The sequence below is a fragment of the Eptesicus fuscus genome, chromosome 12 (assembly GCF_027574615.1).
Source record: "Eptesicus fuscus isolate TK198812 chromosome 12, DD_ASM_mEF_20220401, whole genome shotgun sequence".
NCBI lineage: Eukaryota > Metazoa > Chordata > Mammalia > Chiroptera > Vespertilionidae > Eptesicus > Eptesicus fuscus.
In genome coordinates, this window is record NC_072484.1 from 22496919 (window position 1) to 22641097 (window position 144179).

At 39.6% G+C, this 144179-nt stretch overlaps 1 long non-coding RNA gene across 2 annotated transcripts; it reads left to right on the forward strand.

The window, feature by feature from the left end:
- Positions 1-55915: 55915 nt before the first annotated feature.
- LOC129150905 (uncharacterized) lies at positions 55916-106862 on the forward strand. 2 transcript variants are annotated; one of them, XR_008557707.1, is made up of 3 exons: positions 55916-56066; positions 56427-56485; positions 106699-106862. It is a non-coding gene; the product is annotated as an uncharacterized LOC129150905 (long non-coding RNA). The 2 variants fall into 2 exon arrangements; XR_008557706.1 differs by lacking the exon at positions 106699-106862 and adding an exon at positions 69642-69700.
- Positions 106863-144179: the final 37317 nt, after the last annotated feature.

Consider the following 144179-nt stretch of genomic DNA (forward strand, 5'->3'; position numbering starts at 1 on the left):
GACCTGCAGATGGATCAGGCAAGAGGCACAAGAGAATGAGACAAGTCAAGGATGACTCTAGGGTTTCTGGACTAAGCACCTTGGTAATAGTGAAGGTGAAGAAGATGGAGGGAGAAGCAGGCTTTAAGCACATTAAGCTTATAATAACTTTAAAGCATTCCAGTGACAATGGCAGTGTTGAGAGATAGTTATATGTATTTTCAGTTTAGGATAAAAGTGGAACTGGAAAAAATGAAACACAAGTAAGATATCAAAACATAAATAATACTTACAGTCATATGTGTACATGGCATAATTTAAGGAATAACTATAGTTAGAAAAAAAACACAAAAAACCAGATGTCCTCAGACTGGCCCTTAGATGCTCCAAAATAAAGAAGAGTAGACATAGAAGAAAATAAGAAAGCAAGAGGAAAACCGGGGGATTACAGTATCCCAGAAGCCGTGTGAAGAAAATGATTTACAGAGCACTGAGTTGTGGAATGATTCAAGTGCTGTTCATTGATCCAGTGAGTTTAGGGATAAAAATTGACCATTGTGTTTGGCAACCCGAAAGTCATGCATGGATTTTGACAAAAGCAATTTAATGGATTGGCAGAAATCAGTGCCTAAACAAAAGAGAGAAAGTAAGGATAAAGAGTGTAGGTAACTTTTTGAGGAGATTTATTGTCAAAGGGAAAAATGGCATGGTAGAATAGTTGAAGATAGGGTTCAAAAAGATTTTATTGATATTGAGAGATGGTACAACACATTACAGAATATTTATATGCTGCTAACAAGGATTTTATAGAAAGGGAGAAGATTGATGATGTAGGAAAGAGACAAATACCTGGAAGAGCTAAATCCTTGGGTGGCAAGTAGTGATTCAATTTAGTATCCATGTGGATCATAAGAGAAGGGAAGCATCTTCCAATAAGGGAGGCAGAGCCCACAGGCTCTGAGCACAGGGGTTGGTAAATTGGATACTGCAGAAACTGGGAGTTTCCTTTGATTTTTAAAAAATTTTCAGTGAAATAAGAAATCATCCACTGATAGAGAGGATGGGGTTCAGTGTTGGACATAACAGAACTAAGGAAGTATGAGATAGTTATCCCCCAGAAGGAAGAACAAATATACCAGGGGATTGTAGAATTACTAGGCATCATATAAGTAGCACTTGAGATCAGTGATCATGAATATAAGGTGAAATCTTTATAAAGGGAGCAGGGCATAGGGTTTTTCTCCAGCCATGTTCAACTATGTGAGGGTGGGTTCAGTGAATTTAAACAGCAGTTGGAGGATTTTTGTTTGTTTTGTTTTGTTTTGTTATTTTAATAGAGGGAGAGAAAGAGATATTGGAGTTGAGATGGGGTTGGTTGCATTACTGTCCTCAATTCTCACGTTCTCCAGTAAATAACATTATATATTTATACCCCTTGCCACCTGACTTTCAGTGCCTGCCACTAACCATTCTCTTATTGACCTTGGCTCCATCATGTGACTTGCTTTGGCCAATGTAATGTGAGCAGATATTAAGTGAACAGAGACTAGAAGCATGCTTTCATCATTTGGCTGATCTGGGTGAGCTTTTGCCAGCACCATGAGAAAAAGCCTGCTTCAGGCAACTGCCTGTCCCAGAATGAGGACATGTAGAATGATCTGAACCAAGCTTGTAGCTTGATGCTGATCCCCCATGCATGATTCAGAAATATGTATATCTATTGCTTTTTAAAAAAAAAAACAGCCATAGAGATTTGGGGCCATTTGTAGTGTTATTTCAACATAATTCAAATTTATACATGAGAGTATGATCATGTGTATGATAATATGAGGGCATCATTATAATGATGAATAGAATATAAGTCAGAGGAGGAAGAAAGTGAAGCTATGAAGTGGGAGATAGTGACAAGAGGGCACAGTCAATAAGTTAGAAGTCACATATTAGAGGGAGTTAGGTTTTTAGAAGGAGTGAGCTAGAAAGATAAGGGGTAGCAGTTAGAGAATGGGATGCTTGAACTTGAGATTTGTAGGGGTGAAATCATTGGTAATGCCAAGGAAATGAAAGGGTCCAGAGATGGCCATGGTAATGTGTGGCTGATGTAGGGGAGAGAGCCAGGGGGAGATTCTGGAAGACAAAGAGGAGAAAGTTCTGGGAGGTAAGGGTGTTGGATAAATCACCTTCATGGCCATTGAGATGGCCAAGAATGGTGACTGGATTCCTGTTGGAGCTCAAGAGAGTAAAGGAATTGATAAAATCTTTAATAAATGAGGAAATTTCTGATAGAGCTGTTGATGGAAGCAACAAGGAGAGTGAGCAGCTCATGTAGCCTAATGGTAAGAGATTCAAAGAAGGTGGCATTGTTTATGGAGAAGACCAATTATTTGAAAACAGCCATAAGGAGTATGTTTCTCCCAGACTCAGTAGTAAATTGAGCAAAAATGAAATAATTACAGCTAGTCCTTGGGGTGGCCACAGGGAGTTCTCAATTATAGCTAAACTAGAGGCCCAATGCATAAAATTTGTGCAAGAGTAGGCTTTCCTTTCCCCAGCTGCCAGCACCAGGGACCCAGGCACCTGGGACCCAGGCTTCCCTCACAGACCCGGCTTCATCTGGAAGGACATCTGGTCTAATTAGCATATTATGCTTTTATTATTATAGACTAGAGGCCCAGTGCATGATTAAATCATACACGTGTAGGCTGTCTGTCCGCTGGTCAGGACCCAGTGTGGCCGGCAGCTCTGAAGTCCCTGGGCCCCTAGGGCGAGGCGGGGTGGGGGCGTGGTCCTCCAGCGGCCGGAGCCCAGGCCAGGGTCTTGCCTTTGCCTCCCGCCCAGGAAGGCTGGGGCCGCCGCCGCCTCCTCTGCCTTCCGGCTCCCTCATGAGCCCTCCCTCGGCTGGCCCGCGTGGAAACCCGCATCCTCTGCGATACCACCACGCACTCCTGCGGCCCAACTGCCACCAGACTCCTCCCACAGGAGCTGCGCTGCCAGCCCGCCTACGCCGTCTCGTCAGCTGGGGCCTCCAGACGCCTGGCTCGCTGCCCCAGAGGCCCCTTCTGTGCCACAGCACAGCCATGGCTCAGACGCTGAGCTCGCACTGCCACTGGTGATGCAAGCTCAGCATCCTGCCGGCCCAATCACCACCCCGGCCACCCCAAGTCCCGCCCCCTGCACCTCCCGCTGGCCCAATTGTGGGCGTAGCGGAGTGATGGTAATTTACATATTACATTTTTATTATGTAGGATGGGAAAGGGTTCATGTCAGAAAGATGAGGATAATGGAGGTTTTGCTGGTGAGGCACTGTGTGGCTTAAAAATGACATAGAGGCTGGATTGGAGGAGTCAGGAAGGGTTTAGATATGAGGATAAGCATAATTAGTTAAGGATGAAAGCCTAGGACATGTAGGGTAACCTGGATACTGTTGGCAACTGTAGGAAAGCAAGGCATGATGGGATTGTTTCTGATGTCTTTAAGTCCCTGGTCTCTCAGGGGTATTTTAGTGGGATGTAAAGACTGGCTTGCTAATCACTGAGGAGGATCTGTAGGATCTCCTTAAATCCTATTGTATGTGGTGTGGAGGCAGGGGGAGATGGACTTACCAGCTTTCTTAGCTTTCTTGCAACATATTTGAAATCATGCAAAATCTGTCTGCATACATCCTTTAACTCTGTGTTCACTTCTCTCTCTGCCTCCTGTTTCCACCTTGACTATAGTTTTGTTATCATTGAGAATTTACATTTTTTTCTATACCCTGATCAAAGATATGACCTCAGAATGGGACCTAAAGATCAGGTATTAGTTTTGGTGTTATTCTAGTTTTAATTATGACTAATTATCAATTATGTGTTAACATTTATTGAACATTTATATTATGCATTAGGTCTTGTGCTATTGCTTTACTGAAACTATCTCATTTAAGCCTCATAACAACTCTATGAGGTGGAAAACATGTATTGCTCTCATGTTATAGCTGAGGAAATTGAAGCTTTGAGGACTTAAATCACCTATCCAGGATCACTCTCTGGTCATGAGTTTGAATGACGATTCATATCTAGGATTCTGGGATCTGAGTGCTGAGTGATTCATTTATCCAGCCTGTGATGATTGCTCAGTGGAAGTCTGTGGGCAATTCTGAATAAGTTGGAGCATTGGTAACAATGGAGGGGTGTTCTCCCTTCTTTGTTGTCCTAAATCTTTTTTCACTGATCTCTTTCACACTGGATTTGTCTTTATGGTGGCTCAACTTGTGGTGGCTTCAACTGCATAGGCATCTTTTGTCTCCTTTGGACCAAGTAGCCCGCTTCCTCTTAGTCACAGGTTCTAGCAAAATGCTCTGCACACAACTGATGCTTAAAATATATATATTGGTTGCATGAGTTAAGAATTATTCAGGCATCTCTTTAGGTCCTCAAACTAGGCATATATTAAAACTAACTGGGAGCTTAAAAAAAATGTCCCAATGCTCAAGTCACGCTCTGGACTGATTACATCAGAATCACTGAGGTTGGGGGCAGACATTAGCATTTTCAACGCTCTCCGGAGGATTTTATTGGGCCACCAAAGTTGTGAGTCACTGCTTTGAGGGAAGCAGGACCAAGTATTTTCTGGTTCTGTTTGAGATATAATTGCATTTTGTAATATAGGATTTAGGAAGCAGGAAGTACAAGTGCTGTGGGAACAGTGATGTTCGAAGACTTGAAATATCAGCGATGGCCCTTTTCTCTTTCCACACTGTTTCCAAGAACAAAGCTGTCACATCAAGCTCTTCATTCCCTTTGATTTTGTTGCTCTCTCCTCACTTGTTTTTCCACTTTCCTCCAGTCCTTGCATCTAGCCTCCACTTGATTTGCATCCAGTTCTGCCTCTGCTGAAATGAGCTTATCTGGCTGCTTAGTACACACAGCAATCACTCCCAAGAATTACATTTGAAAGCAGAATGCAATCTTCATAATTTGCACTATCCTGAGATGCATTCATCCTAATGGAGGTGACTGGGTCATGCAGGCTGAATTTGAGAAACATTTTTGGCTTTGTGTTCTGAGTCCTTCTAAACCACCTGGCAGTTAGGGACTCGCTTCAGGCAGTGCTTGCTGATGCAACCCGACTTGGCGTCTTGCACAGAAAGGGAACTGCAGCCAATCTTACCATTGATATTCTCAGGTGTTTGTCCAAGAGAAGCTGGAAAGAAGAACCTGTATTTAGAACCTCTGAAAAGGGATCTTAAGTGTGGATGGTAAAAAACACACTCAACATAAATCAGATCATCTGTTTCTGTGCTACCTTGAACTTTACTTAACTCCTTCTAGGCCTCCTGTAGATTGATCACAAAAACTTGCCATAATGATTCATGCCTCTCTGTATCCACATCACTTGCAAAAGCGTGCAACTCCTCTGCTCCAGAAATGGAGTCTTAATCTCCACCTCTTGAATCTAGGTTGGCCTGTGACCTGCTATGACCAGTAGAATATAATGGATATAATATGTGCCAGTTCCTTACTTTCTGTCAGGAGGCCTTGCATACTTCTGCTCTTCTTTCTTAGGACCACGAGCTGCCTGATGGATCATAAGAAACCACACAGCAGCCCTGGCTGCTGTGGCTCAGTTGCCTGAAACTTGTCCCATGCCCCCCCAAAATTGCCAGTTCAACCGATCGATGTTTCTCTCTCACAAAGATTTTTTTTTCCTCTCTCTCTCTCCTCCTCTCTCTTCCTCTCTCTCTCTAAAATCAATAAAAACATATTTAAAATAAAAACAACCACACAGAAGACAGCTGAATTGTCCCAGCTCAGGCCATTCTAGACCAGTCAGCCTGTCAAATACAAAGATGTGAGAGAGCCCAGTTATGACAGCAGAGCACCTACGTGACCTGATAGGAATGTGTGGTTCTAGCCAAGACCAAAAAAGCTGCCCAGGTTGCCCATTAGACTCCTGAGCAAAAATTCTTATTATTTTAAGTCATTGACTTTTAATTTGTGTGTTAAATGGCAATAATTAATTAATAATCACCTCGATTATTTTTTCTTTAAAGGAAAGGTTGATGGGTTAATTTCTGAAGCACTGTAGTTTTAACTGAGGCTGTGTGCAGTTATCACCTGTGGATATAAATCTAGAAGCTCTGTCTCCATTATCAATCCAGAATTGGGGCTGGGACCCAATTTCTATGTTTCTGTAAATTTCACAAGTAGCGCCAATGCACAGATAGAATGAAAAGACTTCTTTGAAAGTTTTCTTCTGGCACTATGAGTAATTCTCCCATAGGAGGCCCCTTTTTGGGTTGTAATCTACTATTAGAAGTAAATGACCAGATAATGTCAGAATCACATTAGGCCATCCTAAGAATGAAGGGACTCAGACTATACAGTGAAACTTTGAAAAGGTAATAATCCCGGGGCATTGAACATATGTGCTGGCCTCTTCCTATCTCTTGAAGACCTTTATGTTGGCCAGAAATTATGTGCTTATAAGAAATAGAAATTCATTTAATAAGTAAAGGAATTTATTACATGGATTTAAAGAATTCTCTTGGAATGTAGGGCAGAAAACACAACCAAGCTTTATCTGGTGTGGACTTGGGAATGAATGGCATAAGGAACCAAGGATGTCTTGGTTTCTTTTACATACTTCCTTTTCACATTGCCTCTCTCCCCACAAGAATGCCCTGATTCCCCTGTATGTCTTCTTTTTTTCTTCTCTTTTCCTTTTTGCAGAGCTTTTTATTTATTTATTTATTATTTATTTATTTATTTTTTATTGCTCAGTAGCCTATTGGTTAAGTTCCAGGACAACTTAATCCTAGAACTTACCTGACCTTCCTGTTGCATATGGCTCAACCTCTTTGTGTCCTAATTACAAACCACCAGGAGGAGGACTCTGGTCCAGTTCAAATCAGAGGTCCAAAGCAGGTCAAACCACCCATGCCAGGGAAGGCACCTTGTTCTATATGGCTATCCCCTTTGTTGCTACCTGAGAATGGGTTCACAAAAGAGAAAGTGTGGAATTGGGGAAAATGATTCCTGAATTTAATGAGTGACTTTTGTATGACAATCTATTATATTTACATTGGCTCATCAAATCAACACATATGAAAATGCATCAACCAAATTTCTGAAATACTTAAAGTTTGATTATAACAAACCACTGTTAAATACTATTGCGTGCATATGTTTTCACAGTTGTCATTATATTTCAGGTTTTTGTAAAAGATGGAATGCTATTTATGTTGAATATGTAGGTAGTACTTCTCAGTTTTCAGAGTACAAATCTAACACTTGTTTACACCTTTTGGCACAGATTTGAATTTATGCTTCCCCCCCCTACAGAAAATGCAAGCAATCATTTAAGAAATGACCAAAAAATAAACACAAACCTTCAAAAATAATTTTACCAGCAATTTGGCTAATCTACCTTATGGTTGTATTCCCAGGGACAAGGCATATGTGCTCAAATTAAAGAAAGGATTTGGCTGATAAATTTGGAAGGCAGAGAAATGATTGATGTTTTGCTGCATTTATTTGGAATGCCTTTTCAAGGAACCAAATTATAAACAATCATTGCACATAGTCATTTTATTTAAGTTCAAGATATGAGATATCTTGAGTACAAAATTTTAAAAAGTGTTTTGTAACTGTTTTAGGAAACCACATTGAACTTGTAAACATGACCTTTGGTATCATGGAGTTTTATAGCTTATGAGGAGGTTGGTATTAATCAATTAATGACAGACATAATTATAAACTGTGGTAAGGACAGTAATGGAAAATTACAATCAGGTTCCAGAGCATAAAACTAGGACACATGTTGTATTGTCAATGATATTTGCATGGAATTGAAATAGGCAAAGACGAGTTGAAGTGGGGGGCCTTGTGGTGTGGGAAGGTGTAGCATTGGAGAAAGTGAAGGAAGGCCAGTATGATTGGGGACTAAATACTAGTAAGGTCGAAGAGAGAGGCAGGTCCTATGTTCACATGAAACAGGGCATTAGTCAGGATTTTCACCTTTATCCTAAGAACAATAGGAAACCATTTGGCAGACTTAATTAAATGAGTGATCAGAGCAGGTTTTCTTTTTAAGTTTATTCTCATTGCTGCATTGAGAATGGTCTAAGAAGGAATAGACAAGAAATATTTGGACAGAGCAGTCAGGTGGTGATAGGTAAGAGAGATCATGGTGGCCTGAAGTGGTGGTAGCAATAAGATAGAAAGAGTATTGGGCAGGTGTGGAAAGTATTTCTAAGGCAGAATTGATAGGTCTTGCTTATGGGTTGAATGATCTTTTACGCCCTCCGCATCCACCCACTTTGGCACGTAACTTTGAAATGTCCTCTGCCTCTGTCTCTGGACTTGACCATGTGCCTGCCTTTGGGTAATAGAATGAAGCAGTAGTGCAAGTATGGTGCTTTTAAGTCTACAACTCAAGAGGCCTTGCTCTTTCTTGTGTTTCTGCCATCTCCATGAGGACATTCCTGAGGTAGCCTACTGGCATGGAACAGATACGTGGCAGAGACTTGAAGTGCCCAGTCAGCCCATTTGAGACTCGTCTAGATCAATCGACAGTCAGTTGGAACACAGGCAAGTGAACAGCCTAGCCAAAAGACACAGAGACCCCAGGCATGTCTCCAGCTGGCACCTGCCATGTGAGCAATACATGCTATTGTATTATGCCATTGAGGCTTTGTGGTTGTTTGTTACTTGGCATTATTATGGTCATAGATAACTGATACAGGGAGGAAAATATTTAGAACATAATCGTTCATATATCATTATTACTATTATAGTAGAGTTTAATATATTATATTGTCATAATGCAGCATTCTGATTGAGACAGATAAGTTTTGGTGGGAGGAAATGGTTAACCTGAAGCTTTCCTAACATATGGTAAATAACAAATAAACATTTTTCAAAAGTTAGATTGATAAGAGTATAGCTCCTTAGTGGTGAATGATACTAAGAAAGACATTTCCAAAAACATAGTTTAGATATTTCACTTATTTCCAGAGCATGTCATATGCTTGTTGTCAAACCTTTTTTATGTGTTCAATAATTCATGATTCTAAAAAGAAAGGTACAAAATCAAATAGCTTGGCAATGCATAAGAACAAAAAAGCAAAAATTGAGCTGGCAAACTTCTATGTTTCAGAGAGTTTCCTTTTCCTTGCATGTTTTGTTGGTTTTGTCCCTATTTTTGCACTGGCTCACCAGAGCGTCACAGAAAGACACAATTTATGGAAGGCACAAAACGTCCCCAACAGCGTCACTGTTAGTTCAAAGTTGCATCTCTTCAAAAAGGATGAAAGGAGAAATTGAACAAAAAGTCCACTCCTGGGGTTTGATGGTGAAAGGGAACCAGTTATGGACTAGGCTGCTTAAACGCAGCCCTGACCTCTGTTTATTGATGTGCACAAAGTTCCCACACTTAATTGTGGCTACCAGGGTGAAGGTTTATAGTAAGTTTTCCTCTCAGAGGAGAGAAACATTGATATATTCAGAGGAATAAAATTGTCTCTTTTTCTTTTTGATTTGAACTGTGATTGCTTCATATTATTTTTTGCATGCTCTCAAGTGGTTTTGAACTGGTTGTGTGTATAAGAATCATTAGGGAGGCTGTTAAACCACAGATCCCTAGAAATTCTGATTCGGTGTGCCTGGTGGGGTTGGGGGTCAAGATTCTGTGTTACCAGCAAACTCTCAGGCAATATTGATGCCATTGGTCTGTGTACCACATTTTTGAGTGGCAACCGTAGACCCAAGGCACCTTTAGTCACAACTCCAAAGAAAAAGTCACAAAAAAATTCTCTTAGGCAAATGATTTCCATCTTTTAATTATTCTAACAATTAAAAAATAACTGGTCTTACTTTCTAGTTACTGCCCAAAAAGCATGAGCACCGAGCAACCATGTCAGGTTGGAGAAAAAGGCACAGTCCTCCTTAAGAATTTATTTGCAAATAATATAAATTGGTAAAAAGCTACTATTGCTTTTCCCTCCTTCCCTGAACTCCCATGATGCCTTCCACTATTTCACAAAGTCAATCAAGCTGAAGAATCAAAAAATTGAGTCTTTAAAGAGAGGAAATGAAGAGTTTTGTTACATCTCTTCTGCACCTGATTGTGCTGCTTGGAGGAAGGCATCTTAATGCTCCAACATAAAAGAAAATCTATGGGTGGAAAGAGTCAAAAGCGTCCTCCTCCATGGAGTCCCATTTTCCATTTGATGGTAATCAGCATGGGTAGAAGGCAGAGCAGTGTCGGCCTGCTTCACTGCAGATTTCTCTTGTTGAGCATTATTGGGCTATTCAATTCTTTCCATTTCTCTCATGTCACTGACACAGTCTGAGTGTGTGACAAGGAGTGCAGTGGGTGTTTTCAGGCTCCTGATCACTCTTCTTAATGCTTCCTCATTTTTGTTGATATTGTAAAATGAGGATCTTGACTTCTATAACATACAGAAAAACATAAAAGAACGCAGGGGTCCAGTCCCCACAGAAAATCACTGTTAATGCTTCAATTCATTTCTTCCCCATGTTTAGGTCTGTACAAACACGTAAGTGTTTTTGCAAAATTGGGGTCAAATTTTACAGGTTTGAACCATTGTTTTCTTTTTAATAACATCATAGACATTTTATTATGATATTAGATACTCCCTAAAAAGCAAAATATTTACTGCTGTAGATTTTTTTTAATCTTTATCATTTATGATAATTTATTGAATTTCTTCCTTTATTGCTGGTTTATGTTAAAACTGACATTTCTGTCTTCCTTTCCCCCTCTCTGCTTCTCCTCTTTTTCTCTTCTCTCCTCTGTTTTTCTCTTCTCTTGCATACATTTGTGAGCTTGTGGGAAAATAAGATTAGAATTAAGAGAAGAACTTAACTTTTGAGAATATTGAAGTATAAGAAACAATGTTTATTGTGGGAATATTTGCACATCCCTAATTTCCTGGAGCCTGAGGTTATATTGGCCACTCACAAAAAGAACAGGGAGCAAAGCCTGGGACCCCAACAAGTGAGAAAAGAGAAACAAGCCCCAGGAAATGAGTATTGACCCATAGAGGTGACCTTAAGGGTATCAGGTGAACTCAGCCTTGGCTCTGAGTACCAAGGGGTCAAAACAAAATGAACTATATATAGGTGTCCCCCAAAGTGTATAGACTCTGGTTTCTGATTGCTCAAATGATGTTTCTTTCTTTTCAGATTTAACTCATGGAATTAATCATTATTCAAAGTATGTATACATTTTTGGGTGACCCTGTGTATATTGCATCCCTATAGTGCAAAGCCTGTGGAGGTCTTCTATTTCTGTGTACTGAGTGCCTGTAATATTCTGTTTCTTGATTAGATGCTGACCTCACAGGTATGTGTAGTTTGGGAAAATATACTGAGCTGTCACTTTTGATCTGTGAACATTTTTTTAGTATCATCTTATCCTATATAATAAAGAGGAAATATGCAAATTGACCCTCACATCCTCGCATAAGATGGCCACCCCCATGTAGTCAAAGATGTCTGCCCCCATGTGGTCAAAGATGGCCACCACAAGATGGCCAGCAGGGAAGGGTAGTTGTGGGCAATCAGGCCAGCAGGGGAGGGCAGTTGGGGGCAACCAGGCTGGCAGGGGAGGGCAGTTGGGGGTGACCAGGATGGCAGGGGAGGGCAGTTAGGGGCAAACAGACTGGCAGGGGAGGGCAGGTAGGGGTGACTGGGCCAGTAGGGGAGGGCAGTTGGGGGTGATCGGGCTGGTAGGGGAGGGCAGTTAGGGGTGACCGGGCCGGCAGGGGAGGGCAGTTGGGGGTGATTGGGCTGGTAGGGGAACAGTTAGGCATCAATCAGGCTGGCAGGGGAGTGGTTAGGGGGTGATCAGGCAGGCAGGCAAGTGAGCAGTTAGGAGCCAGCAGTCCTGGATTGTGAGAGGGATGTCCCAGATTGGAGAGGGTGTAGGCTGGGCTGAGGGACACCCCAACCCCCAGTGCATGAATTTCATGCACCAGGCCTCTCGTACTTTAATAAAACACTTACAAAATCATATTTCTTAGGTGACTTTCCCCCAAACTCATAAGGTGAACATTTGCTGTAATTTGTGTGGGGTGGTCGAGTTCCACATCCCTGGCAGAAAAAAAAAAAATGCAAATTTTCTTTGGAGAAATGTAAATTAAACTCAGAATTTTCACAAATAAATTCTTCTAAGAATTAATAAATACAAGAGGGAGTGAGCCACAAGGGGAGAACAGAAGCACCGTATTTCAGAATCATACCCATAATGACAGTCAATGCTGGAATTACCAGAGGACGACTATGAAATAAGTGTGATGGGTATGTTTGAAAGTGTGATGAAGTAGGGAATATCAATATTGCACCTATTAGTAAAGATCCAAATGGTAGTTCTAGAAATGTAAAATAAATTTTAAATTAGAAAATCAATAGCTTTAAAAAGTATGTAATTTTAAATGTCTACTAGACACAAGAAAAGTGGAAATAAACAAATGAAATTAATTTTAATAACATTTAACCCAATAAATTAAAAATATTACCCCTTCAACATTCAATCAATACAAGATTATTAATGAGATAATTTACTTTTTTCATACGAGTCTTTGAAATTTAGAATGTGTTTTATACTAAAAGCATATCAATCTGGAATAGTTACTCTTAATCCATTCTGTATACACACACACTGTACTTACATTTTTCTGCTGTATATAGATGGGCATGGGTCCAAGATGAAGCAAAACTGTTTATTTAGATTCCTATGTAATGTTAATTTAATTGAACAGATGTGTTTAATTTATTGAACCATTTTCCTACTGAGAGATATTTTGTTTATTTTTCATATTTCAAATAAGTCTGCAAGGAGCATCATTTATACAAAATCTATTTGCACTTGTGTATTTCCAAGGCATAGAGTTTAGATATGGACTTGCTGTGCAATGGATGGTTTTAACAGCAGATTGGGCACAATTGAATGCTACTTAGTGAACTGGAAAAGAGATCTGAAAAAAAAAATACCCAGAATGCAGTACAGAGAGACGAGGGAATGGAAGATTAAGACACATGAAGAACACAGTTACATGTGTCTAAACAAAGACAAAAGAAAGACGGGGAGTAGAAATGTTTCTAAAGATAATACCTAAGATGTCTCTAGAATTGATAAAAAACACCAATTTCCAATTAAAAAGTCCCAATGAATCCCAAGAAAAATAAATGAAAAGAAACAAAATAGATCCAGAGACAGAGAAGCACGGAACAGACTTATGAATCTCAGAGGGAAGGTGGGGGTGGATGGTGGGTGAGGAGAGATTAATCAGGGAACTTACATGCTTATATGCACAGCCTTGGACACCGACAATAGTGTGGTGAAGGCCTGGGTGTGGGATGGGGGAGTTAGTGGGGGAAAAAAGAGGGGGATCTATAATAAGTATAAATTTAAAAAAAAAAAAAAAGAAGCTCACCTGGACACATGATAGTGAACTTGTAGTACACTGAAGACAGGACAGAAGATTTTACAATCAGTTATGAAAAAGAAATAAATATTAGGCCGACAGTTGGCTTCTGGAACAACAGTGGAAGGCAGGAGTCAGGGAGGAAGATATATAAAGTGCTAAGAGGACATACTTGTCAGTCTACACACACACTTGAGAAAGAGCAAGAGTGAAATAAATTTTCCTACAAAAACTGAGTTTGCAAGAAACAGACCCTCGTGAAGGGAGTGCATCTGGAATGTATTTAGGTGGAAAGAAAATGATCCCAGAAGGTGTGTCTGAAAAGAAAATGAAATAAATAAAAATTAAAATAATGAATATGTTGGTAAATCTAAACAAACATTAATTATAAATTGGGAGGTTAAAAAAACAAAATAGACCTGAATTCTGGACAACTAAATCTCATTTGAAAGGAGGAGTGACAGGAGCTAAGTGTTTAAGGTTCATCTCCTGTTTAGGAGAAGAGTTAAGATATGGACTAACTTTAGACATCTTAATCTAAGAATACAAGTTAAAATTTCAGAGGAATCCCAAAAGAAATAGTAACTGAATGTGGAACTTCCAAACTATTAGATGTTAAAAAATGGAATGGGGAATATAAATCTCAGTTGAAATGTCTTAGATAAAAGGCAAACAAACACATAAACAAAAACAAAAAAAAAAAATAGAACAACTGGGTGGAAAATAAGCCAAGAAACATAAAAATAAATGTATCAGCACTCAAAATTAATAAAGTAAAGAAATAAGCTCCCAGAAAAAAATTCAATGTTTTTTTCCCCTTCTAGATAAAAAAAAAACAAAATAAAACAAATGAATACTTTTAAAAAGATAGAAGTCACAGAAAAGTTGAAAAGTAAAAGAGTAGAACAAGTACATGTCAAATACTAATTTTTAAAAAGTTATTAGGGCTATAATACTACAACACAAAATTGAATTAAAGTAAAAAATTATAGAAGAGAAAGAGGACCATTACATAGTGACAAATATTTTTTTCATCAAGAAGATAGGCTATAAACTTGTATGCATCTAGCAAAATAGGCCTAAAATAAATAAATAAAAAATTTATAAAACTGCTTAAAGGAAGCTAAAAAAGTCCATCAACATATTGGGAGATTTCAACACACCTTTCTAAGTGATTTATAGATTAGTCAAGCAAAATTATGGCTGTAGAAGTTTTGAACAACTTAATTAACAAGTTTGATACAATAGATATATTTAAACATTGTTCTTTGCAAGACTAGAAGATTTATGAAAATTAATGATATGCTAGGCCAGAAAGAAAGTCTTAACTCTAAGATTTGCAATCTCTCTCTCTCTCTCTCTCTCTCTCTCTCTCTCTCTCTCTCTCTCTCTCTCTCTCAGCATGTCCTTGGGTAAAAGCTTAAAAAAAAAATTGCAATCATACCCACCACATACTCTAACTTCATAATTAATTTTTATAAAAAGAGACACTATAAAGAAAAGGAAAGAGATGTGGAGTGAAAGATAAGAGTTAATATGTCCAAGATTGGTACCCTGAGCCTGGCCTTCTAGAAAAGGAATTGATCTCCTTCAAAGCTTTATGGAAACTTCAGGGATCAGCTGAAGGCTTCGATGCCAACCTTCAAATCAGGCAGGCAAAGGGCAGCTGCTATGCCCCCAGCTATCAACACTGAGCTGAGAAGGTAGGGCTGGGCCAAGACTCTGCACATCTTACTGTGTTAGGTTGGAGCCTCTGATCCTATGAGGAGAGGGCTCTCGAGGTTGGTTCTTAAAAACCCTCAGAACAAATGTGGGAGTTCCTCTCCCAGAATCTGACTTCAGGCCTGTCAGGTTTCTGTGGGCAGCTTCAGAGAGGTACTGGTACACGAGGAGGCCCCCTGACCTATACAGATCCCATCTCTGAGGTTCCTGTATATGAACTCGGTCAGTAGGCTCAATGTATGAACTTAAACTTACTTGTTTGCACTTCATGGAAAAGAGGGCCTCTCAGACATCAATAGATGGAGTGGAAATTGGCAAAACCACTTCGGAAAATAAGTGAGCACTGCTAATCCACATGCATAACAGCTGCGTCCAGGAAATTCCACTCCAGAGGAATTTGCACACAGGTACACTGGAGAGGTCCTTGCTCTGACATTTTGTAAGTCAGTGAGGTGACAGCACACAAAAAGATGTCCTTTTCAGCTTGTAGAGGAGCAACCCTCACAGGCAAACAGAGATCTGGGAAGGGCCCTTTATTATTGCTCTTCACATTGGTCCCCAGAGAACCAACTTTGGGGCATGAAGTTGACAAAACAGCAGCCTCGTATAGAGTCCCTGTAAATAACCAAGCAACATTTTTCTCTGTTGATGTCGTAGTTTCAAATATTTTTGAGAAATGGAAATAAAAAAGTTAAGGGCATACAAGAACAACCCATTAACTTTATAGAATGTACCAATTGTGGCCTTTGGCACCATGGCAACAAACAATTTGCTGAGCTGAATGGTTTTTCGATTTCTAATCATTTGCTTTACTTTTGTGACTGGCTACTCGACCAATATAGTGGGTTTGAGAATTAATGCTTTGCAACTTTTTAAAAAAAAACTCCAATTATTTTTCTCCAAAATTGTCCTGTGAGATTATGGCTTAGACCTAATGGCACTGATGCAGGCATAGTACTTTGGACAGCTTTTTAAATAATCCCTTTAAAAATTTTTCAGGATGATAACTTGTCAACAGCAGCATTCTAACAAGTAAACATACACACACACACACACATATTTAACTAGATATTGAAACTGGAAAATCAGTAAATCTTTATAGGCAAGTTAGGACTTTATTTTGCTGAAGTGGATGTCTTTTACACTTATGTTTATTTATCATAATGTTGTAATAAAATGTATGCTAGTCTTGATCTGAAACTTACTTTTCCTTTACAGCATTTTCCTTTGAGCGATGTACCATATGGAGAAGTAAGAAAACACAGCTTTACCAATTATTTACATTCTTGCGGACGACAATCCCTTAGGGATACCATAAAAACCCAAAAAAGTCAGCAGGACATACTCAATTGTATATCAAATATTTGTCATTTGGAGAACATTCATCTTCACTGTCTTTTAAATCTTATGCACCTGTTATTGTTTGTAGCATTATGACTGCTCACCAGCATCAATACCACTCCTTTCTCTTGAGGTTGGCATAGCCATGTGACTTGCTTTAGCCAAAGAAATGTGAGTGAAGTAATATGTGTCATTTTTGGATAGGAGCATTTAATTATTGGGATCAGGAGCCTTGCAGTGTTAACACCCCTTGGTGTATGAGAGCTGCCCTTGAAAGTCACCTTTACCCATAAGTATACTTTTTGAAAGCAAGAGACAAGCTTTTGTTGTGTTTAAGTTACTGGGATTTTAGGGATCTTTGTTGCTGCAGGCTAACTTCATCCGTCCTGACTAATGCGCCATCTAGTGTCCTTAAGGGAGAAATGCCTCTACTAATAAAGATACATATTTTTAAATTAAATAACTGTATGTATTGTGGTAATGTTGGTTAATAAGATTATATGTTTCAAGTGAACAATCTTATAATACATTATCTGTCTATTGCATTATATACTCACCACCCAAAGTCTAGTCTCCTTCCATTTGGCCCCTTTTACTTCATCCTCCCCAATCTACTTCCCCTCTGGTAACCACCATACTGTTATCTATGTCTGTGGGTTTGTTTATTTTTTTTTTACATTTTATATCCTATATATTAATGAAATCATATAGTTCTTGAATTTTCCGATATGACTTATTTTTCATAACATGATATTCTCAAGATCCATCCATTGTTGTTGCAAATGTCAGTACTTCAGTCTTTCTTATGGCTGAGTACTATTCCATTGTACAAATGTACCACATCTTCTTTATCCAATGTTCCATCAAAGGACCCTTATGTTGTTTCCATGTCTTGGTCACCGTGAATAATGATGCCATAAATATAGGGGTACATATATCTTTATGAATAAATGTTTTCAAAAATTTGGGGCCGATACCCAGAAGAGAGATTGCTGGGCCATATGGTAGCTCTGTTCTTAAGGCTATAAATTTTAACTAGAGGCCTGGTGCACAAAATTCATGCACGGGGAGGGGGTGTACCTCAGCCTGGCCTGCACCCTCTCCAATCTGGGACCCACTGGGATCGGGCCTACACCGGCAGTTGGACATCCCTCTCACAATCCGGGACTGCTGGCTCCTAACCAATCACCTACCTGCCTGCCTAATTGCCCCTAACCACTTCTGCCTGCCAGCCTGATCACCCCCTAACCGCTCCCCTGCTGGCCTGATTGACACCTAACTGCTCCCCTGCCAGCCCGATTGCCCCCAACTGCCCTGCCCTGCTGGCCTGATCACCCCCAACTCCCCTCCCCTGCTGGCCTGATCTCGCCCCCCAATTGCTCTCCCCTGCATGCCTGGTCCCCCCCAACTGCCCTTCCCTGCAAACCTGGTCAACCCCATCTGCCCTCCCCTGCTGGCAATCTCATGGCAGCCATCTTGTGATGACATGACGGCAGCCATCTTGTGACAGCCATCTTGTGGCGGTCATCTTGTGATGATGTTGCGCGTGACACCACCTAGGCTGTTATTATATAGGATGGCCCATTTCATTGACAAATATTTTGTTGTTAAAATTAAAATCTAAAGAACTCTATTAGCAATATATCTATTATCCTCTTAGTAATTTAGTCTCAAAATCTTGTCAGTGATTCTTCCATCTTGATCTTCACATTTAATGATTTGATGTCAATAATGAAAGTGGGAAAGCTGGGAAATGAGAGATGGTGCTTCTAATTCCTGTGCCTTAAGTTGCAAACAGATGTTTTGGAGCAATAAGTTTAATAGCTATGTGTCTGTGTTTCTGTATTTGTTAAATAAATGTTGGCTGTGGCATGTTAAAATTAATTTGCAAATCTAATATTCTATGACTTTTTCAAGTGCTTCTCAAATGAGATTTTTGGGAGGTCACTGTCCCAAACCCCCCCCCCTCCCCCCCGCAATCAGCTCATGTTCTGAACTCTTGCCCAATCTGCATCTAGTAAAGAGCTTTCCATCATATGTCCTCAACAGTTATTAATTCTCCTCCACTATATAGGCCAGCTACCAAATGATGTGGGTTTTGTAGAGCTGAATTTTTTAAGCTCCATATGTTTATTTTCAACTTTCAGACAGGTTTGAGAACCATAGCTCTGGGGCGGATAATAAATGTATTCCATTGCTTCCCCAGCATGTTCCTGTCGTAGACATCAATAATCAATTACAAAACTTTTCCTCTTTGAGTGTGGGTACAACTTCAGAGTCTGTCTCAACCCTGAGCTTTAGGAAGTTACTACTAGTCAGTCAGAGATTGCAACATTTATGTTGAAAAGATTTTGCTGTCCCAGGTGTAATGGATAAAAGTCCACCTTTAGATATTAGTAATGTGCCAAGTCCTTCACAATCAAGTACATATTTTCTTCTCAAACACCTCATCCCCACAACCCCATTTCATTTTCCATAGGAGAGTTTGTTATGGCTTCATATTCTCATTTGTGTTTTTCTCTCCATCTAAAATGACTTCGGGAGAAAGTTCCTCCAGCACAAACTCAAATTTCTTTTACACCCAGTGCCTTTTCCAATCACATTAGCTCTCCTTGTTTCTAGCTCTCCTTTAACATGTTTACTGGTGTTTCCCCTTTCTGAGTGCCACCCCTACAACTGCAGTCATATCTCTAGAACTCATTGGCATAGTATATACATGATGTCATATAGTGATATCAGTTTAGGCAGCATTTTAAAATGAACAAAGATTTTATTAATGACTAGAGGCCCGGTGCACGAAATTCGTGCACGGAGGGGTGTTGTCCCTCAGCCCAGCCTGTACCCTCTCCAATATGGGACCCCTGGAGGGATGTCTGACTTCCTGTTTAGGCCCAATCCCGGTGGGCAGTCAGATCCCTAAACAGGCAGTCGGACATCCCTCTCACAATCCAGGACTGCTGGCTCCCAACTGCTTGTCTGCCTGCCTTCCTGATTGCCCCTAACCGCTTCTGCCTGCCAGCCTGATCACCCCCTAACCACTCTGCTGCCAGCCTGTTTGCCCCCAACTTCCCTCCTCTGCCGGCCTGGTCACCCCTAACTGCCCTCTCCTGCAGGGTTGATTACCTCCAACTGCCCTCCCTTGCAGGCTTGGTCCCTCTCAACTGCCCTCCTTTGCAGGCCGGGTGCCTCCCAACTGCCCTCTCCTGCTGGCCATCTTGTGGTGGCCATCTTGTGTCCACATGGGGGCAGGATCTTTGACCACATGGGGGCAGCTATATTGTGTGTTGCAGTGATGATCAATCTGCAGATTACTCTTTTATTAGATAGGATAGAGGCCTGGTGCATGGGTGGGGGCCAGCTGGTTTGCCCTGAAGGGTGTCCCTGATCAGGGTGGGGTTCCCTTGGGGTGGGGGCGGCCTGAGCGAGGGGCCTGTGGTGGTTTGCAGCCTGGCCACACCCCCTGGCAACCCAAGCAGAGGCCCTGGTATCTGGAATTTATTTTCCTTCTACAATTGAAACTTTGTAGCCTGGAGCAGAGCCAAGCCTGGGGCTCCCTCCGCGGCCGGCAGCCATTTGTGTTGGGGTTATAATTGAAACTTTGTTGCCTTAAGCGGGTGGGCCCAGCCAGGGTGTGCGGAAAGCTTTGCTTCCCCTGTTGCCGGCAGCAACCCTGGCCTGCTCTCTCAAGCTCCATTCTGCCGCCATTTGTTTGAATTTGTTTACCTTCTATAATTGAAACTTTGTAGCTTGAGTGGAGGCTTAGGCCTGGCAAGGGCAAGCGGAAAGCTTGGCTTCCTCTGTTACCTAGGAAACCTTGCTCTTTGTGGCTGTAGCCATCTTGGTTTGGGTTAATTTGCATACTCGCTCTGATTGGATGGTGAGCGTAGCTTGTGGGCGTGGCTTGTGGGTGTGTCGAAGGTATGGTCAATTTGCATATTTGTCTATTATTAGGTAGGATAGCTGCACCCATTGCCTGGAATGTGGGAGAATTCATATGCACAAAGCATTTATTCAGTCTGCTGACATTATTTGTTGCACATAGGAATTGCACCTTGCAAAAAGTCTGTGACCCCCATTTATCTATGACCTCAGTGGAGAAACACTTCATTAGGGCATTCCTCTCTTAGTGGGGTTATATTTCTTTGGGGAAGGAACTACACCTTACATTTTTCTGTACCATTTCTCCTTCCCCAGTCTCCTGGCATTACCCTCAGCAGCCATGTAAGAATAGACAGGCACAAAAAACAACAACAACTTGTTTTTACTAAAATGCTGCTGCTACCACACTACTTAGAAATGCTGAGATATGTACCAAATAATTAGGAGAAATGCAAGGCAAGAATATTTGTTTTATCTCAGTGCTTCTCAAAGTATGGTCAGTGAGCTGGTGCCAGTCTGTGATGGGAAAAGCACAGAAGTTAATAGTAAACACTTAGAAGCTTCTTACCAACTCTCCTCTGTTATTCTCTTTCTGATCAGTCATTGCCGTGTAATTTCCTGGACTATTGAATTTCATAATGAAAATCAGGGCTTGTAGTTTGTATGCCTTTGCTTATTTTTTATTTCATGTTGTTGTTAATCATTGTTATTTTATTCTTACAAAATCATGCACCCTTGACAGATTGGAAATTAAAAAACAAAATAAGTTGATCCTTTACTGCACAGCATTTGAAAATCTATCTATCTATCTATCTATCTATCTATCTATCTATCTATCTATCCCAGCAATCTTGATTTTCATCCTAGATCTCTTTCCTATGTGATTAGAGCTCTAGGCTGGCATTAAAATCCATATTTTGATTCTTTTTATGGAAACAGGAAAAATTGTATCTTGCAGAAAGCTCTTAGAGATAATATCAGTTCAATAATTATGCTATGGTTCTTCAGCATTGAAGTCGAGGAACTGAGAGCATTTCACCTCCCTCCTCAGGGAGTGCCACTGTATTTAGAAACATGAAAACGAATAGGTGGCGAATCAAAGAACTGACTGTCCTGCAGAACTCTTGGATTTCCTGCATTTAGCTGGTTCTAACTTTAAATCATAAATATGATTAAACATGACTCTGGCCCAAGACGAATGAATAATCACTGTTATATCCTAGTAACAGATGCTATATTGTGCTCAGAAATAGGTTTTCATCCACCGATGCTGTCTACAGAGGCTACCAGATGTATTTATACCTCCTATTCAGGAGGCATAAAGCGCATTACAGGAACAGTATAATTTTAGAGCTGCTGAGGTCATATGGGGATTTGGTTCGCCTACATTTTCAATTTTTTTATTCACAAGCAATGCCATTGTGAATGAAGTTATAGCATTAAAAGTGTCAGACACTTTAGACTCCATTTCCATATGCCCTATTATATGAAGACCTGCAACTTGAAATTCTCTCCAGATGAATCTGAGAGGAAAATATAGGCTCTCATTCTGAATACATCCCAGAAGGGATTAAATGACCTGATTTCAAGAAAAAAAAAAAAAAATGGAACAGGCTATGCAATGACTAATTTGCCTCCCGGTAAAATAAAAGTGAGTAACAATAATTTTATCCATAAGAGAAGTTTCCCCAAAAGCAGACTTTTCTGCTAAGTCTGGCATATTCTATTTGCAAAATATTTTTAGTGTATCTCATGTCATGTGCGTCTAGTTGGAAATTCAGGTTTCTGTCTTTGCAGGAGCATAAAATTCAACATCTATTTTAAAGTAAAATTAAAGGTTTGAGAAAGGCATTAGAAACATCATAACAAACATGATTTTCTGGGAGAATAGTCACTCTGAATCTCTCACCCTCCAGGAGAAGTGTCACAGCTTCCTAGTGAACATCATTAGTAGATTTGTATTTAATATCATATGCAAACTATTTGTTTTATTGAACATGCTCTGGTTCAGTAATGAAATAAAAACAAACAAGTGTGGCATCTTTTCCACTAAAAAAAAAAGTCCTCAATGTACAGAATGATTTATTTAGGAAACTTACTAATTAAGAATAAACATGTGCCTAGATGGTCTCCTCTCTATAGTCCCATTATCTGGGGCTTCTTAAAGAAAAAGTATTAATTCAAACTGTTGAGATTCCCTACTAATGGTTTGTCTCAGTCTAGAAAATAGAATGGAGTACTAATGAGTCCATATTGAATGGGTTTAAAAATAAATTCTTTTAATCTTTTGATCCAGAAAATGATTCCCAGACTTTCTCCCAGATTAAGAAAATGTATGTCATTACTTTTTAAGTGAGAACTTTGAAGACTGTCATCCCAATACATTCAATAAAATAAAGGAGTAAAATATAAAAAAGGGAAGAACTTTGAAGATTGTCATCATTTTTAAAAGTTAAATAGCATCTTTCCAGAAAATGAGAAGGGAACACACAAAAATGAGGAGAAACAGACCCAAATAGGGCATTGAGGTCACACTTTAGTGTGAAATATTATTTCTGAATATATCGAGAAATTATCTCATCCTTCTGGTCCTGGTGTTGAGAATGGGATAATAACATCTGACAAGCTCACTAAAATCTGGATTTATCATTATATGAAGTTTTCAAATGCTTTCTGAATTTTTCGTAATTGCACAATCAGTGTTTGAAAGTGGTAATGATTAAAGACTGAACTTCAGCTGCCCCAAATGCCTTGTCAGTCAGCATCTTCCATATATTTCAAGGTCAAGCAGGAATTTCTAATATGACATCTGATGTAACAGAGGAATGAAATGCCAAATTGTAAGATAGAGAAGCTGAGGGACTGGCGAGAGAAATTCAAACCCATCAGCATTTTACTTACCCTGTCATGTCACAGGCAGTGAAATGCTTTGAAAGTGATCCCTAGAAGACAAATTCTGAGTGGAACAATGTGATAGCCATGGTATGAAGAAACTGAAGAGATGGCAGACTCCACAGAATGTGAGCTCTCACTCAGTCAGTGTTCCTCAGACATATTGTAAGAGGAATTCAGTGCTGGGTCTTGAGAATGTTGTCACACATGTGGTTATGCCTGGAGAAATATATGTGCTTCTATGCTGCACATCATGGGTAAACATGGAATTAAATAATTTCCATTTAAACTTAAAAACAGAATAGAGCAATTGATGTATACATCTGAAACCATAAGAAGGGTTTCCTATCTTATTGTTGCTTACTTCAGCATATACCTTCTTTACCCAGACTTTTAACAGTCTCCCCTCCTCCCTCCTGGAATACCGCATGTATCCGGGTAGAATGTGTGGTCATATCCTAAAAACAAACAAACAACAAACAAACAAACTCACTTAAAATACCTGGTTGTGTTGTCTTTTGGGATGATTGTTCAAATGGAAGAGTTTTAAAATAAAATATATTTCTCCTTTCACTTTTCTCTTTTCCTTGTCAGTTCCTAGGGAGCTATTCCATGAAATCACTAGTTAACACTGAGAGTAATTTCACCTTTCATTTTAGAACTTCTGAGCCAAACATGTATTTTGGTACCAAAATCCCTAAAGTAAATTTCACAAGGATATATCCCAAAAAAGAATAACCAGATGAAAAAAGAGCTGGAGAACGAGGGTAGTCCATTTCCAGCTTACCAGTTTCTAAGGCCTAGAGAGCCGCAAGGAGAGAGGAAAGAAGGGGTGCTTCCCCAGGGATGACACCCATTTAGATATCTCAAATACACAGTGGAAGTTCCTTCTATGTTGGGACTAAGGATCAAGTATGGCCACCTTTATGAAACAGGCAACATTTTCTTTCCTTGTCTTCACTATTTTTCCCTTTCGGGTTTGTGACTCCTCCTCCCACTTCCTTCTGGAATTCAGCATTCCTTTCCTCCTACTTCCCTCATGCAAATCCCTAAACATAATTTCTAAAACGCTGTTTATAAATCTCTCCTACCCTCATATTCTAGAAAAGATAGGGATACTTGTTCAAGTATTTCCTTTAGGAGGATTAATGGTTTAACAGGCATCAAAGTCAAAAGCAAAGAAGAGACTGGAGTTTGGCATCCGCCACTGGCAGGGAGGGATGCAGCTGGATGAGGTCAAGGGGGTTTCACAGTCCCCTTGAGTCAGTAAGCTCTTCTCGTTTTGTTTTTTGTTAATCCTTACCAGAGGATTTTTTTTCCATTAAGAGAAAGAGAAAGAGGAGAGAGAGAGAGAGAGAGAGAGAGAGAGAGAGAGAGAGAGAGAGAGAGAGAAATAAGATGTGAGAGAGAAATATAGACTGATTACTTCCCACATGCCCTGATCAGGGGCTGGGAGTGAACCTGCAACCCAGGCATATGCCCTTGATTTGGAATCGAACCCTCAACCCTTCCTTCCTCAGGCTGACACTCTAATCACTGAGCACACTGGCCAGGGTTCTCTTCTAGTTTTGATTTAGAGTTTTTCTACTAGATGTTATCACTAGCACTGGCTAAAAGAAATAAGCTAGTTCACACAGCTTTAGAATAGTATACATTACTATTCCCATCAACCCATTTAAATGGCTTTTAAAAAAATTGAGCATAGGGGGAAGAAAAGGAGAGTAGAAATCAGAAGTTTCAGAGTTTCTACTCTGTGCAAGGCCTTTTACACATTAGCTCACTTAAGCTTCATTAAAACTTTATAAAAACAATAGCAACCATTATTAATTGATCTTCTCCTATATGACAGTTAATTTCCAGTTTATTGCCTTATTTAATTCTCATATCAAGCCTGTGAAATTGGTATCATTAGTACCGCTGTTTCCCTGATGAGGAAATTCAGGCTCAGAACAGTAGCCTGTTCAGATGTAAATATAGAGCTGGAATTATGGGTCCATTTGCATTTTTCATAGGATTAAACAATATCCAATGGTTATAAAGATGGGAAGTGGCTGAGCTGAGAATTGAACTAAGGTTTATAGGGACCCCAAGCCAAAGGCAATGCTATTTTGGTTATATTGAGTATGAGTGTGTCTGTGTCTAAGTTTGTGTGTGTGTGTGTGTGTGTGTGTTAAATACCTCTTTTTTTCACTTCTTTCTGACTTTCTAAATTCTCAGCCTCTTAGTGTGAACTAATAAATTATTAATTTAGAAATAGAGAAATAAAAGAATCAAAGAAAGGAAGGAAGGCATGAGAGCAAATATTTTCACAGACCATTAATATATAAGAGAATTAAACCTAAGCAGCTTGGATAAAAAATGATCAATAATGCTTATCTATGGAATGTTGACTAAATGCTAGCCATTGCATTAAATTTGATGGATTTTCACACTTAAGCCTCCAACAATTTTATGAAATAGATCTTATTGCCTCCACTTAACAAATGAAAACAATATGATACTGTTAGCAGTGAAACTGCAACCAGAATGTTACCAGTGGTTGGACCTCGGTTCAGTAACCTTGGTACTTGAGTTTTGGCTAAGAAAGAATTCAGAGCTAAGACTCAAATACAAGCAAAAGTTTATTTAGCAGTAGAATAAGCCATGGAAGACATGAGCCAGCTGGGCTGCATGTGCTCAGGAAACAATTTATAGAGGCAAAATAAGGGCCCTTGAAACTTAGGAGAAAGAAAGCAAGGATATATGTCCCTGGGGGGGAAAGAGGGTAGGGAAAGGCATGGGTGCATGAGGGAGGGAAAGGGAGAGGGAGAGGGGGGAGGGAGGGAAAGAGGTAGAAAGAGAGGAAGAGAGAGAGAGAGAGAGAGAGAGAGAGAGAGAGAGAGAGAGAGATGCACTGAATCCTTGGTCTTGAGGGGTTTTATCTGGAGATCTTAGGGGAGGATTTTAATAGAATATTCATTAGCTTTCCAGTTGTGTCCTCTCAGCATTGTGGTCTACACTGATTGGTTGACACCTGGGGAAGTGGTCATTAGTCATCCCAGCTGGTCCTGATGTTAATCATGACATCGCTCTGCCTGGTCTTACTGCTTTTCTGTACTTGGAGCTGAAATACAACTGAGGCCTACATATTATCTCTAGTTTGACCTAAACTCTGTCTCTGTGGTCAACAAACACGACGCTTTGTTCCTAGGATTGTTTGATATAGATCAGAACCTCATTGTATTGAGGGCTTAATGATTAAGAGAGTGGTTATGCAAGGGCTTCTATGAGAGTCATATGAGGCTATTCTCTGGTCCCCTTGCTCCTCCTCAAAAGGGGTGTACTACCTGACTAGCTACATGCCAGGGGAGAAAAGGTCAGGGAGGGTTTGAACCGCATGAGTAGTGATATGCTACGGGAGGAAAGGTCACCCTGGGGCAAGGTGCTTGTTTTCCCAGTTTTGTCCATTGCTAGGTACCCAAAGCTTTCCATCCTGGTGATATTTCATACCTGGCCTATTGTTCCTACTCTGTTCATGCCTGCTACAATACAAAGATGTAAGTAATTTACCCAAGATCAAAATGAAACAAAGATTTTGGATGTACATACTAGTCTATGCTCCTTTCTAAGGCTATTTGCTACCATTTCTTCCAATCTTCTTGTGCTCAGATATCCATTCTGTCTTCCAAGAAAGAGTTCTGCTGATCTGGATTCCTGTTAGTTCAAATAGTACTATTTTCTTTTGTGGCCCAAGTAGTAGAGGAGGAGGGGCCCAGGCCATCCTTAGAGACAGGTGAGCGAGCTCAGAGGCTTTAGGTTGCCAAAGGAACTGAAAGGGGAGCTTAAAATTCACTGCCCTGTCATCCAGGACCAATCAAAGCAGAGGTAATCAGATCATCTTAATGTTATTAGTTGATGGGAAGAATAAGAAATAGAGATTAACATTTTTAAGATTAAATGTATCATGATATAATACTAAGTTTCAGAAGGTAAAATGAAATGTTGATGTATTTGTAGGTTTCTAAGAGATATACTGCATTTAATCTTTAATGCATATATTTCCATAGCTTGAATTTATAGGGAGTTCTTCACATATTGGTTGTTTTTATTTACTCTAGACTGAAGAAACTCTTCCCTTTAAGATTATAACTGTGTCTTATTTATAGGAGACCCAATTTGGAATGCAAAGAGCTATAAAGAATGACTAAAAATAAAGATGTGGAAACATATATTAGGAAAACAAATGAAAAGCAAGCAAGAAAGGGAAGCAATATTAATACCAAAGAAAAAATTAAAAGTGAAAAGTATACATTAAGATGAAGGAAATCTGATATAATCAATACTAATTAATGACAAAAGACATAGCTCACAATAATGATTTAGTAGATTAGATATATTCCAATATAATAAATTGAATATATATATATAGCAAAACAATTGCGTACTGCAAGAAAATAAACAAAAATATATAGTGAATGATTTATATAGCAGTCAATTTTTCTCTGATCAACTAGACAAAAAAAGTAAAACTGAATACAGAGGATTTGGATTAACTCATTGATATAATTGAACTAATAGGTACTGATCTGAACCCTGCATTGATTAATGCATAGAGTAGATTGAATACAACAATGTTGAAACTTTCAGGAAAAAATGTGGGGGCAATAAACCCTTACAGTTTTGCACTAAAGCAGATCTCTTATTCTAAAGCCTTATTAAACACACACACACACACACACACACACACACACACACACACACACACACACACACAAAACAGTATCACCACACTTAAAGTGTGATAACTCTATTTGAAATATTTGTGAACAATCCAGGAAAAGATCAAAATTATAAAACAACTTCCCTATGTAGGGCTTATTCTATGAACATGAAACATTTCACTATAAAGAAACTGATTAATATAATCTACCTTCTCAATAGTACAATGAAAACACAATTATATGGTTATTTTGATATTTGATAACTTCACTTGAGAAATTTCAGTATATGCTTTAATTTAAAAAATCAACTAGGCTAGGATTGGAGGAATACTCCTTTAAAGTGAGTTTTAAAAATCAGTATCAAAACATCAGTATTGGTATTTACTCCTCTTAATGACAAAGCACTAGGAGCACCTCCTGTAAAATTAGGGAAATTAAAATAATATGGTTTCCTTTATTGTTACCATAACTGACCTTTAAAAAAAAGACATTTTAGCCAGTGTAATTAAGTTAATAAACATAAATCATTGAGGAGTCATTGATGAAGGGGAGACCCAATTATTATTATCTGTAGATGATTTGATGATTGATCTCAGAAGTCCAAGAGCATTGATGAATAAAATATTAAACTTTCAAAGAGGATTCAGTAATTTCCCTAGGTACAAAATCAATTTTCTGAAATCTATAACTTTTCTTCTATAGCAAAAATAACTCATTAGGAAATGAAATGGGGGGAAAAAAGATCCATTCCACAGTATCAATAAAAAGAAAACTACCTAGACATAAACAAGAAATAGCAATTTCTATTTTAAAAAATGAAAATTATAAAACCTAAGAAATATAACAAATATGAATTGAATAAATAGAGACATGTACCAGGTTCTGAAAGGAAAGACTCAATATTGTAAAGTTTCAATTCATTCCAAAATAATTCTAAAAGTTAATGCAATTGCAAAATAATACCAAATCAGGTTAGAAGATAATTACAAATCCTAAACATTACTTGCAAGAATGAAACATATTAATTCAAAAATATTTTGGAAAAGTTGAATAATAAGTGTACTTAAAGAAATAGTCAAATAAAGAAAAGTTAAATGGTGTGGATACTGGTTTCATGAATATGTAGACCAAATAAGTGAAATAGAAACTTAGAATAGACTTTTATGTTGAAACTGTAAATAATTAAATGACTTTTTACAGGTTAAGAATGGCTCACTAGTAATATACTTAATATGAAATTAAAGTCCTTGTTCAAAATGAAATGCTACTCTGTTGACATTTGTTTTCCCTTTTGCATTTATTTCCTCTAGAGAAACAGGTACATACATAAATAACCATCATAATGATTATTATTATTATTACTAGTGGCCTGGTGCACAAAATTTGTGCACGGGGGGAAGGGGTTCCCTCAGCCCAGTCTGCACCCTCTCCAATCAGGGACCCCTTGGGGAATGTCCGACTGCTGGTTTAGGCCTGATCCCACAGTCGGACATCCCTCTTGCAATCTGGGACTGCTGGGTCCTAACCACTCACCTGCATGCCTGCCTGACTGCCCCTAACTGCCTCTGCCTGCCTGCCTGATTGCCCCTAATCTCTCTGCCTGCCTGCCTGATCCCCCCAACTGCCCTCCCCTGCCGGCCTGATCTCGCCCCCAACTGACCTCCCCTGCTGGCCTGATTGCCCCTAACTACCTCTGCCTTGGCCCCCACCACCATGGCTTTGTCCGGAAGGAAGTTGGATGTCTGAAAGATGGCCAGTCAACCCAGTCTAATGAGCATATTACCCTTTTATTAGTATAGATAGATTATATAGGATAGGATTGGTTTAATGTATGGGAAAAGCCTTTTTCAGCAGGAGAAGATGTTCTGGCAGACAAAAATACATAATTCTTATATCTGGACTGATAGCCAGCTATATGCACCATACTGCCAAACCAGTCATTAAAAAATTGAACCACTTTCTTACACCTTACACCAAACAGCTGTTGCCCTTAAAACCCCTCCTCATCCCCCACCTTAGATTCTGCCTTCGCAGTTCACCCAGATTAGGTTCTGATTGGTTGATTTCTATGCCACTCAGCCTCAAAAGCTCCATCTCCTAGGCAGCCATTGGCTCCTCACAGTTCACCCAGATGTGGTTCTGATTGGTCAGTTTCTATGCCAGTCAGCAGTCAGCATCTCTCGGCTTATCTCTGGGCCTGATCAGAGAGGTGGGGATGACCAGCAGCCCCCACAGAGGCCTGGAGAGAAAGAGAGTCAAGGGCTGATCAACAGCTGCCACGGGGGCTACAGATCAGACCCTGCTTCTCTCTCCAGGCCTCTCTCCGGGCCTGATCCACAGCCCCCTCAGCAGTCAGTGCTTGGTTGCTGCACCTGCAGTGGTGGCAGTCTGTGCTGGGTCGCCACAGCAACCCAGCACTGACTGCAGGACTGAATTCTGGTCAGTTGAGCCTTTGGTCGTTTTGGATGTTACAGAGCCTGGGTTTTTATATATTAGGATACCTAACATTTATTTAATACTTCTGTTGTGTCAGGAACTATTCTAAGCACATTACATGTATTACATCACTTAATTAACATAACTTTAAGAAGTTGGTACATTTATTTGCCACAATTTACAGACTTAAAAAGTCACAATAAATGCCAAAAGATAATCACAGTGAGGCCAGGATGTAAACACAATCTCTTATCAGAGCCCAAGTTCTTAAGGACTAATTGTAATTTCACATATGCTTATATTGTAGAAGTGTTACTAGGTATGGTGCAAAATCTTCACATAGATGCATTAAAATATTAATACCAATTTTCTTTTGGCAGTGAAAATATTTTTCTTTTTTTATGCCTGAATGTTTTAAAAACTATATAGTAAATGTTACTTTATTCTCATAAAAATGTACACTTAAAAGGTGACTTCTTGAATGAATATTTCAGACTAGCCAATCAAACCTGTACCATTTGATTTCATCAGCTCTCTAGCCAAAATCAATGCTATCTTTTTTTCCATAGTGACTACTAGAGAGGCTGCTGCTGTTGATTGTCACCATCATCATTATTTTTGCCACCATAATTTGAATTGTAAAAATGGTTCCTCTCTGGCAAATGCTTCACATAAATTATGTTAAGTACTCTTTAAATTATTCCCATTTTACAGAAAATGAACTGAAGCTTGGAGTGATGATGGTCTTGCCCAGGGTGAAGCAGCCCATACCTGAAATAGACAACATCATATCCAGGTTTTCTCTGCTCTACAGCCTCTACCCCTTCTAATTCTGCAACACTATCTCATAGAAGTTTCTATTTAGGCCAGATGAAAGGCCCTGAGGCTAAAACTAGTATTTTGATACCTCATTGATGGTCATTAAATTTGGATGTACATGCAATTACTTTGTTCAAGTACATAAAAAAAAATTAAGAATGACTCACTTATGTGAAAATTCAGTCTCTAGTTGGAGAAGCCTACACTGAACTACCTGCCTCTGCACTGAACTGCCTGCCTGTATTGTGTTTCTGCCATCTGGGCCAGCCCTTATAAAGGAGTTTCTGGAGTCCTATTTCAGCCATTAGCATTCAAGTTTTTCCAATCCAATTGAAGCTGTGCAGCTATATCCCTGTCAACATCTTCACTGACCATTAAGAGCAGCTCATTTTTGACCAATCACAACAGTGCCTTTTAGATCAATCAAACTTTGAAAAATTGGAGTCTTGATTTGCATGAGGATGGATCAATCATGGACCAGGGGCGGGGACTTCTGTCTATATAATGCAGCTCCTCTCTGGCTCTGGCTCTGAGAACACACTTTTCCTTTCCACCAAAGACTGAAGACTGTTTTCCTGGCTGAACTGAAAAACCGAAGATGTCTCACCAGAGCAGACCAATGAAGGCCAGAGCAGACTGGCACAGAACAGAGCAGACCAGTGAGGAGCAGAGCAGAGCAGTTTAGCCAGAGAGGGACCTGGCCCTAGGGCTGCCTCACAGAAGTGCTGGATCACAACTGAGCTATTTTAAACTGAATGCAGTTTTCTTCTTCACTGCACCCCAAACTGGGAATTCCTGTTGGTGTCGAAATGGTACCAATGACCATCTAGTTGACAATCTTGAAAGTCTTGATCAAATTGTTGGAGGAGGTAATTGAGAGGATGTGACCACCCATTGACTCAGGCAATCGGAGCCTCTTAACTCCCTCCCCTGTTCTTGGAATGTAGGTTCTGTTCACCATTTCCACAACGGGAGTGTTTTCAATGACACAGCCTTGAGAGAGCAATGTGTTGTTGAGACAATCTGGATGGTATATTTTGATTGAACCCAATTAAGATCTCTGTATAAACTTTTAAGATTCTGGCAGGTGGATGTGGAAATCTACTCATCTTGCAGCCATCCCAGACAAGCCTCCCATATAAGTGCCATTGCTTATTAAACCTACCACCTATCAATCTGGAGTGATCTACCTCTTTCTTCAGTCTCTCCTTGACCTCTGTGTATGGGGGCAAATTTGTTAATCTTCCCCTGAGGATATTTTTCCATTGATTTCAAGAGAGAGTGGAAGGGAGGGAGACACACACACACACACACACACACACACACACACACACACACATAGATGTGAGTGACACATTGATTGGTTGCCTACTGTTTGCCTCCCACATGTGTCTTGACCGGGGGCAAGGGGTGAATCAGCAACTCAAGTATGTGCCCTTGACTGGGAGTCTAACCCATGACCCCTCACTGCCCCAGTAGACATTCTAACCACTGAACAACACCAGCCTGGGCAACAATACTTTTCATTTAACCAATAAAACTTATTTAATATCTACCATGTGTTGGATATTGTGCTAGGCATGAGAAATACAATCGTGTTACAAAAAGTAAACTCTCTAACATCCATGGCTTAACACAAAGAGAAGACCATTGTGGACATTCTGCTTTGGATAACTTTTCTCCTATTTGTGACTCAGGTTCTTGACATCTTCAGTTCATGGCTTGTAAGATCTTTCTCGGTCCAATTCAGTTTAAGAAAAAAGTACAGAGCATTGCACTATAGTTTTATATAATCTGTTCTTGAAATGGTCCATATTTATTTTGCCCACATTCCTTTGGCCAGAATTCAGTCATATGGCTACACCCAACAAGCTCAGATATGTAGGCTAGCTATGTGCCCAAATAATTAATAAAACATACTTTCTTCCTGCTCATTTGGCCCTTGCCATATAGTTGGGATATAGACATTAATTAGGTAACATATCAAACCAAGGGTCAATTTTGACTGTGACAGTTCTATTTAAGGGGAGGAATATTCCTTATAGCTGGTTGACCTAATTGGAGAGGCCAGGAAGTCTTCTCTGAAGGAGTGAGACTTGGATCTCAAAGATGAGTAGGTAAAAGAAAGGAGGGAAGAGTGCAAAGACCCTGAGAAGGGGAGTTCATGGTGAACAGGTGGGACAAGGAAACACAGTGCAAGAGAAAAAGCAGTATGAGGCTGCAGGGGTCCTAACCTGTGGAGCCTGTAGACCACTTAGGATTCTAAATCCTACCCCATGGGCAATGCAAAAGCATTGAAGAGTTTCGAGTAGTGAGCTGATCTGATCAGATTTACATCTTGAAAATAAATAACTCTGGCTGCCTTGTGAACATGAGTTGGGGTTAGGGCAAAATAAATGTGGGGAAGCCTTTGGAAGGCTGCTGTAGGGTGATAATGACTTACATGTGGCTGGTGGAGGTGGAGGTGGGAAGAAGTAGAAGTAGAGAGACACTTAGGAGGTGAATGCAACAGACTTTGCAATAAACTAAACTTCTTTATTTATCTGTTTAGTCATTTTGCTGGATGGTTTGCATCTTATCAGCATAGCTTCTGTGTTTATTGATGAGTTTTAAAACTGGACAATGTTGCTGGGGAGCAGAAAGTTTAGATAGCCGTGGACCAGACTTAAGCAGAACTGACACAGAGCTATAATTGCTATTGACCCAGTATCCTTTCTTATCATCTTTCTCTGTCAAAACCTTCATCTTCTCCCTTTGATTCCACTCATTCATCTTGATATCAGGGGTGGAGAAAGAAAGTCTGTAAAATTCATTTGGTCTATGATGTACTGTGTTTCCCTATGGGCATTTACATTTCAAAAGAAGTATTAACTACCTATTTAAAGAAAAATAAAGCAGTGGTGCTTTGAATATTTGGGAGAAGGTGGTCTTCAAATCAATTAACACAGATACCATTTTCAGTCCCTTTAATAAGCCATTAATTCTGGTTCTACTTGGGATGTCCTAACTCGGGTGGGAGAATTTCCTTAAGGCAGCCAAGACCTTAAGTTTCCCCAGGATAACTAAGACCTGCTGGTTCTTCTGGGTGGAAATAAGATCTGTAGCTTCACTCTTCTACAACTTGACACAACTGGGCAGAATTTGAAAGACAGAGTTATATTCCATTTTTTGCTGAAAATATACATATGCTAGAATTATAAAATATTTTTGTATGTACACAAAAATTAAGAAAACAAAAATATGCACTCTATTTTTGTGTATGTATACTTACAGAAGCCACAAACCACTCTCAAAAGCTTTATTTACCAATGCTTTTCCACTGTGGTTAAGAATTCGCTGCTTTATTTGAAAGCAGGTTATAGAAAACCATGCTCCTTTTCTCTTACTCTACTCTTCTGCAGCTAAAAATATGGGAGCAGGACTGAGGTCCTGTAAGGTGACACCTGATTTATCCATCGATGTCTCTGCGTGTGTGTATGTGTGCGGGTGGGTACCTATGTGAGTCAGTCTTTTCAATCAGCCATCTCACCAGATCAGCCCCCAAGACATACACACTTGTTTTTTTTTTTAATATATTTTATTGACTTTTTACAGAGAGGAAGGGAGAGAGAGATAGGGAGTTAGAAACATTGATGAGAGAGAAACATCCATCAGCTGCCTCCTGCACACCCCCTACTGGGGATGTGCCTGCAACCAAGGTACATGCCCTTGACCGGAATCAAACCTGGGACCTTTCAATCTGCAGGCTGACGCTCTATCCACTGAGCCAAACCAGTTTCGGCCACACTTGCTTTTGAGCTGAAGTCAAGGTTCAAAAAATACAATCCCTCTAGCTAGAACAGGGATGCAAAACAAAATTCTGTTGCTTGCAGATGTATCCCAGTGTCAGAAAAACTCCATGTGCACCTGTTCGAATGGATCTCAGGTGATTTTTAGTTTCCCAGCATTCGGCTGGCATAAAGAATGTAGTGTGATTCTTTGTTTATTTTACAATTCAGTGAGCACCAAATTAACTTTAATAGCTGTGATCAACATACACATGCACACATACCTCTCCATCCCCAACTTAAAAAAAAAAAGATTTATCACATTTGGCTAATAATAAACACTTGATTTTAGCTCTTTTTTTTTTTAGCACCATGAAACTATTTTATGCCATTTAAATATTTAATCATAGGATTTGTAATTTTTTTTTTTAAAGAACGTTGTAACACTGCATCTATAGCCTGTAAGTGTTGCTGATATCTGTATTTAGGAGAGTATGTAGTGATGTTCATTAATCTTGAATGTAGAGTTGGGAGGGGGATGGCACAAATGCCACATATCCTGTAGAGTAAATTAAAGCAGGACAGTAAGAGGTTGATGTTTGGGTGTTTGGGTTCTTGTATTTGCGATGGGTTTTGAGAGACTCTGGCCATACATGTCTGCCCCACCAGTCGGAATATTCTCAGAACCACCAACTATTGACAGCCACCTTTGAACCTTATGCTAAAGCTGATACAAAGCTGATTTTAATTATGATTTTGACCAATTGCTACCAATGTACTTAGTGAGTGATGGGAGTGAGTTCTCCCATCCAGCCTTTGTGATCATAGCTGGAAAACATCTCCTCCATCCCCAGTCCTCTTTCACCCAATGATATGTCTGAAAGAGGCTTTAGAACACTAGCACACAAATCCTGGGGGAAAGAGGAAAGACCATTGATTTAATTTGTGTACTAATGGGAAGGACAGATGGAAAAATAAAATTTAATTCCTTTATTTGAATATCCCAACCATTATTAATTACAAAGTATTTAATGAAAATGTAGATTTACAGGTTAAGAGGTTTGTGGTGTGGAAGACTGATACATCAGAATCATCTGGGTTACAAAAGTTTTCCAACATTTTTTTATCAGTAGAACTTTCCTTTTTTATCAGCATTATGCCAGGAATCCCATATATAGGTTGTATAAAAACAAAGTTCCACTGGTAGACCTGATGGTGAGGAGGCTCAAGGCTCATATACTCAGCTTTTCCTTAAGTACCCCTCTTTTCTCATGAAATATCTTTATGGGACCTTAGGGCACTGTGGAATGCAATTTGAGAAACAACTCATTAATTTGAACCCTTTGCTTAAAAAGATCCTAATGGCCAGGAGGCAGCAGGGGGCAGCAGAATATCCAGCTATAATGTGGAAGTTGAAGCAGAGAGGGCAGAGGAAGTGTGCCTACATGTAGCATGGCCATTGACTGCTTGTATGGTAGGAGGTTGGTATACATGCATGCTACATTGGGCCCAGTTATATATTTGGTCATTATCAGACAAAGGTTATTTCTCAGGGCACAGGACCATAGCTATTCATCATTGTTGACTATGCAGAATGCTTATTGGGTTGTGTGTATAATGATAGTGGTGTATTTGTGTGGGGGAGAGGGGAGGTACTAACAGCTGATAGAAAACTCGTAGGGCAGAATCTAGAAAATTATAAGGAAACTATTACAATATGACAGCTTTTTTCACAATACTGGCTGGCCCATTTCACTATGTGTTTTATTTTTTATTATTTATTGATTATTTGATTTTTAGAAAGAGAGAGGGAGCGAGAAAGAGAAGGGAGAGAGAGAGAGAGAGAGAGAGAGAGAGAGAGATTTGGTCCACTTATTTTATGCATTCATTGGTTGATCTTGTATGTGCCCTGACTGGGGATCAAACCCACAACCTTGCTGTCTCAGGATGATGCTCTAACCAAGTGAGCTACCCAGCCAGGATTCACTAAGTATTCGAATTATCTATATACACTCCTGCCCTATACACCTATCTGGATATTTTTTAGTGAATTCAATGTAGGAAGAGTGTTGCCCCTATTCAAAGACTAGGAATAAGGCAAAGGTCTCCAACATAAAAATGCAGGCAGAGTCCTACCTGGTTTGGCTCAGTGAATAGAGCTTCGGCCTGTGGACTAAGGGCCCCGGGTTTGATTCCAGTCAAGGCCACATGCCCAAGTTGCAGGCTTGATCCCCAGTAGGGGGCGTGCAGGAGGCAGCGATCAATGATTCTCTATCATTGATGTTTCTATCTCTCTCTCCCTCTCTGAAATAAATAAAAATATACTTAAAAAAAAGAAAGTGGGCAGAGAGTCATTCCATATTTACTGAGCAAATATTTGCACATAGGCAATGTGCCAAATTCTGTTCTAAGCACTGGGGATACAATGTGAAGCAAGCAGACAGAGAAATCCTGACACTTAACCTCCAAAAAGGTGAAATGAAGGTCATATGCAAAGGGCAGGTCAAGAATGCTCATGGGAAACTTCCTGTGTGAATTACTCTCTTTTCATTCATACGAATTTCAGAGCACAAGGAAACTCATATAATAAGAGAAGACCAAACACAGATAATAAGACCAAAGAAGGGGCTAGTAAGTAAGCAGGTAGCACTCAAAACCTGAAAACAAAAATAACACCATGGATTTCCATAAGTATTTCCAAAGGAGGTAAGCAGAGTAGAGGCTTATCTTTTATCTGCCTTCCACAGGCAGTGGAGGCTTGGGGATTTCCACAGCCTGGGTGTGGACTGTCATGGGGAAAGAGCCTTAGTGGGGCTGTCACAGGTCCTGGTGGAAGAGTGAGGTACCCCCAACTGAGAGAGGCTAGAGGTGCGCTGCTGGCTTCCCCAGGGCTGCAGAAGGAGCCCTGGCTGTACATGTGTGTCCATTTGTGAGAATTCACAGAGCTGTGTGTTATGAGTTTTGCACTTTTTACTTAGGAGTTTTGACCTCAATAGAAAATTTACTGAAAACAATTGAGGTGTATAGGTGATGATGAGAAGGGAATGAAGTTCTTGAGAGACAACAATGTGAAAAGCATATTTCAAGGCTGTGCTTGTATGTGTGGTGGAGAGACAGAGGGAGACAGAAAGAGAAAGAGAGAGAGGTGAAGGAGAGGGAGAGAGAAATGCAGTTCTTTATTCTTAGAGCATCATGAATAAAATTCATGATAATCTATACTTACACCATGGAAAGTGATAGGCATAGCCCTTCAGAATTTTTTTTTTCTTTAAGTTGCAGGAAATAGAATGACTATGACAAATGTGAGGTGTCAGGTTGAGTTTCTCCCATAATAAACAACTGGTTAAAACTAATGCAAACTTTCAGGTAATGAGAGGCTTCACCTCTCAAGGGAGCCGAGAAGAGGAAAGACAAGAATATTTTGTATCTGGTATTGTCACAGAAAATACCCTAGATGCCTCCTGGAAAACAATAATGAATCTCATTTATTAATTCATTTATTCCAGAAATACTTGTTGAGTCAGACCCTGTAGTAGATGTCAGACATACATCTGAGAAGATATTGGCAGGACAGAATTGAGAGTAATAGAGAACTGATGATAAGTAGAGGAAATGGGATAAGACAATGAATCTAAATCTTATGATTAAAGGCTTATCTGAACAACAAAAATAGAAATATCTATAAAAATGGTAAAGACTGGCTAGTAGAAAAAAAATTTTTGAAAGGAGCTGGGAGTAAGAGAATGACATTTTGAGAGTATTGCCTGTGTAACAGAATACTAAACTCAGCATTTCCTATTATTTTGGAGTCTGATGAAGTTGCTACACCATTTACTAGGGCAAGTATGACAGCCAGGAGCTGCCCCTCTGACCCTCACTCTTACCACTTCAGCATAAAAAGTGCCAGACTTCACAACCGCCAGCACCTGCCTTTCTTGCCAATGGTTTTCTCTGGCTGCTGGTGCCTCCTCTGCCTGCACATATTCATAGCAGGCTGGAAGTACCAGAGAATTGCTGAAGAGCATGCATCTCCCCGCACCACGTCGGGGAGGTAAGGGTGAAGTGAGAAGGCTGTGGAACACTCCTTGGAAAACCTCACATGTGTCCATGGCTTTTAAAGGTGGGGGGACACAGGGGTTAATGTGTGACTCCCAGCTGGAGAAGCAAGAAGGTGAGCAATTGAATGGAACTGAGGCTAAGTGGTAGCAAAGACATGGGTGGGTGTTTCCTGTGGACCAGCCTTACACCCACAGGAAGGACATAAGATTTAAGTAGTCGGGGTTACAAAGTGGCTATTATCCTTCCCTTTGTGTATCCACACCCTTGCAGTGTGCCTGCACAGATTCTCCCATAGAGAATTAGAGTCTGTTTCCCCACCCACTGCACCTGGGCAGGCCTTGGGGCTCCCCTCATTCAATAGAATTCAGTGAGAGTGACACTGCACCAGTTCTAAGTCTGTGCCTTAAAGGACTTTGAACACTTTGACTCTCTCAAGAACCCTTCCCAATGGGCCACGTGCATAAGAATGAGTTAGCCTGATGGAAAATTGGAAACTGCATAGACCAGAATTTAGTCAGCCCCGTTGCCTCAGCCAAATGCCCAGACATGTGAGACCAGAGCTGACCATCAGCTGACCATAGACAAATGAGGGAGTCCAGGGAGAGCAGCAGAACCACTTGACCCAGCCAAACCCAGTCCAAGTTGCTGACCCACAGAATTGTAGGCTAAATAATTAGCTGTTATTGTAAGCTATTAATTTGGGGATGGTTTGTTACACAGCAAAAGCTTACTGATACAAAAACTGAACATTTAATATTGATTATATTGGATTTTTTTTGTACCTGTAAGATAAGACTATTTTTAACTATCTGAGAGTGAGCTGAAAGTATGTGACTTGCTTAAGCTGGTGTCCAGGTTTGGGGGGAAAGGGCACCTCAGAGATAATCTCTCACCCCTTCACTTATGTCCTTTCCAGTTATATGACCTGTTATGCAATTTCTAGAATCTTTCTGAGTTATAGCATTTTTGCCTGATTGCAAGTCTTTTGAGGCTGAGAATCATGACTGATCTGTCTTCCTGGTGAGATATTATTACTGTACTAGAGGTCCAGTACACAAAAATTCATGCACTTTGGGGGGGGGGGTCCCTCAGCCTGGCCTGCACCCTCTCCCAGTCTGGGATCCCTCAGGGGATGTCCACCTGGCAGCTTAGCCGTCAGTCAGACATCCTTAGCACTGCTAAGGAAGTGGGAGAGGTTCCTGCTACCACTGCTGCGCTCGCAGCCATCAGCCTGGCTTGTGGCTGAGCAGAGCTCACCCTGTGGAAGCGCACTGACCACCAGGGGACAGCTCCTGCGTTGAGCATCTGCCCCCTGGTAGTCAGTGCATGTCATAGTGAGGGGTCGTTCCCAGTCATTCTGCCATTAGGGTCAATTTGCATATTACCCTTTTATTATATAGGATTATGTATGTGTATGTGTGAGCAGGTGTGTGTGAAATACATTTGATAATTAAAACTAGTGAAAAACTTTTATCTTAGTGGTAACATTTTCCTCATATGCTAGATTTTAAAAAAAATGCTACTATAAGGAATGTGAAAGAGCTTTGAAATATTAAAAGAAACAAGAGAGCTGTCATGTATGGGTCAAAGAGTTACATGAGAGATACTCCAAGAATGTGGAAGTAAGGTTCAAAGTGAAAGTATGGAATCCACCCTCATTGAATTTGAGCTGGAATATACAAAGTCTCCTCACAGACACACAATAGGCCCATCAAACTAAAATGACCCTTGATTGAAGGGAGATATGTCCATCAGGGTGGGGAGTTGGGCATGATAAAGAAGTTCATTGATCAAAATGAGATATAGAAACAGTAGAGTAAAATGGTGAAATAGGGTAGAAATTATGAAAAGTTGGTGAGCTAAAGATACGTATTTTGCTAACATTTATTTGTAGCCATAGAGTTGCAAGTGGCATTTTTCATGATGATGTGAAGCTCTCTTATGTCATGGCTATGTCTTATGCCTATTCTTTGTTCCATTTACCTTTGCCCTTTGCCTTTACCAGAATCATAAGATATTTTATCTACTTGATCAGTGTTTTCAGAGAAAGAGCTTTTGGGATCATTTGTCCTTTCTTCTAGTTTTCCTCCATTTAAAAATACTTTTAAATTTTCATTTCTTAACTGTGTTTAATTTTGCTTTTCATGAAAAATTGCCAGCTTCCTTTTTTTAATAATGAAGGCAATTAAGGTTATAAATTTTCCTCTAAATATAGCTTTTGATGTATTCTGTAGGTTTTGTTATGGAGTGTTCTTTTTCCTTGCTTTCTAGTCAGGTTTTAATTTTCTTTTCAATCAAAACTATCTAGAAGTAAGCTACTTATTAAGATATATTTTGTTACCATTTAATTATTTATTTCTAATTGCATTAGCTTCTAATCAGAGGATGTAACTTATAAAAACTGTTCACTTACACATTTTTCTAGTTTCTTTTTTCTTTAATGGCCACATATATGACCAACCTTTACAAATGTTCATGAGTATTTGAAAAAGTACACTCAAAGATAGGCGATATATCAATTTGTTTATTAATTGTATTTTTCAATTTGTGTCCTTTAGGTATTGAACTAGATTTTCAGTTCTGAGAGAAGTGTATGGCCCACCATAATTACATATTTCTAGCAAGTTCTTCTTGCTTTTAAAATAAATGTAACTGTTGAGCTGCTATGGTGATTGGCTGATACCAGTTATGACTGCTGCCTCTTTTACAATTGTCTCGTTTGTCATTACATGATGTCCCTTTTGATCTTATTTGGTTCTTTTACCTTTAAATTACATTTTGCTGGTATTAATAGTGCTGCTTTGTGTTGCTCTTTATTTTTCAATTTTCCCAGTATTTCTTTGCTCACTCCATTTATCTTCATGTTATTTTAAAGTTATTTTAAGAGTGTGCCTTATATATAACATCTGGCTGTGTTTTGTATTATAAAGAAACTAGAGGCCTGATGCACGAACAGGGGATGTCCAACTGCCAGTTTAGGCCCGATACGGGATCGGGCCTAAACTGGCAGTTGGACATCTCTCTCACAATCCGGGACTGCTGGCTTCTAACCGCTCACCTGCCTGCCTGCCTCATCACCCCTAACCACTTTGCCTGCCTTCCTCATTGCCCCTAACCACTCACCTGCCTGCCTGATCACCCCTAACTGCCTCTGCCTCGCTCCCACCGCTGCAACTTTGTCTGGAAAGTCATCCGGAAGGAACGTCCGAAATGACGTCTGGAAGGTCATCCAGCTATCTGGCCTAATTAGCATATTATGCTTTTATTATTATAGATTATTATAGATATGTTGGCTCTGCCTTTTGTGACAGGATCCTCCTATTCTTTTACATTGTGCACAGTGACTAATATCCATGGTGTGTCACATTTATCCTAGTTTATGTTTACCAGTGGCTCTATCATTGTTTCTTCTTCTTTTATTTTACTTTTCCTGTTTATTTTCTTTTCCCCTTTTCTAATTTGGAAAGTCTACTGCAGTCTTCCTGTCATTTATGGTTAATTTTTATTCTCTTGATCTAACAGATCAGAAGGCAATGTCTACTACTCTGTAAAAAAAGATTCACCCTTCCTGTCAGGACAACAAACAAAACAAAACACTGGTTTCTTCCTATAAATGCCAATAAATTGAGATTTTAAAAACCTTTCTCCTCCCCTCCTTTTTATCTTTCCCTAAGGAGATATTGAAGTCTTTTTGCTGCCTTCCTAGTAGCCACTTTTCCTAAGCTTGACAAATAGTGTACTATTTAAGAACTTTATAAAGATTTAACTTTTCCTCTGTATTTATTGTCATTCATTTCTGGTATTACACATTGCTATATAACCTATCCTTATTCATTTTTGAATATTGTTTATGTGTCTATTTAGCTTAATAACTGTATATGAACTTGTATATATCACGTATACACATGTATGTATATTTAACACGCATATTATATATAACTAGAGGCCCGGTGCACGAATTCGTGCACCAGTGGGGTCCCTCCGCCTGGCCTGCGGGATTGGGCCAAAATCAGCTCTCCAACATCCCCTGAGTGGTCCTGGATTGCGAGAGGGCACAGGACAGGCCGAGGGACCCCACCGGTGAATGATCGGGGCTGGGGAGGGACATGGGAGGTTGGCCAACTGGGGAGGGACCACGGGAGGGCTCCAGGGTGTGTCCAGCCTGTCTGACTCATTCCCAATTGGCTGGACCCCAGCAGCAAGTTAACCTACCAGTTGGAGTGTCTGTCCCCTGGTCGTCAGTGCACGTCATAGTGAGCGGTTGAGTGGCCTTAGCATATCATTAGCATATTATGCTTTGATTGATTGAACAGATGACCAGATGACTGGACACTTAGCATATTAGGCTTTTATTATATAGAATCATTGTTCACTCTTTTTTTTTTTATCTTTTCAGGTTTCTGAATTTCTCAGTTGTTGTTAAAATAGAGTCTTCAAAGTGTTTTTCTTAGATGGGCTTCTTAATATTCCCTTCAAATTATTTCCTCTCCTCAAATAGCTTTTGTTCACCTTGAGAGATTAATGATATTGATGCACCCCTATTCTCTTATCCAATATTGGTGAGAAGACATTATTTTTAGGGGTTATTTTTACTGCCTTGAAAAGTGTTAAGATGTTCTTTTTTTTCTTTAGAGATCAGTTTTTCCATGCTATACCTATGGGTATATTTTCTTTCTTTATTCAGCTTTAATCTTAATGAGCATGTTAAATTTACAGGCAGTGGGCAGCAAAGGGGTCTTGCTATCCATGATTAGTCTGTAGTGTGGCCTAAGTATCAGTTTTTATAACATATGTTTTTATTGATTTTAGAGAGAAGAAGGGAGATGGGGAGAAAAAGAGAGAAAAATCCATGTGAGAAAGACACATTGATGGGCTGCCTCCTGCAGGCCCCCTACTGGGGATTGAGCCCACAACCAGGGCATGTGCCCTGATCAGAAATCATACTGGAGACCTTGTGGTACATGGGACAATGCTCAACTAACTGAGCCACACCAGCCAGGGCTAGGGTTTTATGAAGCTTCCTACAGTGATTTTAATGTGTAGCCCAAGTCAGACAACCCCTTCCCTAGATTCACATTAACCCAGTACAGTCAAGCAGTGGGACTGTGACCTCAGCTTCACCAGCTAGACTCCCTCCGAGAACCATGAATCTTGTTATCAGGTAGAAAAACATTCTGTAGCAGCACCAAACAAGGCCATGCAGCATTCTTTGTCCTCTGCCATTGTCACTCTAATCCTTTGAGCTTCCTTGTACCTTAGCAATAAACACCTTGTTTGCTTAAACTGAGAGCCAAAGAATCTCAATAGAGATAATCCATGAAATTATTGTCACTATGTATATCTGCTGAGGTCCTTCAATCCGCAGTGTTGATCATGGTCTCAGAACCTGGTATCATGCCTCTTACTACACATAAGTAAAACTCTGGAAACCAAAGGCAGGAGAACTATTCAACCTCTATTAAAGGGGTTAGTGAGTCACAATTCACATTTGTAAAAATGTAAAGATAACTGAGTGTTCCATAATTGGATGGACAAGTCAGAATGCATATGACTAAGCAGAAAAGCTGGGAAATATTCCATATTATCAGGCAAGGAGAGCTCAGGCATCTGGTTATAGCAGAAACCTGAAGAACTCTGTCTCACATACACAGTTGCATGGAGACCAAAGTGGAAATGAATGAAGAAGCCATAGGGTATTACTTGTTGCTATCAGGCATTTATTATCTCTCCTACACACGCATTTGGTATTTGATGTCAGGAAAGCACTTGCTATATTGAAGGAGGACTCCGAGGAACACCTATAGGTAGTGAGGAACACAGGGGAAGGAGCTGAATAAGGATGTGGTTACAGCTAGAATCTGGCCTCAGCCTGATCTCACAGGGAGCTCTGAAGTGAATAAAACCACAGATTTGAGGCAACGGGGCTGGCCTTTTGTACCCCATGTCAATTCATCGTTGGTAATTCTCTCAGACCTTTTCAGGCAAATTCTCTGGAGAAGGGGACAGCCCTGAGTTCTTAGCAGCCAGCACTCGCAATAGCCAGGAGGTGGGGGCACCTGCTGGTGAGGAAGATCCAGCAACAGCTCCTACACCTCAGCTTGGTACATATTGTTGGTTGTACTGTGACCCAGTATTTACATCTGAGAAGTGCAACACAGTCCCAAAGCGCATGTCACTTTAACACTGAATTATTTTGTAGATCAAGACATTAAACCCTATTTTTTTTTTGCATACCTCAAAAAAAAAAAAATGCCTTCTTCATGCACCAGCTACTGCTTGAGAAATCCCTTCTCTCAGAGCTCTGATTCTAGTGAAATGCAAGGTCTCACAAAGAAATACGGCCCTAGACCCCTGTTAGTATACAGTACTTAGCAGAAGGGATATTTATTGATAAGCTGAGAGTTGAGAGAGTGGACTCCAGTTCAGCCTGCGTGCATCTCCAGCGAGGTGACCTTGCACCAGGGCTTCCCCCCTTGCTCAGCTTCACCTTCTTCATTTATTAAATAAGTCAGGGGTCAGGGTAAATGATTTCCGAGTTTTGAATCCTAAAAACTTGTCAGTGGCTGATTGGATTTCGCCTTTCCTGCAGGGAGGAGGCAGGGGTGATTTCTTGTTTACAAGGAACACGTTCTCATTTTGCAGCCTTCACACAGGAGCCAGGGAAGGAGATGTAAAAGCGCCGGGCTAACGGCAGCTTTGCTTTGTTTGGATTCAGGGTCTCTGATACGACATATTGGATGTGTCAATGGAATGTGATTTATTTTGCTTCATAACATTTGGGAACAGATATTTGGTATTTCATCCAAGGAAAGCAATTTGCAGAAACCTTTTAGAAGGTGGCTGGAGCATCAGTAATTGTTGCCATTTCTTTACTCCAACATTTCCTTAAAGCTGCACAATCTTTCATTTTAATCATCCCTCTCAGCAGGCTCCTGCGAGGAGCAGGGCACTCACCCCTCAGAAATGAGGCTCTATTTTTAAAGTCCACCAGCCCACAAACTCCCTATTAATCCTGTGAAATCTGCTCAGATGGCTGCTCTTCTGGGTTCTCTGTGCACCCCCTGCTCTCAACGCCCCATCTGCACAGCCCTCCCGCGTGAGATATTTTTAGCTCTTAGCTACATCCTTGAGAATTACCAGGAGGATGCTACATTTTGCTCTCAAGTAAACATTTTAGTGATACGTGTTTTCACTCCTAATATTTTTAGAAACGATTAAGGACTCTACTCCTAATTACAGGTGCCAAAGAATTAGTCTGGATTTGAGCCTTTACCTACCTCAGAATCTCTCTCTTTCTTACTACTGGATACATACCCTATTTATTCAAAGGGACTTAGTCTTTTCCTCCTGTGAGTTAGCAGGGACTTTGACCCATTGTTCCCAACAATCTCTCTCCAAAGCAGCCTTGGGAACTACATTGGGTTTGGGGAAGGCTGGGATCTCCCACTGCATATGTTTCCCCTAGGGACTCAAATCAGTAAACACAGATGTGTCTTTAAGACCACTGTGTTAGGACATAGCAATTATGGTTTAAGAGCACAACATGGTACACAGGAAGCTACAGTCATTACAATATTTTTAAAGCATCTGTGGGAATTTCAAGGAATAATCTATAATAATAAAAGGGTAATATGCTAATTAGACCGGACATCCTTCCTGATGAAACCGGGGCCAGAGGGAAGCTGCCAGGCGAAAGCCGGTGCAGGCAGCTGGGGGAAGGAAGGCCTACTCTTGCACAAATTTTTGTGCATCGGGCCTCTAGTATATACATAATAAAAAATGTGAGAGAGAAACATCCATAGGTTGCCTCCCATATGTGCTCTGACCCGGGATCAACCTGAACAGGAATCAAACCTGAAACCTTTTTGGTGTATGAGACAATGTTCCAACCAACTGAGCTACCCAACTGAGGCAACATAATAAAAATTTGACTTAGCAAGTAAGAATAGCATTAGTTAACTACCCACCCTCCACAAAAAGCCATATTATTTAACACATTATCATCTATTTTAGTTGTATTCTTTTAAAATGTTTCTGAGTAGGTTGTAGATGCACATGGAAAAAAATTCTAGGGAAAGGGTAAATAGTAAAAACAATCTCCCTCCTACACCCCTTTCCCAATCTCCTTCCAAATATACATGTGTGTGTTTATATGTATCATATTTCATATATTACATACACATATATGCATTCATATACATGCACATATATAAAAAAGAATCTTCATTGTTTTGCTACAAATATTTTGCATTACTGTTTTGCATCTTCATTTTTTTTATTAAACGTTTTATCTTGGAGAGCATTCATATCAGCACATATAATGTCTCCTTTTTCATAAATGGCTGTATATTGTTCTATTACCTGAGTGAACCAGAATTTATTTAGCCAATTCTGGGAATTGGTTTCTAATTAGCAAGGGAATGAGGGTTTTTTGTTTTGTGCAGAGTATCAGATTAATTACTCATTGGTACTTAAGGGATGATTTTTGAGCTTCTGGGAATTCTATTTTTGGTTCCATCACAGCCTCTTCCCATTCCTTTGCCCTTTCCTCTCCCTTTTATCTACAAAACCATCAGCAAATGCTGGTGATTTCAGCCTGGTAATTTGTAGGAAAAAAAAAAAAGAAAAAGAAAATCCTCTGAAAGGGGAGTTCTGCATAAATCAATAAATTACTTTTTTGCATAAATAAATAAATTATTGCAAGTGAAAGAGCCAGACTGTGTACTAACTAGCTAAGGTGTGCTTGTTTCTCTGGCTTACGTTTCCCAGGGTCTGTATTTGACTGGTATGGACAGCTTCCATTTGTTCTTGCTCAGAGCCTGCGGTGTGTTTTCTGTAGTCTGCACACCGCTTCGAGAGGCATCCTCCTAGAAGCCTTGGCATTTGTCAAACAATGAGCAGCCTGAGGTGACAAAACTGGGCACTTCACAGGGGCCCAGAAAGTGCAGGATGGCAGCTGGTGGTTGGCCCAGATGACACGGGGAGCTCGGGTATCTGTGCTGACTGCCTGTGCCGTCTCCTGTCTGGAGATAAAGTGAAAGGACTCTTCAATGAAAAAGCATACTAGCTGGCTCCAAGTGACACTTTCTAAAGCGCCATGGCATTCCACTACATCCACCTGCCTCGGTTTACAAAGCTGCTCCTTCTATCTCGTTTCCCTCAACACATTGCAGGTCTTGAGTCTTATGCGAAGTGAAGCCTGGACTGACACATTTTGGGGAAGATCATCCCCAGCCCACCAACAGATGGCTGGCACACCTGTTTCCCTGAGTCTTGGTTCAAAAAGCAAATCAGCCTTTCACGTGTTCAGGATTTCTGTCAGATTTTGTACCTCTCCTAGAGACTATGCTAAAAGATAAAACAAACGTCAGAAAAGATAAAATACTGTAATTTTTAAATGACATATTTATATTACTGTTTATATTCATTTTAAATGACAACTGTCTTAGGTTGGGTCCTTATAAACAACCTGTGCTAGGGATTTTGGTATACATGTTGGACTGACAGCGGGGCTCTCAGGAGGAACCTGCATATAAGTGAGAAGCAGGATGGACAGGGAAGAAGTCAGGCATGAATATAGGTGCCAATGGAATCTAGTTTTGGCTTAATCTCACTCTCACTAGAAAGTTCTGGAACATGAAGGGTTTACATAGCTTCTCCCTTTGGGTGTATCCATGGATGACTGGATAAAGAAACTGTGATATACGCAGCAATATGTGAAGATTTTAATTTGTCCACATTCTTGCCAACATTTGCTATGACACGTCTTTGAATTATAGTTTTCGTAGGTTACACAAAGCGGTACTTCACTGTGCTTTTGATTTGAATTTTAAAATGACTAATGATGTTGCGCATTTTTTCTTGGATTTCCAGTCTCAGAAATATTGAGGGTCAGTGTTGGTCAGCCATCGTTGGCCAGTGAACCAACTTAAGTGGTATGTTTTGTGTCTGGTCCCAGAAACTGTAGGACGGTTGTGAAGAGTACTTGTTTCATTGTCTTTATGTCTGTGCTTGTTCTTCTTGGATGTTTGTTAATGTAGATATAGAACATGAGGTCATTTATCCACTTCACACCAGCTCACTTCACCCTCAGCTATATGAAATTCTTCTTTCTTTGACTAGAATTCTCACCTCTTTTTCACAACCTTCTCAGATGCCTGTGATGTCCTAGTGTTCTCCTCCGGTAGCAATTAGGAGCAGGTGTAGTGATTTCTCTGACAGGATCAGAGAGACTTAGGAGAAACTTCAGGGGCATGGACCTCATCAGCTTGTCAACAGAGATTCCAGCATTTGGCCACATTTTTATTTTTGCAGCAATTCACACCTCGGGGAAAACAGGCCCCTGGTAAGCTCAGTGAAGTGCTAGAAGATTCAAAAACATGGCAACATCCCCAGGGTTTTGACAGAATCTGAATATTGGCTTCTCAACCCACCATAGGACAATTACATTACATTCACACACACACACACATACACACACACACACATACACACACACACACACACACACACACACACACACACACACACAAACAGAGTAAGCCCGTGATGTGCAAAGAAAAATGTCAAAAATTTCACACTTTAAAACTTATCTCATCAGGGAAAAAGGTTTTTATAGAAGAAAAATCAGCAACTTTCAGTTAAAAAAAATAATCTCTCTCTATACAAGCTGCATCTGTTTAGGCATCTGTCTCCTTCTGTCAGATCTGCTTGAACTGAAGTTTCCAATGTGTCAAAGTCAAATCCAAATTCTTTCAGGGTCTGAAAATGTGGAATGTACTGAACACCCAACTACAGTGAATTGAAGTAGAAATGAAAGGAAATCCATTTTGAAGATTTCCCCCCTTTTTTCTCCCTACTCTTTGATGTAAAAAAAAAAAAAAAATCTCAAATTCCAGGGTGGTGATAATGAAATTTCTGTCCCAGGATGATTCCTTATCATATAATCCAACTGTGTCTTAATCCCTTCTACTTTCTTTATACCTTCTGATGTAGGCCTGCAGCCCTACCTACAGGGATAACTATAGGGGAAGCCAGCATTAGAAAGAGAAAAGCAAAGCAAAATGTTTCACATCAAAATAAAAACAAAGGGACATGGGTGGGAAGTGGGCTTGGAGTTGAAACTATATAAAGCTTTTATTATATACATCTTACTTTAACTATACTCTAAATATCTATCTCATAAATGTTTAGGGGAAAAAATAAGGTACAAATAATAATAATTGTACAAAGTATTAAATATAATTATAAAATATTTGACTATAATATATAATATTTATATTCAAATTACAAAACATATTCACATTATAAACTAATGATATTATCTTGTGCTTTATATCAATCATATTATAATTCAATTATACATCAATAATAAAATATGTTTAAATGTATGCAATAACATGAAATAAAATAACTAAAAGAAGTATTTAAAATCAGCCTCAGAATGATGCATGCTAAAGCTGAATCCTAAGAAATTATCCTTAGTTTATTATTTGAGACTTTTTTTTCACCTTTTCTTTTTCCCCAATGTATACTCTTGACATAGACTATAGTCTTTATGGAAAAAAATAGATGTTTTTAAAGTACAACTTGAAAGTCCAGTTTTACTCCTTTCCTAAATATTAGCATTAACCAACATTTCTAAGGTTAACATTATCAGGGAAATTGAGGCAGTCAATTTAGAACAAAACAACTTGAAAGTTCTTTGAAAATTATAGTGCTTAAAGTAAAGTCGGGCATTTATCATTACGATTTTACCACGGATAAAATTGTGTAGAAGGCACTGAGAATGAAAGGCATGTGATTCCTGGGCCTGCCCCCCAGGGAGCTTGCAGTCTAGTTCACCAGAATTTATGATGCCAACTGAGTGGACGACTAATGTTAAAGTCAGTCAGTGGAAGGTGAGGCCCGGCCCTGTCAGCTGCAGTAGCCAAAAGACAGCTTTGTAGTAGACATGAAGTTTGAGACTGTCAAAATATGGATTGAGAGAAAGCATTAGGGGTGGAAATTCAGGTGCATAAGAGGAAAGGTAGAAATTAATTTTGAAGATGTTAGAAGTTAGAAAAAGAATAGGTCTAAATTAAAACTCATTTTTCTAGAGACCAGAATCCAACTCTTTCTTTAGAACCAGGAGGAAATGGAGATGCAAAAGGCTACCTCACCTGCAATTAGTGTCAGGACAGAAGTAGGCCTACTTATAATATAAACTTCATATTTGAAAGAGTTCCTCTACTTTTTAATTCTAACTTCTGTCTTTTGACTGCCTTGCAGCAGGAATGGCAAATAGGTTTTACATCAACTGTTTATTATGTTTGGCTGGTAATAGCAAGTGTCTGTTTAGATCACTTCTCAAGAAGGATTCTGAGGCAGCATTTGAGCTTCAGCAAAGCCAGCATGAGATCTATGCTTGATTATCAATGTCTGTTGTGTGTGCCGCATTTACTGTGTTGGTTGTGAAATCCTGAGCAACACACTGATAGCACAGTGAGAATTATAGCTACTGATTGTAATTCTGAGATATGAAAAAATAGGTCAGTACTTTATTGTCAGAATAGGAGAAAGCAGTGTGATTGCAGTTTTGGGGAAGTAACCACTTCCTGTTTTCTTACCCATGTCTTCAAGGAGAAAGAGGATGGTATTACTAATAGCATATATACGCATCACTTGACAGTCTACAAAAAATATTTCTATTAATTATTTTATTTGCTCCTCATAAGGGGCCAGTTATTAATGCCAGTACACCCATATTAAAAAAAAAGAAATTGGGGTGTAGATAGACAAAATTATCTATTCACAGTGCAGCTACAAAGAGGTCATAAAATAGAATGACTTCTCGAGGCTCTGATCTGCTTATTCATGTTCATTTCCTATTTTTTCATCAAAATGTAGGTGCTTGGACTCCGGAGCTTGATTGCTCATCTTCAAATCTTCTTCCCCATTAACAGACCTGTGGTCTTAGGAAAGCTATGTAATCCTGTGTTACTGCTTCCTCATCTGGAAAGTGGAGATGACAGTAGTTCGGACCACATGAAAATGTGAGGGTTCCATTGGTCAGTGGCCTGGCATATAGCGAGTGTAACAATTGAGTTAGCTTTTGTTATTATCTTGTTAACTTCTTGTGTTTGTAGTGATTTATTATGCTATTCAGCAGATAACTTTTCCTTCATTTAAACAAATTTTCTGATTATCAAAAGAATACTAGTAAATAAATAACTGGTAAATGTTATTTCTCTGTCAGTGAGGGTGTTTCTGGAAGAGTGAATCCCTCACAATGAGTCTCTTTCTATATGTCTCTATATATCTTACTGATTCTGTCTGTCTGTAGAATTTTGACTAATTCCCTGCCCAATAGCAGACAAGACTTTGTACTGGAGTGAGAGATAGCATCTTTGGGTGTCTGTCAGGAGGCAACTTCTACCTGAAACTGTTGGGAAGATTAGGCTCATCTTGGAATTAAGTTAATGTTTCTGTGAGTAGAAGGGCAGTGGTATGTTGCAAAGCATAAGCACAATTGTTTACATTTGTATCTATGCCCTCTGCAATATGACTCTGCATCTAATTTCTACCTCTTGAACCTGGCCTGGCTGTGTGAACTGCTTTGATTAACAAAACCTGTGCAGAAGTGATAGCGAGCTAGTGCTGAGCCTAGACCTCAGGAGATGTTACACAATGCTATTTGTTCTGTAGGTGTTCATGTAACTGTCATAAATAAGCTTGGGATAACTTGTTGAAGGATGAGAGAACACATTCTACACCGAGGAGACATGAATGATTCCACTTGTCACAGATGAGAGATAAGATAGAGTTCATTCAAGATCAGGAAAGCCTCCTACCTGACCTGCAGCTGACTTCAGGCACATGAGGGAACTTCCAGCAAGACCAGAAGAACCATCCAGCTGGTTCCAGGCCAACTTGCCAACCCATAGACTTCTATACTAAATGAATGGTTCTTGCTTTAAGACATTGAAATTTTGTTTATGCTCTGTTATGTAGCAGTAGCTTGGTTGAAGAGAGGTGAAACCTGATGAAGAAAAGATGGTGTCCCTGCATTTGGAAGTATGGGCAAATAGGAATTGTGGAGGTCTATGACCTGGCAAAATACTCTTTGTGGAGAAGTTCTGATGGGCTGGAAAGAGTATGGCTAGAGGCTATTCTCCACACACAAACACAAAAAAAAAAAAAAAAAAAAAAAGCATCCTTAGATGAAGCAATGATGCATCCTCATAGCTGACCTGATGAACGAGATGATCAATGGAAACACCTGGCAATTATAGTCTTCCTTATAGACCCACTCTTAGCAATTGGAGATGATTTGCCTAAACATACTGAGAGGCAGAAGGCCCTGGGAAGTTATGTTCCCCAGGAGTTACCAGTAGCCAATGACTAGTAAGTGCGGAAGCCCGGCCCTCTTGTCTCAAGGAGGGATAAACACTTGGAGATCCCTCACAGATCAGGCAGAGGTTGAGACCTGAAATCACCCTTTCGTGGTCCTTTCCCCTTCCCTGTCCTTTCTCCCATCTCTTACCAGTTTCTGCTGGACCATGTCCCTCATAAAGAGCTTACACAGGTCTCGAGGTCTGCTTCTGGAGAACTCAAGCTAAAACAGGTAATTTGGGGAGAACAAGAGAGACTGGTGTATAATTAATCTAAACTTGCATGGGGCCCTATATACTGGCATCATATTATTCCAGTAAACCATACATAATAGAATTGTACTTATTACTCAAGTCATTTATTAGCTGATAACAAGAGTAGTTGGGGAAAGCAACTTTATGTGCAGTTGGAAAATCACTTCCATTTATTTTCTAAGCTCATTTAATAAATATATATTTAAAACATAGCATATAGTTTTCACTTTTTTCAGTTTCTAATTCACACTATTTTTAGCTTATTCTCTACTTTAAACTTTACTTATTTTTTTAATGTCAAGAGGTATGGGAAGTTGTATAGGAAGATACCAATTTCATGATATGAAGATTACAAATATTAGTAATAATATTAAAATGAAAAACATTATTAAACTCCCACAGCCCGAGGTAAAAAAAGTACAGAGCAGTAACAATGAACATAAAAATTAGACTGAAAAAGGAAATTACATTGTTTTTTAGAAGTCGAGAGCAACTGTCACTTAACAAAATGAGATAGGACTCAACTTCTGCTAGAACCATCCCAATGAATGATCCCATTTAAATACACCCAGCAAACTCTTAAGAACATTATACTATAAATAAGATGTTTAAATTAGAGCTCATGAAAAGAGAGACAATAAAGAATTCAAGAAGCAGATTTAATTGCAGCCTCTGTGCCTCTCCCACATCTCTCTTAGTACTTTGTATTTCAAGATATGAACAGGTAACAACAGAATTGAATTCAAGAGTTTATTTCAGATTTTTGAAAAATTAGCTCCTGTATATGTGAATTCAAACCAAGATAAGGCTCGGCATTTACATGGTGCCACTGTCAAACATTGTCATTATCTTATACCATTGCTCTTACGTGAGACACAATGTTTGGTTCATTGACTTATTTGGTGCTAGTTTCCTTTTGAGACCATAGACACTTCATATCTGTCTGCTTCCTTCACTACTGAAAAGATGAGGATAATTCCCATTTTATTCTGTGGAAATCTAAGGAATGAATTCAAATATTTCTAGTATTATCCTTTGAGGTGGTAGATGAGGAATTCAGGGGAACTTGGCTCTCCATAGAGTAAAGTCAGCCAGATCAAGTGTAAGAGTTACTGGTATCTGTTACAATACCTTCTGTTTAATTAGAAAACAAATTTGTATTCCTCAGGTCTTACCTTATATTGAAGACTAGGTGAGATTCTGAAGGAGTACAATTAATAGATACCTGATGGTAGACTATCGGCAGTTTAACAACCGCCACAAAGGGATAGGATACAGATGTCATCTTCTGTGCACACTTTGATTGGCAGCAGTGGCCTGAAGTGTTGTGTTAAGTAGGATCCAGAGGTGGTATAGGTTATTTCAGTTTGAGGTACACAACTGACTGGTAATATGTGCTGTAGACAGGGAGAAGTGATGGCTGGTGTGCAAACCGGGGTTGGAAATGGCACTTCATCTGAGCCTGGAAGGATGTGTGGGTTTTAGATGAGGAAATAAGAGCATTCCAAATAAAGACAGTGACAAGGAAGAAAAATGAATTCCTGTGTGTGTGGCACAGTAAAGGGACCAATGTGAGCAAAACAGAGTGAGTGAATGAGTGAGACGAGTAGTTGTAAAGAGAAATTAGATGATGGGGTCTAAACTCAGAAAAAGTTTAGATTAGATATTGTAGGAACTACAGAGCCCTTGAAAACTTTACAAACTTCATACTTTGATACCAGTGTGTTGGAAGGTGTGCCTCGTGATAATGTGAAGAACACAAAGGGAAACAGAATAGATTTGGAGGCAGAATGGACCACCTTGGAGCAATAACCAGGCTCAGGAGGCAAGAATGGGTCTGAGAGATTTTGATGGAGACGTGAAGAGACTTAGTGATGTCCTGCCCATAGACAATGGAGGAATTGGCTCTTAACAAATATCTAAGTAGCATACAAGAACCCTACATGTAATGGGAAAGCCAGACATAAAAGCAATCTTCCAGACCATGGATTGTTTTCTTTTCCTTCTGACAAGGCTCCTTATTCAAGTTTTTATATCGAGAAATGAAAAACAAACTGATGAATTTACCTCTGGACATGCAGTACTACAGCAGTTCTCAAATTGTGGTCCCTGGACCAGCAGCACCGGCATCATCTGGAAGTTGATGAGAAATGCAAATCCTCTGGCCCAGCCCCAAGCCCATGAATCACAAACTTCACAAACTCTGGGAGAGGAGCCTAACGATCCGTTGTAACAGCCTCCAGGTGACTCTGATGCATGCTCACATTTGGGAACCACGGCTGTGGCAAGGAGTGTCTAAAACTTCAGCGGGCATCAGAATCACCTGGAGGGCTCGCTAAGCACACACTCCTGGGACCACTGCGGAGGTTCTGACTATGGGGTTCCCTGAAGAAATGTATGGCTCTCAAGTTTCCAGGTGATGCTACTGGTGCTAATGGTGCCAGTGGTCGGCAAACTCATTAGTCAACAGAGCCAAATATCATCAGTACGATTGAAATTTCTTTTGAGAGCCAAATTTTTTAAACTTAAACTTCTTCTAACGCCACTTCTTCAAAATAGACTTGCCCAGGCCATGGTATTTTGTGGAAGAGCCACACTCAAGGGGCCAAAGAGCCGCATGTGGCTTGCGAGGCACAGTTTGCCGACCACTGGTCTAGGCTCCACACTTGGAGAAGTGAGGTTGAAGAGGCCATTGAAGCCTTCTAATGGTGGCCCTGATTTGCTGAATGACTTCCTTTTTCTGCAAAATAGTGACTTTATTATCTCTTTTGTCTAGGAGGTTCATACAGTAAATTTTGAACATTTGGTGGTGATGGTGACGTAGGGGTTGTAAAGGTAAGAAAAGAAAATAGTCTGCTCTGTTTGTAAACCTGTTATCCTTTAGAAATGGATGTTTTATGAGTAATTGAAGAAAAGGACATATCAAAGTAGGGGAAGCATCGATTGAGGAGATTTATATTCTCAAGATTTGTCTTCCAAACTTGTAGAGGAAGGGAGCCAGCATGGGGGAGTGGGTGGGGGGTGTCTTTGTCAAGGATTATAAAATGGGGAGATGGGAAGTTTTTCTGGATGCCTTCTTTTTTTATTCTTTTGCTTGTGGTGTGCAAATGCATCAGAAGGATATGGGTATAAATGTGTACTGGATCTAGTGAAGGTGATTTTGCTTTTAACTCAGTTACTCTTAAACAGCCACATGGGTGAAGTGGTTACATCCTAATTTAATAGGTTAGGAATCAGCCTTAGAGAAATTTTGTGACTTGCCCAAATTCCAGAAGCTAGTAAAGGTACACAGGAAAAGACTCTAGCTACCCCTGCAAAACACAGTACCCCTGCAAAACACAGAACACTTGCTCTTTCTTCCACATCACTCTATAGTACAAATGAGGGCCCATCCATGCCAGCCTGAACTCTTCTTAGTCTACTATGATCCTAAGAATATTACTATTGGCCTCATACTCAGAACAGCAACCCAGGGATCAAAGTGAATTCTGCTGAGAAGCCTTTTAATTCTAGCTCTCACAGGGGACAGAAGCACAGTGGAGTTACCAAGTTTAAAATACTAAGTATGAAAAATTAAAGCTCATCTTAGACTCAGTTTCCTCAGCTGCAAAATAGGAAGAATAACAGCTTACAGGATATTTCTGGGACACAAGAAAATATGTATTAATAGTTAACACTTTCATTCTTATGTTTATTTATTAGGGTAATGAATAAGCTGTTTAGTCAAAACAACTAGGCAGAATACAAATTTACATATAAGCTTAAGAAATATTATTATATAACTTTAGGGGAAAAAAAAGAATTTGATGATCATAGTAGACTGAATGGCAGCCACCAAAAAGATGTGGCTACCTCCTATTCTCTGAACTTGTGAAGGTTTCCTTATTTATAGCAGGGGTCTTTGCAGATGTAATTATGTTAAGGATCTGGAGATCATCCTAGATTATGTGGGTGAACCCTAAATCTAGTGTCAGGTGGATTTACAGACACTGAGGAGAAGGCCACTTGAAGACAGAGGCAGGAATTAGAGCGATGTGGCCACAAGCCAAGGAAGCTAAGGATTGCCAGCAGCCACAAGAAGCTGGAAGACACAAGGAAGGATTCTCCAGTGGGGTGCCTAGAGGGAGTGTGGCTTTGTCAACACTTTGATTTTTGAGGTCAAGCCTCCAGAACTATGAGAAAATAAATCTCTGTTGGTACAAGCCATCCAGTTTGTGGTAATTTGTTACAGCAGCCACAGGAAACAAATATAGTGAGTGAAAGGAATTGAGAACATTTTGTTTCCTTCACAGAGAATTAGGAGCTGGCATCCAGACAACTTCTTAAAGTAGGTGCAATTTGTTCTTGGCATATGTCCATCTTCGTAGGTATAGTGATGGTAATGTTGTTGAGGTTTCATTTCAACTCTTTCCACACCTATTTATTTTCTAGCAGCACCTATATTCCAGACTTCTGTGAACTCTTTCTCTTCTAAATTTAAAATAATAAAAATAATAATAAATAAAAAACTAGTCTACCACGTCCCACCCACTCTTTCAAGTAGAAGAAAAGTTCTGAACAGGTCAACAATAATGTATGCCACACCTACAGCTCTGATTTGGTTGGTTCTATAGAAGCAAAGCCTGTGATGGGAATTATTGCCTAAGTCCATGGTCAGCAAACTGTGGCTCGAGAGCCACATGTGGCTCTTTGGCCTCTTAAGTGTGGCTCTTCCACAAAATACCACGGCCTGGGCGAGTCTATTTTGAAGAAGTGGCATTAGAAGAAGTTTAAGTTCAAAAAATTTGGCTCTCAAAAGAAATTTCAATCGTTGTACTGTTGATATTTGGCTCTGTTGACTAATGAGTTTGCCGACCACTGGCCTAAGTGATATATTGAGAAAATGATCTCAGGAGAAAGGAGAGAGAGAAGTAGGTAAGGCAGGAGAATATGATAAGCAAAATATGTGGGTTTATGTGGTCAACTTCAGAAATCCCATGCGGAACAAATGACACCAGAGCTTTTGGTTTTTTAATTAATAGGCTTTGTGTTTTAGGAGAGTTTCAGGATCACAGCAAAATTGAACAGCAAATACAGAGTTCAAATATATATATATATATTAGAGGCCTGTGCTCGGATTTGTGCACCAGTGGGGTCCCTGAGCCTGGCCTGTGCCCTCTCATAATCTGGGACCCCTCAGGGGACATCAGAGAGCCAGTTTCAGCCAAATCCCCACAGGCTAGGCCGAGGGACCCTACTGGTGCAGGAATCTGTGCACAAGGCCTCTAGTATGCATATAAGATCTTTGGTTAACCTCTTTCTGCCTTCCCCCCTCCCCACTTTCCTCTGAGCTTCATCAGTCTGGTCCATGTTTCCATGCCGGTGGTTTCCACTCCTGCATTGAGCGTCTGCCCCCTAGTGGTCAGTGCACGTCATAGCTACCGGCCGGTCGGCTTGTCAGACAATTGCTTAGGCTTTTAAATATATATATATATTTGTTAGTCCTCATCCTAAGATTTTCCCCCTCATTGATTTTTAGAGAAGGGAAGTGGGGGGGGGGGGGTGGGGGGGAGAGAGAGAGAGATAGATAGAAACATCAATGTGAAAGAGATACATCGATTGGTTGCCTTCTGCATGTGCCCTGACTGGGGCTAGGGATCGAGCCTGCAACCCAGATACATGCCCTTGCCCAGGAACAGAGAGTTCCCATATAACCCCTAACCCCAAACACATACAACCTTTTCTACTATTGACATCCTGTATCACAGTGGTATTTTTGTTAAAATCTATGCACCTACATTGACACTTATTATAACCCGAATAGCATCTTTATTCATAATTTGTCCATAGTTTATGTTAAGGTTCACTCTTGGTGTTGCACATTCTATGGGTTTTGAGAAATGTATAGTGACAGGTATCCACCATTGTACTATCATGCAGAATAGTTTCACTCCCTTAGAAATCATCTATGCTATGCCTATTTATCTCCCTCCCCCCAACCCTTGGCAACCACTAACATTTTTACTATCTCCATAGTTTTGCCTTTTCCAGAATGCCATGAAGTTGGAATCATTCATTATTTAGCCTTTCAGATGGACTTCTTTCACTTAGTAATATGCCTTTATGTTTCCTCCATATATTTTCTTGGCTTGATGGCTCTTTTCTTTTAGAGCTAAATAATATTCCATTGCCTGGATGTACAGTTTATTTATCCATTCACCTACTGAAGGACATCTTGGTTGCTTTCAGGTTTTAGAAATTATGAATAAAGATGCTATAAACATCCATATGCAGGTTTTTGTGTAAACATAAGTTTTTAACTAATTTGGGTAAATACTAAGGAGTGTGATTGCTGGATCGTATGGTAAGAGCATGTTTAGATTCATAAGAAACTGCCTAACTGTCTTGCAAAGTGGCTATGTCATTTTCCATTCTCACTAGCAATGAATGAGAATTTTTGTTGCTCTACATCCTCACCAGTATTTGGTGTATCAGTATTTAGATTTTTGCCATTCTAACAGTTGTGTAATTTCACTGTTGTTTTAATTTGCAATTCTCTAATGACATATGATGCTGAACATATTTCCTTCCTTCCTTCCTTCCTTCCTTCCTTCCTTCCTTCCTTCCTTCCTTCCTTCCTTCCTTTCTTCCTTTCTTCCTTCCTCCCTCCCTTTCTTCCCTCCCTCCCTCCCTCTCTCTTTTCCTCCCTCCCTCCCTCCTTCCCTCCCTCCCTTCTTCCTTCCTTCCTTCCTTCCTTCCTTCCTTCCTTCCTTCCTTCCTTCCTTCCTTCCTTCTTTCTTTCTTTCTTTCTTTCTTTCTTTCTTTCTTTCTTTCTTTCTTTCTTTCTTTCTTTCTTTCTTTCTTGTCAATCCACACCCAAGAATATTTTTTTACCAATGCTTTTTAAAGAGAGTAGAAGGGAGAGGGAGAGACAGAGAGAGAGAGAAACATCAATGTGAGAAAGACATGTCGATTGGTTGCCTCCTGCATGCGTCCCAACCAGGACCAGGATGGCGCCTGCAACAAACGTATGTGGCCTTGACTAGAATCAATCCTGGGACCCTTCAGTCCGTGCTCTGATGCTCTATCCATGAGCCAAACTGGCTAGGTCTGAACATCTTTTCTTATGCTTATTTGACATTTGTATATTTTCTTTGGTGAAGTGAATGTTCAGGTCTTTTGCCCATTTTTAAAATCAGGTTGTTTACTTTCTTATTATTGACTTTTAAGAGTTATTTGCATATTTTTAATGATAGTCCTTTATCAGATGTGTCATTTGAAAATACTAGTATTTTTTCTCAGTCTCTGGCTTTTCTTTTTCTTCTCTTGAGACTCTAGGGTTTTTTTGCATTCAGAATTGAGGGGGCTGTGCTGTTATACCAACTCCTTTAGTGGGCTGCAGGCAGTCACTTCTAACAGGTAATGTCAATTCTCTGAAGATGGGTGTACCTCAGCAGCCAATGCCAAAAGCATCTGGGGGGGGTTAGTGTATGGCCTCCAAACAAATCTTCAAAGAGATCTGAGTGGGGTCTGGAAGCATTTGCTGCCATGCACTGCTGAGAGAATTAATTCCAGGTTGTTTCAAGGTCACAGGAAGTCAATGTTATGCCCATATTCTGCACCTCATTCCTTGTTATTTATGTAGACCTTTTGGGAAAACAGTCCACAGGCTGGGTGATGGCCCAGGCAAAAATCTGTCTAAGCAGGCTAAATGTTCGCTACCTGGTTCGATTAGATTGTCTCAGCAATCATTTGGCATCTAGAGAAGAACCAGTTAGATCCAAAGTGTCAGGTCTCAGCTGGCACCTGCCTTACATTAATGGATGACTATGAGAATGAAGTCCCATTGCCCTTTGCCACTGAAAGGCAAACAAGGTGAACTCACCTCAAATAGCTCTTTGCTTCCGGTCCCCATTAGGCCTAGTCCTCTTGCAATCTGGTTTGGAGGAAAGTCCTGAAAGTTCTACTTTCTCTGCTTCCAGGTTATTCTTACAATCAATTCTCAATACTTGAGTTCACTTGGAAGGGTCTCTGCATCTTATACCTGAAGGGAATGATAATGTAAATTGACTAGTAAGATAACCAGGAAAAGAAGCATTTGGATACAGTGTGAACGGATGGTGCAAGTTAGAACTCCTCAAATAATCAAATTTATTTAAATAAAAATATCGCCTGGCTGGTTGGCTCAGTGGTGGAGCGTCAACCTATAAACTCGGAGTTCATGGTTCAATTCTCAGTCAGGGCACAAGCCAGGGTTGCGGGCTCAATCCCCAGTGTGGAGTGTGCAGGAGGCAGCAATCAATGATTCACTCTCACCATTGATGTTTCATCTCTCTATTCTTTCCCCCTTCCTCTCTGAAATCAATAAAAATATATATCTTTAAAAAACACAAAAAATAAATAAAAATATTAACATTTTAACTTCAAACACTGATTTATAGTTGAATCTTCAGATAACCCTAAGAGATTTGGTAGCCAAATTTTAAAAATTATCCTTTCCAATGTGTCCATCGATTTATTTATGACAAAAATGTTAATTGAGCACATATTTGCCAGGCATTGGCCACATCCTTAGGTTTTAATAATCAGCAAACCTGGACATATTAGATACTCTCAGAGATCCTCTAGTTTAGGTAGGGATATAAACAATCAGATAATAATCCAACTGAGAGATTAATTACATGCTGAAACAAGAATTCTAAAGCAATAGGAATCAGTTTGAAATTATGCTCTAAAAGATGGAATTAAGAGAAGCTGTCGCTTAGAAATTGAAACTTGAGTTGATATGAAGGGTAAGTAGGATATTCTAAATTTTGATTTGGATTATGAGAATACCATTCTGTGGTGTAGCGGACAGGTGGGGAAGAGCAGAGAAGTGGAGGTTAGCTAGCACAGTGTGAGATGGCTCTTGGTCTATAGTGGTGGCATTCATCATTAAAAGAGAGAAAAAAAATCTCCAGAGCTTGGTGACGAATTAGCTTGCAGGACGAGAGGTAGGTGTTTATAATTCGTAGGTTTCTGGTTTGTTTGACAGGAAGGATGGTGACACCATTTCTTGAGATAGAAAACTCAGAAGGAAGACTAGCTTTGAATGGTAGGCATTAGAAGTTTGCATGGATCATAATTTTAGTCTGTCATTTTGATTTTGAAAGGTTTCTGAGTGAGATTACACATCAGAGAGGCGATTTTGGAGATATTAAATGTTGTGACACATCTGTGTATATATGTCATCTGAAACTAGGGATGGAAATGCATAGGGAGATAATAGTAAGGACAATGTCTTTAGAAATACCAATGGTTAAGGGTCTCTGCATGAGGAGGCTCCCACAAATGAGACAGAAATGGAAATAAGAGAGTAAGAAGCCCAGGAAATCCTGGTATGGAATTCAAAGGGATTGAGGTGTCATAAAGAAGGGAATGATTGAGTCCAATGCTGATGACAAGTGAAATAAGGTGAGCCCTAAAATGTGTTCACTGGATTTGGAGACCTGGAGGTTGACTGAGTGATGGTCAAAGAAGGTAGATTGAATTAGATTGAGGAGTAGACCAAGCAAATTTAAATGAATACAGAATTCCTTTGAAAAGTTCTAGTGTAAATGAGTTTCAGGTACCATTTAAATTAATAGCAAATAATTTTGACCACTGGCCTCAAATAAACATTGTGGAGGGCTTAAAGTATAAGGTAGTAACATTGTCCTAAAAAAAGTGCAATTTAGTTTTGGACATGAGACCTGTACCCCTGAGAAAGAAATAGAAAGAATTCATGAAGTGATGAAAGAAAATATTTATTGTCTTTGCAACATTTCCGGTAATTAGCACATTTGTATGATAAAAGGGATACATATTTAACATAAATAATTTTAGAAAATCTAGGTAAGGAAACACAGAGCTATCACCATCTACACAGATATAAACATATCTTGATGTATTTTTTAGTAATGTTCTCAGAGAATTTAAGTGGTCTTTACAGTGCCACTCACCTATAAGTTGAAAAGCCAACATTTAAACTTTATTCTGTCTAATTTTAAAATTGCCAACCATATGGCCTGATAGATGCATTCATAAATGTAAGAATACCTGCTAGACAAATTGTATAAATTAGATGTTTCTAAGAGAGAGAAGAATTTTGGATGATGGGTGTTAAATATGTTTTACACAGCAACTGCAGTTTGAGCTGAGTCTTGAAAGACAAATAATATACAGCTGTAAAAAAGAAGGATCTCTTACCCTTTGAGATAGCATGGATGGACCTGGAGAGTATTATGCTAAGCAAAATAAGCCAGTCAGAGAAAGACAAGTATCACATGATCTCATTCATATTCGGAAACTAATGAACAAAATAAACTGATGAACAAAATAGATCTGGAGACATAGTAGCATGGAACAGACTGTTGAATCTCAGAGAGAAGGTGTAGGTGGGTGGGTGGATGGGAGGAGATCAACCAAAGAACTTGTATGCATATGTGCATGACCCAGACAATAGGGAGGTAAAGGCCTGGGGTGGGGTGCAGGGGATGGGCTAGAAGTGGTCAATGGGAGAAAAAAAGGGGACATCTGTAATACTGTAATACTTTCAACAGTAAAGATTTAAACAAACAAACAAACAAACAAAAATTCAAAAAATAGATCCAGAAACATGGAAAAGACTGATGAATCTCAGAGGGAAGGTGGTGGGGGGCGAGGGTAAGAGATTAACCAAAGAACTTATATGCATATATACATAACCCATGGACACAGACAATAGTGCAGTGAAAGCCTGGGGGTGGGTCAGGTGTGAGTTGGAGGGGGTCAATGGGGAAGGAAAAGGGACATCTGTAATACTTTCAACAATAAAGTAAAGAAAAAAAGACAAATAGGATTTAGATTGGGTCAGCAAACTAGCCCACCATCTATTCCTGTATGGTTCATGAGCTAATAATGGTTTTTACATTCTTAAATGTAAAATGTAATCAAATAAAATGTAAACAAGACTTATTAACCTTTCAGCAAGAATTGCTGCTGGATTTTGCCTCTTGGTTTACAATTTAATAAGTAAATATTTAAATAAAATATTTAGCATCTGGCCTTTTATAGAAAAAGTTCACTGGCCTCTGGTTTAGAGAAATATGTGAGGACTGGGCCCCAGGTAAAGATGATGTGATGAGCCCAAGTATAGAGGAATACAACGGGATATGCTGGAGAAAGAAGGGAAGAGAAAGGGGAGGGTGGGCTCCATGGAGAAAGTGGGTCTGGGTCCTCCATCCTGAGGGCTTTTATCTGAGGTCTCAGGGGAAGATCTCAATAGAATACTCATCAGCTTTCCACGTGTGTCTCCTCTGGGTTGTGGTCTCCTGATTGGTAGGCACTAAGGGAGGTCGTCAGTTATTGGCCATTGCAGCAGGTCCTGATGTCAGCCCTGGAGTCACTTCCTCTAGTTTTGCTGCCCCTCTGGCCCTGGAGATGAAACAGCTGAGGCCTAGATGCCATCTCCAGGGGTTAATGCTTAGGAGAGTGGTTGTGTAAGGGTTGGTAGTTTTGCTCATTGCTAGGCAGCCGGGGCTCTCTGCCCTGGTGACCCTCTGCACTTGGCCCTTCATTCCTGCTCTGCTCATGCCTATCTAACTGCCTGCCACAGTGGGAGGATGGAGATGAGTGAAATTCTCCAGCAACTTCTTGTGACTGATGCACACCTAAGAAATATTGGCAAGAGAAAAGGGTGGCCGATTTGGGTGTGCAAGTGTGATCGTCTAGCTGCATTATGCTATTTTAAACAAGACTGCCCACATTGGAAATAATGATGTTTAGCTCGCAATAAATTCTGTTCGAAGCCCAAAGTTGAGCCAGGAGACCCTGAGAGGGGACCGAGGTTATGATTGATGAGATGTCAGAGACTCCGAGACCCAGCCTGTGACGCATCCAGTCATCAGGGCCTGAGTGTTTGTCATAATGTCACAGCACCTGCTGCTGACTCTCACCTGGGAGCCAGGTAGGAGCGTGCCTGGGAGAGGATGTTTCTGACAAGGCCATCCTGTCCCCCAGTGCCCCACAAGTACTGGGAAGAAGGCAGTGGGCATCTGCTATCTGAAGACAAAACGGAGCCTCGCAGGGGAAAGCAGTATGGGGTGGAAGAAGATGGCACACTCCCAATGCAAGGAGGGAAGGACAGGTGCTCCGAGGAAGGCTGCCACTGCTCCTGGGGCTGGCAGCATGCCACATTGCAGAGCCCAGTGCAGGCCAGCCTCTTGGCAGCCGCGCAACAACCACCGAGAAGCATTCTGTCCCCTCACAGCTCTGCTCTTCCAATGACTGGAGGGCCCCCAGGAAGCCAAGATAAACCGGCAGGCAGCACTGTTTTCCAGGAGAGGGGAATGCGTTCCCCCCCCCCCCCCTCACCCGACACACACACACACACGGAATGATTTTTGGGATCCGCGTCCATCCTGCAGTTAGGGATTGACTTGCCAGCTAACTCCAGATTGCTTTCCCTCTTGGCACTTGCGAAGCATGGATTGTTCCATGTTCTCTCTCTCCTCTGCCAAATTTGCCCCTGCGGCTCTCTGGAAAGGGATTTGTAATGCTACAGTTCAGTTTGGGGAAGGAAAGAAGGAAGACAATTCTCCTAAGCAACCGTGTGTTTTAAAAAGTATTATGTTCAAATTCAAGCTAATGTGTCTCTAAACTCATTAAGTGTGTTGGAGGCTTAGTCACCCCAGAGGGCCTCTTGGAAATTGGCAGAGACAACTTCCTGAGGCAGGCTGAGCTGATGACCTTACTTCTGCCCCTGCTCACATGCCCCATGCATTTCCCTTGGGAGGGGCCATCAAGCAGGTCTGGACTGATCAGAATGGCAGAGGGAGAGCTCCTATGGAAAATACCTTCCTTTTGGCTTGTATCTTCTTGTAACAGCATGCCCCTTTCCACGTCTCCAAGCCCCAGGTCGAATCTCCAAGTGTAGTCCAACTAGTATGAGATCTACCAGGAAGGACATCGAAGCCACCCAAACAAAGCTCAGTGTGGAGTTTCAGTCATTTCTCAGGTCCCGGGCTCCAGAAACTAAACACAGGGAGAGGGAAGACATTGTTTTCATCCTCCTGCCTTTTGGGATTTGGAAGCTTTTTCTAGCTTCATTCAGAGAGCTGGAAGAGTGGGGCAGTAGGTTTTCAAAGGCATGCTTCCTGCTGGCCCCTCCCATGTGCCAGGGAATGGGGGTGAGGGAGCGTCTGTGGAGGCCTGTGCCTTAGGATGCCAATCACCTTCTAAACTCTCTTGTTTTTCTCTCAACTCTAATGTATTAAGATATAATTTACATACAATAAACAGATTTCTAAGGATACTGATCAATGAGTTTTAACAAGTACCCACCACTTATCAAGATACAGAACAGGATACAGATGCACCCACAATCACCCACAGTACCTGCCACCCATCAAGATAGAGAATAAGATGCAGACTCTGTGGGGGCTAAAAAAATATTAAAACTTTTCTTCCCACTTTTAAATTCTTCTACCTAGACTAGTAATCAAACCAACAGAGACTGATTAACAGGAGACAATCAAATTTTAATACATGCACCGGGGAAATTCATATAAGCATGAAAATTCCAAAGACAGTGAGACAACATTGGGAATACATAACATTTTGGACACAGGAGAGAAGGGGGGAATGGGGTATTAGATTTTAGAAGTGAAAATGGGCGATTTACTGGTAACTGAGGAAGAGTTCTTGCTAGGCAACTCAGAAACAATGGGACACAAGGGTTATCTAGCTAATAGGCACCTTTTTTCTCCAAAGGGCCATTGGATGTTTATAACATCATTCGGGGCCATACAAAATTATCAACTTAAAAATCACCCTTCTATATTTAGTCAAACATTTAATTAACTCACCCCTAATGCCTGGGCAGGGCCAGACCAAATGATTTTGCAGGCCTTATATGGCCTGCTGGATGGATGTTTCCTGCAGGCTAAATAGCCATCTCAGATGGTGGGTAAAGAAAAATTGAATTTATTTAAGGAAAGGAGATGGGGATGGCATATCCCAAGGGAAGGGCTGCACAGGGGACATGGCAGCACCAGGAGCTGGAGTTTCATCCTTATATACGTCACTGGCAGGAAGTTCTTGTCATCAGTGGGTCTGGGAGCTGAGCTGGTGGGCTTGGAATTTGGATGGAATGCAGGTGTGCAATCAGGTGTCTTTAGGACAGTTTCAATTCCTTATATGGTCTGACTCCTGGTGTCCAGCAAGTTTTTCCTGGTCTTTGTCCTCCTGTGGCAGGAAACTTACAAATGGCCGTTAAGGATTGTATTGCCCTATAGTCCACATTCTAGAGTGTCAGATAAATGAAAGAATACAGTATATAGTCTTTTCTGTCTGGCTTCGTTTTCCCAGAACAATGTGTTTGATATTTATCTTGTATGTGGTAGCCAGTGTTGGTAGCATGTATCAGTAGCTCGTTCCATTTTATTGAGCAGCCTTCCACTGTTTATGCGCGCATCTGTTCATGGACATTTGGGTTGTGTTCAATTTGTATCTCTTATGAGTAAAGCTGCAATTAAAATTTTTATACATTCCTTTGGATGGATATATGTTATTATTTCTCTTGGGTAAATGCCTTTGTGTGAAATTTCTGAATCTTAGGGTAGGTGAACTGAATTTACCACTATTAGGAACTGCCAAACAATTTTGCAAAGGAGTTGTACCAGCAGTGTTTGAGGTTCCAGTTGCTCCACATCCTTTCAGTCTGGTGTTTGCTAGTCCTGATTGTTTTCGCTATTGCAGTGGGTGAGAAGAAGTATCTCTTTGTAGTTAAACTTTTCCAAAGCAGTCATTTTCCTGGGACCTGAATTCTAGGAGAGTCTTAGGTAGGCAGTGAAAGCCAGGAATTGCAATAGGAGGAAGGCTCCTGTTTAGAGTCAGTTTGCATATTTCCATGTTAAAAAGAAAGCCTCCTGGCAGCAATTTGAGCTCAAAATTCTTCCCCAGAAGTCTAGTTTCCTTAGCAGCTGTTTATAAATATTTACCTTCACATTTTTAATGACAACAATGCATACAGCACAAACTCCAGGCACTTTAGAGTATAAATATTCATCAAAGAGGTTGCCAGTTGTTTTTATGTGAGACACAGAGAGCTCTGCCTGTCTCCACCTACAGGTCGATGGGAAGATTTTCTGGATGTGTATGTGGTTAAGAACAGGTGCCCTGGAGAAAAAACTACTTCCTTGGTTTGAGTCTTTTCGCCTTTTTTTTTTTGGGGGGGGGGGAGGCAGGAAGTGGAGTAGGGGTGTGGTGTTAGTGATTAAGGCAAGTTATTTTGCCTCTCTAATGGTCCATAATGTCCTACTTCACACACTGTTCCACTAACAAATCTACCTCCTGGAGTTGTTATGAGTATTAAGTGACATAATGTGTCTAAAACATGAAGCCCTATCTCTGGTGCATGGGTAATGTATATAAACTCAACACATTCAAAAGAGCAAAATTTCAAAAAAAAAGATTTACCTTTTCTCTTATGAATAAAGCTGCAGTGAAAACTCTTACACAATTCTTTGAAAGGATATGCATTATTATTTCTCCATCTAACACAGCTGCAGGGCTGGTTTGGGATTGTTAGGGCTGCTCAGAATTAATGTGCTGGGTCTGAGGGTCAGTAGGCAGCTGGTACATGACAATCTCAAACTTCTAAAGAAAATCCCTCTGAAGGACTAGATCTCTGGAGAATAGGACCTGGGGGGATTTGTGAGCCCTTAACCCATCATGCAAAATAGTGTGAAGTTGTGTACAAAAGTGCATTGGAATATTTTTTTTTTCTGGGATCTGTAGTTTGCAACAGAATTTCAAAGGAGGCTGGGATCCCTGAACCCTTGGGGGCTACAACAAAAGAAGGACTAGCCATCACAGTGTATGAAACAGACTTTGGGAAAGAGAGGCCTAGGGTTGAGTTTCAGCTCTGATGCTTATGGACTAATTATTTATGATCAAGTTAATCACTCTAAGCTTCATCTTTAAAATGATAATTATATCTTGTATCTTACAGGGTTACTGAGAGGAATAAAAGCATGACATGATTGGCACCTAGGCACAGGCACTCAGTAGGTGGCAAACAAACGTTAGTTACTTTTCACTCCTCTGATCTAGCTTCTTAATGACAGAAGTCCTTCTGATGCCCCTTACCTTCTATTCAGTGCTAAGTGGGCTTAGCCTCTGTTAAATTACAAATGACTTTGGAAATGATAATTTATCAAGCTTCATTAGCCATCCTCACCTTAGTGTGAATACATCTGATCATTTCTTTAAAGCAGAATTTTTGCATCAGGGATCAACAAACCACAGAAGAGAAAATCTAAGAAGGTGAAATTATTATAAATTTTATTATTAGGCATTTTCCTTTAACTAACAATAGTATTAAAATAATGGATAAAGTCCAGGGCACCTCTTTTACATTTGTATGTCTTCCTGCACCTCTAAAATCTCTACCCACACTATTGTAGTTCAAAAAATTTTTTATCTTTAAAAATCAGAACCTCCTCTGCTTTTAACTCAGGAATCAGCAAATTATGGCCCATGGACCAAATCCAGTCTGTGGCCTGTTTTATAAGCAAGGTTTAATTGGAATAAGACACATTCTTTTGTTCACACATTGTCTACGGTACAGCTGCTTTTGCACCACAATGCAGGGCTCAGTGGTTGTGATAGAGGCCTCAGGGTTTGCAAAGCCTAACATTTTTACCAGGTGGCCCTTTAAAGAAAATAACTGACTTCTTATTTAAATGCACATCTAGTCTCCCCTTGACACTTTGGGGATATGAGAGAAGGCAAGTTCATTCTGGAGCCATGGCAGAAAGGCTGGGCAGAGGCTGTGATACCCTATTTGAGCAGTTCTGAGTCCAAGATTAATTATTTCACCATGACTGACCAGGTGGGCAACCTTGGCTTATTTAGGACTTCAAAAACTTATGAAAATCTCTACTTTTTATAAAATGAAGAAGAGACGCTAGTTGGAAAAAGAACTCCAAAAACAGTGGCTCTCAGAGAAGTCATTTATTCTAATCTTTTATTTTCTTATATCTTATAGAAATCTCCTAAAAGAGTTTAAGAACTATAAATCTGGATGCAATAGAAGAAAAAGATAAGCATGCCAACAGCCAACATAAACTATGTGGAAGGAAAGAATGGAATTTAAAGAGTGAAAAGTCTTAAGAAATGAAATACAGAGTACTTGGAGCTGAATATCTATCTATTAAATGACTGTGATATAATGATAATTAAATCACCAACAAAAAAGAGGGGGTTGTTTTATAATGAAAAGAAAGTATTGGTGGAGGAAGATAAATAAGCTTTAACTTTAGCAAACATACCTCAAAGAAATTTCTAGGTCTCTGATTCTAAAGGATATTTCTTCTTTCTCTAACACAGAGACATTTTGATTCAAATCCTTTGGGGGCTTTGTTTTCATAACTGTTGAGAGAAAAAGTAGCCACCGTATCATCGCTGAATGTGGAAAAAGAAGGGACTTAGGACAATAAGCACTGTAAGGAGGGAAGAAGGCAGAGAGGCAATTAAGCTGAGGACAGGTTAAGTCTGCCAGTCACAGCTTAGCTGGCCTAGGGTAGGACACTACATAGAGAGATGGGGACCCAAAGAGCTGTCTTCTAAAACCACATGTAAGTATGATACGTAGTAAAAAGATGGATGATTGCCAGGAAATCCCTGAGTTTCAAAAGTGACTTTTTCTTAAGACTTTCTCTATAAGCTCTGAAATTCTCTCTAGGCAGAGATTGAGAAGTCATCATCTCTTCATTTCCTCACTCTAGCATGAATGGATGGAGGATACAGGCTGAAGTTTCTCTGCCTCTTCTCCCTATGAGACAGCGTCAGAGCAGATGCGAGTTAATTTAGCTAAGATGAAGCCAGGTTTGTCTAGCTCACACATGTTAAACTCAAAGGCTAACACGGGGCAAATAAATGAGGCATGTGGCCTGTGGGCCGTGAGTTTGACATGCTTGGACTCTAGCTGATTTAGGCTCTGTGAGAACTACTGCATGTGCAGAGAGAGAAAGGAACAGGTTAATACAAACATACAAAGACTCTCAGTTAGGGTTTACTTTCACCTTTGATTTCCTTCGGACTGAGGCTGGAGATTTACTTTTTAAAATATTTATTTTTATTGATTTCATAGAGGAAGGGAGAGGGAGACGGAAATAGAAACATCAATGATGAGAGATAATCACTGATCAGCTGCCTCCCTCTGGGGATCGAGTCCACAATCAGGGCATGTGCCCTGACCAGGAATCGAATGGTGACCTCCTGGTTCATAGGTCAGTGCTCATCCACTGAGCTACACTGACTGGGCTGCAGGTGATTTATTGAGGGGGATTTTTAATGGAGATGAGAGCAGGGGAATTGAAAGCAGCAAGTTAAGTCAGAGAGAAGGGTCACATAAGGACACGTGTCTAGCTTTAAGCTTAATCTCACCATGAGCTCTGGAACATGAAATGCACCACAGAATAATTTCCACCTTGAGGCAAGGAACAGCCAGTTTGTACCTGCCCCTAATGTCAAAGGCTGAGATCATTGGTTATAGGCCTTTCCCAGGGGGTGGGGGAATAACCAACTTACCTACTTATCTCACTTCCTACCTACATACAGGGGAAGAAATTTCAGTTGACTAAAGCCAATTATAATACAGGGCTGCTCTGAGCCATTAACAGCCAATACTCACAGTGGCTAGGGAAATGGGTAAAACAGCCCATTAAAGGAGGCTTGGAAAAGACACCTACCCCATATGCTAATGTTTGACCACTTAAAGAAATGAGTCCTGACTGGTTTGGCTCGGTGGATAGAGCGTGGGCCTGCGGACTGAAAGGTCCCAGGTTTGATTCAGGTCAAGGGCATGTACCTTGGTTGCGGGCACATCCCCAGTAGGGGGTATGCGGGAGGCAGCTGATGGATGTTTCTCTCTCATCCATGTTTCTAACTCTCTGTCCCTCTCCCTTCCTCTCTGTAGAAAATCAATAAAATATATTTTAAAAAAAAAAGAAATGAGTAGGTCACCAACTATTTGGTACAATGAAAGGGATCACTAGGCTTTAGCTGAGGGTGGGAAATGTCTTATAAGCATTTGACTCCTGGCTTGGGATGGAGTCAAAGAACATTCTCTGCCATCTAACCCAATCTTCTCTTTCTCACCTATCTATAGAATCTGCATTATATCATTTATGTGGAGCAAAATGTTTGTTTGTTTTTTCAGATGACAAAATTGCTAGGCATTGAAAACACAGTAGAGAGTATTACTAACATTACTACTTAGGGATAGGTCATAGGAATATTTTTATCTTTATAGATATAACTGTATTATTTTTTCTAAAAGAAGTTAAACTATGTGCCTTCACATGTTTCCTTTAGTTGAAAGAAATATTAACGCCATTCTCATTTAGTTCTGCTCATTTAGAAAAAGAGCAGATCTTTTTGTCTATTTTATACTTAATTGTAAAGTAGTATAATAAAACATTTTATTCAAATAAAAACTACTTGCAGCTACATTCATATATTTCATTGACATTAAAATGCATCTTTTTCCACATCCTAATATTGCCAAAATCTTGATGCATCTTGTTTTTCACACCCTCCCTGGGTCAGGGGGAAGCTGGGACCTGGCAGCATTGCCCGTGCCTGGGAAAACATGCTCACCTACTTTCTGTATCCTGTTGGCATTACGTTATGTTTAATTGTCCTCAATAACTTGGCATTAAAACAAAATATTTTGAAGGCAGAAACACACAAGAATAGAGCTCTATTAATAAAGCAAATACTTGATATTGGAGGAATGAATGCACTTCCATATTTTCTTGCAAAGCCACACCAACCGCTTTAAGTGAATATGGAAAGGAAGAATCTCGTAAGTAAAGGAGTAAAGTTATGTTACTGAGGTTCCAAGTGGCATACCTCATGCTGCCATGATAAGAGATGAAAAGTCAATATGAAGATACAACATGGCTCACTGGGGCTCCTCTGAAAAATCTCCATCCCTTTCCTGGGAAGTTCCTGAATATTCCTCCCCCTCATTGAATACCTTACCCCCCGAAATTAAATGAACCTCAATAAAGGAAGCTAATTCTACTAAAGGGGGCAGCCCTGTGTGGAGTAGTCACTCTCTGTCTCACTGCTTCACTGATAAACTCGCTTTCACTTTAAACTCTATGCTGGCTCGAATTGGAATTCTTTCCTGTGTGAAGACAGGAACCCACAGTGAGTCTCAGACCCTCAGTCCCTGGACGCCCAGAACACCTGCATCAGCAGCACCTTTTCTTTTTATCAGTGCATGTGCATTTTATAATTAACATTCATGAAACGTGCTGCTAGGCAATGGCATAAGTATTCTTAGAATATTTTTTTTGAAAAATAACTTGATGGGTGATGAGATCTGGATGATGAAACCATAGGCACATACTTAAAGTAAATGAACTTAGGTTTATTTAGGTGCTGCAGCAATGGAGAATAAAGCCATGGAGCTTCTCAGATAGGAGGCATAAAACAGGGCTTCTGATAGGATTTGGACTTTGGATGAATCTAAGCAGGAATTAAAGAAGTGGAGGCTGGTTTTAGATGCTGTCAAGAAATTAGAGTAAATTTTATCTAGAAGGCAGGAAGAGCAACGCAAAACTAAGATTGTTATTGGTACAGAACAAGTTAGGCATATTAGTCAAAAGGGAGGGTGTTTAGTCATTGCAGTGGTTATAGACGGTCCTCATCCGAGCATTACTTATATTCAGTTGGGAACATCACATCCTGGTTGCCCGGGGAACTGTGGTAGTAAAATGTGTGAAAAAATTCACTGGACTTGGAGTTGAACACTTGGGTTAAAGGCCTCACATTTTTTTGGGTGTGGGAATTTGATGAAAAATAACTTGATGGGTTCAGTTCATATCATCTTTCTGAGCTTTGGTTTCCTTAACTATAAAATGGATCTACTAACAGGTACTTGAAATGGTGAAAGGATAAAATGGAAGTATGTACATAAATGATGATAGTAAGCAATAAAAAATGTTGATTCCCTGTAAGCCATTTTGAACCAAAGGCCCAAGATGTTGGAGGACTCAGGTCTGGAGTGGAGCTGGAGACCTTTGGGAGAATATAAACATTGGGCTGCTGGGAGATTTTCCTGCTGTAGAGTAGCAAATTCAGAAGCAGAATGGCCACGAGGCTTGCAACAGCTGGAGAGTCAAAAGGCTGCCTAAAGCATCTGGCATCGAGTTCTCCCAGGAGTAGACCCTGAGCCAAACATTCCTGGGCAAGTGGTTTATGAAGGAAAGGTCCCTGGAGAGGGCAGTAAGCAATGATGGGAAGCAGGAAAAGGAGGAGGAGGAAGTGTGGCCCCAGCCACAGCTTGATCCTGCAAGGGTTTCTGGACCATAAAGTACACCTCCTATTTTTTTTTGAGCCTCAAGGCAAAGGAGATGTGCTAGTCAGCCATTAGTTATGGGCTCCTCTGTGGGTGAGGGTCTGGGCTGCAATGCTCTTGGTTGCAGGAAGCAGCCATTAGTAGTGGAGGACAAAACTAGGGGAATGGGTGCACAATGCCAATAAAAGTGGAATGAGGGGCTCAGCCAGTGTGGCTTGGTCTCAGGTTCCATTCTTGGTCAGGGCATGTGCCTGGGTTGCAGGCTCCATCCCCAGTAGGGGGCATGCAGGAGGCAGCCAATATATGTCTTTGCCTCATTGATGTTTCCATCTCTCTATCCTTCTCCCTCTAAAATCAATAAAAACATATTTAAAAAAGAAGTGGTATGGTATGAGGGCATCTGGATGGGACACCAACATTTTTCCATCTGGGCTGAGAAAACAACTTCAAAGGGACTTTCCTGGGCATATTCATGGAGGTCGTTTATAACCAAGCCCCTCCTCCCCCACGCCACAATACTGTTGTGACATCATCCCATTATCCTGCTCACCTGAAGAGGTAATTCTTCCTTCATAATCTGTCACTTCCTGGTGTATAGCACTAATGGAAAGGCTAGCATTTCAAGTGAAATATGTCAGAAAAAAATATTTAAAAGATGTCATTTGTGTCTGGCGTGTCACTGGAGTGTGACAAGACTACGGGAGCCCTGTTAGGGGTAATGAGGCAAGATGAGCCCTAGCAGATTCGTTCTGCCGAGCACAGCTCAAGGACTGAGCTAATATTATTACTGACCATAAATGTTGTTAGGGAGATGTGGAGAGGATGTTAATGCCACTAAGCATTACAATCAAATCTACATAATGACCAGTGAAGCAGGCTAATAAATTGTAGATTATGTGTGCCATGCATATTCATTTCTTCAGACATCACAACTTTCTAGCTGCAAGAATTTCAAAGGCTTCTGATACAAGCATTGGGATTAAAGCTGGCAATTCTGTTAGAATAATTTGAGTCTTCTGCTATTGTTTGTCTCCTCCCTGCTTCCACTTCCCTCCCTCCCTCCCTGCCTCCCTCCCTGCCTCCCTCCCTCCCTCCCTTCCTCCCTTCCCACCAATGAAAATAGAAAAATAGAGTCAAGATGCAGAATTGCTGCTAGGTAGGAAACTCCCTAGTGCTGATGGAACACATCCCTGTGGAATCAGGAAGCACCAGGAAACCAGAACAGCTTCAGTTATCACTTGTAACTCATTGTGTAACATCAGGCCTCTCAGTTTTGTTTCTCTAGCTTTGGAGCTTGCCAGACATACTTTGGAAAAAGCAAAAGCCCTTGTCATCAAGAAAGATGATTCCATGTGTGTGCACTTGTTAAAAAAATAAATCTGCTCTCACCAAAAACCCATCCAGGAAAATCTAAGGGAAACCCTTCAGGAGAAATATTACCCATGCACCACTGATTTTTGCGTTCTGAGGATCTCCTTGGAGCTATAATTTCTTTAGAATGGGTGCATGGTTTCTTAAAATTTGATGTTTTTTTAAAAAGTGCGTTTTGGTGGAGCTGTTTCCTTACCTCAGGGTTTAAGAGATGGAAGATGACAGTGTGCCCTATGTGCTGTTTATTCCTCATTGACCTCTCTTTACTCAGGAAGCTACTGCCCCCTGGAGTCAGGCAAAGGAATATACATGTACTCCTACCCTCCTTCCCAAATCAGGACTCCCTGGCAAAATAAGTAAATGTGCTGGAGAATAATAACTCAGCCGGCATCCTTTTGCTCAATAATAGAGACTTCACATCATAATACTCTTACAAGTAATTTATTTGTTCCCACTCACCTTTTTATGGATGAGAAAACTCAAATTGAGAAAGAGGACCTGAATGCCATTAACCACTGCAAGTGGGCAGCATTGCTGGCAGCGTTATAACTTCCCATAACAAGAGCCTAAGGTGTAAGCCAGAAGATAGTGCTTCTAGCTTTGGCTCTTCCAAGCGTGAGAAATATGGATTTTGAAAAGAGTAGGTTTGGAGATTTCTTATGTGCCATAGAAGCAGTTTCCTACGTGGTCTAGCTTGTTAACACAAGAGAAGAGAACCCCGTACTTAGAGACTGAGTATGGAAACATTTTCCAACAGCCTCTCTCGGATTGTCTTCGAAGTCAAAGCTAACTTTCTTGGACTCACCTTCGGTCCTCTTCAGAGACGCATCAACAGTCTGGGTTCATGTTCCAGTAGCTGAGTCATCTGGGCCCAGACCACTGCTTCTCAACCACATGTTTTCCTCCAAGAGCAGATAGAGCTCTGCGTCTCATTAGGCAATTATTGGTGGGGAGAGGGTCTTTATCCAATTATTCCAGGAGCCAGGGGCTGTTTATATTAAAATACAAGGAAAGGAAAGTCTCCCCTTCTCCCCTGTTTCTCATTTCTTCACCTTCAAAATTACTAATTTAACATTGACGCATAACTCAAATATTAAGGTGAGTATTTCATGACTGAGTATTTTACAGTTTTGTGGGAATCTGCTCTCCTACTACTAAATATTGGATGAACATTTTCATGGAAATTAAGCATTTCCCCTTCCATCTTTCTTCTTTCTTTCCTTCTTCCTCCCCCCCATCCCCCAACCCCCTGCCTGGCCTGGCCCCCGACCCCATCCCTTCCTCCTTTATTTCTTCCATCTTTCTTCCAGTAAAGAATCCTGTTGGGTTAACTAGAATTCTAACTCCGCCTTGGCCAGAGTAGATGAGTTGGCAACCAAGAGCTATGCGGGCGGTGGGGGGGGGGGTGGGGGGTGGGTGATAACGTGGATACCATGCACTGAATAGCCCTATCTCAACCCCCTGCTGACTGAGAGCAATCTATAATGTGGAAGGCACTGGAAATGAGCAGGAGGGAGGCAGAGACTGTAAATTATTAGAGGCAAAATACCTACATCGCTTTATACCACTTTTTTACAAGAATATTACCAACAAATTATCTGAGTATGCAATTTAAATTTGATGTTTTAGATCTTTTTGAATATTCCTCACTAAAGATTAATTTTATAGACAAGAAAATTGTGCCTTAAAAATTAATACATTCAATCATTAATTTTTCAGATATTTAATGGACCTTTGTTATTGATACTTACTTGTAATGTGTAATTCCAAATGTTTGTTCCTTAGTAAGTCATCATCACATCCTAGATGAAGGAATACTGATAAGTATTAATCTCTAAATGATTTGGGATGGAAAGGAGAGCAAAACTTAAACTTAAACTTAAAATATTTTAGATAGAGTCCAAGGGGATCCCAAGGTTTCATTATGACCCACAGAACGGTGACTACTGATGACTTCTAAGGGCACACTCTCAGGAGCAAAGAATGGGTAGTAAGGAAAGGATTGCTATCATCCAGTCCATACATTTAAAAAGTTTGATTTTTTTTTAAAGGATGACCATAAATAAGGAAGCTTGAAAGAGATAGTGAGAAAATGGAAAGTAGATAGGTTCATATAATTCCTTTCTCAATGTTCTTCAGTGAAAGACTTGTTAATTAATGTATTGATCATCATGCCATTTTGATTGCCATTCAGTTACTTTTATTGTATGCCAGACTAATATTGGATACTGGGAATACAGCAGTGAAAACAACAGATATAGCCACTATCTTTATGAGGTATATCACCTTTTAAAATTTAGTACCTACTATTTATCCAAACCAATGCATATTTATTGTAGTGACTATTTTGTATAAGGTCATGTGCCTGTACAGGTTTTACAAAGGTGAGCAAGATATAGAACTACCATTAAGCAGTTTAGAGTCTAAGTCAACTGAGTTGAACTCAATTCTTCAATTTATATAGTAGCTTCACTTATGGTATCTCAAAGAATCCTCACAATAATCTTGTGAAGACTTTAGATAAAGATGATCACCTCTTCATTATTATTATTTCTTAATAATTGAGGAATAAAACTGGGGCCCCGTAGATTTAAGTGATTTGCCCAAGTACACAACCAAAGAATGGGAGGACTGCTGGTCTGGCTTCAACTCCCTGTGTTCTTTAATTTATGCAGTCTCCCTTCAGCAAGGGTTCAAATACAAAATTAACAAACAATACTTTTTACAAAGTCCTACAGCTATTTAAAAAATCACTTGGTTCAGAAAAGAATCTCATTTGTTGTAAATAAGATAAGGATTCATGAAAAAGAAGGATGTACTTTAAGGGTGAGCAATTTTCATAGAAGCTGTTTCTAAGCATTTATGGAATTGGTAGTTATAATGGGGCAGTCCATGTATCTCAGGATTTTGGAGTCAGACAATTTGACTTTAAATCCTGATCTTGAACTTACTAGCTGAAGGACTTTACATGTATTATTCACTCTCTATATTGCTGTCATTCATCTCACAATTCATGGTGAAGATTAAATGAGATGCTATATATACAGCACCTAACTATTACTAATCAACATTATATATAACCCTTATTTTGAAAAATTAATGCTTTTATGGAGGGAACATGAAAAGTTTTGGGGTTGGGTATTTTGGGTGTTTTTTTTGTTTGTTTTTTTTTTTTGCCCATTTGTATCAGATAGATGCACACAACTAGTGTTGATTGAAAAATTAGGGATTATAGAATAGCTAAACTGACATATAAAGCTGACCATCACAGTCTACCCCTTGTCAACTTGGTGCTCATACGCATCTCCTTAATCCATATTTAATATTCAGCTAAAAACATATTTTCATCTAAAATAATGTAACTATTCTGTTCAACTGACAATGTTCTAACCTTTTTCCCAGAAGAGAATACAAAATACTTGGGTGATAATCACTCTTTTTTTATATTCTGTAAACTTAACTACTATTAGTATATTATGTTATATGATAAGGTGATAAAAAAAGGAAAGAAAAAAAATATTTGCTATACACACAAACATATACATGACAAAATAAGGTAGGTATATTCATAACTATTGAGGTGTTAATTTCTGATCACATGGTTTTAGCACATCACTAGTATTTATAAGTACCTTCTTCAAATTCCCATTCCATATGTACCCTCAACATGTACCTCAGCTAGTCATAGTTCTTTTCCTGGTAGTATGACCCAAACCTTCATTCCTAAAGGAGACATAATTCCATTGACTTTAATCACAAGGCATAGTTACACTAAGAAACACCCTAAGTTATCTCCTTTATTTCAGACTTACTCTTTTTAAAATTTCCATTGTGTTACAGTAGTTCAATTTCTACTTGGTAATCAAGTTCAATTACCCCAGTCAGTATAGTAACATATTTATTTGCCTGTTGATTCAGAGGCACTAGGAGTCCAAAGTGGCCAGGTGGCAGTTTTAACTTCTGCTTCATTAGAATTATTGTTGTATCTCTTTTTTAAAAAAGATTTTAAAATTGACTTTTAGAGGGAGAGGAATGGGAAGGGAGAGAGAGACACACATTGATCAGCTTCCTCCCATATCCCCATCCCCTACATGGAGATTGAGCCTGCAACCCAGGCATGTGCCCTGACCAGGAATCAAATTGGCAACCCTTTGCTGCACTGGATAACCAACCGAGCCACACTGGCCAGGGCTATTGTATCTCTTGATAGAAGAATTTCTCCCGTTGCATCTAAGACTTCTAAAACAGCATAGCATAAAATCATGGTGATAGAATGCAAATTTTTAGCTGGTCGGTCACTGAGCGTAATAGTGAGGGATACCACTCCCATTTTCACCTCTTGATCCCTGGACCTGTCTGCCAATCCAGGCTATGAGGGAATCAGCACCATATATTAATGCTGATTTAGATATTGCCCCAGCTCTGCAAAGTATTTCCACTTGGCTCAGCTTGTTTCAAAAGGCCATCCCACTGTTCTTTCAAGTAGCTGCTTCGAAGGATGATAGAGAACATGGTGAATTTCATGAGCCTGGCCCGGTTGCTGTGCTTCATTTGCTGTGAAGTGAGTTCCTTGATCAGAAGCAATGCTGTATGGAATACCTTGACAGTGTATAAGTCATTCTGTAAGTCCACAGTTTTGGCAGAAGTATTGTGTGCAGGAAAAACAAACCCATATTGGCTTGTCTATTCTAGTAAGAATGTGCTAATTTTTGCCAGTGTTGTAGGGTCCTTCCTTAAGGGGACAGTGCCTCCTCTTCATTCAAGGAGTTCTGGGTCTGTAATTTGACTCAACTCTGGGAATTGATTGAGGAAACATGTCTGTGTGTTTCAATGATTTGAATTAGACTTCTATTGACTTGACCTAGAACCTTTCCACTTTTGATACACATCAAGTAAGAATTTAATAGATTTCATTTCTAGGGACACCATGATCAATTAGTCAACACTATAGGAAAATGGCAGTCAGACTATTCTGATTATTGCTGTAATTCTCCTGCCATTGTGGTAACCACACCCTCCTTGTTTATGGTGATTAAGTTGTGCCACTGGGAACCTCCCATCCTGAGACCTACTTATTCCCATTGCATTTTGGGATTAGAGTTGGGGGTCAGTCACTGTAATTTCTGACCTACAGAGAAGAGGAATCATAGAGCTCTTTGAGATGCCCTTACATATTTATTTCTCACAGTCCTGGTGAAAAAAGGGTTTCCTGAACTGTCCAAGGGTGGGTGAGCAGGTTTTAAATGATAAATCAAATCTATTCTAATATCACAATTTCCCTAAGACTTTTTATATCTTCCCCTACCATATACAAAGGCAGTTCTGGAAATTCAACTTCATTTAGACACCTTTTGGTCCATGTTTCTGCAAATCAACCAAATAAATTGGTAGAGCATTTTCTTTCCTGAGCTGCAACATTAAGTGTAGGCTCTCTGCTAAGAGGGCCCATATCAATAATTCTGTCCTGATCCCACTTTATGTTCCTCACATCATGATCCTGCACCCTTAATATCCAACCCCACTCAACTTCTGTCTGTATCATTTGGAAAAATCATGGTGTTCATTTGATGTGTAGTATACTTTATTGCAGGTCACACTTTGAACCTCATCCTCTGAGGCCTGCTGGGAATTGAGTTTATAGGTCTAGAAGCAAAGAGGAATGGTGGTATAGATCCTGAGGGAAACCAAAAGTGTCTTTCAAGGCAACAACCTTAAAGAGAAGCCATTATGGCTTCTTCAGGCAAAGCAGGTTTAACCTCCTCACTGGCAAAGAGGAGGCAGCAGAATTTAGGGGCTCAATGTGCTCTGCTTCACCGAGACCTTCCCAGATATCTCTATTCCAGTTTTCAGGACTCTTTCCTTCTCAATCAATGACCTCACCTTAACAGGGGACATTCTTAGGCTGATAATTCAATTTGCATTCTAATTCAGCCACTCTCAGGACAAGAGTCAGAGTTCGGTTAGAAATCTCAGCCCTGCAGCTAGAGGAAATAAAGGTTTCTTTCGGGGCAGACATAGAAACTGTCAGGTTATTTATGCAGAACTTGAGCTTGGAGCTCATCATTTCCTTTCACTACTTTCTCCAGTGTTGAGTAGGAGCAACCAGCTAACACCATTATATTGCTTAGTTTGACTAAAATGTTATATAGTATCTAATATATGGTTGCCAAGAATCTTGCCTTTTATAGGTATTTGATGAAGAGTATCCATTGGGATATTTTGCCTATCTCTATTGCCATATCATACGATGGATTATCAGTGCCCTCTTTACCACTGGCAATATTCATTAGTGCTTTTTAATCTAATCAAACTAGAGAACCCATTCCAGAAAACTCAGAATTGATCAAGAAAACATGTTCTTAAGATTCTGTCCCTCTCAAAACACTTGTAACATAAAAATCTATAACAGTCAGAGTTCCAAAAAAGAAACAGAATCAGTAGGACACATGTATGTGCAGGACACAAACACACACACACACGCACACACGCACACACACACACACACACACACACACACACACACACACTTATATATAAAGAGACTTATTGCAAGGAATTGGCCTAAGTAACTGTGGAGGCTGGTTAGGCAACTCTGAAATCCATATAGCAGCAGGTCATTAAAAGGAAAAGGCTGGAAATTCTTGGGCACAAGCTTAAGCTGCAGTTTACTGGCAGGACTTATTTTTTCCTCAGGGAAACATTAGTTCTGCTCTTAAGGCCCTTCTACTGATTGGGTAAGGCCCCCCTGGATTTTTGAGGATAATTTCTGTTATTGACAGTCTACTCATTGGAAATGATAGTTACATCTATAATACACCTCCATAGCAATGCGTTTAGTGGTTGATTGAATGACTGGGGAGTATACTAACTAACTGACACATAAAAATGACCATCACACCATCTACTAAGATGGTTTCAAAAACAGAAATTCTGGCCCTAACTGGTTTGGCTCCATGGATAGAGCATCAGCCTGCAGACTGAAGGGTCCCAGGTTCCATTCTGGTCAAGGGTATGTACCATGGTTTCGGGCACATCCCCAGTAGGGGGTGTGCAAGAGGCAGCTAGCTGATCGATGTTTCTCTCTCATTGATATTTCTAACTCTCTATCCCTCCTCCCTTCCTCTCTGTAAAAAATTCAATAAAATATATTAAAAAAATAAAGTTAGTGACTTTAAAAATATATTTAAAACAAAGTGAAATTCTGTCCATGCTTTTGCTTTAATTTTTGTTATCTCTATTTCCGGTGTGGTTACTTTTTAAAATATGTATCAAGACAGATTTTTTTTAGTTGAGTTCACAGTATTGAATGATCCATGTGCCCCAATCAGTCATGGGTACCATATTGTGTGTGTCTTGTTTGACAGCATTAAAGTCTGTGTAGAATCTGGTTCATTGGAGCATTCAGCATGTCCTGGACAAGAAAAATATTTTCACAAAAGGTTAGCCAGAAGGAAATGGATAGTGAACAGATCTTGGATGAGAGCACAGTGGCCAGCTCAGCAAATGTGTATTTTATTATGTCAGGCCTTTTTTTCAAGTCATTTACTTCCCTTACCTATTTGAGGGTTAACTATCTTTTACTCAGGTGTTACCTCTTTATCCAACCCCATGAACACCAAGAATTGGTCCTGTGTTCACAGTCTCCATGCGATAAATTTGCTTTCATCATGTCTTCTTCCTCCCATTATGGCAAACCTTCTTTCTCCCTGCTCCTCACTTCCAGAGGCAGTAGGGCCTAACGAATGTGGCATTCTCCTCCTCGTTTTCTCAAGTTTCTGTAGTTAACACACCAGAAGGAATAGAAAATGCTAGAGGAACTCAATAAGCCACATCAATTCTGTCTTAGTAGTTGTTGCTACAATGATCTGTTATGCTTATTTCTATGCACACTTAAGCTAGACTTTGAAGCATAGACCTCATTAAGGACACATATAGAAAACATCTCAAAATAGTAATTTTTGAGATTTTACTTTTCAGCATTTCTTTTTTTATCATGACCTTTCCCCTTCTCAGTAAGAGGTATCTACATTGCCTTGAGGATAAATAAAGCATTAGAGAAGAAATGAAAGAAAAGAAAAGAAAGAAACAGTTAATGTTCAATTTTCTGACTTCCAAAATATTCTTTTGAGAATCAAAAAGGATGACTTGAGAGGGATAAAGGGCAATGTTTAGGCCATAACCACAGAATTAGAAAGAGAATAGGAAGTCTTCAGGTCAAGATGATATCTTTATTCCAATCATATATCAAGAGGGGAAAATATATACATAGAGAAACATAGCTGGGCTCAACAAAAGTCAGCCATTTCCACAGTTAAGGAACAGAATAGAAAAACAAAATGGTTAGCAAAGCATAGGTAAGACTTTGTTACAGTTTGCATGTTAAGTAGGTAGTAGTTGCAAGAGGTTTGGGTTAATTTCAGGTAAAGAGGACTAAAAGTGTTCTTATAGGAGATTATAGATGCTTGGGTTGACACACCACAGATGACAGGAATGTTAAATTGTTCTGCCAATCCTTTCTTGGAAACAGAATTCCTAATGAGCTGAAGTCTGAGAAAGGTGGGAACATGGACACATCCACGTGGCCAGGAGCTGTGGCAACTGGGCCATTCATCTGAGCATGGATTAACCACATTCCCAATTTGGCTGTTGATAATAATAGAACCTAGTTCCAGATTAAGGCCCTGGAGGACCGGATGAGACAACTGTGAACCAAAAACAGACAAGCAAAAACAATTTATTGCAAAACAAATTAAGAAGGAAAGATAGAATATTTTACCAAGTCAACAGAAGGCAGAGAAAGAGAATTACAGCAGTATAGAAAAAGCAAGGCTATCTCAAACCAAAAACAAGGTGATAAGAAATTAACTCAACTATGGTAGCAGGTGGGTACTAGACTTGTTCCATTGAATTCACAGAAAAGATAGATTAAACTTTCCTATTAAAAATCACAGTGTGTATAATTTAATTTGAAATAGGTTGTTTCCATAAGACAAAAAACACACCTAAAACAACACCACATAGAAAGATTTTTTTAAAAGGCATGAAAAACAAAATACTGAGTAAAATAAGCAGTGTAACCAAAGTAATATCTGTCAAAATAAATTTTAAGACATGATCAAGATAAAAAAGATACCATCCTATATAATAAAAGGGTAATATGTAAATAGACCGAACAGCAGAACATCCGAACAACCATTTAAAGCGTAATATGCTAATGATATGCTAAGGCTGCTTAACCACTTGCTATGACATGCACTGACCACCAGGGGGCAGACAGTCGACAAGTTGACCAGTCACTATCATGTGCACTGATCACCAGGGGGCAGATGCTCTGACTGGTAGGTTAGCTTGCTACTGGGGTCCAGCCAATCGGGACTGAGCATGATGGGCTGGACACACCCTGGAGTCCCTCCCCTGCCCAATCGTGCACCAGTGGGATCCCTCAGCCTGGCTTGCACCCTCTTGCAATTCAGGACCCCTCAGGGATGTCAGAGAGCCTATTTCAGCCTGATCCCGCAGGCCACTCCCCTTGGGAGGGCGCCAGACGCAGGGCTCATGGCTGGTGAGTGCTGCTGTGGCAGCGCAGGCCTCTCCAAATTGGGACTGATTGGGCAGGAGCCCACAGCAGGCACAGTGGGGCTAGGATGAGTGGGAGCAGCAGGTAGGAGCTGCAGGTGGCATTGGCTGCAGGTTTTAGCCTGAGCCTTGCAGGCCACCCAGAGGGACTCCACCCATGCACAAATTCATGCACCAGGCCTCTAGTATCATTATGAAGAAAGAACAAGCCAATGAGAAGCTATGCTAATCATGAACTTGCAGGCAATCAACAACATAAGCTTCAAGCTAATAAAAATAAAACTTGCAGAATTACAAGGAGAAATTAACAAACACACAGAAACATTGAAGATTTAAAAAAAAACTCTATCACAAATAGACAAATTAAGCTGACAAATATGAGAATCCATGTAATAATTTAAACAAAAATTTTATAACCTGGATTTGTTATATATAATTATTTACTCATTGATTGGTAATGTGATCTTTGAAATATGTCTATTTTCCTTGGTTTCATAGTCTACATATAATATTTATAGATAAAAACATGTATTAAAATATTTAAAAACTTTAATGACAATTATAAACACTGAATTTATTATTATATGCTGGAATTTGCATGGGAGAGATAAGTTTTAAGTTTTGAATAAATAAAAACTTAGGAAAAACCAAGCCAGAACATTGCCTGAGTTAGGAGGTGTGGTGTCAAAGTACTAACCCAAAGGAACTCCACTAAGAAGTGCTTGGAATCGGCATTGTGAAAGAGCCATACCCAGCTAGTGTCCAATACTGAGAGCTAAGCCAAGCTGCCAGCTTGTGTCTGTTTCCCAGAGAGAGGAGCTGTATTAGTTGCTCATCTCTCACTATGAATATTGAACTCCCATTGACAATCATCCACACAGCACCCATGGATGTCTCCTAGTAGTAGAATGCCACTGGTGCCTTTAGTCTTCGCCTAATCCTATTTGAAGGGCCACTTGGGGCAATTCCCCCATGCCAATATTCTGTGACACTTACATAAGCATAGACACACTACCCTGTGACCTCAACAAATGATGGATTTTTTAACAGGCAGAGAAACTGTAGTGGTGTGGAGGGGCAAAGCCCAGAACTGGTCACTTGGGTGGTGAAAACTCTCCCATTACAAAAGGAGCTGGAGATAATTTACTACTTTCAGGATGCTATTGTTTGGGATATAGTTTTCCTTCTAAGGCTGTAGTTACACAGAACAGGCATAATAGGAAGAACTTCCTTTTTTTCAAGTGAAAAAGTAGCTTTCCTTGTCAACTATTTGAAGAGAATAGCCCATCTAAGAGATGTATCATTTAAAATCTATTTCTTTGGGACACACAACCAATTTCTGCTCATTCAATACAAATTTATGTAAAAGAGAGGGATTTCTACTGGGGATTAGAGAAAAATATTCTCGTCTTATCTTTCACCCCTTCTCTCTCCATGTTTTCACAAATTCCTCCATCCATCTCTTTATCCACTCCGAATAGCCTTCAATAACTATTAACATACCATATTCAGATGTGAAGGAGGCCTCAAGCAGAACTCTTGGGGTCCCTCCTTAGATCCTGTACTCAGCAGTCTACCTGCGGACTGAATGTTTGTGTGTCCCCAAAATATACTAGTAAATGTTGAAACTCTTCCCCACAGTGGGATCATATTAGGAGGTAGAATCTTTGGGAGGTGATTATGATTGCCCACATTCATGAGGGCAGACCCTCATGAATGTGGTTAGTACCTTTATAAGTCACTAGAGAGGTTGCTTGCACTTCCATTGGAGAAGTGCTCAGAATGTGACCCAGAAGAGGGTTCTCCCCAGAACCCAACGCTGCTGGCACCCAGTAAGAACCGTGAGGAAGGAATTTCTGTTGTTCATAAGCCACCTAGTTTGTGATATTTTGTTATAGCAGCCCTAGCTAACACTCTACCTTACTGCTTTTTACTACTCTTTTCCTTTTGTTTCAGTTGCTTCCTCCCACCAATTCAAGTAAAAGGTATGATTCCCTTACCTTACCTTACCTTACCTTACCTTACCTTACCTTACCTTACCTTACCTCCATATTCTGGCAGAAATGGTTTAATGCAGGATTATCCTCTTTATGAAACAGCTACAGTTCTGCCTCCAAGAATTACTATCCCCACATAGAGCAATTGATCTCCAAACTCATACCTATTCTTTTTTTAAAAATATACTTTTATTGGTTTCAAAGAGGAAGGGAGAAGGAGAGAGAAGTAGAAACATCAATGATGAGAGAAAGTCATTGATTGGCTGCCTCCTGCATGTCCCCTACTGGGGATTGATTCTGCAACCCGGGCACGTGCCCTTGACTGGAATTGAACCTGTGACCCTTCAGTCGATAGGCCAATGCTCTATCAACTGAGCAAAACTGGCTAGGGCCATATCTATTCTTCTCCTATCACCATTGTTGGTTGGACAATGAATGGACATTTGTCCCAAGATATGATCAATAGAGTTTTCTCTCTTGAGAATTTATAATTGGGCTCTAACAGCCTATATGTAGTTTCTAGACTCTTCTCAGACCTTCTAGAGTCTTCTCAGACCTAACAGGTCACAGAGTCCACTAAAATGCTGTATCTTACTCATAAAATCATTTTTATGTATATATTTGCGCGATTATATTTGTATTACTTGCAGTCAAAATAGTTTGCTTAAGTCCAGGTATAAGGAGGAATTATTTGAATCTTCTTAAATAGCTGCTCACTCTAACCGACATGTAGAGGATTAGGAAATATTTAAAGAATTTAAAGTTGATGAAAGACATTTTTCTGCTTGAACAGCAGAAATTTGAATGCAAGTAGCATAAAATGAATACTTACACATTGCAGGCTTGAAAAGGAAAGATACAGGATTTAAAAGGCATGATGAGGCTGTCCTTTAGCTCTGTATGGCCTTTGATGTTCAGGAAGCCTGTTCAATTCCTGTCAGACAGACATAGCAGAGGGGGAGAGGTCTGTTGTTTCCTACAACGATGGTCATGTCCAGTTGGTCCAGAGGACACTATTTTTTAAATCAAAAGTTCAGGCTTAAAATGAATGTTTTTCTTATTTGTGTGGAGACAGAATCAAAGGACATTTAGATTAAAGGATACGATAATGTCATAAAGTGAGATGAAATGGTTAAGATCAGCATTCTTAGTCCAGTAATTGGTAGCTGTGAAGTATATCTACTGAAGTTCAGGTGATCACAGCTTAAATGAGGATATGAAAAAAGATAAATCATTGCTTATGTGGCCAAAATATGAATCAGATATTTCTTTAGTGAATTGAGTTCCATCATTAGTTTTATATGGAAGATAAAGTCTTAATACAAAAGTAAAGCACAGCATAAAAAGAGCAGAACACGAGATAATCCAATTTTGGATATTCACATGTTTGCATAGCCAAAGAAAGGAAACAAAGGACTTTATTTGTATTTAACAATTTATTAGGATTAAATAATAATAAAATTGCTACTAATTAAAATTTGTGTGACACAGGAAATAATAACCATAAAGTTTTATGGCAATAAAGAAGGATGAAAATTAACGAGCTAAGATTTCAACTTAAGAAAAAGCAAGAAAAAAAATAAAACTAATCTAAACAAAATAAAGCATTATAAACCTAAAGACAGAGAAAGAATAAAGAGCAGGAATTATAGTCCTGGCTGGTGTTTCTCAGTGGTTAGAGTGTTGGCCTGCATACCAAAGGGTCACAGGTTCAATTCCCAGTCAAGGGCATGTATCTGGGTTGCAGGTTCTATCCCTGGCCCTGGTTTTGGTGAGTGCGGAAGGCAACCAATAGATGTGTCTCTATCATATCAATGTTTCTCTCTGTCTCTCCCTCTCCCTTTCACTCTCTCTAAAACCAATGGAAAAATATCCTTGGATGAGGATTAACAAACAAACAAACAAACAAAAGAAACATTCCTACAGAAAAGTTATTAGATTTAATAAAAGTTTAGTGAATTTTGGGGATATAAGATAAACAGGCAAAAATTCAATTGTATTTCCACACACTATCCCTAAACAATTCCAAAAATGTAATTTTAAAAATACCACATGCAATGGCAATAAATATATTTGGTACATAGGACAAATATTTCACAAAAGGTAAGGAAGATTGTTATGTATATAACTACACAACTTTAATAAATGACAATAAAGAATAACCATTGAATATAATATATTGAATACTGTTTTAATGAATAAAAAATACATACTGTTTTATTGAATAGAAAAACTCACCATTTTGTAGATGCCACTTGTTTTCAAATTGATTTATAGTTTCAATATAATAGAAATAATGTCATTTTAAAAATAAAATGTGATAAGCTCATTCTAAAAGGTATCTGTAAGCACAAGGGCCAAAAATAGTCATGAATACAATTAGTAATATAGTTAGGTAAATACATGCAGACCCATGAATCTGAAAGCTGATATGGTTCAAAGTGGCTCAGCAGATTAATGGGGAGATGATAGACCATTCCTGTGAATCAATAAGGAAGACTCCCTTGAAAAAGCATTTCATAGGAGGAGAAATGCAAATGGCACATAAACATGAAAAGATGCTCATTGTCATTAATAATTCAGAGAACTGCAAATTAAAATCTACAGTAAATATCATCTCACAGTCACTAGTATGGCAAAACTTTAAATGCTGCCAATACCATATTTTGGGAAGGATGTAAAGCAAAGAAAACTCTCTTGATTGCTGGTCAAAGAATAAGTTGAAAATAAGTTGGAAAATAATTTGACATAATTATCCAGTAATGTGCATATCATGTAATGGCTCCATTCTATTCTGTTTCTAGGTATGTGCCTTAAACTCCTGTACGTGGGCTTCAGGGAACGGGTTCAGAAGTGTTCAGAGCAGTATTGTCTCTAAATGCACAATTCTGCAAATAACTCACCTTGTTCCTACTGCTGCATAATAAATGACCCCAGGTTACATGACTTAAAACAATACCCATTTGTTATCTCACAGTTTCTGTAGGTGGTTGGCCTAGCTGAATTCTCTGCTTGAGTTCATAAGGTTGGAATCAAGGTGTTGGCAGTTGTCTAGAGGTCACTTTCAGTTCCAAGGTTACCAATAGTTATTTGCTATGTGGCCTTCTCCTGCTTCCGATTTCTCTGACTTCTTTTATCGGATCATCTGAGTAGATCAGGCCCAGCCACGAATCTATGCCTAATTTAAAGTCCACTGATTAGGGATTTTAATTACATCTGCAAACACCTTTCCCAGCAGCATCTAGATTAGTGTTTAATAGAATAAATAGGAGAAAGGATGTGTATACCAGGGGTTGGAAATCTTTGGGATCCTCCTGGAATTCTGCCTGTGACACAGTTTAAATTTCAACATTATTAGAGATCATTAGATTTTTTTCATAATAGTCATATGTCAACATAACTTATATCAGTGAAAACAAATGAAGTTGAGTTATACATACATACTGGGATCAATGTCAAAAATACATTGCTAGAAATTTTTAAATAATATCACAGTATGATTTCACTTATATAAATGCAAAAAAATGTACATAATTATATACAAGATAGGTGGGGGAACTCTAAACATAATGAAATTTATTAACATAAATGTAGGAGAAGATATTTCTGGATTGGAGGAAGGAAGGAGATATATTAGGGAAGAAAACATGGGAATTTAAAATTATTATTAATGTTCTATTTCATAAGCTGGATATTAAATATATAAATTTTATTAAAACACTGCATATACATATTTCATACATATTCCACTACATATACATATTCACATTAAATTGTTTTAAAATAAAATTAAATATGTTGAAAGAAAATATTCCATTTACAAAAGCAACAAAACTATAAGAAATGTACAAAGTCAACATAAAAATCTGTTGAGCCCAGCCAGTATGGCTCAATGGTTGAGCATTGATCCATGAACTAAGAGGTCACTGGTTCAATTCCTGGTCAGGGCACATGCCTGGATTGCAGGCTTGATCCCCTGTGGGGGCCATGCAGGGAGCAGCCAATCAATGATGTTTCTCTCTCATTGATGTTTCTATCTCTCTATTCCTCTCCCTTCCTCTCTCTCTCAAAATAATCAATAAATACAAAAAAAAAAAAATAAAAATAAAAACAACCAATAAAAACATATTTTATTTTTTGTTTAAATTTCTTTATTGATTAAGGTATCACATATTTGTCCTCATCCCTCCATTCCCATCCCAAACCCCTCCCCACGCATGCTCCCCCCCCCCCCCCCCCCCCCCCCCCGTTGTCCTTGACCACTGGTTAGGCTCATATGTATGCACACAAGTCCTTTGGTTGATCTCTCCCCTTTATCCCCACCCTCCCCTACCCTCCCTCTGAGGCCCGACAGTCTGATCCATGCCTCCTTGTCTCTGGGTCTGTTCTTGTTCATCAGTCTATGTTGTTCATCATTTCCCCTAGATGAGTGAGATCATGTGCTACTAGAAATACACTTGTAAGAACTGAAAATGAGACAAGCAATAATGGTTATGCTGAAAGGCAAATGAATCAGTCTGTAGTGAGTTTCTTTCTGGGCCAACAGTTCTTTTGAGACCCAATTGCAATGTCAAACAGTTCCTTATGTGTACATGTCAGCAATGATATTTCAGTTCTGGATGGTGGACAAATGGTGGTAATGCAGGTCCGACCCTCTCTGGTTTGGTCCTGGGCAACCTGCAGTGATGCACAGCTGCTGACTGCTAGTATGGCAAGGCGACGTCAGCGTCTTCATCTCTGGACTGCTTCTCTTCTGTCTTCATGGCTGGAGTAGTCCTGTCAATTCCTCTCTGTTGCCAGAATCCACATGGTCTCGGAGTTGTTTTCTGAAAATATACAAACATATTCTCAACCAAAAGTTAATAAAGGAATATTTTCTATAAATTTGACTTGGGATCCTTTTTCATTTTTTGCCCAAATGATTTTCCTCTGGCTTGTTTTGACACCATGTGTGTTTTCATGGGTGTCTTGCTTTTAGCCTTACAATTAATTTTCTAAAGTACAAATTTTCTAGATGTAATTTACTTAGAGGATATTTTTCCTTACATGATATTCTTCTACTATCCCCCCCTTTTTGATTTAAATATTAGGAGGATTTTGAAAATTTTATAATGTAGTCTTGATAGCTTTTAAATTTTAAATTTTTGCACTATAATATGACTGCTTTAGGTTCATTACATGTTATACAATTTTATCATGAGATGAACTACCAATAAAATTTTATTTAATTTTTAATATATTTTTACTAGGGGCCCAGTGCATGAATTTGTTCATCTTGAAAGGAACTGTGGCTGTGAGGCTGTGGTAGGCACAGGGGAAGGTCTTGGCCCATCCTCTGTGCCCCCACCTGGCCTCTCCTGCTATGGCCCCCTGGTCCTCTGTCTGCAGGCAGCCCTGCTCCCGCTACCACCGCTCCCATGCACTAATGGCACTGGCCCCACTCACAACCACTGATGGCATGGAGCGATTGGGGCTGGTGTTCTCAGCAGGTGTGAGTGGCGACTGCTGCCCTGATTGCCCCTCAGGAGCAGGGGGAAGTGGAGAATCCCTGAGGGGTGATTGGGGCCAGCAGTCACCACTTGCACCCACTGACAGCACCAAGTGATCGGGACCAGCACCAGGCACCAGCAGCAGGTGCAAGTGGGGCTGGCGCTGGCAGCAGGTGTGGGTGCCAGCAGCAGATGGGAGCACCTGACAGGACCACGGCACTCGGGAGCAAAGAATTTTCAGTAACCACCAGAGGCTCGCTCCCATGACAGCGACCAGTGCCCTGCCTTGGTCTGGTGCTCCACTCACCTGCTCCACCATCCTGCCACAGCCGATGCCCACCATGTTCCGTGCATGCCACATGGTGGTCAGCACATGTCATAGTAACTGGTTGTTCGGTTGTTTGGTTGTTCTGCCATTCAGTCTATTTGCATATTTGGGTTTTATTTATATAGATTGTTGATAGTATTATAGATATCTTCCATTTCTCCCCTCCTTCAGCCCCCTCCTATAAGCGCCTACCCACACTGCTAGGTCTTCAGTACCCTACTGCCTGTGTACATGGGCTATGCATATAAGTATATAATCTGTTGAATAGCATAAATATGTCTTTTTAAAAAGAGGATCCCATATTATAAAGATGTCAAAGATATAGTGTAAAACACCAAATTTGTCAGTATTTTCTATTAAATGTGGTATTTAATAGAAATACTTTATTTAATATAAATTACTTTCTAAACACTATTTCTAGTGTTTAGAAAGTAATTTCCATTCAATTTTTTCATTTATTGTTGATTTCAGTATACATCAACAAATGTATACTGTAGGTGTGACTTTCAGCCTAATAGAAACATTATTTTGAAAAAATGCCTCCTTTTATTGAAAATGAAACTGACATTAGTAATCTTATACCATTTTATTTGCCACCTGGAGCAAATGTGCACAGTGGTATTCTTCATGGCAGTGCCCTGTGCATCCATCCGTGGCAGCACATTCCACTGTAACCGGTGCATTTAAGGAGCGTGAAGAGGAATTTGCCCCCGTCTTCTCTACTCCAATATCCCAAATACTGTCTGTGAATATACATAGTCTTCACAACCTGACTTCCTAATGAAGAAAGTAACATGTTTGGAAAGGGTTTTAAATGACAGCATTTGTCAAGCTGTTTGTTTAGTAAACTCTCTGGCTGTGCTGTTACACAAGAACTGTCTTAATTAAGGTTAATTGGTGAATAATTAAAGCCATGGCTGACTTAAAAGATTCCACTGGTGGTAAAGTGATAAGAACCCTTAGTTTGAAGTACAAAACAACCGCCATATGTCAAATTTCAAGACATACTCTGTCTCCGATACCAGGGCCATACCCTGATCTAGTTAGAAGAATTATTTTTTTCTGTTTGGGAACCCGTCATGAGCTGTGGATAAAGCAAGTCTGATTTCATCCTTGTGTAGTTAGAAAAGAAATGTAATGGTGGTCTGCATATTATTCTAAACACCATTAACATTTAGCTCAAGTAAAAATCAACCAGTTACATGTTCTCTCTATCTTTTCCCCTTGTATAAAGGGGAAGTGGGGTGGGTGGGAAGATGGGCACAGAGAACAGGCAATATTTTTCTCAATGTTGGACAATGGCCTAGAAAGAATGTGGTAGCCTGTTCCCCATGTCTACCAGGGGCACCAAAGTGCAGCCCCCAGATTTATGTTAGCTACAAACCCCGGCTTCTGAATAATGAAGGCACCAAACACCAAAAGGAACTCGAAGAGAGGTCATAAAATTACTCGTGTTGGTATCTTTAAAAACAAGAGGAAAGCATCTGGCAATGGCTGCCTTTAGTAAGAATTTGTTTGGGAGCTACAGATGGACTAGAACTTCTGTAAAGAAAGAACTGTTTCTTGTTCTTGTTTGCTGTTTACTTTTAAAATTTTCCAATCCATTGTGGACCAATATTTTTGTAAAATACAATGTAAGAGTTACTAAATACATTTAGAAAGCTAAAATTCCAGTGCAAATACAGTATATTAATATTAGATTCAACAGACATAAAATGATTTGGTTGAATTGTTATAAAAACTTATTGAATTTTTTGACATTTCTGTACTAATCTCAGTGCAGAACCACAAGAAATAGTTTGGCTTGGAGTCCCAAGGTTCTGCTCGACAGCCTGCGTGATGCCAGGCCCTTTGTGCTCCAGTAAGGTTATAGATTTGCACCTGAGCATGCTCAGTCCACACCGGGATCTGGTTCTGGTATCAGGAGATCCCTCTCCTACACCGCCTTTGGGTCAGAGCCCTTCCCTGCACCTGGCCCGGCCTCTGGGGTGAGGCTCCCTGGTACTGTGCCTCTCAGGGATGGGGCCCAAGAATCCTTCAGTATTGGTACAGTATTTGTGTGATGGGTGGTGTGAGCCAGCTCCTTACAAAGGAATATGGAAGGAGGGGCCTCTGGCACCCCAGGCACCCAGGTGTTTCTCATCTCATCATTCTCCTTCCTCCCCATATAACTCCCGAGATCCCGCGAGATTGGGCTGCTTCTGGGCAGAGTGGTCCTGGCTGTAATGCTTGGGGCCTGATGCTCATCCCAGCCCGTGTCCCTTCCCCTGCATCAGTTCCTGCAGTTGCCTGGAAGACACAGGGCCCATTCTGCGGTCTCCAACTTCTCTCTGTGTGAGAGAAGAAAAAGTGCTAATCTCTGAACCCCAGGTTGAATACAGCTGGGCCAGGTATGTGTCAAATTATTTCCTTCTTGGAAGTTTTGAGCCAAGTTCACATTCAGTCCTCTCTTCCTACAGTTGGTTATTGCTTAATAATTGTTTTATAATATATCTTCCATCTTCATCATGGAGATTTGACATGTTCATAAATTCATAAAGCCTTTTTCCAGGCCAGATCCACTTATGCTTCTGACATACAGTATTAGATAGTCTTCCAAGAATACTTTATTGCTTGTGAGAGATGATTTATAGCTCACTCAATAAAGATTAATAGTTACTAAGAGGCACATTGCTTGCTTTTGTGTTCAGTTTGAATATGTTGTATTTTGGGCAGATGAACCTTGGATAAATTCATTGTTTTGTTTTCTTTCTTACAACTGATAATGTTAAGTTTAGAGTGGTTTCCTCTAAGTGGTTGGGCTTTGCCTGTCTGTTGTGTTCACCTGGAAATTGAGCCTCCACATGGACACTCAGGTGAGGCCTTTCCATATGTGATTACAGTGGTCACTGAGTATAAGAAAACCTACCCTCCCACTGCAGCGCGGGCTAAAAGAAGCTGTTAATAATTAGAGTGAGGAGCTTTGCAGGCTACCTCTTGGTCTGGTATGGAACATTGCACCTTCTAATGGTGCATCCTAATTTCTAAGATATTGGCTCATAAACACATGCTCTGAGGGCCAGGATTTTATTTACCATCTGAAGGAGGCAGGGTATTATAAGCCTCTTTACAACAGAATTTTTTTTACTAATCAGAACAGTAGTATATATAGACTTTTGGTTAGCCCCCATCAAAGTTAATTCTGTATACCATCAATCTGTGAGAATCAGCAATTTATAAGTTTTCAGGAAATTAAGAAGCAATGAAGTACACGAATGTCTAATGCTCTACTGAGCACAACTAAATCTCCTTAATGGCTTTGAAGGCAGTTCAGATTTCCCCATTCCTCTGTGTAATCATTAAAAACAACACTTTTCACAGTGCTGGACAGCAAACATGAAAGGGTGGAGGCATGGGCTAATTTTGCTTTATTCCAGGACACTCTAACTATTGAGCAAAATCTGGTAACTTCATTCATCACTCACCATTAAAACTAGAGTTAGAGACATGAGTGATTAACTCAAGCTTTTTATGTTATAATTGATCCATGTATAAGACTTTTTGGTCATAGTATTTACCTGAAAGAAACATTTTTAAAAGCCATTTTATTAAATTTTTCCAGGTGAAGCTTTTTTGAAAAGCACCCTACTTTCTTGTTTCTCCTCTAATTATAAGGGAGTGCTCAACTTCATGGCTGCTGACACAGCTACCAAGAATTAACCAGAACAGTATAAGATTGGTCTACTTCCCAGGTGGTTTATATATGCAGATGAAGGGCTTCTAATGATTGTGATCTAAGAAATGCCAAAAGTTGAATCCGAAAGCAACTTAGGTTCTTAGCCATCTAAAAATACAGTTTCCTAACTGACATTACACTAAATAGAAAGTGCTAGTGTGGGGAGAGGAAACTGTTAAGTTGAACCATATTAAAATGCCATTATTGTGTCTCAGAAATCATCAAATATTAGCAATATCATGTGGCTCAATCTAACAGATGATGTGGCATGTGTTTTTAGACTATTATTTAAAGTTTGAATGTAAAACGATTTTTAAAAATGCAAGTTGGATACTTTTGGTAGATGGCTTGAGATTTCCCAAAGAATCAGTCACATTTTCTTAAGGGTAATTTGAAATTAAAATGGATTTGCTTATTTAAAAAAAATAAGAAAAAAGAAATTTAGCTCTAATATCCTGTTAGTCTAGAGAAGGATATTTAGAGATAATCAATGAAGTGGTTTAATGAACTCTAGCTGTGGCATTTGAAAGCAATGTGATTGCTTTTCTTGATATTCAAAATGACATTCAAGAGAGATAGCTTAAGGTAGGGGATTTTTCCCTTTATTGTTGATTTCAAGATATAAAAATATCTTTGTGTATATTTTTGTATTATTTTTTAATACACTGGAGTGAATGATCATGCTGAGTTTTTTCATTTATTGTTGATTTCAAGATATAGAAAACCCAGCTTTGTGGACAATTAATATTGCTCAAAAACCATGGTTGGCAAACTGCGGCTCATGAGCCACATGCAGCTCTTTGGCCCCTTGAGTGTGGCTCTTCCACAAAATACCATGGCCTGGGCGAGTCTATTTTGAAGAAGTGGCATTAGAAGAAGTTTAAGTTCAAAAAATTTGGCTCTCAAAAGAAATTTCAATCATTGTACTGTTGATATTTTGCTCTGAGTTTTCCGACCACTCCTCAAGAACAACTAGTTTCAAAGGAGCCCTACCTTTCTATAGTCACATAAATGGGGTTCCAAGGAAACCTCAAGCTCCAATGATTTAAGTTAATCAACTCTCCTTTGAGTTACAATGTTTAGAAAGTAATTTCCATTCAAAATCTTGCCTTTGTCAGCAGTAATTTGGCTCTTTAAACATCTATATTCTGTATTGGAAGGATGTTATGTTATATTTATGAGCACAAAGCAGCCATATGAATTTTTGGAAAATAGTAAAGCAAATGTGTGTCTGATTTCACATCTGTAGAACTATTCAAGGCTTGGTAGAATTAATTTTCAAAATACATGCATTTATATACTTTATGAATAACAAAAACTCATTGCATTTCAAGCTAATAATCAAATTCTTCAGAATTATACCTAGGTATATTGCTCTATGCTTATGAAGTACTACTTGTCAATGTCAACTCTATTGTCACGTTACATTTTAAATGCATTAATCTCAATTTAGTATCTTTCAAAGTTTTTCATATTTATCTTTCCTTAACCAAAATAATTTATTTTTTCCACACCACCAGTGTGCTAGGCACCAAGCAAAGTGCTTTTATATATCTTAACTCATTTCATTGTCACAACTCTATAAGTAGATGCAATCCCTAATATCTATTCTCAGATGTAAAGGATAATAACCTGGTGACTGGAAGAAGTAGCTTGAAGCCAGATGTTTTCTATATCATACAGTAAGAGTTGCCCTGCAATGTTCACTGCAGGAATAGCTAGATGTTTTAAAATTTCCACATTAGTAAAGCTCAGATTTTAATTAAAGTCACCTTTATTAAGTTTTGAATTTTGTTAAACTGAGGATTTAATTCAGTATATTGCAATGGAGCTGGAGGTTCTGCATTTCTAACAAGCTCCTAGGTGAGAGTGCTGATCATGGATAGCACTTGGAGTGTTGAGGGTCTGTATTGTTGAATGCATGGCCAGGTAGAGAGTTAATGCCTGAACTGTAAAATAGAATAGTTACTTTGAGGAGAAACAGGTGTTAAAAATCAACCATAGCTGCCCTAGTTGGTTTGGCTCGGTGGATAGAGCGTTGGCCTGCAGACTGAAGGGTCCCAGGTTCGATTTCAGTCAAGGGCACGTGCTCGGGTTGCAGGCTCAATCCCCAGTAGGGGGTGTGCAGGAGGCAGCCAATCAATGATTCTCATCATTGATGTTTGTATCTCTCTCTCCCTCTACCCTTCCTTTCTGAAATCAATAAAAATATATTTTTTAAAAATCAACCATATCCTAGCAGAACGGCCAACAAATGTAGAACTAGGTGTAGGAACCCTTGGAACTCACAAAATTAAATAGGAGTTGGGAGATTTGGAAAACTGGCCAATGCTATTTTAATTTGAAGGGACTGTACAAGGCAGGAACAAAAGAATAAGAGATGGCCACAAATAGGACGGTTAGGAATGAAATAAGGAAAAGATAAGTGGAAAGTCTGGAATTCATGGGGAACAACCATTACAGCCTGTTGTGATTGAACTCTGGCAAGTGAGTCCTTAAAAATAAAAGATGCTATACCTGACAATACACCTTTATTGGAGTATTCATTACAGTAAGTCTGATTCTTTGTCTCTTCCTAGAGGTTAGAGGCTATGCTTTACTCACCGGACTATGAATTTATCTGAGCAAAAAGATTTTAACTGAGATCACACCCTCTCTAACTCAGGTTATCCATGAACCAACCTTTGGTTTGCAGGGATTCACTCATTAGTCATGACTCAATATTTAAAATATTGTACTGGGAAGAGCAGCATCCGCATTATCTGGGAACTTGTTAGAAAACCAAATTCTCGTTCCCCACACAAGACCTACTGAATCAACAGTCTGCATTTAACAAAAGCCTTGGGTGATCCCTATGGACATTAAAGTTTGAGATGTACTGATGTCCCAGAAAGCAGGAGTCTGGGGAAAGGTCCAGTTGGCTGCTAGATTTTGATGGAAACACAGCAAAGTTTGGGAAAGAAAGTCACACTTCTATTTATGGGTTTACCAAGGAGAGGAAGATCAGAGAACATGAGATGTTGGCTTATCTGAACCAGAGCTGCAAATCCAGAGCTACTAGAGCAGAAAAGAACTATTTGGCTCACACTATCAACTTCACACATCGGACAATTCACAGAGGCTCCGGAATAACTGCCTCTCCGGACCAGAATGCCTATGCAGCTGCTTTCCTGGCAGCAGCAGTGACCACCCATCACCAGAGCCACAAACAAGGGAATCTGTGGCTCATTTCAAGAGCAGTCACCTCTCTCGTTGCGGTTAACTTGCTTCCCAGCCCAGGGAAGGTACACATTGGAAGTTAAAATTGTTTAAGGAAAAATAATTTTTCTCCTTTATCAGAATGTTTTCACTCCTTTGTAGAAAGTTTCCTCTTAAGAACATAACACTTATTGCCTTAAACTGTAATGTCAACGAGATCAAAAGCAGCTAAAGAAAAAAGAGAAGCCAACTGCAGCTCCTTGCCTCTTCCTCTGTTATAATACTAAGCACATGGTGTTATTGGTTTACAGGCTGTATTAATTAGCATCTTCTGTGTTACAGACCATCCCAAACAACATTTATTTAGCTTAGGACGCTGGAGAAGTCAGGTGGTTCTTCTGACCTTACTTGGTATGCATTTGTGGTCAACTGTTGGCATTGTTGGGGGGGAGGGTAATTGTTCAAGGTGTCCCCTGTAGACCATTTCACCTCTGCTCTATGTGGTCTGTCCTCCTCCCGTAGGCTTATCTAGGCATGTCCATATGTCAATAGCTGGGTTTTAAGAGAGCAAACAAGGTGTGCGAAGTCCCTGAATCACAGGCTATAATCAGCACATAGTCACATATGGTCCATTCCCTTGGTAAAAGCAAGTCACATGGCCTGCCAAAACTCAAGGGGTGGGAATGGACAGAAAACACTTCAACATCACACTGTCACTGATATGAATATAGGGAGAGGGAGAATTCTGTCCATTTTAGCAATCCATCTATGACACAGACCAAAGGAAGGGTCAGGAGACTTTCACAGGCAGAGACCATGTTTTATTCATCTTGGTTTCTTTAGCACCTTCTTGGTATTCTCAGCACCTGACACATTTGGGCACTTAACATATCTTAGAAACAGTTTAATTCATTTTGTGTGCTCCTTACATAGGCTTTGAAACTCTGATGAGAGTTGAAATTCTGTTAAAATGTGATGATTATCATACTCATAAAGATTACCTGATTACTCTGACTAGGAGAAACCTTTTTTCAATTGGATAGTTTATAATTTATAGAAAGTTATGCTAAGAATATTAGAAAACATAAAATTTAAATGACTTTGTTGAAAACAGGCCTTGCCTCACTTAATAAAAATGTGACAAAAACATTTGCCTAAAGATATTTATTACAACATTACTTATAAGGATAAATATTGTAAGAACAATAAAAGTATAATTCTAACTTTAAAGGTATATCCATATGGCAGAATATTAACTATCCATTATGAAAACATTTTGGAAAATATTTTATAATCTGCATGTTATATAACACATTCAATATATATGATGTAAACATACACTTATTATATTTATATCATCTGCATATGTATATTATAAAATACTTAAATATAATACATGTATATTTATAAATATTATATTTATATTACATATAAATACTCAGTTATATGTAATATAACATTATATATGTATATTATCTTATACTAGTATAAGTGTAGACAAAGATAAGACAGGGACTATGATTAAATGCATATGTGGTATACCTTGGCAGATGAGCTACATTTATATTTTTACTTTCATATGTTTTTTCCCCTATTTTTCAAATATCCTGCAATATAAATACATGTTATGCTTAAAATAAAATTAACCAAAAAGAAGACAAAGAAAAGACAGAAGATGGAAGGGGAGGAAGACAGTTTTGTATCTCTTCTATATGGACTCTATAAATCACAAGTTGCTGTAAAGGTCATTTAATTCGTGCCCCTAACTTCCAGTAGTACCACAGCAATGCTATCTAGAAAGTTCCAGTCAAGGAACAAGTTCAGTGGTTTAACAACCTTTGCAGTCATGGAAATCCATTATCTTTAAATCTTCATTGGAAAGAGCATGTAAGTCTCAGCCATCAGAACAGAGGTTCTATGGAGACAAATGTTTAATGTTGTGACTTCCTTGGAAAAGGGAATATCAAGAACAGTCTTAAGAAGGAATTTAACAGTCACACAGGAAAATGTGTGGAGGGGGCAATGTTTTGGTCAAAGTGGAGGATGTGGGTGAGAAGGGGTAGAGGATGCCAGCCTTACCTCAGGAAGATATGTTTTAGTGCAAAAAGATGCAGATGTCCTAGGGTGGGAGGGGGACAAAATTTGCTCACTCAGGTCCACATGTCAGCCAGCCATGGAGTGGGGATTTGGAGATGACTATTAGTGAGGATGGAATTAGGAGGCAGTTTCAACTTGGAGTCATTATTGTGATATCACTCCTCCTTGTGCTGACTTGCAGTGGAGAAATGCCAGTTTCATCAGCATCATATATTTATTGAATTTATTGGAGTGACATTAGTTAATAAAATTACACAGGTTTCAGGTATACAATCCTATAATACATCATCTTTGTATTGTATTGTGTGTTTAGCACCCCAAGTCAAGTCTCTTTCCATCACCACTTAATCCCCCTTTAACTTCTTCTACTTCCCCACCCCTATTTCCCTCTGGCAATCACCATACTGTTGTCTGTGTCCATGAGTCTTTCTTTTTTTTTTTTTTTTCATTCTTTGCTATCTATATACACTGAGTGGACAGATTATTATGATCTCTGAGCGCATAATAATCTGGCCACTCAGTGTATATCCTATATAATAAAAGGCTAATATGCAAATTGTCCCCTCGACCAGGAGTTTGACCAGCAGGCAGGCCGGCCAACCGCCCATGTCCAGGCTGGCCGGACCCCACCCATGCACTAATTCATGCACCTGGCCTCAAATACACACACACACACACACACACACACACACACACGCACACACGCACACACACACACACAGAGTGGCCAGATTATTATGCATTCAGAGATCATAATAATCTGGCCATTCAGTGTATATAAAAGCCTAAGCGACCGGTCGACTGCTCTAACATTTGCTATGACTTGATTTTGTTCACCCTTCTCTAATAGTAACTATCATTCCTAGTCACTTCCACCTCAGTATTCTCTTCTAAATCATTTTAAATATCTCCAATTCAGACGACTTTCCTCCCTGATTTATAATTATAGGATGTCAGAGACTTTCTTCAGGCTGGTTCATTTAAATATTAAAACATTTCAGCCGTGTGCAACTGTCTTTAAATTTCAGCTTTCATGGAGTGTGCTTTCACTAAATTAATAGTCAGCACTTCTTTGAAATTTGTGATTTTCAAAGCAGTTCACAAACATTAATTAATGCTAATGCTACCCTAAGAGAATGCTATAACTAACTAACTGACTGAACTTTATCTCAAATTATTTTTAAATGGTTTTCAACTTGGGAGGGAAGTTGGAGAGAATGTGCAAGAGTGTATAGTATTTGCTGCCTCCTAAAAGTAATGATGCAGCAAATTGAAGTGAATAATCCTCAAAAGAATATTAAGATTTGATCTACCTGGAATTAGTCATCTTTTAGAATTACCTGTAGCCTAAACTGTATCGACCAAAAAGCAGTGTTTGGAGTAGACACCTAAAGGCAAAAATAGTTCATAATCTGGGCATCTTTTCTTCCCTAGAACTCTAATTATTCTTCTTTCTTTGTTTCTTATCACTATTTGAAAAACAAAACCAAAAACAAAGGATGAACAGAATACAAATATGGTTTTTTGAGGTAAATAAATAAGCATTCAGTTAATACCTAAATTTCACATACACTGTTTACTTCTGGGGTGGGGGTGGGGGGTTGAAACAGTAAAAACAAAACAAAATAACAACCCACCGTTTTTGTCTTAGACTAGCCTTCAATTTAGTCATGAAAGCAAGCTAACATGTCAAAATGATAAACAATTACTAGGCTTTCAGTCTGCAACTGCAGTCAGAGAAAAAGATATTCTTTAGACTGGAGAAGCTGGGTGGGCATTCAGGAAGAGTTTGACATGGAGTTGGCATTATTAGATGGTGTGTTGGGTTTTGAACCACACTGATATTAAGGGAGCCACTGCAAGTTCTCCAGCGGGAGGTGGAGGTGTGAAAGAACTGTTTTAGGCTGAGAGTTATAAGCTGAATGTCTTGGAGGTTGGATACATGGGATATCAGCTTGAGGATTTGGTGGGAAGTAGGTAGGGCAGAGTGGCTTGAGAAGAGCACTGTGATTAAAACATAAGATTGGATTCAGATGAATGTGGATTCAAATCCCACTTCTTTGTAGATGAGTGGCCTTGAAAAAAGTCTACCCCTATTGAGCTTTCACTTTCTCATCAGTAAAGGGGGATGAGATAATTATTACTAATATATAGTGATATGAGATTTAAATGAATTATATGAAACGAACAGACCAGTGGACAATTACTGGTAGTGCAAAATGTAAGAGTTTTATGAACAGTGATACCTAATATTCCATATGAGTTGTTCCCATGGCTACTATATAACCCCAAAACGTGTCATTCTAAATTCTAAATGAACTAAGCTGCACACTGACATGCATTGTGGGTGCTTTTTTGTTTGTTTCTCCAGTGTTCATGGGAATGAGTTCTACATGTGGGCTTACATAAGGGAGTAGCTTAACAGGTGCTAAATACTAGTATACCGGATGTTAAGTCAGTTTTCTTTGGCAGATGTGAGAGCACAGAAGGGTATATTCAGAATGCAAGCATCCCTGCACTCCTCAGATATCTTGAGGGGGAAGATTTTGATATTCCATTGAAATTAGACTGGGAACATGACCAAACTTGCCTAGCTCTAAAGAGTTAGGAGCACCCCCAGGTGACACCTGGCCCCAGTGTTCTTGTGCCAATGTTACCTCTACCAAGTCTTGATCCTCATTTCTGAAAAGTATAGGTTGGGGTAAAAGTAGGTTTACAGTTGTGAGTACATAAAACACAGAGTTTAGGCCTAACTGGTTTGGTTCAGTGGATAGAGCACTGACCTGCAGACTGAAGGGTCCCGGGTTCGATTCCGGTCAAGGGCATGTACCTTGGTTGCAGGCACATCCCCAGTGGGAGGTGTGCAGGAGGCAGCTGATTGATGTTTCTCTCTCATCAATATTTCTCTCCATTTCTCTCTGTAAAAAAAAAATCAATAAAATACATTTTTAAAAAACAGAGTTTATTATTGTATTATTGTTTATTAATTATTGTATTTTCATACGAACAACTGTAAACCTACTTTTGCCCCATCCGTATATGAGATTTTAGATCTATGCATGTGAATTCTCTGACAGCAATGAGAATCATGCTCACTTTCTATGGGAAACCAAGATAGATATCCTTAAAATGTATATCTTATTCCATGTTACTGAGGCTGTGTTTCTTGCAACCATCTCAGAACCAACTCTATCTTTACTGTTATCCATCTTCAGGTTATTCAAAGATTCATGTACAAAGCAAGACTGATAGTATGTCCTAAATCTGTCAGCAGCAATACAAAGTACCAGATAAACAACTTGGAGTAATAACCCAGATTGAAGATACTGCTGGAAAACCTTATGATGCAGTCAGGATATAGTCAGCCTGTTTGCTGAGTAAAGCCTTTGTTTTAATTTTTTTTTCTGTGTGTAAAAATGAACTCAGTTTTTCTCCTTCCTGGGACCCATCATCTATATTGAAATAGAAAAATAAGATAGAATTTGAATTTCATATTTCCTACTTGAAGGATCTCAAATTCTTGGCAAAGCTTTATATTACTAGGTGGCATCATAGGGAATAATATACAATTATAGAGCCACCAGCTGCTGTTTATATTTAAAGGTGAACTTACTGGGTGATGGCCTTAAGGGTAGCACATATTTTATTGAGAATTATTCCAAATCTGGAATTTATACTTTACCATGTCCCAATATTTGAATAAATAATTATGATATTCAGGAGAATTGGACAGATGTGACTTTGTGCTTATTTTTCTTAATTTAAATTAGCTATCTTGAGAATGGAGGGGAAAAAAGCAGTGTAAATTCCAATTCCGCTTTCTCAGCCATTTCATATCCTGTGACATCTGAAAGTTCACCCCATGATTTCTGAGTCCTGAAATCAGTGTCTTCGGTTTCCAAGCTTCTGTTTCTATCTACAGCATTTGCACCCACACCATGTTGACACCAACATAAGTCGTCTTTGATCTGTACAAGACACTATAATAAAAAAGAAAATCATACAAAAATCCACTCACCAGAGAGTGAAGACAGTTTTACTTATGATTGGGATCCTTGCAGAGGTTATAGTTCACTCTGGACATCATGAAAGCTGTGAGTAATTAACATCATCTTTACTGGCTTTTCTATCTCCCTGCAAACACCCCATGCCTCCTAGGATTACCTCCTAGAGAAATAATTGCTCCCAAATTCCTCCATGGTTTCTGCTTTTGCGGAAATCCAATTGAAGGCAATAATATCCAACTCATAGATAGGTATTATAAGTCACGTGGTTGTGAGAACTAAAGATAATTTATGTAAAACTTAAGAACAACGTCTGGTGCTTAGTTCTCAATGAAATATTTGGAATTCATGGAATTACTAAAGTGAGTCAGTTCCTTTGCTTTCCATTCTGTGAATATGCATTCAGGATTCAAATTTGGGGAAGAAAATGTGTCACCTGTCCCACTATGGTTAGTGTCATGGACAGTGACTGATAGCCTTGTGAGGAAGGCATAGGGTAGGAACAGACTAGTGTCACTAAGGAAGGGTCATCTGGGAAGACAATCAAGAAGTTGTGGAGCACGCAATTGTATCTATCTCCTTTGATTCTAGATCCAGTATTCCTTCATGGAGTACTGATCGTGATTTGGCACTAACTGCACATATGAGCCTGAACATGTACTTAATGCACCTGTCCCTGAATTGCCGGTATCGGTGAAATTCTTATTTGTGCTATTTTACTTCACATGAGTTGGAGAGAAACTAAGCTATTAAGTTTCCAAAATTTGTGTAAGTTATTGGTGAAAAATAAATGCTAAGATTTTCAACAGGGCTCTAAAACTGTTGACAATCAACAAATATTACAATGATGCTTAGCACTAAAGAATTTCTTTGAGCATGGAGAATGGATATTAAGTGGGTACATAAAACGTCTATGTCAAGGCAAATTGACTGGACTGGAATCAAGAAGGAAAACAGCTGAATTGTGCAGACAAAGAAAGATAATGTAGCATTATAATCAAACGTGTTTCAATAGCAGATAAGGAAGAAAAATCTGGCATGCGGTGTCTAGTCATAGCCCACTTTATTGTTATGTTTGTATGGGAAACTAGGGTCCACTTAAGACAAAGAAATAGTCCCAGTGAGAAATGGGAATCAGACGTGGACACCCAATCATAACCCAACAGCGCAGTTTGACAGTTAATGTGCTGTGGCAAAAGACTTTTGGGCCCCCACAAATCACCCCAAATACCCCCATTCTTGACAGAACCACCAGCATAGGGGTTATCTTTGAGTTCAAAGGATAACATTACTAATATGTAAAAGGACTTTAACCTGTTTAGGGAATAGGCACTGTATATAAATCTAAAACAATAGAGTCCCTGAGAAATAATCTAACTGCTAGCACATAAAACCTTCCTGGATTCCAGGAACAAATGCTATCAGCTGAGGTGAAATTATGTATTCCCATAGCTCAGTTCATTTAGGAAAGTTTTTTGTTTTGTTTTTTAACTGTGGGTCTATGACCCCATTTTACAGCCTACCCACAACAAATTCACCTTATAAATTCTCCAAACAACATCTACTAAAACCTCTCACTAAGAGATAAAGTGACCTTCTTTGGTAATCAGATACTATTATTTTTAGAACATGTTTTGCAGAACAATTTTCTGTGTTTTTGCAATAAAGAAAATTATTTTGACCTTTGTGTGCTTAAAGTTGTAAAAGAAATAAACCCTCCTATTTTTAGCTGAAAACCATACTTTGGGGGAACTTTTAGCTGTGGTTCTTATTTTGTACCAACTTGGCTGTGAATAGATTGTTTTGATCCATGCTGAATCTGGGTCCTCACAATTTTTGTGCATTTAGTTCGATTTCAGATAATCATGCATACCTTTCTAATGCAAAGGATAGCCAACTACATATACATTCCTTTTGACATAAGGAAAAAATGACAAAAAGAGTATAGTGAAACCTTAATTCTCTCAATTATTGGAGACATGGTGCAGTTTAAATTCAGATTGGGGCTAAACAAAAGTCAATCAGGAACTCAAATTTTTCCCAAAACTTTTTTTTAAATTAAAAATTCTCTAAATTTATTAAGTATATTGTGATGACACAGTAGACCCTTTCCTCTTTTTTTTAATGTATTTTATTGATTTTTTTACAGAGAGGAAGGGAGAGAGATAGTCAGAAACATCGACGAGAGAGAAACATCGATCAGCCGCCTCCCGCATTTTTTACAGAGAGGAAGGGAGAGAGATAGTCAGAAACATCGATGAGAGAGAAACATCGATCAGCCGCCTCCCGCACCCCTCCCCCCGGCAGTGGGGATGTGCCCGCAACCAAGGCACATGCCCCAGACCAGAATCAAACCTGGGACCCTTCAGTCCACAGGCCGACGCTCTATCCACTGAGCCAAACCGGTTTCGGCGACCCTTTCCTTTTAATATAGTGCAGGATTGTCAAGTAAAACGTTTGGGATTAATTTACACTTACCTAAATCATGCCTTAGATCTTGAAAAATTTTAGTAATACATAGCTCATACTTACATGTTCTTTCTATGTTCCAGTTACTTTTCTGAGTTTTGTATGTACATGTATACATATGTATAAACACATTTAATCCTTATACCACCCTGGGAAGCATGTTATTTGTAACATCCCCACTTTACAGATAAGAAAACTAAGGCATTGAGAATCTAAGTTACCTGCCCGAGACTACACTGCAAGGGAGAACCAGGGTGGGAATCTCAACACTCTGGCTCTGAGCATGTGCTTTAACCACCACACTCTTTTGCCCCGGTTTGTCTGTTCTTATTCAACTTTTTCTTCTAAGAGGGACATACTTAAAATAACAACTTCTGAATAATTGAGGTGTTGAGGTTTGTTGGTGAGGGACAGAGTGGGCATAGATGAAATTCCCTTCTGTAAGTTTTACAACCTTGGGCAATTCACTTTGGGTCTTGGAATTGTTTTCTTTGCCACGAAATAAAGGGATTAGTTAATTCTGGTAGCCTCTAGCCTCATGCGGCTACTAAGCACTTGAAATATGGCCAAATTGAGATTTTGCTCAGTCTAGCAAAGATATAGTATGGAAAAAATTTCAAATGACTAGTGTCTTTTATCTTGGTTGTGTGTTGAAATAATAATATTTTGGATATACTGGATGAAATGAAATATATTACTAAAATTAATTTCACCTGTTTCTTTTTACTTCTAATATGACTACTAGAAACATTAAAATTCCATATGTGATTTAGCTTTCTGGATCACAAGATATTTCCATGGATTATGGTAGTTATAACAATAGTTCTTTGAGCATATGCCATTGATATTTCCAAGTGAGATAGCCCTATATGCATAGACAGGGAGATGCACAATTCTGGAAACACTAGCTTTAATATCAAAATTCTGTCCCTTGCTCAGAAATTTTTATAATGCATGTGTATGACATTAACATTATGAAAGTAACTCAAGTCCACTCCAAGCCATTAACAATTGTTTTCAAATGTTGCTGTTATTAGAAACAAATTACTTGATCATATTTCAAACTGAGGTGTCTTTCTGGTGTGTTAAGGTATCACAAATGTCCTAGCTTTTTCTATAATCCTTATAGTTCTTAGATTCTAAATTTCCATTTAAAAATATATTTTTTATTAATTTTTAGAGAGAGGAGAAGGGAGAGGAATAGAGAGATGGAAACATTGATGAAAGAGAAACATCATTGATCGGCTGTCTCCTGCACGTCCCCTACTGGGGATCTAGCCCACAACCCAGGCATGTGCCCTGACCTGGAATCGAACCAGTGACTTCTTGGTTCCTGGGTAGACGCTCAACACTGAACCACACTGGCCTGGCTAAACTTCTATTTTTATAGAAATCAAGCCATGAACTTTCTATATGATGAAAAGGGAGAAATAAAAATGCAAAGTTAGAACACAACATGTTTATAAGTAGGGAATGTCAGGAGCACTGTCCTCTTTTTTTTCTCTTTCTTAGAGAGGAGCTAATGATTTTGGAGGCTGCCGGGGATGCATTAACTGTAGGAAAGCTAATTCAGGTGAGGGGACTAAAAGGCCCGATCAGAAGCACAGACCTGGTTTACATCTCATGGTTTTGCAGTTCTGCCACTAGGTTTGCTTGCCTTCACAAACTGCTCCCTTTCCACCTGCAGCAAGCGGTGGCAGGAGCAGCTATCTTCCTAGTTTTCACTGTCAGTGCTTGTTGGAGGGGAAAACCTCATGCAGCTGTCCCAGCAAGTCCTGTGGATAAGCTGTTAGTTGGCTGCTGTCTTTGCATCATGCAACTTGGATGATAAAGATCATGTTCATTTTTAAAGTTATACTTCTTCATAATTTATTTCCTTAAAGGTGTTGTTGAATTCATGGAATATAGGAGGTATCAGCAGTCAGAAGTAAGATGATAAACTCAAAAGAATTAAATTCTTAACTTTTCTTTAAATATTTGTGAACTAGAGGCCCGGTGCACAAAATTTGTGCACTCAGGAAAGCGGAGTCCCTCAGCCCGGCCTGTGCCCTCTTGCAGTCCGGTAGCTATCAGTAGGACATCCTTAGAAGCTCTTGCCATAGCCACTGCACTTGCCAGCCATGAGCCCAGCTTAGGGCTTCTGGCTGAGCAACGCTCCCCCTGTGGGAGCACACTGACCACCAGGGGGCAGCTCCTGCATTGAGCATCTGCCCTCTGGTGGTCAGTGTGCATCATAGCAACCAGTCATTCTGCTGTGCGGTCGATTTGCATATTAGCCTTTTATTATATAGGACTAGAGGCCCGGTGCACGAAATTCATGCACGGGTGTGTGAGTGTGTGTGTGGGGGGGTGTCCCTCAGCCCTGTCTTGGCCTGCAAAGATGCCAGTATCCCTCACCCTGGCCTCTAGCCAGAGGTTCCTCCCCTCCTTCTGCACAGCCTCATGGAAGATGCTTGTCCTGGGGCCTCCTCAGGGCCCTGGCCCACGACGCCCTGCAGTTCAGGTACTCATGGGCTTGGGCTTTCAGGTCTGGCTTCCTCACTTGGCATGGTGAGCATCAGCTGCCATGGGAGCCTTGCCTTAGGAGTCGCCCCCTTAGATCCACTTGTAGTCACCCTTGGAGTCACCCACTTGCAAGTGTGTGTGTGGGGGGTGGCCTCAGTGGCAGTGATTTGATGTCTGTAGCAAGCCCGCTGACACCCACCACTGCGGTGCCACACTGGTCCCATCTGGACTGCTGGCAGGGGGCTTCCAGTCTGCGACTGGGGCTGATGGGCTGCAACTGGGGGCTGCAGGTGGAGGACCCTGGCACCCATAGGGCTGTCAGCATCAGGAACTGGAAAGATCCATTTTTCTGGTTCCTCCCCTGCCGCACGGATACTGAGCTCCGGGCCCCACAGGCCTGTTCACTCCCACTGCATGGCTGGCCGGGACGGGGACGTGGTCACGTGGCGCCAGAGGCCGGTTCACTCCCGCCACACGGCCGGCCTGGGCGGGGACGTGGGCTCGCTGCCCCAGAGGCCCCTTCTGTGCCGCAGCACAGCCATAGTGCAGATGCTGAGCTTGTGCCGCCGTGGTGACGCAAGCTCAGCGTCCCGCTGGCCCCATCGGTCCCGGCTCAGCAGCGCTGTGGCCGATCACGCCGGCGGGAGGCGTGGGCGGCAGGGACTCGCAAGTCCCCACCCCCCGCTTCTCCCGCCGGCCCAATCGGCCACGCTGGCCACCCCGAGTCCTGCCCCCCGCTCCTCCCGCCCAATCATGGGCGTAGCGGAGTGATGGTTAATTTGCATATTACCCTTTCATTATGTAGTATTGTTTCACTAAATCCATGCAGTATGCTACAGATGTATGCCAGATAAAAGATTTCTCAAATATGGGAAAGTAGGAGCTAAAGAGAATGAAAACCATTTAAAAAGTTCCTTGCTTTCCCCATACTTACCCTCCCATTCTTCAGATCATAATACAAAGTCATAATAACACTTTGTTGCTTCAGCCAAGCTTTCTGCAAGGGAATCAACATTGTAATATAGTGGTTCTCAAAATGTGGTACCCTGGACTACAGCATTAGCATCACCTGGGGACTTAGAAATGTAAATTCTTGGGTCTCAAACCAGACTTATCAAAATACAAACTCTTCCTGGCTGCTGTGGCTCAGTTAGTTGGAGCATTGTCATGTATACTGATAAGTTGTGGGTTCGATCTCAGGATGTGTATAGGAGGCAACTGATTGATCTTTCTCTCTTACATGGATGTTTTCCCCTCTCTCTCTCGCTCTCTGTCTCTCTCTCTGTCTGTCTCTTTGTCTCTCCCTCTACCCCTCCTCCCCCTCTCTCTAAAAATATCAATAAAAATCATATCTTCCAGTGAGGATTAAAAAACAAAACAAAAACCACAAACTCTGGAGGTAAAGCCTAGCAATTGATGTTTTTCCAAGCCCTTCAGGGAATTCTCACATATGTTAAAATTTGAGAACCTGTGCTATAGTAGACACTGCTGGTACCAGGCTAGATTCCTTTTACCAGCTGGTGCAGTTATCTGTCGGCAGCTAATAGCCCATAACTGCACACTTCTCCAAACAGTGATCCTTGCCCAAACCACCTGTTCAGAGACAGAAACATCTCAGAGGCAATGCCACACACCACTCCAGAGCTTGGCCATCAGCCAGTTGACATGGGGAGGCAAAAGCCAGCCTCTTTACTTCAAGGAGTGACAACTCTGTAGTAGGCTTTGTGCTCCAGAGCTCCTTTGTGGGATCAGGCCAAGGTTAGAACATTTTCTCTTGTACCACATCCTTGCTCATCTCCTTGCCCTTCCCTGTCTTGCTCACCAACTGCTTCTAAAGAGTCCTCCCTCAATACAGCACACCATCTGTATCCTTGTCTTAGGCTCTGCTTCCAGGGCATCTGTTCACTTCCAATCACAAGTCAGAAAACTGTGGCCTACAGGGCAGTCACCAGTTTGTGCAAATAAAGTTTTATTGAAAAATAGCTATGCCTGTCAATGTACATATTGCCTATGGCTGATTTTGCATCACAATGGCAGGCCTAAATAGTTGCAACAGAGATTGCATAGTTCACAAAACCTAAAATATTTATTATCAAGCTCTTTAAGAAAAAATGTACTGATATCTATCTAAGACATTAGTCATGATCAGATGAACAAAAGATAGAAGGGAAAAGAAGACTACTATGTATTCAGCATGTGTTATAAATGGTGTGCTGGAGCCAATTCAGGTTTATTTCTGCATGTGACATGTTGTAGCTTGAAATCAGCCATGATGGGAATTTTTCCACTAAGAAAATGGGCAAATTCTACAAGTCAGATGATTTTTTTCCCCCTGGAGATCAGGTGTTAAGTATTTACCGGCTTAGCACTTGTTATAAGCCAGGTGCCTTACTCTCTTTGGCATGTTACAAAGAACCAAGCCTCTTTAATGGAAGGCAAGAGGAAAGTGGATTGAGATCGCCTAAGTATATGTGGGAAGCACTCTTAGACAGTGGTTTTAATTTTTTTTTTTCAATTTTTCTCTTTTGTCTCCATGTTTTGTTTTAAATACTTGTCTATATTATTTACTAAATTTTCTCTGAGACAGGGCACTCCTCAGCTCTGTCTCATGGATTGCTTCATTTCTTGTGGTCAACCTAGGTACTCACAGATTTTCTGACAGATTCCCTTGGGCATCCCTTTGGTCTCAGGAGACTCAAGTGTTGTTATTCCTCAGTAGTCCTATTCTCCATAATCTCTTCTTTGGTCTTCCTACCGGCAGTGGCTAGTGGGCTCCATCTGGTAGGCACTTTTAACTTTTAGGGTATTAGGGAGTTATTCCTTTTTTAAAAAGGGATAGGAGAGGAGTAGGGTCCTCAAAAATTGCTTTTGGTGGAATGCGATAGCCAGCCTATAAAATGACCCCCAGTGGTCTCCATATCCTGTGGTGTATTTTCCTGTGGAGTTCCCCCCAGCATGTGACTAGAGATGCCTAGTATAATCAGTGAGATACTGCAGAAATAGCAGCATGGATAAGTCATAAAATACATTTTGGCTTCTCCCTCGCTCCCTTGCATCCTTCATTCTGAGGGAAGCCAGTCACTATGTTGTGAGGACCTCAAGCAGGTCTCATAAGCAATCAAAATTTTAAATTATAATCTAAATTAGAATGCTGATCCATCCCAACAGTCATTTTGGGAGGCAGATCATTTTGAGTCTGATCTAGGCTGCTTGCATGGCTAGAAGTATTTTCTACTCAGAAGCCAAGGAAAGTCACGCTAACCTGTGAATCCTCTGGTGTATGTTACTGTTCACTGCGAAGCAGAGCTCAGTAATGTACCAACCTACTACTCCAGGTCAGAGATAGCAATTTTGCTTAATAATTCTGGCTTGCAACTGATGGTATTTCATCATGGTGTATTATTTTGCTATTGAATCATCCTGTATAATAAAACCCTAGTATGCAAATCGACTAAATGGTGGAACAACCGGTTGCTATGATGCACACTGACCACCAGGGGGCAGACGCTCAATGCAGGAGCTGCCCCCTGGTGGTCAGTGCACTCCCACAGGGAAAGTGCTGCTTAGCCAGAAGCCGGGCATGCAGCTGGTAAATGCAGCAGCTGTGGCAGGAGCCTCTCCCGCCTCCACTATAGGTGGGTGGTAAGGAGCGAGGGATCCGGACTGCGAGAGCCCCGGACTGTGAGAGGGATGTCTGCTGCTGACTTAGGCCCGATCCCCTGGGCCTAAGCCAGCAGGTGGACATCCCCTGAGGATTCCCGGACTGCAAGAGGGTGCAGGCTGGGCTGAGGGACGCCCCCCTCGAGTGCATAATTGTCATGTACCGGGCCTCTAGTCTGAAAATACTCTTCCTAGCACTGGAGTCATGACAACCATTTATGACAGAGCTAAAATGCCCCATGAGTTAGTAATGTGCAGCAAAGCCTTTGCCCCCAAGGCCACCTCTTCAAATCTGACCTAGATAATAAACTGCTCTGTTTCCCTGAGAATGCCACAAGGTGTGTTCAAAGCCCAGTGTGTTTGGGCCTCCCCTGAATTATTAAACACACAATTTTCCACCTCTGTCAGGTTGCCCATGAGGTTACAACTAGTATTTTTTTCTATTTATGATTTCTGTACATTTTTCTCATTCTAATTTGACTCTTCCTTAAGGGGAACTTTAACTTTGAATCTTTAGTTTTTCTTTTTTTAAAAAAAAACTGTACTAAGAAACCAAAGTTTCTTTAAAGCTATGTTTAATGCATGAACATTATTAGCCATTTTTTATTTCCCATCCCATATGGAAAGCTTATCCATTTGCTTCATAGGAGTCAGCTTTTCTCCACTCTGTGGTCTAGAGTGCAATTTTCATGTCTGATATTGTAGCCATAAAAAAAGTCTCTAGTCATCTATGATCCCTGAAGGAAAAAACCCCTTACAGTGACAATACCAATTTGGTACTTGTTCTGAAATGTTAATGTAATAACAGTCCCTTTCCTGGCCAGAGGTTCTAGCTGGAGAGAGGTTGGCAGGAAAATCTTTTGTCTGTGCTTTTTCTTTACACCTCTCTTCAGACCTCTTTTGCTTCCTTTCTCCCCCTCTTCCACATCATACCCACCTGGTTCCACATCACCCCACAGCCCTGCCCAGGCTTCATTTGAACCCTTGCTCCATGCTTCCCGACCTCACTTCCCAATCAAATGCCTCCTGCCTTAGCTTTGTGGTTTGCAAAGACTCTTAATAGTGAGACCTTAACAAAATCCTATATGCTCCAATAGACACATGAAAGTAGTGTTTTTTCTATAAATGTATTTGTAGTTTCTAGTTCATTAGATGTACTTATTATAAATTCAACCAGGAGAGTATTAAGGATGTTGCATGAACACAGATTCAAAATCAGGGCTTATTGGGGCTCATTGGAGTCTTATACCAACATTATCATGTAATTTATCTCATTTTCTAAAATAGAGTTAAAAAAAATCCTGATCCAAACAAATAAGCTGTGGCCAATGGTAATAAGTTTGTAACAATTTAACTTGAAATATCAAAACATACTTTCAACATGAAAATGGAATAAAATAACATTTTGTTTCAAAATAAAATTATTTTTAATATCTAACTCTGTTCAATGTGGAGCATTCAATGTGGAGCAACAGAAATGCTTTTCAATAGTATAGTTGGTAACATGAGATACTCAGCAATCTTATTTTGAAAAAAAAAATTCTGTTTATCTCTTCAGCGATGTACTAACATTTTAGAAAAGTCAAATTCTATTTTTTTGACATTCTATAAAATTTTCCTATAGTTGATGATTTTCTGTAAGGCCACGTAGAGTTCACTCAGCTCAGGGAAAAGAAAAATCCATCAAGGTGTGTGAGGTTGGGCAGCCATACTTCCTTTGAGGTTGTCAGCTAATGGAATCTCTTTATACTTCGGGAATTATTGACCCCGTCTAATTAATCTCTCTGAATGTGTGTCTAAGCACAGGGGACATCAAAGAACTGCTTTCCCTTTACTCTCACTGAAGTGCCCTTCTACCTTGGGGCAGCTAGTGGCCAGCTTCAGGTTAAGGAAGAATAAATGAGGCAGTTGGAACCAGGCTTAAATGCACCCTGGGATTCAGTCCCCTCCTCCTCTCTACAAGTTTATTACCTCCCCTCTTCTTTGGCATTTCCCCTCTTCTCACCCAGGTCCATTAAATCTTGGCCATATGGGCTCTACCTCAGTTGCCTTCACCCTGTTAATGCACAGTAGGTCACTGATTTTCAACATTTTTCATCTCATGGCACACATAAACTAATAACTAAAAAATCTGCAGCATATAAAAAATACATTTTTGCCAATCTGACAAAAAGATAGATATATTTTTATATATATATTATTTCAGAGAGGAAGGGAAAGGAAAAGAGAGACAGAAACATCAATGATGAGATAGAATCAGTGATTGACTGCCTCCTGCATGTACACTGACTGGGAATTGAGTTGTGACCACCATATGTCAATGCTTAACCACTGAGCAACCCTGGCCAGGCAAGATAGTATAATTTTGATTAATTCACACCATGTGGCTGTTTTGTTGGCAGTTGCCTTTTTTTGACAATGTAAGGGAAAAGAGGTCAGTACCCCTGAATAAATAGTCAGGTATTGCATGTTTTAAAAATTCTTGCACACACTGGTTGAAAATCACTGCAGTAGGTCATCCAGATAAATGTACTTCAAGAGACAGAGCACCTGTGTGCATGCACAAGCCGGTGCCTTCTCATCCTCTAGTCATACTAGTACTTTATGGATAAAGAGATACAGGATATAATTTCAACAGAAATAATCTCAGTAACCTCTTCGCTCTAGGGCTGCCTATAAATGCCTACAGGTAATGATAAAATGTGTATATTGTCATTCATGTTATTTCAGAGGAAGCACAAAAATCTAATTGGAAAGTCACCCTGTTATAAAAATGACAGCATCGGTACTATCATGTACCACTTGTGACAGTTACTGGCATCCACGGTGAGTGCTCACCTCGCTGGAACGCATTTCAGCTGGGTTTTGATGAGAGCCTCCACCTCTGTGTCATCATCGCCTGGCACCATCAGCTCGAGTAGTATGACACCCATGTGCTGAATGATATGAGGGCAAGTTGAAAATAGACGGAAACATTTAACAGTATGTTCCCCACTTGTATATCCAGTTTTTTTCCAACATCAATCTTCCTGATGTTTGTCTGCAAAAAACCCACTGCTCAAAAAATAAAGCCAGGGTGGCCATAGATCAGTGCTCTTTGTGTTCGGTTGAGTTGAATTTAAAAAGATAAACTCATCGATGGAATATGTTGGACAAAGGTAGTCAGATGTTCCCTGTCAGCGTCAGACCGAGGTTCGGACAGTTCTGACAGCATTGTTGCTGTTTGCCCTTGTCGCCTGCGCATCTAGTCCTTCCCCTCACGTTGCAGTACTTCCTTTGAATGATGTGAGAGTGTTTTTTTATTTTTTGAAGAATTAAAATTTATTTATGGTGTACTTTAGTACATTTTAATCTTCATGTTGAAACTTTGCATACTTATATAAAATGGTACATTGGGGTTGTTGTTGTTTTTTTTTGTGTGTGTGTGTTTTGTTTTTTGTTTTTTTTTTCTGAGAGAAGCTGAAGTCCTTATTTTTATACCTACACTGCTGTCGATATGGCATTGTAACTTGGGGAGGGCTATCAAAGATGGTGGGAAACTTCCACCACAGAAAGCTCAGTGAGCACTTAGGCACCGTTATTGCCTAACAAAGGTGAAGCCGAATGCTTAATAACTAACCTTGTGCTCTGTGGTCTCCTGGAGACTCAGGAGAATTTCTGCTACAAGATGCTCACAGATGTGATGCCCTGGGGCTGGAAAACCCATCGCTAGTCATGTGGGATAGGGTGTCATGTCTGCATGGGCTGGGAAAACCTCTCTATCGTATCAACACATCTCTTTCTGTTTTGTTTTGTTTTTAATGTTTTTATTGATTTTTTTTAAGAGGGAGAGGAAGGGAGAGGGATAGAGAGATGGAAACATCGATGAGAAATAAACATATATAGGCTGCCTCCTGCACGCCCCCTATTGGGGGATCAAGCCCACAACTCAGTCATGTGCCCTGACCAGGAATCAAACTGGGATCCTCTTGGTTCAGGGGATGATGCTCAACCACTGAACCACACTGGCCAGACTGTTTTTTCTTTCAGTTGTGATCCATTTCCAGTTTTAAGAGTAATTTTATCACTGTCACTTGAAATATTATAACATTTCTATGTATAAATGATAGACCAAAACATTTAAAGTTCATAAAGACTAAAATTGTGACACCATCCTGCAAACTGTGGTCTGTGTTCTCCGAGTGCATGGTTTCCTGTGCTGGGAGCAGAGAGCGCTGTGCTGGGCCGCCGAGGCAAATGAGGGGACGCGGTGTGCACGAGCTGCTGTTTGGAACTGAGGGACATTTCATATGCACGGACATGCCTACTCCTGCAAACACTTTTAGGGCAGAATTTAAACCTCCTCATCCGTGACCCCCTTACAAGTTGAATTTATGCATATCGATAGTAGGAAACTACTAGAAGTCCACATAAAATCTAGTTGAACTGGCAACACAGCTTAAGTAGGTGGTCTCCAAAGTGTTAAAAATTTGAATTCTAACACAAACATTTAGATTCTAACACATATGAGTCTATAGGTTATTAAGTTAGAGCTTTAAAATATTTGAAAATAGAACTTGAATCAAGCATGCTGGGCCCCCACAGCATATTCTGAATGCAGCTGGATAGATAACCCCTGCTCTAGTGCAACCGTACGAGCTCCTGTTAGTTAAATTCAATATTGATGTAGAAATGCTTAGAATACATGAATTTGCTTACTTATGAAAAATGCCTGCTAACCCACATAAAACTCAAATTGGTAGCATTGCAGGAAGTATAAAGGGTTCTAAGAAGAATTCCCACAGAAGTCAGCTACAGATGCAGAGTCCTGGGCCGCAGGCTTCTTGATTCAGGTTCAGTAAATCAGGGTTTGATCCCAATATTACATATTTTCAGAAACACCACTGGGCATTCTGATACAAGCTATGTATCCATCATACTTTGAAAAATACTGTTCTAGAAGCTCCAGTGACCTGAAAGATAGCCAGTGATGACATTTCCCCTGAGAGCTGTTGGAACTGGGGGAACATTGCTCTTCCAGTGCCATATGTTCACACCAGGCTTTGCTGTGAAATAGGAAGGTGGAGTTACTGTTGCAGAGCTCTTTAAGTTGCTGTGCCAAGATAGCTGACGGTGGCCTTTAAAATAGACAGGCATTGTATAATCCAGGGAAACCTGGTAAAGTTAATTAACTTTATCACCACAATTTTTTTTTCAGCTGTCAACTAACAGCATTTCCACAAAGAGAAATTCTTTCCTCGATGGTAGTAATTCGTTTAATGAGAGTGACACTAATAAATTTGTGTCATTCTGTTTTATTAAGCAAATCTTACAAGCCACCCGTGGTGTGGTCGCTGAACAACATAAACAGGAAAACCCTCGGGAAGACTGTCAGTATTGGATTGCAATGCTGATGACGAGACAGGAGCTTGCTGCCCAACCCGTGTGAGTTAGGTGGGCGTCTTCATCTTTCTCCGGCTTAGCTAGACAATAGCTGGGCAAGACTGCTGCTGAAATTCTCCCTTCTCTCTCCATTCCACTACCCACCATCATTTGTTTGGATATTTTTCTCTCTTCATTTGAGTTTCTGTAGAAGAAGGCCTTAAAGGCTTGAGTGCAAATTATTTAAATGGGAGATACAGGAAATACCAAGTGTGTAGGCAAGAGAGATAGGCCAGGGGAGGAAGTCAGTACAGGGTGGAGGCTCTGTCATCAAGCAAGTTAGCATAGTGAGCAACTAGAGTTCCATCTGAACCTCCAGGAGTTTGTGAAATATAAGCCCCAAGGTTTACTGAAGGGGGTGAGGGGCTGGCAGGAAGGGGCTGAGGTAGATAAACATCAATGCCCCCACTCCATGGTTACTGGCTGCTTCAGGAGCTGTTTTGGCTTCTCTTTTATGTCAGTGGCCATGCTTATTGGTCAGAAAAAGTCACCAACGCCAGAAAATTAAGTTGAACCTAGACTCTTTCCCCCTGAAACACTTGTAAGCCAAACTCAAGAATGGTTACATTTGTCTTGTTATGAATAACAAAAGATGTTGCTCTCATCTCTGTCACTCAGGAAATTAATTATAAGGGTTGTAGGAGTGCTGTTTCAGGAACCAGAGACAAAGACCAACCTTATATTTCTTACTAAATAATACTGCAACCTCTGTTAAATTGGTTATGCATATTAATTCTCCAAAATATCTTTGGAGCCCACTTCTGTTCTTCCCCACCAGGTGGTTTTTGGTTTTCGGCACCTTTCATCTGGGCCAGTGGTTGGCAAACTCATTAGTCAACAGAGCCAAATATCAACAGTACAACGATTGAAATTTCTTTTGAGAGCCAAATTTTATATACTTACACTTCTTCTAACGCCACTTCTTCAAAATAGACTCGTCCAGGCCATGGTATTTTGTGGAAGAGCCACACTCAAGGGGCCAAAGAGCCGCATGTGGCTCATGAGCCGCAGTTTGCCAACCACGGATCTGGGCCATTGCAGTGGTTGTGTTAGTTCTACATCACCTATACCTTCTCCTTCTGAATTTTTCTCCATATTTCTCCCAGTGATATTTTTCTTGTAAAACTATAAAATTCTTCAAACATACAAAGTATATAAAAATAAGTACTCATCACTTATTTTAAATATATATAAATAGATCTGAGTTCTTCTGTATACTACAATTTCTTTATAAATTTTTACATATTGATAATTTTATGCATGTAAGTATAAAATCATATTATAAAATTCTAATTCTTTATGATTTTACTACATTAATTGTATCACTAAACAGTATGCAGGTTGTTTGTTTGAAAACATAGAATTTCTAGTGTTCTGAATTATCTTCTGTAGCTTTATTTTCTACCTAATGTTGATGAATATATTTCTAGTTCTTATATTTTCACTGCTGTGTAATACTCCATTATGGGAACAAAACATTTATCTATTCTCTTCTTGCCACCAATTTACTTCTCTTACTCTACTATCGCAACTGTCCTTGCACATGTTTGTTTTTGTTTGTGCATGAGAATTGCTCACAGACACTCACATAGAAGTGAAGTTGCTGCATTGAAGGATAAGGATCTTAAATGTGACTAGAATTGCTAAGCTGCTCTTTTAAGTGTTTTCCACATGTAATGTCCCATCAATAGAACATGAGTTTCTGTTTTACTTCTTGACCAACACTAGGTATTGTCAGGTAAAATAAAATACATTTTAATGCTTATTTCTATCATTTACTAATGATAATGAAAAATGCTTTTGTATTTATTGTCAATTTGAACTTCTTTAAAGTTCTTGCTCGTCTTTCAGCCATGTTTATTAGATAATTTGTATTTCTCTTGATTTGTAAGATGTGTGTGTGTAAGATGAAAGGTGTTGAGACAGAGAGAAAGGGAGAAATAGACCCACTGGTAATGACCCCAAAGATATCTCTGTGCTATTGCCCAGAACCTGTGAATATGTTACCTGCTATGGCGTGGGGGGGGGGGGGAGGGTGGGAGGAGGGGAGGAGAAAGACTGCTGATGTGATTGATAAGAGCCTTAAAAATGGGGAGATTATCCTGGGTTATTTGTGTGGAAGCAAATAGTCCTTAAAAGCAGGAGAGAGAGGCAGGGCAGAGGTAGGTCAGATAGATGAGGTAGAAGAAAAAATTTAAAGCATGAGAGGCACTCAACCCACCATTGGCTTGAAAGATGGAGGAAGGAACATGGATAGCATCTAAAAGCTGGGAATAGCCCTGAGCCGACAGCCAGCAAGGAAATGATGACCTCCGTCCCACAAATACAAGGAACTGAATTCTGTCCATAATCTTAATGAGCAAAGAAACAGATCACTAGAGCCTCTGAAAAGGTATACAGCCCTGCCAACAACTTGATTTTAGCTTGGTGAGACTGTTTCATACACCTGACTGCCGAACTGTAAAATAACATATTCTGTATGCTGCCAAGTTTGTGGTAATTTGTGATGGCAGCAATAAAAAACTAACCCATACATACAGAGAACACAACTACTTTGGTATATTTTCTCCCAATCCGTAGGTGTCATTGCACTTTTTAAATGGTGTCTTTTAATGCACAGAAGTTCTAAAATACAATGTGAGGTTAGACTCCTCATTTCTTTTTTCTGTTGTTTGTGCATTATAAAAATAAATGCTTCATATATACCAGGATTATAAAGGCATTTTCTGTCCTTAACACCAAGACATTTAACTTATGGAATTTTTTCCATATAGTTTGTGTTAGGAATGCACAATGGATAATAATGACCCCTGTATCATTTACTGTCTGATCCATTTTTTCCATATAGTTTGTGTTAGGAATGCACAATGGATAATAATTACCCCTGTATCAATATAAAATATTGATAACTTTCTTCCTAGCCTAACCTCCATTATATCAAGTTGACCTGTCTATGATTCTGTTTCTGAACCCTGTTTGGTTTCTTTGTCTATTCCTACACGAGTACTATAATATGTTAATTATAATACTTTTATTTGAATAATTATTTTGTAGGCTGAGACTCCCTATTATATTCTTCAATTATATTGAGTAGTCTTGGTCCTTTACTCTTCCTTATGAATTTCAAAGTAGTTTCCAAGTTCTTTAAAAACCTATTGGTATTTTGATTAGATTACATTGAATTTATAGATTAATTTTAGAAGAGCTGACATTTTACAATATTGAGGTTTTTCATCCATGAACTTGGTTTATATCTCAATTATTGAAGTCTTTTGTGTTTTTGAATACTGCATTATAATTTTATCTGTCTGCGCATAATGTTTATACTTTATATACTGTAATGCTTTTTAAAAAAGTATATTCTCAACTGTTAATTCCTGGTATCTAGAGATGTATTTTTTTAATAAAGATTTTTTTATCTAGTAATATTCTTGAACTCGTCTATTAACTCTACTAACTTGTGTTGAGTTTCTTATGTTGATAATTATTAACAGTTATAGCATCTATTATCAATGAGTATTTTGTTTACTTATAGTATTTATATTTAGATCCCCCTTATCTTAACTCCTTTTAGGAACTCCTGTGCAATACTAAAAGGAATGTTCAGTGAATATCTTTATCTTGATGCAGATTTTTCTCATCATTACCTAGAAGAATATATTTGCTCAATCAGGATTTTACAAATTTCTTTCTATTCTTAGCTTGCAAGTATTTATTTTTTAATGACTGGATATTGGTTTTATTAAATGATTTTTCTGCATCTGTTGAAAATTATTTTTCTTCTTTTTTAATCACTTTATATCAAATTGCATTAATATATTTTTAATGAAAAAGATCTTTGCATTCCTAGAATAAAACTAACTTCCCCTAATGGTACTTTTATGTGTGTATAAGTCTCTGTGTATGAAAAAGCAGAATTTACTTTGCTTATAACTTACTTGGATTTTTTTGTTCCTATCACTCTAAGTTTTTCTCTGTACTATGATCTTTAAATTTGCGTATCAAAGTTATCAGCCTTAAAAATAAAATAAAGAGGACAAGAGAGACTAAAGTGAAGGGAGAGGAAGAAAGGGAGTAAAGAGAAAGAACAAAGTGAAGCAAGAATGTAAAATATTGATAACTATTGAGTATGGATGATAGGCATATGGAAGGGACATCATTGTAGTATTCTCTCCACTTTTGGGGAAATAAAAACAAATGCATTTAATTGAGAGATCTCAAGAATAGTTATATCTGTATAGTTGTCATAGAATACAATTTCTAAAGAATATCTTAATGATATTTTATTTCTTGAATATTTCTTTCATGCCCAGACTCCCTGGTTGTTATAAAAATGGAAACTTTAGAATTGATAATTATTTAAAAAATCACCACCAAGTCAGCCTTTGAATATGAAGCGTATACATTCTTTTACAGGTGTTAGAAACTGAATGGTTAAGAAGGTTCACAATATTCTAATTCTTTTAAAAATATGGTAGGATTATACTTATCAAAGCCTCCAGAATTTAATACAGCCTACATTTGGTTGATAAAAGTGAACAGAAATAACTTCCATCACCTGTTGCAGAAGTGTTAAGGTAGAATGCACAATATGCCTTGTTTTCTTTTCCTGTCTTGTTAATTATGGAAATATGTTTTCACAAAAAAGTATCCATTATTGTGGCTTCCTGTGTGATTACAATGAAAAAAAAAATCCCTTCTTAACAACATAGGGCTGTACTGTGAACAACAACAACAAAATATTTGCTTTCTGAATCCACTGAGATTTGGGGGTTTGGAGGTTGTTATTGCTGAACTAGAGGCCTGGTGCATGAAATTCGTGCATGAGGGGGTGTCCTTCAGCCTGGCCTGCACCCTCTCACAATCCAGGACCCCTCGGGTAGGGTCCCTAGGCCTGGCCGGCAACAGGGACTATCGGGGCTTTCCTTCTCCCAGTGGCTGGCCCTGCCCCTGCCGCTGCCACTCTTTGCCACTTGTGCAGTGCTGTCCCCCCCTCTCCGACCACCAGTTGCCTCCCTTTGCAGGTGACAGGTGTGGTGTGTGATTGCTTGGCTGGCCTGGGCCTCCCTCTTTGGGGTGATCAATCATGGGGCTCTGTGATCAATTGCCTAGCAGAGGGAGGCCCCGCCCATCCAGCTGGGGCTCTGCAATTGATTGCCCCGCAGGCTGGTGGCCTGCCCTCTCTCTGTGGGGCTATTGATCGTGGAGCCCCCCATCGATCTCTGCGCAGAGGGTGGCCTGGGACTCCCTATGCGCGCAATTGTGGGGTTATGGCAGCCCCCCCCCCCCCCGACTAATCGTATTGCACTTGCCTTGGCTGGCCTGGCACCAGTGAGTGTCATAGCGTGGTTGTCCAGAAGGTTGTCAGGATGGTCGTTCTGCTGTTCAGTCAATTTGCATATTACACTTTTATTATTATAGATAAGCTTATACTATCCTGATACACAGACATACATTTATTAGCATATACTAGTATTCATCACATGTGTTTATGTAACAAAAGCTACTGTCTGGAGTACATAAACCTGAATGTGTTACTCCAGTGGTTGGCAAACTGTGGCTCGCAAGCCACATGCGGCTCTTTGGCCCCTTGAGTTTTTAGCAAAGGCCAGCTTAGGAGTACCCTAATTAAGTTAATAACAATGTACCTACCTATATAGTTTAATTTTTAAAAATTTGGCTCTCAAAAGAAATTTCAATCGTTGTACTGTTGATATTTGGCTCTGTTGACTAATGAGTTTGCCGACCACTGTGTTACTCAATTATTACTTGAGATTAATAATTAAAAAGAGTGAATTCTTCCTTTGAGAAGCCAGAAATTTGGAAGCAGTAATTGTATCCATGGCTACTTTCTATCTTTTGAATAGTATTTCTGTATTTGGGAAAATTTTCTTGTGAGTTCTGTCTTTTCAAAGTAAAAATTTGAACTGCATTCCTAGCTTTTTTTGCAGCTACATGTGGGTGTTTGACTTACGTATACCTGTGGGAGACATTGGTTTGGAAGTGGGGAGCAGGAGGAAATTGTTTTGAGTAGGATTCTATTTTTGCTCAGAGGCAGCCTCTGGATTGGAGGGAAGGAAGTGATTTCAAAGTCAGATTCCTGTCATAGAGTGGTGGTGCAGTCAGGATTCTGTTTCTATGTATGTACTTATTTCTGTAGCTTTCTAGCTGTCTAGAAAAATCTGTTACAGGGAACTGACTTAGGCAATTGTGTGAGTTGACTGAGCAAGCTCAGAATCTGTAGGACAAGCAGTCAGGAAAGGAAGATGATGATGAACAGGATGTAACTTCATGTTAACAGGCCTCGCCCCTGCTTTTCTGACTCAGTAAAGCTTACTCAGGTCATCCAATGATAATCTCAATTACTTAAAATCAACTGATTATGACTTTAATTACATCTCTCATATCCCTTTATTTTTTAAAAACGTTTTCATTGAATTTTATCTTTTAAAGAACATTTTATAATTGATTTTGGAGAGGGAGAGGGAGAGAAACATCAATGTGAAAGCAAAACATGGATCTGCTGCCTCCTACATGTCTTCTACTGGGGATTGAGCCCACAACCCAGAGCATGTGCCCTGACTAGGAATCAAACTGGCAGCCTTTTGGTGCACAGAATGACACCCATTCTGCAGCATGGTTTGTGCTTTGTTCTGGAAGCTCAATCTTATCTGTCCTTCCAGCTAACCACTAATTTTAATAGCTACTAAAATACTTTAATAAATAAAAACCATTTTCATTAATCTAGTCAAGTAAATTTTGTTTAAAGCACCTGACCAATATCAAAGTTAATTTTTATGGGAAGAAAAGTCACCGATTCCTTGTAAGACTATGGTCCTTGGTCAAAATGACATCTTAGAGATTTCTGGTTTCTGTTTACAAAACTAGATTTTCTGTAGGCCATAATCTTTTGCTTTTCTGTTACTAAAATCTGGAAGTCATGCTCTCCGTATGGCATGATACTTCCTGCTCTGCTCCTCTATTTTTCTCTGTGGGTGTCTGAAACAAACAGTTAGTGATTATTGGAAATTTTCAAACCTGTTTGGTCCGTGGAAATGTCAATAGCTGCCTTTTGCTTCTTAGTGTGGTCATAGTAGAGGCTGTAAGTATAGATTATGTGGAAAATGAAGAGGAAGAATGAGAAGAATAAAATTTAATAGAAAACATGAAGGTAGACTAAATAAAATTTCTATTTTAATTGGGAAAAGTTTGAATGATAGATTATAACTGTTTTCTCAAAAAATATATACTATATTTTCTCTTGGCTAGGCTCTGATTAAAGGTTGCTTTATGAAATTCCATAAACAGTCATACTCAAATGCTCTTATCCTACCTAACTTTAATTTAATGGTGCTTAGTATATCTGTGTACTCAAAGTATGTGTTGGTTAAGCCATTCCCTTATTACTTACAATAAAAGGGTAAAAGACACAATTTATGGAAACAAACTGCCAAGTTTTGTTTTATTGTTATTAAATAATTTTTATTTTATTGTGGTAAAATATATATAACATTTACCATTTTAACTGTTTTTAAGTGTACAGTTTAAGTGGCATTATGTATATTTACATTGTTGAACAACCATCACCTCTATTCATCTCCAGAACTCTTTCATCATCCTATAGTGAAGCTCTATACTCATTAAAGAGCAACTTTCCCCTCTCCCCAGGCCCTGGCAACCACCATTCTATATTAAGTCTCTATGAATTTGACTATTATAAATACTGCACGTAAGTGGAATCATACAATCTTTATCCTTTTTGTGTCTGGCTTATTTCACTCACCATGTTGCAGCATGTATGAGAATTGTATTCGTTTTTAAGGCTGAATAATATTTGTATGTATATACTACATTTTTTATCCATTCATCTGTTGATGGACATTGGGTTGTTTCCATCTTTTGTCCGTTGTGAATAAAATAATGCTGCTGCGAACGTGGGTGTACAAATACCCTTTTGAGTGCCTGCTTTCAGGTTTTTTTTTATATATGCCCAGAAGTGGAATTGCTGAATCATGTTAATTCTGTTTAATTTGTTAAGGAGCTGTCATACTACTTTCCATAGCAGCAGTGCCATTTACATTTCCACCAGCAGTGCACAAGGGTACCAGTTTTCTCACATTCTTACCAACACTTGTTTTCCATATTTTAGACAATAGCTATCTTAATGGGTGGGACGTTGTATTGAGAATATTTTCTGTATTCTTGATGCATTTGCCATCTGATACTGGAGAGACTGCCCCTCCAAGGGCTAGCCGACTCCTAGAGATAGAAAGTGACTCCCTTGTGAAGATACTTTTGACATACAGACCAATCAATTCAGAGCCCACATTCCCAAACATCTCCTTTTTCAAACTCTCACACACCAAGATAATCTTCTTCCTGCTCTAAGTTACCCAAAGTCCAGGATCTAGAAAACTAAGGATCACCCTTATAATCTAGAACCTCCTGAAATTGTTCAAACTTTCCAATCCCAAACTTAGTATATCCACCCTGCCTCGGAAAACTCCAATAAAGAGTCTGAGCCTTGCTCTCCCTTTTTCTCCTGCTTCAGACTTACCTCTGCTTCCCCATTGGTCCTGAATGTCATCACATACTTGGATTTCTAGAAATAGGAAGTATAAACTTCTTCATGACAATCATTTTCATGTCTGTTTATTATACCTGATTAAAACAAGTTTCAGGTACATTTTTAGAACAGAAGTGTTATCGCATTGTGGTTTTAATATGCATTTCCCCAATAATTAGTGTTGTTGAACAGTTTTCCATAAACTTATTGGTCATTTGTATGTATTCTTTGGAGAAATATCTATACACATACTTTGGTTATTTTTGAATTGAGTTGTTGCAGGATTTTGTTGTTGAGGTTTTTTTTTCTGTACTTTGGATATTATTCCCTTACCAGATATAAGATTTACAAATATCTTCTCTCATTCTAAGTGTTGCCTTTTGCCTTTGATGCACACAACTTTTTAATTTTGATAGAGTTCAGCTTGTCCATTTTTTCTCCTGTTGTTTGTATTTTGGTATCATATCCAAGAAATTGCCAACTACCATGTCATGAAATACTACCCCTATGTTTTATTCTAAGAATTTGATGGTTTTAGCTTTTATGTGTGGATCTTTGATCCATTTAAAGATAATTTTTATCTATGGTATTAGGTAAGGGTTCAAATTTATTCTTTGGAATGTGAATATCTAGTTTTCCTAGTACCATTTGTTGAAAAGATTGTTCTTTCTTCACTGATTGGTCTTGGCATACATGTCAAAAATCATTTGACTTTATATGCAAGGGTTTATTTCTGGGATCTCCATTTTATTTCATTGGTCTATATATATGTCTGTCCTTTTGCCATAACCACCCTGTTTTGATTACTGTAGATTTTTAAATATTTTCTGTCTTTATTTTTATATTTCCTATATCTTTAAGTTCTCACTGAGATCATTGAGCATCCATATAGCCAGTGATTTGGACTCTGCATCTGGAAGATTGCTTGTCTCTATTTTGTCCTTTTTCTGGAGTTTTTTCTTAATAGGTAAACTGCACAGTGTGAAAGAGATTGGGAAAAGGCTATAAATGTGCAATGACTTCTCAAGAAATAGCCAGTCAGAAAAAGACAAGCACTGTATGATTTCACTCATATGTGGAATTTAATGAACAAACTGAACTGCCAAGCAAAATAGAGACAGACTCATAGAGAGCAGGCAGATAGCTCTGTTGGAAGTGTATATGTGTATGAGTGTGTGTAGGGGGTGTGGGGGGGAGTTGTGTGTTGGGTGGGGGTAATGGTATTCATCAAAAAAGAAAAAAAAGAGAACTCATGGACATGGACAACAGTGTGGTGATTGTAGGGGGAAGAGGGTGGGTGGAAGTGGAAGAGTGGATAAATGGTGGTGGAAAAATAATAAAATAAAAATAATAAAGTGGAACCCTCCTCCCTCCCACCACCCCCCCCCCCCCCCCACAAAAAAAGAGATACCATCTTTTCCATTCTGTGGAAGTTTCTGAAATTGCATTATCCCAAACCATTGGACATATAGCTATTGCACTTCTTTGTGTCAATTTCTGTGCTGGGTGCCAGTGAAGGTAAAATGAACTGTCAAGCTAAGAGAGATTCCTGTGTGGCAGAATTGAAGAGAGCCAGTCTATTCACCTAGTTTTGTCAAGTTTTCCAATCTGCCTCAGCTTCATCTCAGTAGCAGTGGCATGACATCTGACCCTCATCTCAGGATCAGGATTTTAGAGCCAGAAGAAACTTTTGAATTCATTTTAACCCTACTCTCAGAACTTTTGTAAGGTAAACTTTTAAAACTACACAGCAGATTATAATTTAGTTGCTCAATGAGTATACAAAGTGAACAATCCAGGTAGTTGGCAGCCATAACAGGAAATAGACAATTGCCAGCACTCCAGGAACCTCCTCATGTTTCCTTCCGCTCACTACCCTCTTCCCCTTGATCCTGGCTTCTAACAGCATAGGTAAGTTTAGCCTATTTGGGGACATTTTTACAAGGGGAATTTACCATCCTCCTTTGCATCTGGCTTGTCTACTGAATATGATGTCTGAGACTCATTCTTATTGTTAATGTATTCCTGTATAATTCATTTTCACTTTATAATATTCCAGTACATGAACAGATCACAGTTTATTCATTTCTGTAGTTTATGGTCACTTAGGTGGTTGCCAGGTTTGACTATCAGAAATTATCCTGCTGTTGATACTGAAGTTTTAGACTGGAACCCGGATTCTTTGTCCGCCGAAGTTGAAGAATGAATCCACGGACAGAGGGTAGTATAGCAAAGGTGGAGATTTGTTGAAGAACAAGTACAGACTCCCACGTGGGAAGAGGGAAAGAGTCCCACAGAATGGACTCCCACGTGGGGGGAGGGGAAAGGGTGCCACGGACTTCCTGTTTCCATGGTTTATAAAGGCTGTAGTTCCTGTGTCCTGATATCCCCTCTGATTGGTCAATATTCCCTTTCTAATTGGTTACTATAGTGACTCCTGAGGCCCTCCTCCCCCATTGTCCTCCTATTCCTTCAGGGCTTTCTTCCTTCTTTATTTTATAAATACAGACCTTTTTTTGGCTACTTCCAGTTCCCTTGTCTTATGGAAATATACCTCTTGCTGCTGCTTCCTTGTCTTATGTAAATGCAACTGTTGCTGCTCCCTTGTCTTATGGAAATGTAACTGCACCTGGCTTCCTTGTGTTCTGTACCCCTGTGTTTTTTCCATGGACCCCAATTCTAAAAATTCCCTAAACCTGCCTATGTTCTCCTAAAACTCTTGTTTCACTGTGAACATTCTAGTACACATCTTAGGTGTAGATAAGTTCTATTTCTACTGTGTATCTATCCATGAATGCAATCCCTGGGTCACACATGTGCCAAGTGTTTGATTTTAGTAAATTCTACCCAACAGTTTTCCAAAGTGGCTGTACTAAATACAGTCACATTGAGGATATGAACTTGGGGGAGATAATTCAGTCCATAACATTATGGACTCCCTGCTTTTGAAACTTTTATTTTCAAATAATTATAGATTTATAGGAAGTGGTAAAGACATATCCAGAGAGGTGCCATGCACCTTCATCCAGCCTCCCCTGATGTTAACACAATCTTTTTTTTTTTAATCTTTATTTTTAAAATAAGAGCCATACATAAAGAGATGTGGTTGACACCTATGGGTAATGAATTACAAGGTTATAACTAAAGTCCAGGCTTCCTGATGACTCATGAAAAGCTGTACAAAGCTCTCTCTAACATCATCTTACAGTTTACAAAATCCCTTTGTGTTTTTAAAATTGTGTGGTCAATATGTCCTCTCAGTAAAATACAAAGAGTATTTACCTATTTTCTTGGGTTTGGAGGGGAGATTAGCACTGAGCTTGTGTCCAATAGATGGTAGTTATGTATTATCAATAGCAACAGCATCCCATGAAGTGGGTATTTTTGTCTCCGTTTCTTAGAAGAAGAATGTGATGCACAGTGAGGTGATATGATTTTTCAAGGGAGCAAATGGATAAGCCACAGAGCCTGAAATTGAACTTCTGACCCTACAATTCAGTTGCTGATAGTGATAACTTGCCTGGCAATACAAGCTGCATTGCCCTCCTTCTCCTTCCTGTCTCAATTCCCCACTCTCCTACCAGTATTTTCTAGCAGCACATCCCAAATAAAGCACTTGCACTAAAATTCTTGCTCAAGACCGGCCTCTGGAAGAGTCCAAACTAAAACACGTATTTGCACTGTTATTTCTCCTTTCATCCATCTTTCTAATTTCTGTTTTGATCCCAAAGGAAACAATTTCCACAGAGTGATTTCTATATGACATTTTCAAGACTTTGGCAGAAGTCAGAATACACATGATCATGATTGGTTCTCTCTGCAGGATTGATATTTTCTGTGGCCACCAGCTTCATCTCATGATTTTTATCAGGATTAATTGCCTGAAGGACTCTGGCTTGAAAATGTTTTACTTGATTTTCTTATGAGGAATGAATATTTGTGTGTTACAGGAAAGTCCTCTCTCATTCGCTGACCTTAACTACTTCAGGAAAAGAGACCTTCCATATTAGAATAATGCAAAGCCTTTTTCCATTATAGCTAATACTTAAGCATGAGAGTTTAACTAATGGTTAAATCCATATTAAGTTTAATTATAAATAGATGGGCATATAGCATTCCAGTCCATGCCCTAATGGTTTATGGAATACAAATGTGCTGGAGTATTGCTGTTTAAATCCGAAGCAGGAGAAGAAGCTCAGCAGTGACAAGGGTGAGCTTAGGACAAAAGCCATTGCTAAATGTTAGGCAGTCAGACAGATTAACGTGGGATAGCACATCCTTACATTAGTTACTCATCAGCAAACTCAGAAAAAAATGAGAAGCTGCATTATAGCTCTTTGGTGTATTTTTTAAAATGAGAAAATAGAAAAGCACAGAAGCTGAGCAAGGACCCAGGGTCATGCATCCATCTAAGCTGCTGAGCTGTCAAACACTAAGTTCTCTTAGTTTTAATCCATTGTACAATAGGCATCACAAGGAATGTAAAATACAAGATACTGATTCAGGCCCAGCAGGTTGGGGCTAGTGGTTGAATGTCGACCAATGAACCAGGAGGTCATGCTTCGATTCCAGGTCAGGGCATATGCCCGGGTTGTGGTCTTCATCCCTGGTATAGGGTCGCAGGAGGCAGCTGATCAATGAGTTTCTCTCATCTTTGATGTCTCTCTCTCTCTCCCTTCCTCTCTCAAATCAATATGTTTAAAAAAGACTGATTCAGTCATTCCAAACTTTAGCATACACTAGAACACCTGGGGTGCTTGTGAAAACAGATCCTTGTGCTCAATCACCCAGACTTTCTGACTCTGTCAGAGCAGATGGGATGAGGACCCTGAGAATTTGCATTTCTAACCAGTTCCCAGATGATACTGATGTTGTTAGTCAGGCACCACATTTTGAGAATGATGGCACTTATGGAATAGATTTTTTTCTAAAACAGATCTCAGCTGATATTCATGCAAGGCCCTGCCTGGCCTACCCCACTGGCAGACACTGGGGAATTCTATGCATCCATGGTCTGGGCAGAGGATGTTAGAGGAGGAATGCCAAGGAATTAGTCTCAAAGCTAGGCTGCCAGGAAGAATTCAGATTTGCAAAGATGAGAAAGAAGCACAAGCAGAAAATAAGACTAAATCTTTGAATGTGGAGCCCAGAAAGTATCAAGGTTCAAAATCACAGCTCTTGTTCTTCCAACCAGTTGCTTTCCATTTGGCTCTGGACAATGGGGGGAGGAGAAACATTTGTTATCCTAGGTAAAAGCTGAACTATGAGGAATAAAAGCACAAAATTCAAACAACCTCATGCTGTTTTCCTCTAACATCTGTGTCTGATTGAGAAGGCTAACCCCTATTTTGGAAAACTACTGTTTGAAATTCTCTGCTATTTAGATAGTCCCTTATTCTGTAAAGTCAGCTCTGCTATTTTTTAGACAGCCCCTTATTATGAATAAACAAACAAACAAACAAACAAAAACAAAAACACTTTGCTTTCTAGCCTGCTTGAATAATAAGGAAGATAAACTTAGCTGCCTGACCTTGTAGGCCAGAGACAAGATACCCCCATGCTCATGCCAGATGTATTTTTTAATTGAATAGAACTGTGTTGTTTTCAAGTCCACAAGCTTCCAGCGAGATAACTACTAAGCACACATAGGACTGGCTCTTTAATAAAAAGAAAACTCCTGCTGTTGCTTTGCCAGAATTTGAAAGACATTTTTCTCTGAGCCCACCAGTGTATAATAAAGTGGAACTCCATCTTTCTAAGCGTTGCTTGGTTCTTCTCCAGTCTTCTGCAACATGATTGTTCCTCATTGTGGATACTTCTGATGCGTGGCTAGATATAACCCCACTCCATGATGTGTTTGGCGGTGCTCTTCTCATCATGTTCAGTCATCCCTTCATCTTCTTGCTTTCTGCTCCAGACTGCTGTTGACTTAGTTGTGAGAAGTTCTTCTCCATCTCTCTTGATTAAATATAACGCCTTCATTCACAAATACCAGGTGGGAATTGTATATAATGCAAATATCTTAGACTTCATAATCTTGCGTAATTGATTTTAAAATCCTATCTCTGCAATTTACTGGCTTTTAAATCTTGACCAAGTTATTAAACCTCCTTGAGCTTGGCTTTCTCACCTGTCTTATTCAGCTTGGGTTGCCATAACAATATCACAGACCCGTGGCTTCAACAACAGAAATAAATTTTTTCACAGTTCTGGAGGTTTGAGGTCCAAGAGCAGGGTGCTGGCAAAATCAGTTTCTGGTGCAGGCTCTCTTCTGGCTTGCAGATGGCCACCTTCTCATTGTGTTCTCAGATGGCCTTTCCTCTGTGCATGAGTGGAGAGGGAGGGAGAGAGAAAACCTATGAGGATGGAGAAATGTCTTTTACATGAGAGATTAGGAAACAAAAAAGAAAGAATGGACTGTGTGTGTGTGTGTGAATGGTATTATTTGGAATAGAATAAAAAGATCAATGGAAAATGTGAAATCTATAATAGTATTGTGCCAATGTTAATTTCTTAATTTGTTTAAGTGTATGTAAGATTTAAACTTAGGAGAAGCTGGGTACAGGGTATACAAGAACTCTACATACTATCTTTGCAACTCTTCTGTAAAAATATCTCAAAATAGTTTTTTCAAAGCATAGCTTTAATCAGGAAATAGCTAGAGGTTGTGACATGGGTTTTTGATAGCCTTGTATAGGACAAGCATGTGTTTCTGTGAAGACAAGTTTGTTTTGTCCATGAGCAGCTGAAGTGCATTTAGATACAAGTTGTGGCAGAGAAATGCTGTGCAAAATCAATTTCCTCTTTCCTCTAGGCTCAACCTTACACTACATCTCCCAGCCTCACTTGCAGTTATTTGCAGTCCTGTGACCATATCTGCTATGAGGACAATGACAACAGTAATATACAATTCTTCCAGGCCTGGACTACAGAAACTTCTCAGAATGTGTTCTCTTTTCCCCATCTAAAACCCTAGAAGGAGAATGAATAAAGCAGAAGGAAACAGGGCCCTGAATGAGCATGCAGGGCTGCCATCCAATCAAACATTCATTTTGGGCTTTCAGAGAATGAGATTGCGGAGGAGGAGTTGAATCACTGAAATTGGCTACTTACCCAAGTAATACAGAAGTCTGGGTACCAAGCTGTAGAATTTAACAGGGCAGTCTTGTGGCTTTTTTGTTTTTGATTTTTGTTGTTATTGTTAATCCTCACCCAAGGATATTTTTTCCATTGGTTTTTAGAGAGAATGGAAGGGAGGGGAAGAGACAGAGAGAAATATCTCTGTGAGACACACATCAATTGGTTGCCTCCTGCATATGCCCTGACTGGGGCCCAGGATTGAGCTGTAATGGAGGTAAATGCCCTTGACTGGAATCGAATCTGATACCTTCATTCTGAGGGCTGATGCTCTAACCATTGAGCAAAAACAGCTAGGGCAGAGCAGTGTTGTTCTCAGTTAAGAATAATTTGACTCTGTAAAAAAACAAAAACAAACTTCAGAGGAGGTAACTATTTCCACTATGAACTTCTGTGGTGGCTATTTTCAAATGAAATATTATTTGAATGGGTACATTCTGGTATTTGTACTTTAATGTTTTAAATTCATATGTAATTTAAAGGCTGTAAAGTTCATGAAGACAGCGACCATGACTATCTTATTTTTTATTGAATTCAACACAGCACCTAATTTCTTAATTGAGTCAAGAAAATATGGAAATAACTGAACGACTGATTTATTAGTTCATGCTGAATGAGGAGAGGGTTTTTTATTTTTTCAATTACAGATGACATTCAATATTATTTTATATTAGCTTTAGGTGTTCAGCGTGGTTAGAAATTTATTTAATTTGCAAAGTGATTCCCCCATAAGTCTATTACCCACCTGGTATCATACATAGTTATTTCAGTAATACTGATTATATTTCCTATGCTATGCTTTTCATTGTATATTTTTAGACAAACAGCAGTGAATATAGTAATTTTGTCATTGACATACATTATTTTATACCTCAACTGTCTTTGAATTAATAAGACCGAAACCACATAATGCTTTTTTGTCCCATGCTCTGTATTGTCTTGTAGTTTAAAAGTTTTTGCCTGGCCCTGGCCAGGGTTAGAGTGTTGGCCCAAGTACCGAAGGATCAAAGGTTTGATTCCCAGACGAGGGCATGTACTAGTACCTGGGTTGCAGGTTCCATCCCCAGCCTGGGGTGTGGGTAGGAGGCAACCAATTTATGTGTCTCACATCCATGTTTCTCTCTTCCTCTCCCCTTCTCTACCTCACCCCCTCTCTCCCTCCTTCCTCTCCCCCCCTCCTCTCTCCCTCCCTACTTCCCACTCTCTCTAAAAATCAATGGAAAAAATATTCTCAGGGGAAGATAAACAAGGTTTTTACCTGGCACATAATAAATACTAAGTATTTGCTTAATGAAGGAATTTTACAAGTACTTATCAATTATTTTATTAAATTAGGGTTGTGTGTAAATGAGGACTACATCGTATATTGATTTAGATAGCTGAAGTTAGAATTACATAGAGGGGAGACCATAATTGAACATATGTGTGTGTATATATATATAACAAATTATATATATATAACTGAAACAATATATATAATTGAAATTATAAATATCTGACAATATATATAAAATTTTATATATGTGTGTGTATATATATATATATTCTACAGGGGCACATTGCACATTGTAGGTTCTAGATGAAATGTAATTAGTGTTTAACATGGGATAACATTGGAGGAAAGCTTACTCTTATTTTGACTGATGAAGAAAACTTCCAGCACTTCATCTATTGAATTAAAGTAATTAAAGGAATAAGGATGAAAAAGTTAGCATGCAGTTCTAAGAATGAATTAGAGTAAAATTTTCCTCTATAATAAATCCAGTTATTGCAAGAAGATCCATAAAAGAAATTAAGCTGTGAGATGTCCTCTTGTGAGATATTGATATTCTAGTTTCTGCTGTGTGCAGGGTTTCTCAGAAATTGCTAAAGTTAATTTTTAAATTCTACCCTTTAAATTACAACTGCCAAGAGTAAAAATAAAGGAAATTGACAATAGAGATATATGTTATAACTAAACTAAGAACATCTCTGTATTAATTAAGTCTTCTAATTAACAGTTCCACAGAATAAAGTAATATGGCATGGAAGAAATATAATTCTGAAGCTGACATAAAATAATGGTAAAATAAATACCTTTGTGGCAGGATAACTACAGATTTATTAATTTCTGTTTTGAATACACTGCTGTGTAATAAGCAAACTGAATGAGGGCTACAGTGTTTTGCATTCTGTATTTCTACCCTGACCCAACCCACACCCATTCCAATCAAATAGATGCCACTTCCCATTTGTTCTCTTGCTCTGGCTGAAATTTAGAGAGAAAAGTAGTTTTAGAGAGAAAAGTAAATCCCTTGAAAGTACCTTTTATTGTATTATGTTTTAAAAGCTAAAACTTAGTAAGGCACTCCTGAGAAGCTAGCCAAGTGTTTCAGTTGGAGGAGAGGGAGATGAGTGCTTGTTAAAGAGGAGAGGCATAAAAAAGAAAGTGTAAGAAAAATTTCTCCAAAGATGGAAAGAAAACTGAACTCTGTTGGTCCACCTAGAAGCAGTAACCCAGGATTCCATTCCCCTAGCCCTACGCACTCCAGAAATCATCAGGACCTCTGAGTGGGTAGCTGTGCAGTGCATCTAAGAGTCTGGACAGAGTGGAGGGATTTTAATAGCACATGAAAATTTTTGTCTCAAGTTGCCTGCAATACTGCAGAGCTATCAGGCTTCAGGGGGCACGTTAGTGGAAGATAAAGAATTTACTGGAGATCACATGTCCTCACCGAGTGTTCTGTTGTGTCTGAGATCCCATTCAAGTATCATTCGAGGCATTGTCAAGTGTAGGGTGGAGGAATAAGGCAGGGTAAAGGGAGAGTCGTGGGATAGCTCCTTCAGATGAATAAGGTTTAGTTTCCCTCCAGGCTTGAAGTTGGATTTAATGTGATGGAAAGAGTACATTTGATTTTGAATCATAGTGGTAACAAATTTATACCTCCTACACGATTTTAAGATTATCTATGTTATATGGTATATTAGCCAATAATGCATTTTACTTGAACTAAATAATGACTGTTTTTGATCTCAGAGGCAACTCTTAAAGCAGAAAATGCATGTGTGAACAAAAATGTTCTTTGAGTAATAAATTGATATGAATGCTGTTTCCAGTTACTGGTGCCATTTCCAAATTAAACAACCTTTTTGACTATTATAATTCAGTTGAACAGATGAAAAAGGGATTGAAATGTATTTTCTGTTTTGCCATCTAAAATACATCCACTAATGCAGTTAATTCTAATGCTGCATTTCTTTTCCATTGACCTATAGCTTAGAATGTATATAAAATGATGGCTTAAATATATTCAGTGATGAAGGAACATCTTGGAATTGAGATACTTCTGTTAGATCTTGTGAACTCCACATGCATGTATTTGCTATTCATTAATTTCCCATCCACAAGTGTTATATTGCTGTCCACAATTATTTATCTCTTTCTAGAATCATACTCACTGTCCATTTATAGCTCCTCCCACTAGAGTACATAGAGTTTACTCCCCTAATCCACTGATGCTGAGCTTGACCATGGAATATACTTTGGCCAATGGAATATTTGTGGATCTTCTGCATAAAGAGATTTAAATGGGCTCTATGGCCAAATGAACTTGACTTCTTATATTCTTGCCTTTTATCATGAGAAGAATCTGCCTCCAGTAGCCACTGTTTTAAGAAGGATGACAGCCATGTAGTTCAGATCTGGACTCTGACTGCAGCCTGGTTCCAAGTCTGGTTGAGCCCTACTTGAATCAGCCAAATCCCAGCTGACCTGGAGACATAAGAATGATAAGTAAATGTGTGTTGCTAGTCACTGAATTTGTTATGCAGCATATATTGAATAGAGCAGCCTGATGTGTCTATTCAATCTTCCCACATCAGTAGATCTCTAAGCTGCTTGTGGCCCCTTGAATATTTAGGTTAGCCTTTTCTATTTATTCCTCCTAATCTAAAACCAAGGGAAATTTATATACTATGGCTCCAATTCAGCTTGGAACAAGCTTTCACTTAGATTTTGATTCAGCGTTTAAATTCAGTTTATTTCAAGAAAGAGTTTATAGTACTGAGGAAGGTGGTAAGATTTAAACATTAGTTAGATATTATTCCAAGGTCACACAGACAGACAGTTAACTATGAAAATGCAGGAAGATCATGTGCTCCCAGAGAGTTACAAAAAGTGTGTTCTGATTTTCACTTTAGCGGGCGCTTACAAAAGCAAAAAAGTTAATAGATAAAAAGGGGGAGAAATGTTTTCAGTGGAAAGAGCATTAATTTATCAAGTTTTAATTTTCTCACTGAACACATGTCTAAAAAGCAACTTCAGTGAACCCGGGGTTAGTGATATAACGAACACAATCATCATGCCAGGTTGCTGAGCATGGCAGGAGGGAGAAATGCTGGGGTGGGGCAGAACCCAACTTCTCTGGATGAGACAGGACCCAGTTCAGAACCCAGGAGCTGAGCAGTGAAACATTGAGTCCACACACCTGTGCAGCTTTGAGTAAGAAAAACCATTGCTCTCATGTGATCTGTTCCAGAAAGGGTTCCAGAGAACTGTTTAACTTACAAGTCAGACTATACATAAGGTGGTATTATGAGGACTTTTCATGTAGCCAGAACCCCTGGAAAAGGGTGTGAGGAAGAGCATTTATCCCCAGGGAAGAAAACTTCCCTGGAGATCTATAGGATGCCAGCATTCAAGTCACTGGGACAATTTGGAATGGTGACTGGTTAGTTTTGTGTTGGGGTGCAGGGAGAGGAAGGAGTTAAAGTGGAAAAAGACATTTTTAGTTTTGGTTTTTGAATGAATAATATTGAATCTGATGGTCAAAGGAATTGGGAGAAAGAGCTGTAAAATCTATCCACTAAATAGAAATATTACTATAATGCTGTGAAGCAAACCACCTCAAAAGTTAATAGTTTAAAATAGTAACCACTTAATGTTTTTTTAAGTGTTTATAGATCAGTGTATTGGTTCTGCTGATATGAACCAGACTGGCTGATCTTGGCTGGGCTCACTCACTCCTCTGATGTCAGCTAGAGCTCAGCAAGGTAGATTTGCTGGTTTACTCTGGGCTCACTCTTATATCTGAGGACTTGGCCAAGATAGACTATGCTGACTCAGGTCTGCTCCATAAGGTCTCTCATCCACCAGGTGAGTTCAGACTTATTCCTATAGCAATCGGGAAGAGATCTGAATGAGTGAGAAGTTCACAGAGTTTCTTAAAGCCAAGATTCAGAACTGGCTTCCATCGCATTTATCAGGTATTACTTTCTTTTGGCCAAATCAAGTCTAATGTTGCCAAGATTCCAGAGATGGAGGAGAAATTTGGCCTCTTGATGGAGGAATTTCAAAGTCACATTCAACATGAATACTTTAGACTGAATTTTGTCCCATCCCCACCCAGTTCATATGTTGAAGGGCCTAACTCCTGATGTGATGTTACTTGTGGATGTGGCCTTTGGGAGATAACTAGGGTTAGATGACATCAAGAGGATTGGGCCCTATGAAGGAATCAGTGCCCTTATAAAAGAGACAACAGAGAGCTTGTTCTTTCTCTCTCTGCCATGTGAGGACATAGCAAGAAGGCAGCCTTCTGAAAGCCAAGAAGAGTGCTTTCATCAGATCCTGATCTTGCTGGCACTCTGATTTCAGATTTATAGCTCCCAGAACTGTGACAACATTAATTTCTGTTTAAGCCATCCAGCCTTTGGCATTTTGTTATGGCAGCCTGAGCTGACTGATACATGAGTTGTGGATATAGAGAGGGCTAGAGAATTAAGGTTACTTTTGTAGTTATCTACTATAATGACCAACCTCTTTCAGTTACCAATTTTATGGCTGGCACTGTGTTAGGGACTTTACCAACTTGATGACAGCTATTCTACAAATGAAGAAAACGAGTCTTGAAGATGTTAGACTTGTATACAATCATACAGATGCTAGGTGGTAGAATTCGGGTAGTAGTTCTGACGCTCTAAAGCATAAATTCTTTCTGCTATTCCTCACACTGCTTCCCTGAATCACTGGCTTCCAACTGTCCCCCAATAGTTGGATGCTGAAGATCAATTGAAACAACCAGTTCTGCCATTGCAGGAATCTGAAGAGTAAGATTAAATGGCTATGTGGTCAGAGATTGCCATAGTTGGCCTGACCCATGCTGGGGATGCTTGACAAGAATGAAGGGCAACTTGAGGATGACTGAGTGAAATCAGACTTTACAAGGAGGTAATGACCTATCATCTGTGGGGCCAGGATTCAATATCTTCATGTCCTAAGAGGCCTAATGAATTCTGCTTCCCAGGGTCAATATTTGTAAGAGAATGGGAGATGGGAGTGTGACTGCTAGGTAGGAACAATCCTTGCCCTCTAATAGGGTGTCAGTATCATATCATATAATGACATCTGGTTGGTGTCAGGGATGCTGAAAATAGGCTCTACTCTAGAGAAAGGGGTGGCAGGCATGAGGCTAGAGGTTTGCAGTTCCCCAGTTAACTGGGGTTCCGGAATGGGAGCTGCCAAGAGAATTATAATTTGATGCAAGCATGGGCATGTTCTATTCTGTTCTTTGCTGTGCTTTCAGCATCTTGAACAATATCTGGTACATGCAGACATGAAGGAAGTGTTTGCTGAATCAAGAAGATGAGGATATAACCTGATATAAGGGGCACCCAAAGGACTAAATTATTATAAGTTCATGGGATAATAAGTGAGAAAATCTCAGGTGTTTTTAGACCCTCATTGGTAAAGGAGGTAGGAGGGAGGGGGAGGAAGCGCCAACTATACACCAGGGCTTCTCACTCACTAATATAGAGACCAGCAGTGATTGTCAAAGTGTGGCCTGCACACCACCAGATGAATAAGAATTTAGGGTGGAGTTGTTCTGTAGCTTCCATTTTGACAAAATTGAACTTGGGGATAGGAGGTTATCATTCCTATCAACTAAACTAGTGCTGCTCAGAGTGAAGTTGCAGACTAGCAGCATTAGCATCACCCGGTTCCTTAGTAGAAATTCAAATTCTCAGGCTCTGCTCCAGACCTACTGAATCAGGAGCCCTGAGGAGGAGGCCTGGAAAGCTGATATTTAGGAATATGTTGAAGGGCCTAACTTCAACAAATTCAAAGGAGCCTGACATACTACCGATGATATCAATGAGCCCTCTAGATAATTTGTGTTTGTGCTAATGTTCAAGAAGCACTGAGCTAAAAGAGACTGAAGAGGCCTCATTGATATCATCGGTAGTATGTCAGGCTCCTTTGAATTTTCTCTGCTATTGCTGTGTCATATATCCTAAAATTGATCACCTGCATCATAAACATTACTGATTTTTGACTAAAGAGTAAATGGAAATTGGTATATATCTGAGCAGGTTGTGAACGTGTTCTTCTTGGTCACCAATAGACTAGTTACTTTGCTTGTATAAACTCTTTGAATTCCTGTGAGGAAATTCAGTAACATTCACGGGGGTTGTATAAAATAATGGTTCACAATATGGGCTTGGGGTTATAAGTCCAGAGACGCAGGGCAAGTGTATCTCTTTGGTGTCAGTTTATTTACCTATAAAATAAGCAGCATTTACCTCAAAGGATTGTTGAGAATATTTAAAAAGGGAAAGCATATAATGCATATATAGTACCATGTAGCTGCCATGGTGAGTGTC